This window comes from Megascapheus bottae, chromosome 16 (assembly GCF_031878675.1).
Source record: "Megascapheus bottae isolate mThoBot1 chromosome 16, mThoBot2.hap1, whole genome shotgun sequence".
Classification (NCBI taxonomy): Eukaryota; Metazoa; Chordata; class Mammalia; order Rodentia; family Geomyidae; genus Megascapheus; species Megascapheus bottae.
In genome coordinates, this window is record NC_143524.1 from 6,993 (window position 1) to 143,789 (window position 136,797).

Here is a 136,797-nt window from a genome sequence, read left to right on the forward strand (position 1 = left end):
ACTGCCCTTCCTCACACGTGTCTTCATTCCATTCACCAGGTTTGGTATGAACACAACTGGAAGCACAGATAAAAAAAACCTAGTACAGACTTAAGATACGAGGTTGGAGACCTAAATTTGACATGAGTCTATGAAAGCAGGTGAGGGGTAGGATGTGTCAATCAGGCCACTTCAACATTAGACCACAAAATCAGATTCTTGAGACACAATTCCCAGTGTCTGGACTCCACATTTTTTCCTGATACTCAGCAAATTTTGCCCCCAAAGTACTTACAGTCAGAGGAAATCACACCACGAAAGGTGAAGATGCTAGAACTGCTCCACTGGTCAGTGGGATCCTGTATACTGTATACAGAGGAAGACAAAACAGAAACAGTCACACAGAAGCTCCTACTAGAAAACTGACATATAACATCAATCTAAAGGAACTGATTGAGTCACTAGACAGAAAGGGGTGAGGCTCAGTGTTGAGTGTTGAGGTGCTTGCCTAGGTGGTAGGAGGCCATGAAACACAATAAAATTTAAATTCACCAAAAGAAATTTAAATGTATTGATATGTTGAACAAAATGTGTATATGACCTATGTAATTAAAAATGAAACTTCCCGCATTCCCTCAGCCCCAACCCACAGGCACTGAGAAGGACATGACCAAAAGCAGAAGTGAAATCACGATGATGATTCAGAGACCAAAGTAGGGGCCTAGGGTCATCAGAGTTGTCCTGACAAGCACCAACTCACCAAGCAGGGAAGGAGAGACTACCCTTCATCACACATGCCCTCACCCCCTTCTCCAGGCCCCAGGAGGATCAAAGTATAGATGAACACTTGATGACACTAAGAGAGGCCAGAGGCCTGGGGAAGGCATGAGTTCACCAGAACAATTTCAAATGAAGTCCATCCAGGCCATTCTACGTGGGGCCATACCCACTAAACCTGTATTCACAATCCCAAGCTTCCAGTCTCTCCACATTTTACCCTGACTCTGTGCATTTTCTTCTCAAAGTGTCTATAGTCACGGGAAGACAACATACAGCAAAGGCTGGAAATTGTGAAAATCAAAGGCTGAGGTGCTTGCCCAGCTTGTGAGAGACCCTGGAACACAATATCACAGGAATTTACCAAACAGAAATTAAAATACCTTTGTGGGTCTAATAAAATGTGTATTGGACCTATACAATAAAACAAAAATCTTTCTGTGCTGGTCCTGGGGCTTGAACTTAGGACCTAGGTGTTCTTCCTGACAAATGTTTTTTCAAGGCTAGCGTTCTACTACTTGAGCTCCACTTTAGAGTTTTTTTACCCATTATTGGAGATAAAGACTCTCAAGAACTTTCCTTCCAGGGCTAGGGGTGAACTGCAAACCTCAGATCTTGGACTCTAGCAGCTAGGATTACAGACCACCAAAACCTGGCAAAAAAAAACCAATACTTTCCACACATCCCCTCACACCCTAACCCCCATGCCCTATGCAAGATGTGGGCTGGGAGCAAGATCCTACATCCTGCATTTGAGTGTACACCCAGATTGATTCAAAAGTTCTGGATTCTTCATCTTATCTCATCGCAGCACCTAAAGTGAAAGCAGTCTCTGAAGAACAAAGGCTCAGCAAAAGCTCTGGGGAAGAGCTGACAGAAGGAAAAAAAGAAAAAGCCATGTAGACCACACTTTCTGCTCCCACTTTCTGCTACCCCACCAAGCTCCTCATGAGGCAGATCCCGGGCCAGGCTTGAGGCAATGATGGCTTCCTGAGACCAACAGTGGACATGGCTCAGCATCAAGGTGCTTGTCTGGCTGGGGAGGCATGCTCCAAAATAGACAAAATCCTGATATGCCCAATAAAATGTGGACACAGAGGACATATGGAGGGACAGGAGATGGGGAGGGGACAAGAGATGGGGAGGGGACAAGAGATGGGGAGGGGACAAGAGATGAGGGGGGACAGGAGACAGGGAGGGACAGGAGACGGGGAGCTTTACCAGGTGGACAGAGACCGGAAGTGGGGGTGGGGGAGCATAATGGGAGCAGACAGAGACTGGAAGTGGGGGTGGGGGAGCATTATGTGAGCAGACAGACCGGAAGTGGGGGTGGGGGAGCATTAGGGGGGCAGAGACCGGAAGTGGGGTGGGGGAGCATCATGGGAGCGGACAGACACCGGAAGTGGGGGTGGGGGGGCATTAGGGGGGCAGAGACCGGAAGTGGGGGTGGAGGAGCATCATGGGAGCAGACAGAGACCGGAAGTGGGGGTAGGGGAGCATCATGGGAGTGGACAGACACCGGAAGTGGGGGAGCATTGGGGGGGAGGGGGGCCAGACAGACACAGGATGTGGGGGTGGGGGAGCATTACCAGAGCAGACAGAACCCGTAAGTCAGGCGGTAGAGGGGCAGCATCCCAGGTCCAGTCTGCACTGACCACTTCCTGCCATGGCGGCGCTGTCCTCGGACCTGGAATGAAAAAAGTAAAACAAAATAAAAGAGGAGGCAGCGGCGGCAGGCGGCCAGGCCTCTCCACTCTCGACCAGGCCCTGGGCCTACACTGAAAGCTCACCACTGACTGGGAGCTGGCTCCGGAGGCCTGGCTTAGGCCAGGACTTCCCTTCAGGAAGAGCACAAAGGACCCACAGGGCGTGGCAGGCCCCACTTCGCACACCTTCCCAACCACCACCCGCCCATGCCTTGTACAGACCTGGCAAGAAGCACCGCTTTACTTCAAGAGCCCCGGCCTTCCACACACACACACACATGCGGCGTCTGGGTAGGACAGCCTCCTTCAGGTGCCTCCCCACAAAGAAACGCTGCCGGCACCTTACAGGACCGGTGAACAGACAATGGCCTCAGGCCGCGAGGACCCCACCCAGCTCTGTAGGCCCCAGAACAAACGCCGCTCTCTCAGAGGAAGGCGGCTGCACTGGAGCCTCTCACAGGCTGACTGGTCCCAGAAAGAACCGCCCCGAACCAGTTCAGCGTCCTCACCCTGCCCCCGACCCCTCCCCTCCTCACTCCGCCCCACCCCTCTCGGGCTCTGACCCCGCAAGCCCCGCCCCCGACCTCTCACGTCCTCATGGTGAAGGGGCAGCAGCCCAGGCCCCATCTCCACTGACCGCTCCCTCCCATGGCGGCACCCTACTGGGAGGCAGCGGCAGGCAGGCTGCCATGCCTGTCCACTCTCAACCAGGCCCCGGCCTACACTGAAAGCTCACTGCTGACTGGGAGCTGGCTCCAGAGGCCTGGCTTAGGCCTAACATGGCCAAAGCCACTTCAGGAAGAGGAAACACGAAGCAGCAGGCCCCACTTCACACACTTTCACAGCCACCACACACCCAGGCCCCAGGCCTGCCTAGGCTAAAAAGAGCACCTCTGACTGGGAGCTGGCTCCAGAGGTCTGGCTTAGGCCTAACATGGCCTTCCTCACACACATGCGGCATCTGGGTAGAGACGGCCTCCTTAAGGCGCTTCCCCATGAAGAAATGCTGCCGGCACCTTACAGGACGGGCTAACAGGCAATAGACACCTGGCCTCAGGCCAGCTCTGTAGGCCCCGGAACAAATGCCGCTCTCTCAGAGGAAGGCAGAAGCACTGGAGCCTCTAACGAGCCGGCTGGTCCCAGGCAGAACTGCCCCAAACCAGTTCAGCGTCCTCCCTCCGCCCCACCCCTCTCAGGCTCTGACGACGCAAGCCCCGCCCCCGCCCCCTCACGTCCTCAAGGTGGAGGGGCAGCAGCCTAGGCCCCATCTGCACTGACTGCTCCCTCCCATGGCGGCACTGTCCCAGGGCCTGGATGGAGGAAAATAAAATAAAAGAGGAGGCAACAGCGGGCGGGCTGCCGTGCCTGTCCACTCTCAACCAGGCCCCAACCTACACTGAAAGCTCACTGCTGACTGGGAGCTGGCTCCAAAGGCCTGGCTTAGGCCTAACATGGCCGAAGCCCCTTCAGGAAGAGGAAACATGAAGCAGCAGGCCCCACTCCACACACTTTCACAGCCACCACACACCCAGGCCCCGGGCCTGCCTAGGCTAAAAAGCGCACCTCTGACTGGGAGCTGGCTCCAGAGGCCTGGCTTAGGCCTAACATGGCCTTCCTCACACACATGTGGCGTCTGGGTAGAGACAGCCTCCTTTAGGTGCTTCCCCATGAAGAAACGCTGCGGGCACCTTACAGGATAGGCTTAACAGGCAACAGGTGCCCGGTCTCAGGCCGAGAGGGCCTCGCCCAACTCTGTAGGCCCTGGAACAAATGCCGCTCTCTCAGAGGAAGGCGGCCACACTGGAGCCTCTCACGGGCCGACTGGTCCCTGGCAGAACCGTCCCAAACCAGTTCAGCGTCCTCGCCCCACCCAAACCACTCACATCCTCACTCCGCCCCACCTCTCTCAGGTTCTGACCCCGCAAGCCCCACCCCCAACCCCTCATGTCTTCACTCCGCCCCACCCCTCTCAGGCTCTGACCCCGCAAGCAAGTTATACCCTGACCCCTCATGTCCTTGCTCCGCCCCATTGCTCTCAGGCTCAGACCCTGCAAGCCCCGCCCTCAGACCATCACTTCTGTGCCCTGGCTCCACCCCCCTGGAGCTCTCCCTCCAAGCCCCGCCCTTCTCAAGCCTCAGCCCCACTCCGGCTCCAGCCTGCCTTTTTCTCTGGCTGTTCTTCCCACTGCCTCTGGCTGCTCTCCACTCAGCTCCACCTCCTCTTCCCACCTGGAGAGGTGGGGCGAACAGAGCAGCAGCGTGTGAACCAGGATAGTTTCTGGGGGGATGTGGGTTGCTCCGGGTTGGGTATGGGGGGTCCCACTGTCCGTTCTGGGGTGGTGGGGAGGAATCAGTTGCTCGCCCAGGGGTGGGTGTGGAGGGACCCTGGAGGGCTCCAGATCCTGAGGCTGAGTGCCACCGCTTACTTCTACCCGGGAAAGCATGGAGGCCCAGTGAGCACCTGGTGGGGAGAAATGGTTGTCCAGTGTCTGAAACCCCACATCCCATCCAGATGGCCTGAAGGCTCAGTACCGGCTGAGGAAGACGAGCCCCGGCCATGGCCTCTCCTCCCAGCCTGGTTCTTCCCCCAAGGAGGTTCCCGCTTCACTGCCCGCCTGCCAACCTGCCTGCCCAGCAGAAGACCTGAGATCAACCCCTGACTGTGCAGCAGCCCACGAGCCTTTGGGAACACCCTGCTGATTCTGGAACTGGAGAGCCAATGGGACAGGCAGGCCTAGGTCTTCCACAGACACTTACTAGGGACCATCACTTAGGGCCTTGCATGGCCTCTCTCGTGCATCCCAGATTATCAGTATGTTAGGGCGGGGGGTGGGGGGGGTGAGTGGAGAACATGGAGGAAACTAGACCAGAGAGCAAAGCAAGACAAGGAAAAACAGGCTGAATTGTTGATATTTCCAGTTTTCAGTTAGGAGTGGGGAAATAAACCTTTACAGAATCCAGTTGGTAAAGGATGAATTTAAATTAAAACATTCCATCTTCTGCCTCCATCAACCAATGTTTCCTTCAAAAATTTAAAACAGGAAAACCGGCAAATAGCTACTGCAAAAAGTAGCCAGGAATTCAGAGGCAACAAGCGCTGTCTCACAGCTTCCATCCAAGATTAGTTTGTTTATTAGTGTATTTCATGCTCCCTCATAAACTGCAAAAACAGGTGGAAAAGGGAGAGAAGACTAGCTTGCACTCTCCCTCTATCCCTCTCTTCCTGTCTTCTTCCTTCCCTCAGTCCAACAGAGTTAGAAGAGCTTAAAGAATGATATGCACGTTGGAAAACACAGAGAGACAAAACACACACCCATACATACACACATTTAGACAATATGAAGCCAGAAGAGGGGCTGAGGCTCAAGTACTGCAGCACCATCTTAAGTGAAAAAGCTAAGGAACAGCACCCAATCCCTATATTCAAACTCTATTAATAGTGCAGGTGTGTGTGTGCGCACACACACACACACACACACACACACACACAGAATTAATGTAAGGAAAACTGTGGATGTGTGACCACCACACTATTCCACACACGGTGTTCCCACATGAATAGCAGAGGACGCCCTCCAAGGTGCAGTGAGCTCGTCTTCCCACCAGAGGGCGCCCTGGGCCCCTGCTCACCACCCTCCTCCCCTCCGTGGTGCAGTGAGCTTTGCTTCCCACCAGAGGGTGCGCTAGGCCCCTGATCACCCTTCTCCTCCCCTCCAAGGTGTAGTGAACTCCGCTTCCCATCAGTGGGCGTGCTTGGCCCATGCTCACCACCCTCCTCCCCTCCATGGTGCAGTGAGCTTCAATTACCCAGAGGGTGTTCTGGGTGAATACTCAGTGCCCTCCTCTCCTCCGTGTTGCACTGAGCTCGGTTTCCCACCAGAAGGCACGCTGGGCCCCTGCTCACCACCCTCCTCCCCTCCGTGGTGCACTGAGCTCCACTTCCCACCAGAGGGCACGCTGGACACATGCTCACCACCCTCCTCCCCTCCGTGGTGCAGTGAGCTCCCCTTGCCACCAGAGGGCGCTCTGGGTAAATGCTCACCACCCTCCTTCTCCCCAGCATGGTGCAGTGAGCTCCATTTGCCATCAGATGGCGCTCTCGGTCAATGCTCATCACCCTCCTCCCCTCCGTGGTGCAGTGAGATACACTTGCCACCGGAGGACACCCTGGATGAATGCTCACCACCCTCCTACCCTCCGTGCTGCAGTGAGCTCCCATTCCCATCAGAGGGCGCGCTAGCTGAATGCTCACTGCCTTCCTCCCCTCCGTGGTGCACTAAGCTAGGCTTCGCACCAGAGGGCACCCTGGGTGAATGCTCACATCCCTCGTCTCTTATGTGGTGCAGTGAGCTTCTCTGGCCACCAGAGGGCCCTCTATATAAACGCTCACCACTTTCCTCCCCTCCGTGGTGCAGTGAGATACACTTGCCACCAGAGGGCGTCCTGGGTGAATGCTCACCACCCTCCTTCCATCCGTGGTGCAGTGATCTCCGCTTGCCACCAGAGGGTGCTCGGCATGAATGCTCACTGCCTTACTCCCCCCATGGTGCAATGAGCTTCGCTTTCCAACAGAGGGCGTTCTGGGTGAATGCTCACCGCCTTCCCCCCCTCCTTGTTGTGCAGTGAGCTCTGCTTTCCACCTGAGGGCTCTCTAGGTGAATGCTCACCACCCTCCTCCCTGGTGCAGTGAGCTCCGCTTCCAACCAGAGGGCACTCTGGGTGAATGCTCACCGCCTCCCCCTCCATGGTGCATTGAGCTCCACTTGCCACCAGAGGGCGCTCTGAGTGAATGCTCACCACCCTCCTACCCTACCTGGTGCAGTGAGCTCTGCTTTCCACCTGAGGGTGCTCTAGGTGAATGATTACCACCCTCCTCCCCTCCGTGGTGCAGTGAGCTCTGCTTCCAACCAGAGGGTTCTCTGGGTGAATGCTTACCACCTTTCACCCCTCCGTGGAACAGTGAGCTCTGCTTGCCACCAGAGGGTGCTCTGGGTGAATGCTCACCACCATCCTCCCCTCCGTGGTGCAGTGAGCTGCGCTTTCCACCAGAGGGCGCAATGGGTCCATGCTCACCACCCCGCTCCCCTCCGTGGTGTAGTGAGCTCCGTTTGCCACCAGAGGGTGCCCTGGGTGAATTCTCACCACCCTCCTCCCCTCCGTGGTGCATTGAGCTCCGCTTCTCACCAGAGGGCGCTCTGGCTGAATGCCCACCACCCTCCTCTCCTCCGTGGTGCAGTGAGCTCTGTTTGCCACTAGAGGGCACTCTGGGTGAATGCTCACCCCCCTAGTCTCCTCCGTGGTGAGTGAGCTCCACTTTCCACCAGACAGAGCTCTGTGCGAATGCTCACCACCCTCCTCCCCTCCGTGGTGCAGTGAGTGAGCTCTGCTTGCCACCAGATTACGCTCTGGGTGAATGCTCACCACCCTCCTCCCCCTTCATGTTGCAGTGAGCTCCGCTTTCCACCAGAGAGTGCCTTGGGCCTGTCCTAACCACCTTCCTCCCCTCCATGGTGCAGTGTACTCCGCTTGTCACCGGAGGGCACTCTGGTTAAATGCTCACTACCCTCCTCTCCTCTGTGGTGCAGTGAGCTCTGCTTCCCAACAGAGGGTGCTCTGGGTGAATGCTCACCCCCTTCCTCTCCTCCGTGGTGCAGTGAGTTCTGCGTTCCACCAGAGAATGTTCCAGTTGAGTGCTCCCCACCCTCCTCTCCTCCCTGGTGCAGTGAGCTCCACTTCCCAACAGAGGGTGCTCTGGGTGAATGCTCACCCCCCCTCCTCCCCTCGGTGGTGCAGTGAGCTCCGCTTGCCACCAGTGTATACTCTGGTTGAATGCCCAACACCCTCCTCCCCTTCGTGGTACAGTGAGCTTTGCTTGCCACCAGAGGGTGCCCTGGGTGAATGCCCACCACCCTCCTCTCCTCCTTGGTACAGTGAGCTCTGTTTTACACCAGAGGACGCTCTGGGTGAACGCTCACAACCCTCTGCCCTCAGTGGTGTAGTGAGCTTGGCTTCCCATCACAGGACGCAATGGGCCCTTGCTCACCTACCTGCTCCCCTCAGTTGTGCACTGAGCTTAACTTTCCACAAGAGGGCGCTCTGGGCCCAGGCTCACCACCCTCCTGCCCTCCATGGTGTACTGAGGTCTCCTTTCCACCTGAGGGCACTCTGGGTGAATGCTCACCATCCTCCTCTCCTCCTTGGTGCCGTGAGCTGAGCTTCCCACCAGAGGGCACACTGGGCTGCTTCTCACCACCCTTCTTCTCCCCTCCGTGGTGCACTGAGCTCAGCTTCCCACAAGAGGGCGCCCCAGGCCTGTGCTCACCACCCTCCTTTCCTCCGCGGTTCAGTGAGCTCCGCTTGCCACCAGATGGAGACCTGGGTGAATGCTCATTGCCTTCCTCCCCTCCATGGTGCACTGACCTCCACTTGCCTCCAGAGGGCGCTCTGTGTGAATGCTCACCGCCTTCCACCCCTCCATGGTGCAGTGAGCTCCACTTGCCAACAGAGAGCACACTGGGCCTGTGCTCACAGCCCTCCTCCTCCCTTCCATGGTGCAGGGAGGTCCGCTTGCCACCAGAGGGCACGCTGGGTGAATGCTCACCGCCTTCCACCCCTCCATGGTGCAGTGAGCGCCCCTTCCCACAAGAGGGCGCTCTGGATGAATGATCACTTTCTTCCCCCCCCCCCACTTGGTGCAGTGAGATTCGCTTCCCACCAGAGGGCGCTCTGGGTGAATGCTCACCACCCTCCTCCCCCTCGTGGTGCAGTGAGCTCCCCTTCCCACCAGAGGGCGCTCTGGGTGAATGCTCACCACCCTCCTCCCCTCTGTGGTGCAGTGAGCTCCTCTTGCCACTAGAGGATGCTCTTGGTGAGTGCTCAACCCCCTCCTCCCCTCCGTGGTGCTGTGAGCCCTGCTTCCCATCAGAGGGCGCCCTGGGCCCGTGTTCACCACTCTCCCCCTTCCCTCCATGGTGCAGTGAGCGCCACTTCCCACCAGAGGACGCTCTGGGCGAATGCTCACCAACTTTCCCTTCCACATGGTGCAAGGAGCTCCGCTTTCCACCAGGAAGCGCTCTGGGTGAATGCTCACCCGTCTTCCCCTCCGAGGTGCACTGAGATCCGCTTCCCACCAGAGGGCGCCCTGGGCCCTTGCTCACCACCCTCTTCCCCTCCATGGTGCAGTGAACTCCACTTGCCCCCAGAGGGCCCACTGGGTGAATGCTCACCGCCCTCACCCCTCCGCGGTGCAGTGAGCTCCGCTTCCCACCAGAGGGCGGGTGGGCGGGTGATCCTGTCCCCTCTCCAAGGTGCAGTGAGCGCTGTTTCACAGCAGAAGGAGGAATTGAGCCTATGCTCACCGCCCTCTTTTTATTCGTGGTGCAGTGATACCCGTTTGCTGCCAGAGGTTGTGCAGGGCCCAAGCTCACCATTGTCCTCTCCTCCACAGTGCAGTGAGCGCCTCTCCTCACCAGAGGGTGCGCTGGGCCTTTGTTCACCCTCCTCCTCTCTCCCTCGGTGTAGTGAGCCTGGCTTCCCTCCAGTGGGTGCTCTGGATGAGTGCTCACCATCCCCTCCTCTGAGGTGTAATGACAAACTCTAGCCCTGACCCGAACCCGAACACTAACCGAACCCTAACCCAAAACCTCACCCTGACCCTAACATGAACCTAAACCCTAGCCCCTAGCCCTAACCCCTAACCCTAACCCTAACCCTAGCCCTAACCCCTATACCCTAACTCTGAAACATCTGCTGTTTTGATGAATTCTCCTATAACGTCTTCCTAGTTTTGTGTACCCACGATGTATACAAACAACTCACGGGGCCAGGTGGCTCACGCCTGTAATCCTAGCTACTCAGGAGGCTGAAATCTGAGGATCTCAGTTCAAAGCCAGCCCCAGCACTAAAGACCTTGACACTCTTATCTCCAATTAATCAGCAGAAAACGGGAAGTGGGCCTGTGGCTCAAGAGGTAGGGCAGTAGCCTTGAGTTGATCCAGGGTGTGACGCCCCAAGCCCAAGCTGGAGCCCGAGCCTGCCCGTGAGTACGCCTTGCTGGCTGTGCGACCCTGTCCTCAGGAACAGCTTGGACTGTCTCTCTGGCCTCTGTTCTTGTGCAGGTCTGTCTGTCTCCTGTCCCCTCTCTCTACCCAGATTTTTCTTCCTTCTCGTTGACCCCAGCTGAGTGCTTTCAGACTTGTGTTAGATCCATCTTCCACGTGGGCAAGGGGACACGCACCTAGCCAGATGTCCACCTCTGGGAGGCCCTGGGCTACCATGGACAGCCAAGAAAACAAGTGAGGACCAGGATGAGGGGCTGGGCTGAGGTGGCCAGGCTGTGGGCAGGTCCAGAAAGAAAGGGCTTTGGGGAACCGACCTGTGACCCTGCCCGGCCCCCAGGCCCGCCCCAAGGTGAGGCAGATCTTGGACATCTGGGACAGTGGCCGTGGCATCATCTCCCTGCACTGCTTCCAGCACATGGTGGCTGTGGAGGCGTACACGAGAGAGGCATGTCTCCTGATGCCCTAGGTGGGTGCCTGGAGTGTGGGGCTAAGGTCATGAAGGGCATTTCGTGTGCCTGTCCCTTGCCCCTTCCCTGTCTGGGCTGTGAGTGGCTGATCCATAGGGTCAAAGAGCAGTCACATGTTGGGAGCCAGAGTGGAATCAAACTGTACCTTGATTTGCATCAGACAATTGCTTTATTGTCTTATTGTTTTCTGGCCTTATTCTGTTTAAATGACCTGAGATTTACCATATGAATGTAACACCTGGAAGTTCCCTGGTTTCAAGAAGGGATAGAAGCCTGGAGTTGAGAATAAACAGGGCTGCAGTTTTTACCTGGGCTGCAGACCTCCCAACCCGATGTGTTTGTCTCTCTTCTAGTTTTTCCAGTCCCTGCCCCCTATTTCAGGAACCCCAATTTGCTGCCGGTAGGCCCCGGCAGTCACGGAGCACCAGCTCTGCGCCGGCACCTCCACATAAGCTGCTCCCTGCTTGTCTTCTGCAGTAGGTTTCCTGTCACGTTTTTACTGGTGGGTACTCTTAGGTGACCCCACTTCCGATATCTGCAGGAATCCAGAGGCTGACCAACCAGAAACAAGGGCACTACTATGGGATGGTGGCCAGCTGGCCACCTGCTCGGCACTGGCACCTGGGGGTACACCTGCTGTATCATGCCCTTCTTGTCTTCCTTGCTGAGGGAGAGCGAGAGCTGCGGCCTCAGGACATTCAGGCCTATCGCTAAATGCTAGATCCTCAGTGGCCCAGAGTAGAGTGGTGTTCAAATGCCCACTGCTGAGAAGGTCCCACTCCACCCCATTCAGGCTGCTCCATGGCAGTGGGGAGTGGTGATTGGGATCCTTTCAGTTTTCAGAATCTGGGGTTTTGCAATTTACATTCCTTGAAAGGTATGTCATTAAGAGCATCCCCAAGTGTCTTTAGTGATGGGCCTGGGGGCCTGGGGAAAGCCTTTGCTTCACTCTCACCCACACAAGGTAAACATAAACTAAAAGCAAGGAAGACATCCCGCTGTCCCTGGGACCAAGGCTGAGCACTGCACGCCTGAGTGTAAGCCAGTGGGATGAGGAATGCATATGGCGTATAGTATAGTAACCAGGCCCGACTGCTAGCCTTGACAAACCTCACCCTCCAGTGAGCATAGCACAGCAGACCCGACCTTTTGGACAGACATCACAGCATTGTGAAGACTGCAGAAAGGAGGCCAAACACAAAGTACATTTGCTGTAACCAAATGCTGGTTAAAATGCAGAGCTGAATAGAAGTATAACCAAGGCAGGCACTGGTGCCTTATGCCTGTCGCCCTAGCTACTCCAGAGGCTGAGATCTGGGATCACTGTTCAGAGCCAGCCCAAACACAAGAGATATGGACTCATGTCCAGTTAACCAGCAGGGAACTAAAAGTAGAGGCATGGTCCAAGTGATAGAGCATCAGACAAGTATAAAAGCCAAGGGACAGCAAGAGGCCACGAGTTTAAGCCTAGTATCTGAACACACAACCACTAACAATTTTGTAAATAAGTTCTGTTGTGGAACCTGATGAGGTATGTGGTTACTGTGGCATGAATATTAAAACTTTTACTTGTCCATGAAACAGTTATTGGTTGATGCTCCAAACCAAGATCAGGGCCAAAGGGAATGGCAATGGAAATTTTCCCATTCCAAGCATTAGACGCATGCTGCGTTCTGCAGAGAATTCTGATACCTGACCATGCTGCCTGCTTTATACCTCTTCATGTCCTGTACATCTCAGCAAAGACATCTAGCCAGGATTCCCAGGGTTCCCTGAAGAGGACAAGAACAAGAGAGGCCAGCAAGGAAGCAAAGACACCTTCAAAATTAATGCTCCTTAGCTGGGCGTGGTGGCTCATGCAGCTGTAATCCTAGCTACTCAGGAGGCTGAGATCTGAGGATTAAGGTTCTAAGCCAGCCCAGGCACAAAAGGACATGAGAATTATCTCCAATTAACACAGAAAACTGGAAGTAAGGCTTGGCTCAAGGGTAGGGTGGTACCCTTGAGCTGAAGAACTCAGGGACAGTAACTAGTCCCGGGGGTAGGGCAATAGCTTTGAGCTGAAGAGCTCAGGGAGAGCACCCAGGATGAGTTCAAGCCTCATGACCCACAAAAAATAATAATATTCCTTGGCCCAATACTGCCAGTCCTGGGGACTGAACTCAGGGCCTAAACTTGGGTTTTTCTCGAGGCTAGAGCTCTACCACTTGAGCCTTGAGTCACAGAACCACTTCTGGCTTTTTCTACATATATGGTACTAAGGAACTGAACCTGGGTCTTTGTGCATGCTAGCCAAGCATTCTTACCACTAGACCAAACTCCCAGCCAGTTGTGGAGCTTGAACTCTGAGTACATCTTCATAAAGCAACTTCCACCAGACTCCAGGGTCCACCTTCACAGTCCTGTCTACCTTACCTGTCTTTCTTCCACAACAACATCTTGCCATTTGCAGAGGGAGGACTCATTAGAAGCCAGATGGTGCTGTGTATTTATTTATAGCTTTGGGAGTGAACTCTGGAACTGCCAAGTATTCCAGTATCTAAATTCTCTCACTTTCTAATAGTTGCACTTAGAACTAGCAATGAAAGCAGCTTGGACACCTCTCTTCCAGAGTAAGATGCCCAGTGGAAATCTTGCTTTCCTCCCATCTTCTAGGTTAGGATGCCATGGTGTTGCTACATTACAAAGAACCCAGTGGTGCTAGGCATTCCGTTGTAGTCATCTTCAAAACAGTCAACTGGTGCCAGTGCCAGGGTTCACGCCTACAAACCTAGCTACTCAGGAGGCAGACCTAAGGACCCTGTTTTGAAGTCAGCCTGGGCAGGAAGGTCTGTGAGACTCATCTCCAATTAGCCACCTTGAGCAAAAATGCTTAAGGTCAGCACCCAGGCCCTACTGGCCCTGAGTTCATGCCCCAGGACTGGCACCAAAAAGAAAAAAAAGTGCTTTTAGGCACCATTTTCTAGATCATAAACTGTTCTGATTGATTCAGTGTAAACAGAAGTTAAAGTTGTCCTGTTCACAAGACTGGAGATTTCAGAGTCAAACTTTACAGCTGGGATCCAGCAGCTCACATCTATAATCCTAGCTACTCAGAAGGCTGAGAGCTGGGGATCACAGTTCAAAGCAATAAAGTCTGAGATGCCAATAAAGTACTCAGAAAAAGGCAGAAGTGGTGCTGTGGTTCAAGTGGTAGAGTGCTAGCCTTAAGCACAAAGAAGCTCAGTGACAGTGCCCAGGCCCTGAGTTCAAACCCCAGGACCAACCAAAAAGTGAAAATCTGTTTCCAAACATCTCCATTGTTAACCTGTTAAAAGTTTACTCATTCTGGGCCAGGAGTTTGGCCTAGAGGTAGAGTGCTTGCCTAGCATGACCGAAGACCAGGGTTTGATTCCTCGGTACCACATACATAGAAAAAAGCCAGAAGTGTTGCTGAGGCTCAAGTGGTAGAGCTCTTGCCTTGAGAAAGTCCAAAGATAATGACTCCGAGATCAAGCCCAGGACTGGCAAAAAAAAAAGTTTACTCATTCTTACAACATCTTGTTTGCAGTGGGAGGAACCAGAAAACCCAAGTGGATTTGTAAGAATGGAAAATAATAAAACTACAAGAGGGGTTGGCCAAGAGATGGTGTGGACACTGCAAGGGGTGGAAGAAAGGTGGCAAAGCTGAGACTCCAGAAGGAGCTGAAGGTGGGGGAGCACTTGAGAGAAGAGATTTGGGAACAGCCAGTAAGGGGTGGAGGCTGAAACACGTAGAAAAGGGACCAAGAGCCAGGGGAAGATGAAGTAGCCAGCCAGCCAGAGGGCTTGAGCATGAAGCTCTAGGAACCAGAAGGGGAGAAAAGGGGAGACCCAAATAGAGAGCCTGGAGGGAAGGACACTGAGCTGGGCAAATTGCTTATTGTGTTTGGGGACTTGGGAAAGCCTGCTTCACGTGGATTTCCTCTCTGCCATTTTCAGATCTCAGGGAAGTAAAGGTGGGCTGTACTCAGGTGGTGGTAGCTCTGCTTCAAGAGCTTCCTCTGAAGGTAGTTTACATGTACTTTAAACATTAACATGTACCACCCTGCCTAACAAGTGCAAGTATCCTCGCAGTACTCAAAACCACCCTTACAGGCACCCTAACGTGTACCCCAAGTGTATACTAACATATACTCTAACATGTGTCCTATCCCTAACAGGAACCTTCATCCTAACATTCCCTGACATGTACCATAACTGTAACATGTACCCTAACATATACCCTAAACATGAAATACATACAGAATCAAATACTCGAACACACACTCTAAATCGCATAGGTGCCCTTACATGCACCCTAGCATGTACCCAAAACCTACCCCAACGCTTGCCCTAACACGTACTCTAAACCCTAACCCTAACAGGAACCTTACACCAAACATTATCTTAACATGCTCCCTAACATGTACCCCAATATACACCCTAACTCTGCCATACTCACATTTTAACAGGTGCCCTAACCCAAACTCATAACCTAACAAATTACCGTAATGCACCACCAATCTTATGCCTCACCCTAGACCATCTTCTAGCCCCAATCCATATGGAACTGCCTAACTAACACTTTGTACAATCCTAACCCACTCCCAGAACCTACATAACCCCTTTCCTAACAAGTTCTCTGATCATCATCTGTTCACTAACACACTTTGAAGACCGTTCCATAACATATCCAAAACCCTAACCCATCCCATAAAGTTCTTCCTCACGTGTTCCTTAACCTTCAGCCTTTCCTGAACCCCTGTTAGAATATTTTCCTCCACGACATCCCCAACCTCACATTTTGTCTACCACATTCCCTACACTCTGCTACAACCCTAAACCTGACCCATTCCATAATCCAAATGCTAATCTTTTCCACAACAACTACCAGATCCATCACATTAACCCATTCACTAAACGTAATTCCCTATCGTTCTGTAACACGTAACACTAACCCTAACTTACTAACCTGCTATGTAAGGATAATAGAAAACCCATCACCTACTCGAACCTGTTTCTGAGCCATGACTACAAAATTCATTCTAACTCCCATGCTGAGTAACCTCAATAGCACCCAACCTTAACTCTACCCTTCACATCAACCACCCTACACCTGAACCCTAACCTCAATCATACCAACCCTAAACACGGTAGCCCTAACAACGCTAACCATGTAACATCACCACTGACACTAAAAACACTATTCCTTAAGCCTACTGCTCCTCCCCAAGCTTTGAGGGATGGTTGGGGGTGCTGAATTGTGTTAGGAACACACTTATGCTGCTGATTTGAGTTAGTAAATGGTTTAGGATAAGGCCTAGGATTGGTGGGTGGCTTATGATACATGTTAAGGTTATGGATCCCCTAAACAAATCCTGACCCTACCATGAACATCAACAAGTCTATTCTGTACCTGTAACATCAACAAGTCTATTTGAACCCTAACTTAAATCATACCAACCCTAAAGCTGGTGCTTTCAGTCTAGGCAGGCCCAGGGCCTGGGTCTGGGGTGGCTGAGGCCATGTGTTGAGCTTCATGCTCCCTCATAAACTGCAAAAAAGAATGAAAAAAAGGAGAAAATAGCTATACTTTCCCTCTTCCTTCCTGCCTCCTTCCTTCCCTCGTCTGACCTTATTCCTGCTTCCCTGCTTTCCCGAATTATACTCTGAAATCTTAAAAAATGATATGCATGTTGGAAAACAGAGACAAAACACACACATACATATACACGTTTAGACAAAATGAAGCCAGACGAGGGGCAGGGGCTCAAATAGTGCAGCACCATCATAAGTGAAAAGGCAAGGAACACCACCCAAGCCCTGAATTCAGCCCCTGTAAATAGTGTGCACATATGCACGCGCGCGCGCGCGCACACACACACACACACACACACACACACACACGCAAAGAATTTAAGGGGAAAAAAAAAACCTATACCCTATGGATGCATGACTTCCACACCATTCCACACAGTGTTTACAGGGCACACCTGACATTTCCCACTTAAACAGCAGAGGGCACCCTAGGACTTGGGACAGCACCCCAGAGTCCCACTCCAGCTCTGTGTGGACAATTTCCACAGGTTGCTACTGATATTCTCTTGTCTGCCTTCTCATTGAAGCACTGAAGATCATTCTACGCATGTCATTTAGCACTGGGAGTGGCACAATCATTGCAGAAATACCTAGAATTGGGATGACAGGGTCACAGTGTAAGACATCTGCTGTTTTGATGAATTCTCCTACCATGTCTTCCGAATTTTGTGTACCCACAATGTATACAAACAACTCTCCCAACTGAGAATGTAGAACTGAACTTCATAAGTACCTGGTTAGCATGTGTGAGGGTCCCGGCTCCCACACCCAACTCTACAATGTTGTTTACAATGTGGAAATTGTACAGTCCCCAGGGAAGAAGACCCCTGGGGGAAGCATCCGTCTGGGATCAGGAGTCCACTGGGGGAGGCATCTGCCACAGCAGTGAGTGCCCAGGGAAGGAGAACCCCCTTCGGGGAGGTGTCCAGGTAGAAATGATAGACCTACTTCACATTTCCCCTACTAACACCTAGCATAATTTATGGAGTTTCAACAATTAGTTTGTCATCAACAGAATGAGCTGTGCCAGTAATGTGAAAGGATGATAGAAGCAACTGAAGAGCTGCAGTAACAGAGGTGGCAGTAGCTTCCCCAGCCACAACAGCAACAGTGATAGCAGCAAGAAAAGTTCTGGAAGTCTCCAGCTGAAGAGTTACAGAGAGCTGATAGAGACAAGGGTTGTGATGTGGTGAACAGAAAAAATGTGGAACTTGATCACAGAGTTGCCAAGGCTTCAAACATTCTAGACTTCAGATCTAGAAACCTGCCTTGGACCTAGCACCCAGAGTTTGTACCAAAGCTGTAACCATAGAAGATATTTCTTATTGCTTACTCCTGTGGCAGTCCACTACTGCTAGAGATTGGAGACTGCAGGAGCTGTCCAGTGCTGGGCCACTAGTAGTTAATACCCAGAGCAGTGAGCTCCACCCTGGACACTTAGTGCCCCAAGGGTGGTTTCTACACAGTGGAGACCATAGCCAGCAGGGTTTAGAGCTATCAGCCTCGTCTGCAAGTCAGTCACTTAAGCCTAACCCTAATGTTATGAAGTGGACATCCTCCTAAGGTGTGTGAAAAGACATCAGCAGGGAAGGACTCAAACCACAAACAGCACAGACGAGCACACTCACCACAGCCTAGTCGTGGAGTGTGAGCCTGACTCAGTGGATGGCTGCCTGCTCCACTAGTGAACCCTAACTGGAGGCCTGGACGGCTGCCTGCTCCACTAGTGAACCCTAACTGGAGGCCTGGATGGCAGCCTGCTCCACTAGTGAACCCTAACTGGAGGGCCTGGACAACTGCCTGCTCCACTGTGAACCTAACTGGAGGCCCTGCACGGCTGCCTGCTCCACTGCTGAACCTAACTGGAGGCCCTGCACGGCTGTCTGCTCCACTGCTGAACCTAACTGGAGGCCCTGGACGGCTGCCTGCTCCACTGGTGAACCTAACTGGAGGCCTGGACGGCTGCCTGCTCCACTGTGAACCTAACTGGAGGCCCTGGACGGCTGCCTGCTCCACTGGTGAACCTAACTGGAGGCCTGGACGGCTGCCTGCTCCACTGGTGAACCTAACTGGAGGCCTGGACGGCTGCCTGCTCCACTGTGAACCTAACTGGAGGCCCTGGACGGCTGCCTGCTCCACTGTGAACCTAACTGGAGGCCTGGACGGCTGCCTGCTCCACTGTGAGCCTGACTGGAGGCCCCGCAGGTCTGCCTGCTCCACTGTGAGCCTGACTGGAGGCCCCGCAGGTCTGCCTGCTCCACTGTGAGCCTGACTGGAGGCCGCACTGTCTCCAGCCCAGGGGGGGGGGGGGTGTGTGTGTGCTGGCTCTGCGCGTGCGCAGTGGCCGCCCTGCCCGCTCCTAACCCCCACTAGGGCTAACGGCCCGCAGCGGCTGGAGGAGACATGGCCGCCAGGCCCGGAGCTGCAGACCCACCTGAGTGGCTCGAGGTCGGCGGAGGTAGCCGCCGTGCTGGGCATGGGCTGGACGAGCTCTGGGCCTCCCGTGCTAGGCGCCAGGCGTGGCTGCCACGTCGCCGGCCTGGCCCTGTTTGGGGGGGGGGCGGGCGATGCAGGGCCGCATGGCGGGGCCTCTGCACCTTGTGGTGGGGTCTGTGCTCTCCCCTGTGGCCTCAGCGAGCTGACAGTGGCCGGACAGACAGGTGCCGCCCCGGAAGGCGAGTCCAGCCTCCCCTGGAGAAGGAATCCCCAGGGAAGGAGGAGAGCCTGGGGAAGGAGCGCCCTGAGGGAGGGTCCTGGGCCAGAGTCCCCAGGGAAGGAGACCTCCAGGAGGGAGGATTCCTAGGTGAGTCCCCAGGGAAGGAGACCTCCAGGAGGGAGGATTCCTAGGTGAGTCCCCAGGGAAGGAGACCTCCAGGAGGGAGGAGTCCTAGGTGAGTCCCCAGGGAAGGAGACCTCCAGGAGGGAGGCGTCCTAGGTGATTCCCCAGGGAAGGAGACCTCCAGGAGGGAGGCATCCTGGGCCAGAGTCCCCAGGGAAGGAGACCTCCAGGAGGGAGGAGTCCTAGGTGAGTCCCCCAGGGAAGGAGACCTCCAGGAGGGAGGCGTCCTGGGCCAGAGTCCCCAGGGAAGGAGACCTCCAGGAGGGAGGAGTCCTGGGCCAGAGTCCCCAGGGAAGGAGACCTCCAGGAGGGAGGATTCCTAGGTGAGTCCCCAGGGAAGGAGACCTCCAGGAGGGAGGAGTCCTAGGTGAGTCCCCAGGGAAGGAGACCTCCAGGAGGGAGGCGTCCTAGGTGATTCCCCAGGGAAGGAGACCTCCAGGAGGGAGGATTCCTAGGTGAGTCCCCAGGGAAGGAGACCTCCAGGAGGGAGGAGTCCTGGGCCAGAGTCCCCAGGGAAGGAGACCTCCAGGAGGGAGGATTCCTAGGTGAGTCCCCAGGGAAGGAGACCTCCAGGAGGGAGGAGTCCTAGGTGAGTCCCCAGGGAAGGAGACCTCCAGGAGGGAGGCGTCCTAGGTGATTCCCCAGGGAAGGAGACCTCCAGGAGGGAGGCATCCTGGGCCAGAGTCCCCAGGGAAGGAGACCTCCAGGAGGGAGGAGTCCTAGGTGAGTCCCCCAGGGAAGGAGACCTCCAGGAGGGAGGCGTCCTGGGCCAGAGTCCCCAGGGAAGGAGACCTCCAGGAGGGAGACGTCCTAGGTGAGTCCCCCAGGGAAGGAGACCTCCAGGAGGGAGGCGTCCTAGGTGAGTCCCCAGGGAAGGAGACCTCCAGGAGGGAGGAGTCCTAGGTGAGTCCCCAGGGAAGGAGACCTCCAGGAGGGAGGAGTCCTAGGTGAGTCCCCAGGGAAGGAGACCTCCAGGAGGGAGGAGTCCTAGGTGAGTCCCCAGGGAAGGAGACCTCCAGGAGGGAGGAGTCCTAGGTGAGTCCCCCAGGGAAGGAGACCTCCAGGAGGGAGGAGTCCTGGGCCAGAGTCCCCAGGGAAGGAGACCTCCAGGAGGGAGGCGTCCTAGGTGAGTCCCCCAGGGAAGGAGACCTCCAGGAGGGAGGCGTCCTAGGTGAGTCCCCAGGGAAGGAGACCTCCAGGAGGGAGGAGTCCTAGGTGAGTCCCCAGGGAAGGAGACCTCCAGGAGGGAGGAGTCCTGGGCCAGAGTCCCCAGGGAAGGAGACCTCCAGGAGGGAGGATTCCTAGGTGAGTCCCCAGGGAAGGAGACCTCCAGGAGGGAGGAGTCCTAGGTGAGTCCCCAGGGAAGGAGACCTCCAGGAGGGAGGCGTCCTAGGTGATTCCCCAGGGAAGGAGACCTCCAGGAGGGAGGCATCCTGGGCCAGAGTCCCCAGGGAAGGAGACCTCCAGGAGGGAGGAGTCCTAGGTGAGTCCCCCAGGGAAGGAGACCTCCAGGAGGGAGGCGTCCTGGGCCAGAGTCCCCAGGGAAGGAGACCTCCAGGAGGGAGGCGTCCTAGGTGATTCCCCAGGGAAGGAGACCTCCAGGAGGGAGGAGTCCTAGGTGAGTCCCCAGGGAAGGAGACCTCCAGGAGGGAGGAGTCCTAGGTGAGTCCCCAGGGAAGGAGACCTCCAGGAGGGAGGCGTCCTAGGTGAGTCCCCAGGGAAGGAGACCTCCAGGAGGGAGGCGTCCTAGGTGAGTCCCCCAGGGAAGGAGACCTCCAGGAGGGAGGCGTCCTAGGTGAGTCCCCAGGGAAGGAGACCTCCAGGAGGGAGGAGTCCTAGGTGAGTCCCCAGGGAAGGAGACCTCCAGGAGGGAGGAGTCCTAGGTGAGTCCCCAGGGAAGGAGACCTCCAGGAGGGAGGAGTCCTAGGTGAGTCCCCAGGGAAGGAGACCTCCAGGAGGGAGGAGTCCTAGGTGAGTCCCCCAGGGAAGGAGACCTCCAGGAGGGAGGAGTCCTGGGCCAGAGTCCCCAGGGAAGGAGACCTCCAGGAGGGAGGCGTCCTAGGTGAGTCCCCCAGGGAAGGAGACCTCCAGGAGGGAGGCGTCCTAGGTGAGTCCCCAGGGAAGGAGACCTCCAGGAGGGAGGAGTCCTAGGTGAGTCCCCAGGGAAGGAGACCTCCAGGAGGGAGGCATCCTGGGCCAGAGTCCCCAGGGAAGGAGACCTCCAGGAGGGAGGATTCCTAGGTGAGTCCCCAGGGAAGGAGACCTCCAGGAGGGAGGTATCCTGGGCCAGAGTCCCCAGGGAAGGAGACCTCCAGGAGGGAGGCGTCCTAGGTGAGTCCCCAGGGAAGGAGACCTCCAGGAGGGAGGATTCCTAGGTGAGTCCCCAGGGAAGGAGACCTCCAGGAGGGAGGCATCCTGGGCCAGAGTCCCCAGGGAAGGAGACCTGCAGGAGGGAGGCGTCCTGGGCCAGAGTCCTCAGGGAAGGAGACCTCCAGGAGGGAGGAGTCCTAGGTGAGTCCCCAGGGAAGGAGACCTCCAGGAGGGAGGAGTCCTAGGTGAGTCCCCAGGGAAGGAGACCTCCAGGAGGGAGGTGTCCTAGGTGAGTCCCCAGGGAAGGAGACCTCCAGGAGGGAGGAGTCCTAGGTGATTCCCCAGGGAAGGAGACCTCCAGGAGGGAGGAGTCCTAGGTGAGTCCCCAAGGAAGGAGACCTCCAGGAGGGAGGCGTCCTAGGTGAGTCCCCAGGGAAGGAGACCTCCAGGAGGGAGGCATCCTGGGCCAGAGTCCCCAGGGAAGGAGACCTCCAGGAGGGAGGATTCCTAGGTGAGTCCCCAGGGAAGGAGACCTCCAGGAGGGAGGAGTCCTAGGTGAGTCCCCAGGGAAGGAGACCTCCAGGAGGGAGGATTCCTAGGTGAGTCCCCAGGGAAGGAGACCTCCAGGAGGGAGGCATCCTGGGCCAGAGTCCCCAGGGAAGGAGACCTCCAGGAGGGAGGAGTCCTAGGTGAGTCCCCAGGGAAGGAGACCTCCAGGAGGGAGGCATCCTGGGCCAGAGTCCCCAGGGAAGGAGACCTCCAGGAGGGAGGAGTCCTAGGTGAGTCCCCAGGGAAGGAGACCTCCAGGAGGGAGGGGTCCTGGGCCAGAGTCCCCAGGGAAGGAGACCTCCAGGAGGGAGGGGTCCTGGGCCAGAGTCCCCAGGGAAGGAGACCTCCAGGAGGGAGGCGTCCTAGGTGAGTCCCCCAGGGAAGGAGACCTCCAGGAGGGAGGCGTCCTGGGCCAGAGTCCCCAGGGAAGGAGACCTCCAGGAGGGAGGCGTCCTAGGTGATTCCCCAGGGAAGGAGACCTCCAGGAGGGAGGAGTCCTAGGTGAGTCCCCAGGGAAGGAGACCTCCAGGAGGGAGGAGTCCTAGGTGAGTCCCCAGGGAAGGAGACCTCCAGGAGGGAGGCGTCCTAGGTGAGTCCCCAGGGAAGGAGACCTCCAGGAGGGAGGCGTCCTAGGTGAGTCCCCCAGGGAAGGAGACCTCCAGGAGGGAGGCGTCCTAGGTGAGTCCCCAGGGAAGGAGACCTCCAGGAGGGAGGAGTCCTAGGTGAGTCCCCAGGGAAGGAGACCTCCAGGAGGGAGGAGTCCTAGGTGAGTCCCCAGGGAAGGAGACCTCCAGGAGGGAGGAGTCCTAGGTGAGTCCCCAGGGAAGGAGACCTCCAGGAGGGAGGAGTCCTAGGTGAGTCCCCCAGGGAAGGAGACCTCCAGGAGGGAGGAGTCCTGGGCCAGAGTCCCCAGGGAAGGAGACCTCCAGGAGGGAGGCGTCCTAGGTGAGTCCCCCAGGGAAGGAGACCTCCAGGAGGGAGGCGTCCTAGGTGAGTCCCCAGGGAAGGAGACCTCCAGGAGGGAGGAGTCCTAGGTGAGTCCCCAGGGAAGGAGACCTCCAGGAGGGAGGCATCCTGGGCCAGAGTCCCCAGGGAAGGAGACCTCCAGGAGGGAGGATTCCTAGGTGAGTCCCCAGGGAAGGAGACCTCCAGGAGGGAGGTATCCTGGGCCAGAGTCCCCAGGGAAGGAGACCTCCAGGAGGGAGGCGTCCTAGGTGAGTCCCCAGGGAAGGAGACCTCCAGGAGGGAGGATTCCTAGGTGAGTCCCCAGGGAAGGAGACCTCCAGGAGGGAGGCATCCTGGGCCAGAGTCCCCAGGGAAGGAGACCTGCAGGAGGGAGGCGTCCTGGGCCAGAGTCCTCAGGGAAGGAGACCTCCAGGAGGGAGGAGTCCTAGGTGAGTCCCCAGGGAAGGAGACCTCCAGGAGGGAGGAGTCCTAGGTGATTCCCCAGGGAAGGAGACCTCCAGGAGGGAGGAGTCCTAGGTGAGTCCCCAAGGAAGGAGACCTCCAGGAGGGAGGCGTCCTAGGTGAGTCCCCAGGGAAGGAGACCTCCAGGAGGGAGGCATCCTGGGCCAGAGTCCCCAGGGAAGGAGACCTCCAGGAGGGAGGATTCCTAGGTGAGTCCCCAGGGAAGGAGACCTCCAGGAGGGAGGAGTCCTAGGTGAGTCCCCAGGGAAGGAGACCTCCAGGAGGGAGGATTCCTAGGTGAGTCCCCAGGGAAGGAGACCTCCAGGAGGGAGGCATCCTGGGCCAGAGTCACCAGGGAAGGAGACCTCCAGGAGGGAGGAGTCCTAGGTGAGTCCCCAGGGAAGGAGACCTCCAGGAGGGAGGCATCCTGGGCCAGAGTCCCCAGGGAAGGAGACCTCCAGGAGGGAGGAGTCCTAGGTGAGTCCCCAGGGAAGGAGACCTCCAGGAGGGAGGGGTCCTGGGCCAGAGTCCCCAGGGAAGGAGACCTCCAGGAGGGAGGGGTCCTGGGCCAGAGTCCCCAGGGAAGGAGACCTCCAGGAGGGAGGCGTCCTAGGTGAGTCCCCCAGGGAAGGAGACCTCCAGGAGGGAGGAGTCCTAGGTGAGTCCTCAGGGAAGGAGACCTCCAGGAGGGAGGGGTCCTGGGCCAGAGTCCCCAGGGAAGGAGACCTCCAGGAGGGAGGCGTCCTGGGCCAGAGTCTCCAGGGAAGGAGACCTCTGGGGGAGACGGCTAGGTCAGTGAGTCCCCAGGGAGGGAGAACTCCATGAGGGAGGCATCCAGATCAGTGAGGCCTTCAGGAAGGGGAACTCCGAGAGAGTCACCAAGGGTCAGAGTCCTGCAGGGAAGGACATACACACACACACACACACACACACACACACACACACACACACACACACACACACACACACACATACACACACACACTCCAAGAGAGAAGCATCCAGAGTCAGAGCCCTGCAGGGAAAAGACTCCCCCCTTCTACCATACCCCCAGTCCTGCAAGGCCAGAGAGAGCAGGAGCTGAGAAGATCCCTCTTCAGCTTGCATGCACCAAAATGATCAGCCAGCAGCACCAGTGTCTTTGTAGGAAAATTATTTGCCTTCTCTCCATTGACATATTTAAGCATATACAAAGTAGAGAACAAAGCTATAGTGGCCTAGCTTTCATAGCTCCACCTATTGACAAATCATTTTATTCTTTACCATCCACTCTATTTCATTATAAAACATCTCAGACATGATAATTATCCATAAATATTTCTATATATGTCTCTAGGTTCTCTTCAGAAAAGTGATATCATCGCCCCATTTATATAGTAGCAGCAATAATTTATTGCATCAAATATCCAGGCAAATTATGAATTTTGTAGATTGTGACAGTAAATTTTTTAAAAACTTTTTTCCTCCAATATCCAATTGCAGATTTTCCTTTGGTACCTTCTTTTCTCCAACCCTTTCCCCTTAAAATTCATTTGTTCAACAGTTGTCTTTCCTACATGACTTCTCAGTCCTGAAGTTGGTAAATATACCCTCATGTGCCATTCACTATGTTGTTCTATCCCTGAATTCCCCTGAATTTAGATCATACACTTTAATAAATATTAGTATCATTTTCAGCAAGCTCTTAATAATTACAGTCTTTTTTTTCTTCTTTTTTCTTTTTGGTACTAGTCCTGGGGCTTGAACTCTACCTGGACTTTGAGCTTTTGTGTGGAAGCCAGCACTCTACCACTTATGCCACAACTCCACTTCTGGCTTTTGATGGTTAATTGGAGATAACAGTCTCATGGACTTTCTTGCCCAGGCCGACTTGAGCCACACTTCCGGCTTTTTCTGTGTATGTGGTACTGAGGAATCGATCCTAGCGCTTTGTGCATACTAGGCAAGCACTCTACTACCAGGCTGTGCTCCTGGCCCACCAGTGAATATCTTAAGTGGAGGCATCATGGTTGTTAACATTAGTTATACATGTGAAAGCTATGTGTGTGAATAACCATAGTTGATTATATTTTGTTACTAGTTCTTGTGTTTGTGTAGACTTTGTAGAGATTCCTGATTGATGTCACCTGCCAGTATGGTGACTCTCAAGTGATTTTCAGTTTTGTTTTTGTTTTTGTTTTTTGGGAGAGTGTTTTGTGAGGTTTTGGGGGGGTTGTTTTTTTTATTTTTTTTTTGCCAGTCCTGGGGCTTGAACTCAGGGCACTGGGCACTGTCCTTGAGATTTCTCAAGGCAAGCATCCTACCACTTGAGCCACAGTGCCACTTTGGCTTTTTCAGTGTATGTAGTACGGAGAATCAAACCCAGGGCTTCATGCATGCTAGGCAAGCACTCTACCACTAGGCCACACTCCTGGCCCAGTTTTATTTCTTTTATAATAATCTCTTTTTTTCTTATGCTAATTGTTTGAGCCTAGGGACTGGCACATGGTAGGCAAGAACTGTGTTTTGCTGAGCTACATCTCAAACCATTAGTATTTTTGAGACTGAGTCTCACTATATTGGCTTTTCTTGCTCTTCTCCATCCTCCTGCCTTAGTGTCCTGAGAACTGGGATTGAAAGCTTAAAGGAAAGTACCACCATATCCATATATACATTATCACTTTGTGAATGCTGATTCCAATTTGACCACAACACCTGCCACTGCCCTGAGTTTTATGAAGGGTGGTATCAGTGGTAACATTGTATAACATAGGAAAGGTTGACCAGGGAAGGGCCAAGCTCATCCCTTACTATTTGCCTGAGGACAAAGATGAACGGCTACTATACTAGAATAATGCCTTCAACTCACCTCAGCCCCAGCCAGGGATGTTGACTCCTTCCCTTGGAATTTTACCCTGTTGGGTTTTGAAATGTCTGGTTTTGTTCCACAGGGCAGCACATGGTACACACAGAAAATTGAAGATTTGATAGAAATGGTGAAAAAGTTACAGAAAAGTCTTGTGTCTCCTCTGTGTAGGAGGCTTGCTGAGATTTAGGGTCAGGCAGGTGTAGATTCAATTCCAGCCCTCACAAGTCAGAGACTCAGGAAGCTATTCCCTTAACTTTCACTTTCTTTTAAATTGTAATTCTTTTAACAGAAAATAGCAGTGATTCAAAATTACAGAAGTATAAGCAGAATAAGAAACTTATTTTCCCCAAATCCTGGCCACCCCACTTGGATTGAACAGTACTCTTCAATCCCACCCCAGGGCAGGCCTCTGTACTGACTGTCACCCACTTTCACCCGGAGAGCTGCAGAGTCTGCAATCCTCACTTGAGGGGCACCATATCCAAGAAGCAATTCCTACTCCTTCACTCTTCAAACCTTTGCCCCACTTTATCTCCCTTGAATGAAGTTACCACAACTTAACTCATTTCTATTAGTCCCCACTGTGAGCCCATGATGTATCACCTGTACATAGGAGACGCTCAGTGGATTTGTGTGGAGCTGCAGAGATATGAACTATTGTATTCATTTCAAACTCTTTTCCTCTCTGCAGCGGGAACTCTAGAGCCACAGATTGAGGTCCTGATTAACCGAATTAATGAAATTCAGCAAGGTGAGATCAAGGGACTGGCTATTATTTAGGACCCTTGTGTGCTTTGCTTGTAGATCCAATGCAAACTGAAAATACAGGAGCCCTTGACCAAAAATACCCTCAAAATTACAAAATAATAATAGCAGGCCACAAAATACAAGTACAGGGCCCTTCTACCATTATAGTCTTTCATCTATGAATTTGAATTTGCTACCACTTGAACCAACAGGAAGATCCTTGGGACCCTGAGCCTCACCAGGTTTACTTGAAGAAAAAAAATGTGAAATACCATTTTTTGAAAGGGAAAAATGGAAGCAGGCAACTAGAGAATTCACTCACACAATGTCTGTTCTACTCTTTGATAAGCAAAAAAGAAAGCCAGTGAAGAGCTGGGAGAGGCTCAGACTGTCTGGGATGCTCTGCAGAAGGAACTGGACTCACGTAAGCAAGATGGAGCTCACTAGAGGTCCCCGCAATGTCTCAAGCCTTTCCTAGCCCAGTATTTCAAATACAGAGCAGCTTCATCATGGTCAAGTGTCCTACTATCTCTCCAGCCCCCTTTTCTTCCCATCTCTGCATCCCCTAGTGGTGGTGTTCTGGAAAAGCCCTCCAAATACATGCACTTCTGCTCCTGTGTTCTCTTGAATAACATTTCTCCTTTCTCATACCACCATTCATCTCTAAGCTTAGATATCCCCTTCTCATAGATGCCGTCTCCAATTATCCTACATAAAGACACCCCCCTGCCCCTGCCTGGTCATATGGCACTTTCTGATGGACCCATTGCTTTCAAGCCCTAATGGGCATCACATAGTATCCTCACCCATACTTTACAAATGTAAAGATCCTTAGTGTTTACAAAGGAGTATAAACCTCGAGGGGAAGAGGCTTACCTAGAGGGGTCCATGTTTGGGTTAGCGTCAAGGCTGTACCTAGTCTCCTGTGACTATCCCTAACAGTGTTTAGGTGATCTCTGATAACTAAACATTCACCATATTTGCCAGTGCATGAAGAGAAAGTACGACTAAAGGAGATCTTCAGCAAAAACCAAGGTATTTTGGGTTCCTCCATCTTTAGACTGTTGCCTATTCTATCCTGCAGAAAGCCCCTCTTTCTATAGTTGAGAAAGGCCTTGAAACCTCCTGAGGTTGCATCCCTTCTATGGCTTACACTAGACTGGGGAAATGTCAGAGCCCAGACAGATGTCCACAATCTGGATCTGACCCTGTTCTGTCTCCTCAAACTAGATGCCTTGTTCAGCACATATAGGACTCTATTGCTCTCTCTGTAGAAACACTGAGAATCCATCAGCTGCATTGCCAAGGAAAGGAAAATGAGGCTCAGAGGTAAGAGACTATGTCCATATTGGTTACCCAAATCTTCACAATACTGGGGTAAGTCCTTCTGTCACCCCTCCCACCATGTTACAGACATGGTTCTAAAATAGCAAGGAATAGAAAAGAAACCACTAACACCTTTCCAAGAGAGTCAGTCCGAGAATGTCTGAGGACTGCCCTTCTTCCCAGGAAACACACCTTATTGCAAGAATGCAAGGACAGGATTTCTTCTCTGAACTTCCAGATTGAGGAAGAGAAGAACAAACAGAGGCAGCTGAGGTAAACTCCAGTATAGGAGGCTGGGGGCTGCAAAAACAATTGAAGATGTATTTTTTAAAAAGCTGAGCCCTGGAGGGGCAGGGGCAGGGGCAGGGGAGTAAAGGTGCTTTTCATAGAACAAAGGGTATGAGTAAAGTCCCTGAGAGCTGTGCATGAAGAGGCCCTGCCCAGGCCAGGCTGCCAGCTCATAGCCCTCATGCCTGTGTGGTTGGCCACCAGGTTAGACTTTGAGCAACAGCTGGAAACTCTGATGGAGCAACACAAGGACCTCTGGGAATTTCATGTGAGTCATTCAAATCCAAGCCCCCTAACTCCCATATTGTCTTATTTACCACATCTTGTCCATTTACAAGCCTTAGTCACCTATCATCACTATCACCCTGAATTCATTCTCCTGTTTGGTGTCTGAACATGCATCTCTATGGCCTTGTGTGTTCATTCAGTGGTCAGGAGGAACCCTGATAACACCAAGGTTGGAGCTACCTATCCAGAACATTCATGAATGTGATGGGATTGTCACAGGCAAATGGTAGATAGCAGGAAATAAAGTGACCAGTGTTTGCCTTGGGAACTTTCAGTTACCAAAGAAACAGAAGATCCATGTCATTCGGGAAGAGGATTAATAGTAAATAGGCCATCACAGGGAGGGGAGGAAAAAAGGAACTGCAGTGTCATGCTGATGAAGGAATCTCCAGGTAATAGCCAGAGTTGTACAAGTTTTTTATTTTTTATTTTTTTGCCAGTCCTGGGCTTGGGCTCAGGGCCTGAGCACTGTCCTTGGACTTTCTCAAGGCTAGAGCTCTACCACTTGAGCCTCAGCACCACTTCCGGCTTTTTTCTATATATATGGTACTGAGGAATCGAACCTGGGTCTTCATGCATGCTAGGCAAGCACTCTACCACTAAGCCAAACGCCCAGCTCAAGTTTTTTATTTTTATATGGTAAATACTTGGCACAGCAGCTATTTCTCACATGAGATGTTCATGGAGGTGGTAGGAATATTCAGTAAAAACACCCTAAGGCTGGGCCTTGGCTGCTGTGCACAGAGGAGCCAGGGTCTTAGGAAATGTGAAATGAGGTATCAAATGACCAGATCCAGGCATGCTTCTCAGAGGTATAGGGAAGCTCAAAAGTATGGACAGACTTTGGTTTTGTCCTCCTCAGAATCCAGAGCATCTAGCAAGGGATATTTGTGCCCTGGACAGCAAAAAGGAGCAAGTGCTAAAAGAAGGTAAGGCCAAGCCAAGTGTGGTGGCTCATGTCTGTAATCCTAGCTACTCAGGAGGCTGAGATCCGAGGATCATGGTTCAGAGCCAGCCCAGGCACTAACGTCCATGAGACTCTTATCTCCAATTAACCACCAAAAAACCAGAAGTAGTGCTGTGGGTCAAAGTGGTAGAGAACTAGCCTTGAGCTGAAGAGCTCAGGGACAGTGCTCAGGCCCAGAGTTCAAATCCCATGACTGACAAAAAGACAAGGTAAGGCCAAGGCAGGAAGGTGACCCAGGCCTGCCCTGCCATTGCCTGCCCTGTTTACCTCTTCCTTCTGCAGAGGAGCTGGTTGAGGTGAAGCTGGACGATACTAAGTCTCATCTGTTCTCTCTGTGTGGTCCTGAGGGACCTTCCACCCTCACTGAGGGACTCTTCCTCCGAAGCCAGGAGGCAGCGGCAGCACTGTAAGATGCAAGGGTAGGGGGAGGAGGAGGGATTGGCTGATACTAACCCCAGCCTACCCTTAGGGAAATGTTTAAGGAGAATAACAGGAAAGCTGAGGATCTCCTGGAGGCTGCAGCTCAGCAACATCAACAACTGCAGCAGAGGTGCCAGCAGCTGCAGCAGACAAGGCAAAGGTGGGCATGGAACCCTTGAGCCTACCCCCATCCTAGGAAGGAGGATGAGGACTGCCTTCTCTCCTTCTCTACGTGTGTGTGTGTGTTTCTCTCTTAACATCCTTCTGCTCCTCCTGGAATCTCTTCTCTTCTTACACCTTTATAACTAGGCTGAAGGAGGCCTTGGAAAAGCATGGGCCTCAGATCCTTGCTCAAGCCCAGAGCATGCAAGAGGGGGCCACCTCACAAAAGGCGGTGAGTCCTGGCAGTAGATGGCAGAAGGCAGAGATAGTTCCTGTGGGGGGCTAGGGGAGGAGAGCAAAAAGGGTACTGGGGATTCTAAGAGGATGATCTTGAGCAAGAGCATCCAAGCAGAGGACATAGCCAATGCAAAAATATAGACTAGAAACAATCTTTTTTGTCAGAGAAGGCTGGGAAGGGAACATGTATGAAAAAAAAAAAAAACCCACCCTGGCCAGGCACAATGGCTCACACCTATAATCCTAGCTACTCAGGAGGCTGAGGGTCATGGTTCAAACCCAGCCCAGGCACTAAAGTCCGTGAGACTCTTATTTCCAATTAACTACCAGGAAACCAGAAGTGGTACTGTGGCTAAAGGGGTAGGGCACTAGCCTTGAGCTGAAGAGCTCAGGGACAGCACCCAGGCCCAGAGTTCAAGGCCCACGACCGACCCCAAAAAAGAAAGAAAACCCACCCTGGACCCTAATTTCCAACAGGCCAGTCCTAAGTCTCTAGAAGTCTATGAAGAGAAAGACCAGGAGCCACACTCATCAAACAGAGCCTGATACCTTCCTAAACCATGATCCCATGAAGGCACAACTTTATCTTGGGGAAACATAAAATACAAAATAAATTTTGGTACAACCTATCTCTGCTAAGTCTGTGTTAGGTGGAGGGGAGGCAGTGGGGGCCCCAGGCAGGAGGATGAAAATATGGACCTTCTCAAAAGGCTGAGAATATCTAAAACCCACCCTGTGATACTTTAATTCCTTCATGGACCTAGATTAGTCAAATGCTCACAAAAACAAAAAACAAAAAAACAAAACTGAAGATAAGGCTAGCCAGTTCCATACTATATAGTCACTCTCAGTAAGAAAAAGAAATATGCTAAAAAGCGGTGGCTCACACCTGTAATCCTAGCTACTCAGAAGTCTGAGATCTAAGGATCACAATTCGAAGCTAGCAAAGGCAGAAAAGTCCCCATAAAGACTCTTATCTCCAAATAACTCCTCAGAAACCAGAAATGGAGCTATGACTCAAAGAGGTAAAATGCACTCCATTGGCAAAAGAGCTCAGGGACAAAGACCAGTCCCTGAGTTCTTTCCCTACAACCAACCCAAAATAAAAAGGAAAAGTAATATGGCTGGATGCCAATGGCTCACACCTATAATCCCCTACCATCAAGGTAGCTGAGATCTGAGGATTATGGTTCAAAGCCAATCCAAGCATGAATGGTTTTGAGACTCTTATCTCAGACTAGCCACCAAGAAATTAGAAGTGAGGCTGGGAGTTTGGCATAGTAGTAGAGTGCTTGCCTAGCATGCATGAAGACCTATGTTCAATTCCTTGGTGCCACATATACAGAGAAGCTGGAAGTAGTACTGTGGCTCAAGTGGTAGAGCTCTAGCCTTGAGAAAGCCCGAGGACAGTGCTCAGGCCCTGAGTTCATGCCCCAGGACTGGCTAAAAAAAATTTTAAGAAACTAGAGAAGTGAAGCTGTGTCTCAAGTGATAGAATGCTAGCCTTGAGCACAAGGCCAGGCCCTAGGTTCAAGCCCCAGGACCAGGACAGGAAAGAAGGAACAGAGTAATGTGATTTATCTACTCTGTGTTATCATGGACACAAAATATATAACCAAAACACTCACTGTTCAGGAACATACTGTTATAAATGTTCATTGTACAGGTCAGTTACTAGGACTTGCTGCACCCACCCACCCAATGAAGACCAGTGCTGGGAGTCATATAGTCCTCAGCTCCTTGGTCCAGATACAGGAAAGCAGAGATCCCTTCTATTTAACATATAAGAAAACAGAGATTCCTTCTCTTTAACATACTAGATAGGTCAGTGACACCACAGAGTAAGGAAAGAGGTTTCAAAAAGGCTCCCAGACTGGGAAGCACTGTTTCTATGGAAGAATGGAGTTATGTGGCAATGTATACAATCTGTCCAGGATCTTCAACAACAAACCTTAAAAGTCTTTAGTTCCTTTGACAGGGAAATGAGGTTAATCATACCTGTGGATGATAGACTATCAAAATGACTTTCATATAAAATTGATGTTAACAAACTGAACTATATGGCAATAAAATACCACATGTAAAAACATGTTTAGCCAAGCTCATAAACACTAGGAACTTTGTAACTTCCATGGGTTTGCTACAAAAAAAGAATAGTTTTATTGGTAAATTAAAAGCCCTTGATAGCCAGGCGTTTGGCCTAGTGGTAGAGTGCTTGCCTCGCATGCACGAAGACCCAGGTTCGATTCCTCGGTACCACATACATAGAAAAAAGCCAGAAGTGGTGCTGAGACTCAAGTGGTAGAGCTCTAGCCTTGAGAAAGTCCAAGGACAGTGCTCAGGCCCTGAGCTCAAGCCCAGGACTGGCCAAAAAAAAAGGGAAAGAAAAAAGTTGGGGCTGGGAGTTTGGCCTAGTGTTAAAGTGCTTGCCTACCATGCACAAAGAAAAAAAAAGCGCTTGATAGAATTCAGCATTTATTCTTGCAAAACTCTCAAAAATTAGAGATAGAAAATAAATGTTAACTTTTTTATTTACTTACTAGTGATATAATTAAAGCATTTTGTGTTAGCAATACTTCATGGCTATCCTATACTCAAATACTATTCATCATACTGGGAGTTCTTGGCAGTGTAACAAGGTGGATCATATTTTTATATAATAGTTTAAACTATTTTATATACTTTAGATATAAAAATGCAGATAAATCACAGGGTGGCTAAATGAAAGTACAGGTCCATATTTGAAAATCATCTCCATGTATAGATACCAAAGTACAGGGCCCAAAATTAGAATGCTTAGGATTCTGAAGTTTATTAAACAAAGAGGGCCCTGGACACTGTACACTGTCCCTTAGTGTATTTGCCTAGGGCTGGCACTGTACTACCTGAAACACAGCTCTGTTTCTGGATTTTTAGAAGTTAGCTGCTGGCTTCCAATTGCAATTCTCAGACCTCAGCTTCCTGAGTAGATAGGATTACATAAAAAAAATTTGATAAATTCACATGAAACTACATTGGAATTAGAAATTTCTCTTCTATAATCTTTACATACTGTTTGTAAGAATATAAATTAGTCCATCCTTTATGGGAAACAGTATAGAGGTTTTTCCAAAAGGTAAAAGTTGAACTACCTAATCCAGCAATACCACTCCTAGGTATATGCCTAGAGATACCTGCACACATGTGCTTATTGTGGCACTGGTTATAACACCCAAGTTATGGAATCAGTTTAAGTGTCTATCAATGGGCAGATAAGGAAAATGAGACTGTAGAGTTAGGGTGTATATATGTACATGTGTGCACATACACACATGTACATGCTATGAAGTATTATTCAGCCATCAAGATGAATGAAATCCTGTCATTTGCCAGAAAAAAATATATGGAATTGGAGAGCATGATGTTAAACACAATAAGCCAAAAATAGTTTGTCAGTATCTAATTAAGCTTACTCTGTAAATCAGCAGTTCCACTGGTGGAACAGCATCAAAACATTTTACAAGAAGTTCTCGGGCCGGGAGTTTGGCCTAGTGGTTAAAGTGCTTGCCTAGCATGCATGAAGACCTGGGTTCAATTCCTCAGTACCACATACATAGAAAAAAGCCCAAGTGGTGCTGAGGCTCAAGTGGTAGTCTAGCCTTGAGAAAGTCCAAGGACAGTGCTCAGGCCCTGAGCTCAAGCCCAGGACTGGCAAAAAAAAAAAAAAAAAAAAAAAGTTCTCATGGGCCCAGGAGTTTGGCCTAGTGGCAGAGTGCTTGCCTAGAATTCACAAAGACCCAGATTTGATTCCTCACTACCACATACATAGAAAAAGCCAGAAATGGTGCTTGTGGCTCAAGTGATAGAGCTCTAGCCTTGCTCAGGCCCTAAGTTCAAGGCCCATAACTGGGATGGGGGGAGAAGTTCTCATGGTATTGACTGGCATAGAAAAGAACAGTGGAGATGTAGGATAAATGATGATGGGAGAAAAAAGGGCAGAAAGCTGGCACAGTGGCTCACACCTGTAATCCTAGCTACTTAGGAGGCTGAAATCACAGTTTAAAGCCAGCCCAGGCCCTAAAAGTCCAAAGTCTGTGAGACTATTATCTCCAATTAACCACCAGAAAACTGGAAGTGGTGCTGTGGCTCAAGGGGTAGGGAAGTAGCTTAAGCTGAGGAGATCAGGGACAACTTCCAGGCCCAGAGTTCAAGCCCCATGACTGACAAAAAAAAAAAAAGAAAAGGGCAGAAAAGATTTTTCTAGGTCTTGTGGTAGTAACATAGAGGCTCCTTTTGTGAAATTTCATTGACCTGTATCATATTTTAATGCACTTTTTGTATCTATTATTTTCTTTTGCTCAACAAAGCCAAGTTTATTAATTAAAAGATAATGTTAAATAGCAGAAAGGAGGGTTGTGAATAAACTCTAGGGTAAAGAATGTGTTCGTGTTGACTGTCTTGGTGGATTGAAGGGTGTTCACTCATGTCAAAATATACATTAAGTACTTTAAATAGATGTGGTCTGTTTTTGTTGAATATACCACAGTAAAGCTGGTAGAAAGTAAAGGTTTCAGGCTGTAACTTGGCTTAGTGGCAGAGCACTTGCCAAGCATTTACATTTGCAAATTGTTCTGATGATTTTTGAGCCCGTCTTAAAAGGAAACATATAATCTAAAATAATCAGTAAAATAAAACATTCTAAAAATTAATTATAAAATCATCAATCTTAAGTTGGAAAAAATGTATAAAAGAAAGTTATATTGCCTGGTGCAGTGGCTCATGCTTATAATCCTACCTTCTCGGGAGATCTAAAGATCTAAACCAATATCTAACAATTGTGGTTCAAAGCCAGTCTGGGCACTAAAGTCCATGAGACTCATCTTCAATTAACCAAAAACTGGAAGTGGTGCTGTGGCTCAAAGGATAGGGTGGTAGCCTTGAGCTGAAGAGCTCGGGGACAATGCCCAGGCCCAGAGTTCAAGTTCTACATACAACCAACAAAAAAAAAGTTATAAAGAAAAATTGACATCATTTTTTTGCCAGTCCTAGGGCTTGAACTTAGAGCCTGGGCACTGTTCTTGGACACTTCCACTCAAAGATAGTGCTCTGCCACTTGAGCCACAGCACTACTTTCAGTTTTTTCTGTGTATGTAGTATGGAGGAATCAAACCCCAGGGTTTCATGCATGCTAGGTGAGCATTCTACCACTAAGCTATGCTCCCAGCCCAAAACTGACATCTTAATAATAAAAACAGTATACAGATATGGGAAATATAAACACAACTACATAGACATAAAAACTTATGTCTCACATTGATTAATAACTATGATATACAAACCCTTAGCCTAATTTTATGTTCTAAAAATTAAGAGCCTGTGATTGTATACAGAGATTCCCTTCTTGAATACTTGTTTGCTAAACACGTCATTTGAAATATGATGTAAAACTCAATATTAATAAATTCTTTAATTAAAAAAAGAAAGAAACCAGTATACAGAGAATCAACAAAAATAGATATTGGAGCCGTGCACTGGTGGCTAATGACTGTAATCCTAGCCATTCAAGACGCTAACATCTGAGGATCTTGGTTTAAAACCAGCCTGGGCAGGAAAGTCTGTGAGAGCCTTAACTCCAGTTAATCTGAGTTCAAGCCCCAGGAAGGAAAGAACGAAGAAGGAAGGAAGGAAGGAAGGAAGGAAGGAAGGAAGGAAGGAAGGAAGGAAGGAAGGAAGGAAGGGTAATGAAATAATGCAAGTTGTGGGTCAGTTAGGGGTGTCTGTGGTAAGGGAACCCTGTTGTGCCCTTTCTAGATACTAGTCAATGCCACATCTAAGGAGTAGCTAGGTATGAGCCACCAGTGACTGGCTAACTGGATACTTTCTTTTTAACCAGTTTTGAGGCTTGAATTCAGGGCCTGGGCACTCACTGTCCTTGGACATGTTTTGCTCAAGGCTAGTTCTCTGCCACTTGAGCCACGGTCACTTCTGACTTTTTTCTGTGTATGTGGTACTGAGGAATCAAACCCAAGGCATCATGCATGCTAGGTGAGCATTCTATCACTAGGTTACTCTCTTGCCCCCTAATTGGATACTTTTAATAGGAAACGATGAATAATCCATCACAAAGGATGTCAAGAAACTACTATCCAGCCAGGCGCAGTGGCTCACACCTGTAACCCTAGTTACTCAGGAGGCTAAGATTTGAGGTTCAAAGCCAGCCTGGGTACTAAAGATCAGGAGACTCTTTTTTTTTTTTTTTGCCTGTCCTGGGCTTGATCTTAGGGCCTGAGCAATGTTCTTGGTCTTTTCTCAAGGCTTCAGCTCTACCACTGGAGCCTCAGCACTTTCAGCTTTTTTCTATGTATGTGGTACTGAGGAATTGAACCTGGGTCTTTGTGCATGCTAGGCAAGCACTCTACTACTAGGCCAAACTCCCGGCCCCAAGACTCTTATCTCCAATTAACAACTAGAAAATGGGAAGTGTGGCTCGGGATCAAGGGGTAGGGCAGTAGCCTTGAGCTGAAGAGCTCAAGGGCAGCGCCTAGGCCCAGAGTACAAGCCCCATGACCCACAAAAAAAAAAAAAGAAAAGAAAAAGAAACTAATATCCACCTCACATAGGAAATTTCCAAAATTTCTAAATGTTCAGGAAATATGAAACATGCTCTACATCTTTAGTAGTTAGGGGAATTTAAATTAAAAGCATATCAAGTAGACAAACTATCAATAGAGCTATGGAACAATTTGATTCCTGTGGACTGAAATTAAAGTACAGCTTACTATATATAGGAAACTGGCTGTTGGTAGTACATACTAAACTTTCACAACAACCATAGACTCAAACACATGTCCAAGCCTGGTGCCAGTGCCACACACCTATATTCCTAGTTACTTGGGAGGCGGAGATCTGAGGATCGCCGCTCAAAGCCAGTCCAGGTACTAAAGTCCATGAGATGCTTATCTCCAATTAACCACCAGAAAACCAGAAGTGGTGCTGCGGCTCAAGTGGTAGAACTATAGCCTTGAGCTGAAGAGCTCAGGGACAGCACCCAGGCCCAGGGTTCAAGCCCCATGACTGACACACAAAAAAAAAAAATAAGAGAGAGAGAGAAAGGAAGAAAGAATGAAAGAAAGCAAGCTCCACACATGTGTCATAACATACAAGTATTAGTACTAGGATATGCAGGATGCTCTAGCAACAATGAAGCTGTAAGAGACCACTGTCGCAGAGTACTTTCCCAAGATCACACCTGCAGCAAAGGCCATGACCTCACTGAGGCCTGTGGGAGCACAAAGTTTCAGGAGTGGAGGATCTCACAGAAGAGGTGCTCAACCACACTGGAGCCACAGAATGGCAGGCACATCCTGGGGCCAGTGTTCACACAGGTGTTGGTCAGGCTCATGGCCCACACAGCAGCCACCAGGAGTGTGCATGCTAGGGTACCCATCCGTGTGCTGTGGGTGGCCAGCAGATAGCTGAGTAGTGGGATTGGAGAAAAGGAAAAATGGCAAACTGGATGCCACCAAGGGATGCCAAGGGGCCAGGAGTTTGGCCTAACGGTAGAGTGCTTGCTCAGAACTCATGAAGACCGAGGTTTGATTCCTCTGTACCACATACATAGAAAAAAAAGCTGGAAGTGGTATTATGGCTCAAGTGGTAGAACTCTAGCCTTGAGAAAGCTCAAGGACAGTGTTCAGGCCCTAAGCTCAAGCTGGGAACTGGCAAAAATCAATAGGGGGGGGTGCCAAAAGGGTGACCTATAGAGGGCAAAGGAAAGTGTAGATATTGGGCCAGAAAAATCTCCAATGGAGCCACTCCACCTATCAGGAAGTTTCAGAACCACAGATGCCTGAGCCCAGCCTTGGGGGTTACTACACTATCAGTCTAGACTTGGGCCAGCACTTACAGACCTACCAAGGCAGGCTCCACTGCAAGGTGGATAAACTAGCTCTTCCCTGACTATACCTCACCCATGGAATTTTGCTGTAGATAACTTCATTACATATATCTTCTTCGTTTTATAGAATGCTGTATAAAATTATCTATGGAATTAATTTTATGCTATCAAAGCAGAAGTCTAAGTGAGTATAAAACACTAGCATCATGAACAGAACTAGGCTGGATGCCGGTGGCTCACACCTGTAATCCTAGCTACTCAGGAAGCTGAGATCTGAGGACTGTGACTCAAAGCCAGTCCATGCATGAAAGTTCATGAGACTTTTATCTCCAATTAACCACCAGAACCAGAAGTGGCACTATGGCTCAAAGCATTAGCCTTGAGCTGAAGAGCTTAGGGACAGAGCCCAGGCCCAGACTTCAAGCCATATCTGGCCAGGAGAAACTCAGAGCCAACTGGAGGAAAGAGAGGGGTAGAATGCGAAGAGCCATGCAGCAAGAGGCCTGAGAATGTGGGTATGGCAGGGTTCCCTAACAGTGGGAGTATGTGGAGCTGAATGTGGAAGGAAAGCTATGCAGGGATGGGCAGTGTAGAACTAGCACTTCTGTAGGAGACAGGACTGGCTTTCGAAGGAGCCATCAGCCACCAGAGGGCAGCAAAGGACAGGAGAAAGACTAGGCCACGGTGGTAAGCTATGTATGTTATCAGAACAAGATTGAATTCCTGCTGTTGTGACCAGGCCCCACTGGTTGCCTCTTCAAAGTCTCTCGGGGTCTCTCTGGATGCGGTCACCTACTTCAGGCCTCCTGTGGTCCTAGGTCCTCGTTCTAGGAAACCCTGCCCCTCCATATGCTCAGGTTCCCCTCCAGACTGACATTCCATCCTGCTGGGAAGGCTCCACCCCAGACCTTCCCCAAATGGAGCTCAGGGCCATACAACACAGTAAGCAAAGAAAGGTACACCACAAAACCATCACTGCAGCCTCAGGGCTGCAGAGACTTTGGTCCTGGCCCCTCCACCCTACTCACCAACAAGCCCAGAGGCTCCAACCCCTGGGTTTATCCTGATTCAATTAACTCCATTCACTGTAACTCCTTTGGCAAAAGCCTGGTCATGCCTGCCCAGCTTGCCTGACAGGTCTTGATGGACAGGTCAAGCCCAGCCCCTAAGGCAAGCTGCAGCCAGCGAATACATAAAAGCCCAGGGTCCTCTAAGCAGCTCCTGAGACTAGCCATGAAGAGGAGTGGTGCTCTCCTGCCAGTGGCCCTTTCCCTGCTCTGCGTCTTAGGTGAGTTTAGGCTGTGTTTTCAGCACATTCAGGATGGGGGAGAGGGGCACTAGGAAGCTGAAATGCATGAATCTTTCTACCAGACACAGGCACCAGAGAGACTCTCCCATGCTCAGCACTGCTGAAGATTCTGTAGCTGACAGTGCATTTGACAGGCTGTAGAAAAATGTATGTTCAGCTGAGGTAGTGGAATTGAAGAGGAAAAATGAAAAACTGGAAGTATATGGAATCTTCTGACCTCAATCTTCACCCCAGCCTACCTCAGTCCCTGATGAAGCCCAGCCAGGCTCAGCCACCAAATCCAATGTCACCTACTACAGCTCAATCCAGCTTGACCCAACCCCTTCATCTAAGCTAATTTTAGCTACATATCAGGAGGAAATGATGCTGTATCAGGGATGACTTTTCTTTCCTAGTGAGACCAGGGAAAGGAAAAGACAAATGGAAACGAGAGCATCTGGGACTAGAGTAATGACAGAGGGGTCTGCAAAGATGAGGCCCTGGGTCTTTCAGAGAGGTTTTGGGGAAGGCTTGGAGTGTGGGTAGCCCTGCTGTCTTCTCCCCTTACAATATAGGGCTGGCCACAGGAGAGGATGACAATGAGTTTTTCATGGACTTCCTGCAAACGTTGCTGGTGGGAACCCCAGAGGAGCTCTATGAGGGGCCCTTGGGCAAGTACAATGTCAACGAAGATGCCAAGGAAGCACTAACAGAGCTCAAATCCTGTATTGACGGCCTGCAGCCCATGCACAAGGCGGAACTAGTCAAGCTTCTGGTACTGGGGCCTGGGCTTTCACTTCCTCAGTGCCTGTAATCCTTCCTAAACCCACCTGTGCATGGTCTCTGAATGGTGTCCCTAGGCAGAACCCGAGATCCCTCCAACCTTCTGACCTGCTTCAGATAGCTACAGTGAATACCCCAGAACCCTTTACCTACACAGACTACTCTGGGCCCCTTACGTCTGATCCCCACTCCCAGCTCACGAGCTATGTTCTGCAGACATGCGTAGACATGCACATACTCAGTGAACCCCATGCAGTATGTTTGTTCACAACGTCCCAGATGCTAGAAATGGCTCGGTTGCAGTGTGCCAGAACCGGTCTTCTCCCCAACATGCCCTTGAGAAGGCCCAGGACTACCTGTTTCGTGGAGCTGTGGATTTCTGGCAATTACTCACTAACTCTCCTGGTTCACATGTATCTGCCTTCCAGGTTCAAGTGCTGGGCAGTCAGGATGGTGCCTAAGTGGACCACAGGCATGGTTCCCAGTAGGCACAGGACCAGCCTGCAAGCAGCCCTACAGCGGTTTACCCACAAGCAAATTCATCCTTCAACATGAATCAATAAAGCCTCCTGCAGTCTGGGCCCTGGCTCCTGTCTCTCCCAAACACCCAAGGATACACTCCTCACACCAAGGAGGCCTAATGGAGGAGAACCCCCACCAAGAGGGACACACAGGAGTGGGCACACTCTGTGGGAGACTGGACCCGGCAGACACCATGTAGGCAGGGATGGGTCACAGAAGATGAATAGATGAATAGGCAGCCATGTGGACACAGGGAGGCTTTGAGGAGGGGGAGGGAAGACTTGCAGTCCTAAGACCAGGGTAGGAGTCAGGGGCTCACAAAGAGAAAATGACCAGAGCGTGACAGAAGGGACAGGACCCCCAGCTGTGCTGAGGGCTCCCTGTGAAAGCTGGTGATTCTGTATCGTAGCCATGCATGAGAAGTGCATGTGATAATTCAGGCAGCAGATACACAGGTATCAAGGGCTTTAAGAGCAACCTCTCCCTAAAAATAACCAAAGGAAAGAGACTCTAACCTGAGGCTGAGTCCCAAGAGGATCCTTAATAATTTCAAGAAGGAAGTCCACCCAAGAAGATACTCAAAATCTGAGGTGGGAAGTTTGTTTAACCAGTGGGATGCTGAGACACACAACAGGGTTTGAGGATGTTCAGCAGGAAGAAAGCCTTCTCATGCTGACTCCTGTTTCCCACATCTACACAGACCCTAATCTCTAGTGCTAGTCACTAGAATCTCCAGCAAACAGAGCCTCTTGTTTGTTTCTCTATTATCTCTGGATTCTAATGGGGAGATGGCTGAATGGGATCATTATATTCACTCCCTGCCCACCCCAGGCTCTGGGCCCTGTGAACTCTTTGCCCTGTTCCACCCCAGTGTACCTCCCACCTAGCCAAACACAAAGCGGAGTGAGGTCTGGAGAAGGTGAGGATTCCTAGAGAGTATGGAGCCTCTGGAAGGGTGAAGCCTGAAGAAGATAGGAAGGTGAGGATTCCCAGAGAGGATGTCTGGAATAGGTAAGGGTATCTTTAAGGGAGGTCCCTAGAGAGTGGAGCTTAATGAGGGGCCCTGGACAGAGGCCATTGTCTCCATCATACACACTATGATCTAGAACCCCCCAGTCCTAGACAGCTACATTCTAGAGTTCAGGGGTGGGGGCGACTCCTAATTCTCCAAGCCCCTGGGGTGAGAGGGAGGCCTTTCTTTCATGCTCTTCTTTTGGGAACTGCCTGGCACAGACGCCAGGGGGACAAGCCCACCTGTGTGGAGGCTGGGTCCCAGGCTGCCCTGAGCCTACTCTCACGCAGAGGAGGTGAGGCCTCCTGACGAGCCCCCTTCCCCCTAAGACACCACCCAGCCAAGCAGCTCCCATTCTCTCCTACCAGTTCCCTGCCAAGTCATACCCAGGGATCTCCAAGTAGAATGGACCTTCCCTTTAGGGCCCAAGGCCTCCTTAGAGCCAAGGGGTGAACAGCATCTCTGGGACAATGCTGCAGGGCCGGACAACCCTTCTGGCTAGGGAGAGCATGGAAGGCTTGCACAGCCCATAACTGCTTGAGACCCCCAGAGGTGACTGAAGCCTGCAGCTCTGCCCCATGTGTCAGCAGGACCAGGGATTAGGAGTGTGGGGGCCAGAATGAGATGGGCCAGAGCCTCCCAGCACCTGGTCACCCTCTTGTCCATGGACAGAGCCGGCCATGGCGGAAGAGGTATGGGTAGGCACTTGGAGGCCCCATCGTCCCCGGGGACCCATCATGGCCCTCTACAGCAGCCCTGGACCCAAGTACCTGATTCCACCCACCACGGGTAAGAGCCTAGGGGCTGGGTAGGGTGGGAGGGTACAGGAAGGAGCCAGGAGCCAGTGTGAGGTCTGGGGTGGTTCTGGAGCTCAAGTTCCTGACTTTCAATGGAGAAGCGGGATGTCTGGCTCCAGCTGCTCAGAGAGACTGTGCTCACAGGCTTTGTGAAGCACACACCTACCAAGCTACGGGCACCTGCCTACAGCTTCCGGGGAGCCCCTATGCTCCTGGCAGAGAACTGCTCCCCAGGGCCCCGCTACAGTGTGAACCCTAAAATACTGAGGACTGGCAAGGACATCGGCCCCACCTACTCCATCCTTGGGCGCTACCACACCAAGACTTTGCTGACCCCCGGACCGGGTGAGTAACCCCACCTGAGGCTCCTAGACAAGAATGAATGTAGAGATCAGGGTGGAGTGAGCTCAGTCTCATCCTCTGGACCCAAGTATTAGGCCAGAACAGCAGAGCCTGAGACCCTGCAGTCCCACTCTGACCTGGCATTCAGGAGCCCAGTCCACAAAAATTCCTATTCCCCTACTTGAAAATGGTCCTGAAGTTTGCTTTCACCTCAATATCCTGGTCAAACCCATTCACCAGAATGCTTAGGCCAAGGCCTCAGTCAAGAGTTGTCAGGGTGCCCTCTGTGAGTACCCTAGTCGGAGCACTTGCATGCTTGCTGTTCCTGCGCCTCCTCTCCCCCCTCAGGTGACTACTTTCCAGAGAAATCCACCAAGCATGTGTTTGACTCGGCGCCCAGTCATTCCATCTCAGCACGGACCAAGACCTTCCGAGTGGACAGCACCCCAGGTCTGTCACAGCTCAAAACGTCAACTGGCCGACTGGAGGGAAAGCCCTAGGGGTAGAAGAGGAGGACACTACATGGTGGGGATTCTGAGGGTAGAAGAGGAGGACATTACATGGTGGGGACTCTGAGGGTTGAAGAGAACCCTAGAAGGCACTGGGAGGCCCCTGTGTGAACAGAGGCTCCTCCTCCATCCCACAGGCCCTGCTGCATACATGCTCCCGGTGGTGATGGGGCCGCACACTGTGGGTAAAGTCTCCCAGCCCTCCTTCTCCATCAAGGGCCGCAGCAAACTGGGCAGCTTCAGTGATGACCTGCACAAGGCAAGGGCTTCCCGGAGACCCAGGACCCACCTACTAAGGGCCCCCTTCATCCTCTGAATGCAGTGGTGGGGAGGAGCCAAGCTGAGTGCAGCTTGGGAGATGGTAGTGTGGCTATGAACAAGCAGAAGGGGCTTGTGGAGCACTGGCTGGAGGGCAAAAAGCACTGTTAAGACAGGTGCAACAATGAAACAAGGTATGTTCTAAGCCAGTCTAACCCAGGCGAGGTGGCTCACACCTGTAATCCTAGCTACTCAGGAGGCTGAGATCTAAGGATCATGGTTCAAAGCCAACCCAGGTGCTAAAGAATGAACAAGAATGAATGGTGAGACTCTTATCTCCAATTAATCACTAGAAAACAGGAAATGGGGCTGTGGCTTAAGGGTAGAGCAGTAGCCTGGAGCTGAAGAGCTCAGGGACAGTGCCCAGGCCCAGAGTCCAAGCCCCATGACTCCCTCCCCCAACCCCCCCACAAAAAGGTATGTTCTGAGCTATTAGGAGAGTTCTAGCTTCTCTAGACTCAGGTTATTGCCCTCACAGCCAAGAAGGGACAATGCCCCAACGTAGAAGGGATGTATGTTGGACTGGAGCACACTGGGGATGTGATTAAGTGATGCTGAAAGTGTGGGCTAAATCCTACAAAGCTGTTCAGTGGATTCTGTACCTATGGCTGAGAAAGATGGGGGCCAAAGCACCCTGGTGACATCAGGGTACCAAACTTGTCCCCTTCTCTCTAATAACACCTTTCACCTCCCAGACCCCAGGTCCTGCAGCATACCGCCAGACTGATGTGCAAGTGACCAAGTTCAAGGCACCACAGTATACCATGGCTGCCAGGGTGGAGGCCCCTGGAGACAAGACTCTCAAGCCAGGGCCAGGAGCCCATAGCCCTGAGAAGGTCCAGGAAGCAAAGCCTAGAGAGGCTGGGTGGGGGTCTGGAGAGGACACACACTGGGTGTGTGGGGAGGGGAGAGGCCTTTATGGCTGCCCTGTGGATTCTTGCACTTACCTGAAGCAACTCTTCAGGTGTGGGAACCAGAGCCCCAACCCTTCCCCAGCCACTGTGAGTGAATACCGCTGAGTACTCCATGCTCAGCAGGCTCTTCACACCTGGCCATCTTGGCACCAGGTTCTGGAGGGAAAGCAGCCCAGCTCTGCCAGCTCACAGGCTTCTCTCTCGCAGGTGACCCTGACCAAGCCCTCTGCTCCTGTTGTCACCTTTGGCATCAAGCACTCTGATTATATGACACCCCTGGTTGTGGATGTGGAGTAGTCCCGCCCCACCAGTTCCACATAAGAGGTCCCCACAGGAGGTCAGCTGAGCCATGGATGGGAAGCATCCTCTACCAATTTGGCCACTGCTGGACTGCTCTGCAAAGCACAGCATGCTTATTTGGGCAAGTTTAACAAATTATTTTTTCAAAACTGTATTCCCATTTACTAATCCTGTTTCTTGCTGTGTCTAAATTATGAGACAAATCACAAATTCCATTCTTAAGGGTTTGTCTTAGGAAAGTGACAAATTTTCCTAAAAGGAGCCACCCCCACCATGGATTGTCAGTGCTAGCACATAGGAGGTCCCATTCTGGCTTTCTCAGAGCCCTACATAGGAGAACAGGGGGGGCCCAGACCTCTGCTTCACCGGTGCTTGTGCCTACACTGTGGCTTTCTCTGAGAGTCCTGATCTGTTTCCCTCACCCACTTGAATCTGGACCATCCATAAGTGTTTGTTGTGGGGAGACGATGTATTCAAAGCTGTGTGGGCATCTCATACAGGCATCTCATGCAGGCACCTCACACAAGAAACGAAGACAGAGTATGTCAATTCCTTCTTCATAAAGCTGTTTATTCAAGTTTTTATTGCTGATAAGTTCTTGAACTTTGAACTATGGGATGCAGCCTGGCAACTTGTCAACATAGCCTCTCATACTGAGCCTCTCTAAGATCTTTTTTTTTTTTTTTTTTTTTTTGGTTTGCTGGTGTGGCAGGAACCAAATTGGAATCCCACTTATCCCGTGGGTAAGGTGCCAGGTGCATAGAAACAAGCTGGAGGCTTACATTTTTGGCCTGATCCAGTGGCCATGAGGCTACCATCCCCTTCACAGCAGTCATACAACAGAAGACTGATACAGAATAAGGAACAGAATTGCTAGAGGACTACAAATAGCTGTGGGGACAGAAAAGTGAGAAGCAGCGATGGATATCCAAGGGGAACATAGCCACAGAGTCTATAAGAGATGACACAATTACCACTGCAGAGGAACTCATCCCAAAGTGCTGGTCAATAGCCCATCTTGTGTGTGCAATGCAAGACTCCCAGAATCTGGTTTATGTCTCACAGCTTAGCCATGTCCTCAGAAAATGAGCAGTACAATGCCCAGAAAGACAGGGAGGCAGAGCTGAACCATGATGTGCCCAAGTGCCTGCAGGGACCAGTGAGGAGGTGACACAGGCAACTGCTGCTGTTATTTGATGACAGACAGAGGACTAAGCCAAAACTCTGGTGCACAAAGACATCCAGAGGTGAGGGTGCAAAGGGATGCCCATGGAAGTGACACAAACTTTACCAGCCCAGGGTTTCAGGGTAATAACAAAGCCACAGAGAAAAGGGTGGTAAGAAGTGAGCTATGCAGAAGCCAGAGAAAGCCAAGCACAAAGTAGGCCCCTCCTTCTCCATGAGGTTTATGGAATCAGCCAAATCCAGCAGAAGGGCTGAGATGAGAAAAGGTGACTATGGTGAGCATGTGCAGGGAAAGGTGGGGTGCTGGACAAGTAGGGGAGGGTCTTGGGGTTGCAGGCTAGAGAAGGGAAGGGCTGCGGCACTGAGAGGACAGGCTGTGTCAGCCTGGAGCTTGCACAGAACTGCAAGATAGATAGATAGATAGATAGATAGATAGATAGATAGATAGATAGATAGATAGATAGATATTCCTTGAAGATGTCTTTACAAGCTGAGAACAGAAAGCTCAGTCCTGTGATCCTAGTTACTAGGGAGGTTGAGATCTGAGAATTGTCGTTCAAAGCCACCCACCCAAGAAAGTATATGAGACACCAATCTCCAATTAAGCACCAAAAAAGAAGTAGAGCTGTGGCTCAAGTGGTAGAGTGTTATCAGCTAAAAAGGTCCAGGGATATTGCCCAGGCCCTTAGTTCAAGCCCCAGAACTGACACAAAAATGGAAAAAAGAGGTGCCGGGAGTTTGGCCTAGTGGTAGAGTGCTTGCCTAGCATGCACGAAGAACCGGGTTCGATTCCTTGGTACCACATATTTAGAAAAAGCCAGAAGTGGTGCTAAGGCTCAAGTGGTAGAGCTCTAGCCTTGAGAAAAATCCAAGGACAGTGCTCAGGCCCTGAGCTTAAGCCCAGGACTGGCAAAAAAAAAAAAAAGGAAAAAAGAAAAGAAATATCTTTTACATAAAGACAAAATGACAAAGATGGTGGGCCCTCAGAAACTGCTGGCCCTTCCATCCCAAAAGTTCAGTTTGTATGAACAAGGAACTAGCTAAAAACGCAGTAAGGGCCAGAGACAGTAGGGTAGGGAGTCTATAGAGGTAGGGAACAAGGAGTGTCACTCAGGACTCTCCCACAATGAGGGGAGACTGGCTGTGGGAGGCAGGGCAGGAGGCAAATGTTCCTACTATAAACACTGTAGCTGCACTCTCAGGTGGAATAGGACCCTATAAGGAGGACCCTCTCAGGGAAGACCACCCAACACTACCACCCCACACTCTGATTCTAAAAGGGCAGAGAAAACCTTTTTTGTGCGTAATCTCCTGGGAATAAACACATCTTTGGCAACTGGGTGATCCAATCTTAAGTCCTGAAGTTATGTTCCTCTGTTCCTAGACATACACATGTCCATGTGGCCCAATCAATGTCCAGCCAAGCCCACAGTTCATTCCTGTATCCACAGCCTTGCTCTTTCCAGGGGTCTGGCTATATCCAAGGATAGAGGGCACAGGCTTTAAAATAGGGACTCATGGCCCATGCAGATCAGTACTTGCTCAGCAGCCTTAGGGAGGAGTAACTGCCACATTCACATCTGACTCTTGGAGAGCTGTGTGAGGTTCACAGACACAGTCCCTTCTCTCTGTTGTCAACCCCAGGCTCCTCAGATATGCACAAGACAGAACAGGACAGGACAGGACAGAAGAAAAAATATCAGAGCCCTGAGGGCGGGGTGACACAGTGAGCACATTCAGGACTCTCAGCTGCTCTGCTCAAATCTAGCTCATTCTGACCTGTCAGAGGGCCTTGGTTTCTCCAAAACATGAGCGCTTTGGTGAGAGGCAACTGTGATCCTCATCACATAGGAAGAAAATGCATGGCCCATGATGATCATTGCAAAGGAATATTTTTGTAGCATGTCCTCAGGAGCCCAAGATACCAGGTGAGGAAGACCCTGGCTGCCTGTGGCTCCTACTGTCTCACGTCCTTGCCCTCGATAAGAGGTAGGAGAGGATGAAGAAAGCCACAATCAGGCCCGTGGCCATACCACACAGAAGCTTCCGATTGTCTCGCCCAGACCGTGCCATCATGGAAAAGCGCTTCACACTTCCTGTGAGCAGGCCAGTCATGCTTGTGAAATCCGAGTCCTGAAGGAAGGACCCAGCAGGATCACATATGGTGGCACTTTGATCAATCCACCACCCACACCAGCACCAAAGAGCACAGACTTCAGAGCAGGTGGGAATGGGAGAGCTAACTGCAACCTGTGCACATTGTAGACCCTTACCATGCCATCCAGGTACTGGTTCTGATCTTCAGCATCCCTATCGATGTCCAGGGCCAGCTGGTGAGGACACACAGATTATACAGTCAGGTCTTGGGCAATTACAGAACACATAACCCCTCAGGACCAACCAAACTCACCCATGTCTCTGCTAGACCCAGTGGTTCCAATAAAGACTGGAAAGGCTCAAATTAGCACTTTTCGTTGTACTCAATTGTAAGCACTGCAACAGCCAAGGTAACAAGGCTAATGGAAAGCTGCCTGGTACCCCTCTGAGACTCTTCCTAACCTCTGACCCCAACTCTCCAGGACACCAGGTGGAAGGGAAAGAAGAGGAAAGGGCCATCACTGACCGATTTGAGCCTGGTAACCTTGGAGGCAAGGCTGTCAGCCATCCGCTTGTTCTCCCGGTCTAGAATTTCCTCCACAGCACCAGAGCTCTGAGCTGTGAGAAAAGACAGAGGCTGAAGACTAGCATCTAAGTTTCCCATTGAATCTGGTTTGGCAAGAGACCTACAGGGACAGGGCCCACTTGTGTCTGCATGAGCAGGTCAACCCTACCCCCAGTTCCAACAGACAGACCTTGCACAGGACACAGAGGCTGCATAATTGTGTGAGCTCACTTTGAGGTGACCTCTAAAAAGGCAGCTGAGACTTGCCCACTTATTTATCCCATACGGAGGGGGGCGGTGCTGTGACACCAACACACAGTATCTGAAGAAACCTGATTGTGACAGGCTGGATTAGCAATTAGCAACTTCTATAACAAAACAGGGCAATTTGTATTGACCCGATGCATGAAGAGACCCAGCCTCGAGGGGACCCACCTAAGGACTGAGTCATGAGCGTGTACATACCCTAAACGAACCACTTTATGTCCCTTAATCCCGTTAGTCCATCCACCAACATCCCCTGTGGATAGACGAACACGGCTTCGGAGCGGAAACTGAAGCGCCCATGTCCCAAGTCAGTCGAGACCTTCTTGTTTCTCTCTGCTATCCCCACCTGCTGGCTCTGCCAAATTCCCTCCAGGTTCGGACTCACCGGCCCTGTGCAGGCGCCGGCGGGCGGCCCGTCAGGCGGCAGGGCCTCGGGCTCCCCGGACCCACCCGCCGCGGGACCAGGCCCCGGCGCCGCCCCCGCGCAAGGTCCTCCCGTCGAAAGAGGCCCCACACAACCTCGGTCCCCCTGTGGCGTGCTCACCCCGAGACCAGTCCGCCATCGTGCCCAGCTCCGAGTCCCGCGGCCGTCACAGACACAGCAGACGTGGCACCGGCACTAACCAGCAAGGCGCCTCGGCGCCAACTCCCCGGCCCCGCCTCTTCCGCCTCGAGCCAATAACTTCCGGAAGGGCCGGACTGGGCGGAAATCGCGCTTTCCTCGGAGGGCCGAGGCCCCCTCAGGAGCGCTGATTGGCTCCCGGCGACCTGCCTGTCAGCCCTGTCCTTCCGGACCGGGGGAGGCGGGGCCGGGGCTCCCTTCCCCCCGTTCCGACCGCGGGTGGGCGGCGGGGAGGCTTGGGGGGCCTCGGAGCGGGTTAGGGTGAGGGGCAGGTGGGCTGCGTCCCCAGGATTAAAGACTGTGTGCGCGAAGGACAGACTTTCGGCTTGAACCCTCGCCTCTCTGCCGACCCACACGGTGGCTTTGCTGCCGCTGCTTCTTGGAGCGGCTTCCTCCACGGCTTTTCCTGGCCCACGTATATGTCGGTCTCTACAAAAATGGCACGTCCCCGGACCCTGTGGCGTGTTGTAAATAAGTATTTCGAGCGCCTCAAGTCATCGCGCTGACTTTTCCCTCTGTCCCTCTGGGACAGGAAGCCTGCACAGGCAGGGACAGGCGAGTGGTATGCGGGGAGCATCCGACACACTGCCTGGCCAGCCAACTCGTCTAGGAACTGCAGCGTCCCCTGCGCGAGCTCCCCCGGTGCCTTGTCCCACGCGGCAGAACATCGGTGCGCGTGCAGGAGTCTCTTCTACCCGAAATGCCCGCCCCGGGGGCCAGGGCCCTGCACGGGGATGGTCGCTGGGATGGTGGGAGGCGCGGACCCCACGGCCACCCCACAGCCTGACAGGGCTGAGTCCAGGGGCTGGCGAGCGACCCGCGGAGGCCGCCCCCACCCTGCCCGGGCCCCGCCCCCCGGGGCCCCGCCCCCGGGGCCCCGCCCCCCGGGGCCCCGCCCCCCGGGGCCCCGCCCCCCGGGGCCCCGCCCCCCGGGGCCCCGCCCCCCGGGGCCCCGCCTGAGCCGTCCCTGCATTCCCCGCCCGCCCCGGGCCCCGCCCGCCCGCGCCGTCCCGGCATTCCCCGCCCGCCCCTGGCCCCGCCCGCCCGAGCCGTCCCGGCATTCCCCGCCCGACCCGGGCCCCGCCCCCCAGGGCCGTCCCGGCATTCCCCGCTCTCCCGGCACCCCTCGCACCGGGCGCGGCTTCCGGGTCGGGGTGGAGCCGCGGGCCGGCCGGCCGGCTGACATTTTCCCTGTGGAGATTTGGGGTGCGGCGGCGTCTCGGGGTGGGGGACAATGGATCCCCGGGCGGTGGCGGATGCTCTGGAAACTGGCGAGGAGGGCGCGATTCTGGGGGCTCTGCGGTCGTACAACGCGGAGGTGAGCGCGCGTGGAGGGGAGCCTCGAGCGCTCGCGCGGCCCTCGGCGGGGGGCGGGCGGCGCGGCGGGGGCCGGCCGCTGTGGGAGAAGGGTGCGGGGGCTCCCCATCCCTGGGCCGTGAGTAGGTGGCGAGCGTGGGCCGCCGTCCGTTCAGAGCGGTGGCTGCTGCCTTCGTCGAGGAAGACAGGCCCCGTCTGAACGTAGAACTGAGCCCACCGGGTCTCTCTGCAGCACTCCCAGAGCTTCACCTTCGATGCTGCCCAGCTGGAGGACAGGAAGGTGGGTGCCGTCTCAAGGGGTCGCGGGGCCGGGAAGGAAGCCCCGGAAGAGTGCCTGATGGAACCACTCTTGTCCCTGTCCACAGAGACTCGCAAAGCTGCTGGTCTCGGTCCTGGAGCAGGGCTTGCCGCCCTCACATCGTGTCACCTGGCTTCAGACTGTCCGTATCCTTTCCCGGGACCGCGGCTGCCTGGACCCCTTTGCCAGCCGCCAGAGCATACATGCATTAGCTCGCTATGCTGACATCTCTGCCTCTGAGGAGCCTGTCCCCGAGTCCTCAGACATGGGTGTCACGCTTGAAGCCCTCAAGTGCCTGTGCAACCTCGTGCTCAGCAGCCCTGCGGCACAGATGGTGGCAGCAGAGGCCAACCTGGTCGTGAGGCTCTCAGAGCGTGTAGGACTTTACCGAAAGAGGAGCTTCCCACATGATGTCCAGTTCTTTGACCTGCGGCTCCTCTTCCTACTAACAGCACTCCGCACAGATGTGCGCCAGCAGCTGTTTCAGGAGCTGCAGGGCGTGCGTCTGCTGACGAACACGCTCGAGCTAACGCTAGGAATGACCCCCGAAGTGAGCCCCCCTGAGTTCCTTCCTCCCCAAGAGACTGAGCGAGCTATGGAGATCCTCAAAGTGCTCTTCAATATCACCTTCGAGTCCATAAAGAGGGAAGTGGATGAGGTGAGCTATGGCCTGAAAACTAGGCTATTTCATGAACTTGTCTCCCAGAGTGCCTTTAAGTTCCTAGCTTCTTATAGCCCCATACCTTAGTATGTGGAGGATAGGAGAAATGCCTATTTCCATAAATGTGGAACCAGAATATACTGTAATTTCATCCCAAGGGGATTCACTAATGTGAATCCTAGTCTGGGAGGAGCCCTTAGAAGCACACTGGAAAGCAGCAATGGCCAGCACGGGCCAGAGTCACCAAGAATGCAGTTTGGGAGGCCATGGAGTGCAGTAGCAGCAGGAATAAGTGATACTCCCTCTCACAGGAGCCCCTTTCTGTCTTTGGTCAGGAAGATATTGCCCTTTACCAGTACCTGGGGATGCTTCTGCGACACTGCGTGATGGTTGCTGCTGCTGGAGACCGCACAGAGGAGTTCCATGGGTGAGAGCAGGGCTTGTCCTTGGGAGGGACATACATACTCAAATACCTAGCTGTGCCTGTGGACCAGAACTACCTTGAGAGCCAAGGCCGTACCACAAGGTCTAACTTTTGTCCAGGGAACCAAACACTATTTTGCTCCTAGACCTTAGGTGCTTCCACATATGGGGCATAGAAGTTATAAACTTAGGGGCAGGACTTTGGGCAGAAGCAGTGGTCACCAACGCATCTCAAGTCAACCTGTTTCTTTGTTCCTGTTTTGCTGTCTCAATGCCTGGGTTGGCCTAGGTTTCCAGAGATCATGTGGTACCCAGCATGGAGAGGGTGGGACGGGTGGAATGTCTGCAGAGGGTGGTGCCCCTCGGGAGCTTCCTTTCCCCGGATCTCTTGAGACCAGTCCTTGCTCTTGACTGTGGTCCTGCGTACTATTCTTCAAGCCCTTAAATGTTGATTTGCATTGTGTATTCCTAGAAGGGGAACCTAGGAGTTGCACCCATGCTGAGGGACCAGCTCTGTCAAGGACCCTCTCCATCTCTCCTCAGGCACACAGTGAATCTCCTGGGGAACTTACCCCTCAAGTGTTTAGACATCCTTCTCACCCTGGAGCTGCATGAGGGCTCCTTGGAGTTCATGGGAGTGAATATGGATGTGATCAGTGCGCTCCTTGCTTTCCTAGAGAAGCGTCTACACCAGGTAAGCACGGACTTACCTGGACATCCCCAGTGGTTCTGGCCCTGGCATCCACACACAGCTGTAGTCACTGCCTTGGTAATGGTCACATTAGCAAATGGGAGTTATCTTGGTGGTCTGATTACCTGGCTGCTCCAAGTCTGATAAATGCTGAATATTCTATGGTCTAGCCCAGGCCATCAGGCCAGACCCTGTCTCCCTCAGAACAAGTAGACACCTACCTACATACTTAAATCCTTCTCCCGTTTATCACAAGGAAATAAGTTTCCTTGGAGTTTAGTGAGGTGCTTGTTATCTTTTAAATGTTTTTTAGGGATCCTTCTTGGTCTTCAGAAGCTCCTTGTCCTTGCTTGTGACCTTCTGATTCCCAGTATCTGTGCATGGCAACCCTAGGTTACCAGCGTCACCTGTCTCTTAGCATCCTAAGGACAAAGAAGCTTCTGATCCATTCCCTCTGACTCACTGACATTAGGCAGGGAAATAGCTGCAGACTGAGGCTTGGTAGATCTCTGAGAAGAGGTATGTGTTGCATCAGGAGTAGATACGCTGACATATCCTACAGCCCCTAGAGTAGAAATGCTGTGTGGATTAGAAGAGAGGAGCTAGCTAAGCCCCCTTGGCTGTAGCCACTAGTCCCTATTGCTACAGCTGCTGGTGTTGGGCTCCCAGAGAAATACTGAGGCTGAGCAGAGATAGGAACTCAGTTTGCTGTTCTATGAGGGAGGTTCCCAGGGTAAGGAGTCTGTTGTTTCTCACTGCCACCATTTCCTGAGGAGAGTGTGTGTAACAGGGTATGCTGACAAATGTTCCAAATGCTTTGTGTTTCACACTCCTAGTTTATCATTGAGCAAGTTAAACTAAAAGCAATTGAGTTGTTTGCCTCAGGTCATAAAACCTTTCGGTAGGTTACAGAGTTAGGTCCTGTTCCCATCCCTTTTGAAGCTGACAGACACCCACCACCAGCTCTGGCCCTCCACTGACTTCCTCCAGCATGGCCTCTTCACAAGCCTTCCTGCCAGGACCCACCATTGCCTGTGTGTGGCCTCCACCCCACCCCAGGGGTGACTGGCCCCTCTGCAGACCCACAGGCTCAAGGAGAGTGTGGCTCCAGTGCTGAGTGTGCTGACCGAGTGTGCCCGTATGCACCGTCCAGTCAGAAAGTTCCTGAAGGCTCAGGTACCCAGCAGAGAAGCCTGAGTTCCCTGGGGCTGGGAGAGAGGGGGAGAGTAAGGGGAGAGGGTGGCTCAATTCCACATAGCCCTGGCTGCTCCAAGCACTGGCCTTAGGGAAGCTGCCTTCCCAGGTGCTGCCGCCTCTGCGGGATGTGAGGACTCGACCTGAGGTGGGAGACCTGCTTCGGAACAAGCTGGTCCGCCTGATGACACACCTGGACACAGATGTAAAGAGAGTAGCTGCCGAGTTCCTCTTTGTTCTATGCTCCGAGAGTGGTAAGGGACTGCCCAGTTTCCAGGTATGCCATACCCTAGCCACAGCCACACACTGACTTCTGCCTTGGCCTGCCCTGCAGTTCCTCGTTTCATCAAGTACACAGGCTATGGAAACGCTGCAGGCCTCCTGGCTGCCAGAGGCCTCATGGCAGGAGGCCGGCCTGAAGGTCAGTACTCCGAGGATGAGGACACAGACACAGATGAGTACAAGGAAGCCAAAGCCAGGTGTGTTCTAACTTCCTCAGACCTGTCAGTTGCTATCTGGGCCCCCACCACACCCCATCTCCCTGCCTAGACCCCTGTGGTGGGTGGTATGTGATGAGGAATGGGTGAGACTTTACTAAGGAATGGGTGTCCTGATGACATGCCCAGGATCACCAAGCAGGCTCTCTAGGAAACCAGGAGTTGCCTGGGGAAGAAGCTATTAGTGTTTCTGGAAGGAACCCTCTTCTATTACCATCAAAAAATCGGAGTTTCTTGCCAGACCAGGCCTGATGAGGACCATGGGGACTCTACCCCACCGGGAGCCCCAGATAGCTCCATTTGTCTTAGAAAAAAATACATCTCACGTTCTTCCCCTGGGACACAGCATCAACCCAGTAACCGGGAGGGTGGAAGAGAAGCCTCCCAACCCTATGGAGGGCATGACAGAGGAGCAGAAGGAGCATGAGGCCATGAAGCTGGTGAACATGTTTGACAAGCTTTCCAGGTGTGTGTATGTGGTGAACTGAAGGGCCTATGGCTGGGAGAAGGGGGAAGGGACTACTCCTTAGGAGCCCCAGGAAGTGGTACCAGAGGAAGGAATAGGGTCTTCAAAAGGCTGCATTCCTTTTCTTTTAACTCACTATTTAAAAGAAAAGAATATAAGGGACTGCCCAACATCTCAAATCTGTTTAGATACTAAGATTTGGGCCACATTAGCATAGTAGTCCCTAGACCCCAGTAGCATCCAGAGGTGAGCAGGCAGGCCTCTGGACTGGCACTTTCAGCCTTTTGCCCAGCCATGCTGCACTTTCCCTGCAGGCACAGAGTCATCCAGCCCATGGGAATGAGTCCCCGGGGTCACCTAACATCCCTGCAGGACGCAATGTGTGAAACCATGGAGGAGCAACTCTCCTCGGACCCTGACTCGGACCCTGACTGAGGAAGGACAGTGTGTCTCTGCCTCTTTCTGAACTGGTGCTGCTTCCAGAGATGCCCTTGGTGCCACCTGGGGAAGCCACACACTCTGTATCTGGAGACACCACCCCCCTTCCCCAAATTCTGCCTTGTGATTTGCCTCTGGTTCAGTTTCTTGATCTATGACGGTCTTATCCTGCTGTAAGTGGGGAAATTAGCTTTTCTACACAAAAAGATGTTTCTATAACATGTGTCAATGCAGAGGCTGTTGCAAGGCAGGGCTACTTGGTCAGAAACGTCACAGACCAGTATGTGTGGGAAAGGGTGGTACTGAGTTGGGAACACTGAAAACCATCTGAGGTTAGTATGTTGGCTTAAAGCTCATGCGTGAGGCATGTGATGTGTTCTATACAAGGGAATGGGTCTGCTAGAACTGTATAGCTAGTGTTCTGTAACAGAGCAAGGCATGTGCTATTGTTCCTGCTTCCTCAACCCTTCTCCACTCGGCACAGGGCTGTTGGCTTCTTTATCTTCTGTCCTGGCTCAGCCATCTTATTGGTTGTGACAAATAGATCAACCATACCCACTGATTTTAGACTAAACATTGACATGAAAGAAAATGCCTTCATGAGACCATAAACTGAACTCTTTGAACTTTAGAGGTATGGAATAAAGATGAGTTTGGGGCAGGACCATGTATGTGAGTATCTGTGGTAGAGTGCTTGCTTATCATGCACGAAGCCCTGGGTTTGATTCCTCCATATTATATACACAAAAAAAGTCAGAAGTGTTGCTGTGGCTCAAGTGGTAGAGTACTAGTCCTGAGAAACCTTAAGGACAGTGCCCAGGCCCTGAGTTCAAGCTCCAGGCAAAAACAAACAATTACAGTAGTTAAGCATGGTGGTATTAAGTAAAAGTATAAGCTAGTTTTATTCTTCTCAGAATCTGACACTTTCTCCAGATGGCCACAAGTCTTGTTATTGGAGGTGAAAGGTCACAGAAACACCTTCCATGGAATCTGGAATCTGTTAACTTCCCATCACCACCACCAGCTGCAACTTGGACAGGAAGTGTCTCTGCCCAGGAAATAGCACCAAGAAGGAGGGTGCACATATGGGTGGCAGACAAGGTCAGCCATTAAAGCTGTACATGGACCGTGCCAGGAAATAAGACCTATACACAATAGGAGTCCCAGTATGTGTCTGTACAAGCATGGGGTGGGGAGGGGGCACGTGGGTAATGGTCTGACAGCTGAGCCAGTAACATTTTCTAATGAATGGTACCTGTGTCTTGTGTTTTAAGTCTTCAGAACCCTAACTAGACACCATGGCGTGGGGTGTGGGAGGGGGAGATAAGAGGAAGGTTAGGAACTGCTTGGCAGATTGTGAGTGAGTCCTGCTGTGAAAAAGCCTGAACCACATTTACAATCCAAGGACAGATGATTTCGGTCCTGCCTATTCCAAGAGAGGGATACCATGTTACAAAGTCTTTCCATATGATGTCAACACTTGCTGGTTTTGTATTGAATTTATTTCATGTGACAAATTTACTGATTAAAAGTAATTCTACTGTAGAGGATGACATGCTAGACAATCCTAGTGCATTGCTAGGGTTCCAAAGGTTACATGGCCCAGGCCTGGGTCTTATGACACAAATGTTGAACTGCTCTCCAGATAGCCTGGGTACACTAAAGTAAACCTGATCCATTGGGAGCTGATGAGTCTGAGTCCAAGAGAGCAACTACTGGCAGATTGTTGTACATTACAAGCTTCAACCAAGTGAATAACTAAACAAGAAGACAGGCAAGTAAGTGTCTCTTTGTCATCCATGTGTGCAATGTGAAGAAGTTCCAGTGGCAGCATCGGATGTCCACTCCTCTTCAGGTCACATCCTGCTTTGGCCAAGATTTATGAACTTGCCCAAGCTGTCTTCAGGCACACTGGTCTCACTAGAAATGGGATGTGAATCTTTACTATATGATTGTTTCTCCTGTGGGGTAACCATTGCCTTCCTATCTGTCCCATTCATCCAAAGGGTACAGAGTTGTAAGAGAGTACCAGTCAACTGCCTGCTCAGCTTTGGTTAACTGCATATCCAGGCCTGGTTCAAACATAGCTAAAGCCAGGTGCCAGTGGCTCACGCCTGTAATCCTAGCTACTTAGGAGGCTGAGATTTGAGGATCATGGTTCAGAGCCAGCCTGGGCATAGAAGTCTACAAGACTCATCTCCAGTTAACCACCAGAAAACCAGAAGTGGTGCTGTGGCTCAAAGTGGTAGAGCACTAACCTCGAGCTGAAGAGCTCATGGACAGCACCCAAGCCCAGAGTTCAAGCCCTTCACACACACACACACAATAACTGAAGACAAAGTATTTTACTAAACAGAAGCTCTTCTCTATAAACAAAACACCCTAGCAGGACTGGCAGAATGGGTTGGCAAAATGGAATGCCTTGTTCCAAAGGTTTTTTTAAATTGCTGATGCTAACATACACAAAAAAATATAACATTTTGTGGAAGTAACCTTGAGTGGTAATTCTTAAGAAAAGCCTATGAGATCACACCCCATCATAACACAAATCCCTGTGGTACAAATCCCTGTGGTACTAGGAAACAGTCAAGTTCTGTTAGCCAGTCCCAAGATCCATAAGTCTCTATGTACAGAAACTGGAGTCAGGATAGGAGAAGGCTCTCAAAGTCCAATCTGGTGGTCAAACCCCAGAGTTTAGTGGTCTATACCTTTCTAGTTTCCCGCTGAACAAGGTCCTGAAGTTCTTCTGTCCAGCCAAGAAGGTCCACCAGCTTTTCCACACTGTGAACCACATCTCCCAACTGGGCAACATCCCTGCTGCGAGGACGCCAAGCAAAGGGCCCCACCAATTCTCGGTTGATAAGCAGTCTGGGCACTGAGCTCCGTACAGCCTCAGACAAACTGGCAAAAGGTTCCACCTGAAAAGGGGCCAAGTATGAAGAGTAGCACTAGTACCCACCTAATCTGGTGTGTATCCCACTTCATTGGCTGGCAGAATTCCACACCACTCCCACAGAGGCCTTGAGGACCAAAGGCCAGATACAGAGCACAGAGCGCTACCATGTATCACCTCCTGCCACCTAACTAGATGATCTTATCTACCCCCACATTTCCTGTCTCTATCTATCTTGCCAATCTGCAAGCTCTGCCACCAGTTTCCATTCAGCTGCCCACTGTAGCATGGCCTGGGCTCTGAGTCCCTTTCACATTTATCAGCTGACAGAGGCACAGGGCCTCTGCCCTTGCCTGAGTCACTGTTCCCAAAGAAGCCTACATTACTAGCATTGGTTCTTGAGCAAGATTCTCTTTCAAGATAACACTGTAAGAAATAAGATAGACATCAAGATGGGCTTAGCTGGGCGCTAGTGGCTAATGCCTGTAATCCTAGCTACTCGGGAGGCTGAGATTTGAGGATCGAAGTTGGAAGCCAGCCCAACAACTAAAGAAAGCCTCTTATCTCCAATTAACCACCAGAAAACCAGAAGTGGTGCTGTGGCTCAATTGGTAGAGTACTAGCCTTGAGCTGAAGAGCTCAGGGACAGTGCCCAGGCTCAAAGTTCAAGCCGTACAACTGACAGGAAAAGGAAAAAAAAAAAAAAAGATGGGCTTGTATCTGAAGAGCAAATGTTCAATTCCTGCCTTTCATGAAAAGTTTCAGAATATAGATTTATATGTATAGAAAACAGTTCTGGACAGATATAGTGGCACACCTAGCCCTGTAAACCCAGCCCTCTAATCCCAGCACTTTAGAGACAAAATGGTGGATTGCAGGCCAGCCTGAACTAGAGAAATATCCTGCCCAAATACACTGAAATTAGAAGTTAGACAAAGATAAGTGACAGATTTGACTACTATTCATTAGTATCTACATAAACTATGTAATTTAAGAAAACTTTAAACTTTCTATCACCACAGACATATGACTTTCTATTTCTAATAAACTAATTTATAAATGTAATTTGTGAACAAATTTATATGATGTGTGTGTGTGTGTGTGTGCAAGTACTGGTGCTTAAACTCAGCTTCAAGCTCCTGTTTAGCTTTTTCACTCAATGCTGGCATTCTACCACTTAAGCCATGCTACATAGCTGCATATGGTACTTTTTTTTCCTTTTTTTTTTTGCCAGTCCTGAGGCTTGAACTCAGAGCCTGGGCATGGTTCCTCAGTTTCTTTTGCTGAACCACAGCACCATTTCTGACTTTTTCTATTTATGTGGTACTGAGGAATCAAACCTAGGGCTTCATGCATGTTAGGCAAGCACTCTAGCCACATTCCCAAACAACTATGATACTTTTATAAGTAGAAAATAAAAGGGGTGGCGGGGAATTTGGCCTAGTGGTTAAAGTGCTTGCCTAGCATGCATGAAGACCCGGGTTCGATTCCTTGGCACCACATGCATAGAAAAAAGCCAGAAATGGTGCTGAGGCTCAAGTGGTAGAGCTCTAGCCTTGAGAAAGTCCAAGGACAGTGCTCAGGCCCTGAGCTCAAGCCCAGGACTGGAAAAAAAATAAAAAATAAATAAATAAAAGGGGTGTGTGTGCTGTTTTCCTTTTATTTCAAAAATAAAGATGGCTGCTGGCTAGCCTGGGCAACAGGGCTCAGCCCACAAACTGACTATAAGTCTGGTCCTTAACCCCTCCAAATGCCTTGCGTTTATCTTCTGTCCCAGACCTGGACCCTCCCAGCTCCTACTGCAGATCTCTGCTGAACTCCATCTTTTACTTCCAACACCTACTACTTCAAATCCCAGTGTTAAGAGGATGAGTTCAAAATCCATACTCACAAAATGTAGGCAATACTCCATAGTGTTGTAGGAGTTCATATCCTCTCCCCAGTTACACATCCAGACCCCCACAGGTGTCAATCCCTTCAGGTCTATCTACTGTCCAGCCCCACCTGACCTCACCTGCAAGGGCACAGCACCAACAGAACCCTATCAACAGGAAGAGTGCTGGCCTTCCCCATAGCCTGCAAGTGCCTCTTGGCCCTGCTCTTGACATTGGCTGTAATGCCCCTCAGCAGGAAATCTCAGCTCCTCCATCAACTCTCTTGGCCCTGCTCTTGATAGTGGCTGTAATGTCCCTCTGCAGGAACTCTTAGCTCCTCCATCATCTGTCTTGAAGGCAGACCTCCTTCACTGTCTCTCCTAACAAGGGACACAAACCTCCTTCAATGGATGTCCATACTCACTTTGCAACCATCCACCTACCCTGACTCATTGCCTGCTCTATTTTTCCCATAGTACACATTGTCCTCTAACAAACCTGTAGGCTTATACTTTTATATCTCACTTTGTCCAAAACACCAGTGAGACCTGGATTACTGTATACAGTTACAGTGATGAGCCTGTGAGCAGACAGTTTTCTGGCCCTTCTGTCCATTGGTGCCTATATCCAGTCAAGCATAGCTCTTTTTCATGGTTTCATCTCTTGCTCTTATCACACCTTTTAGAAATGTCCTGACAGACCCAGATGCAAATCAACTTCTTGGACCCATCTAATTGGTGTCTCTTAGGTACCTCACAACCATGTGCAACTCAACATCTCTCAAGAACACTCCTTACTAGCAAAGCCAACCCTACAGATTGAGTACTATACTCCTTCCTTCCCAGGCTACAGGTCCACTTTTGTGGTGGCATCCTAGGTACAACTCCAGCCCTGGGTCAGCTACTCAGGTTTCAGCCTGTTCCAGCACAATGTGGTCTTCCTGACCTGGTCTGGGAAACTTACCACACTGATGCTCCTTCTCTTCCTCCCTTCCCATACCCATTCACCCTACCCCTACCCTCCTCCCACAGGGTCACTGAAGCATGAAATGCTCTGGATCTACTTACCTGCAAAGATGGCGTCATTCACCATTACTCTGTGGTAACCCCTCAGTACCTACCTCCACCCACCACCCAACTCCACATTGACAAACCTCCAGGGAGGTACCAAGGATGAGCAGCAGATCTGCCATGGGGAAATCAGCCACATGCAACAAGAATCTCTGGGGCATCGGCTCCCCAAAGAACACAATGTCAGGCTTCACAACACCAGTGCAGACAGGGCAGCAGGGTACTCTATCTGCCATCACTTCAGCCTGGGGAGACACAGAGGGAAGGGCTAAAGAAGCCTTGTAAGAGCCTTGTAAGCAACAATTTTTCAAGAAAATCTCAAATATGCACAAAAGCTGAGTTGTGTAAAAAACTGCCATGCAGGGCCAGGCCCAGTGGCTGATGCCTATAATCCTTGCTACTCAGGAGGCTAAGATCTGAGGATAGCATTCAAAGCCAGCCTAGACAATACAAAGCTACTAAGCCGAGAGACTCTTATCTCCATTTAATCACTAGAAAATGGGAAGTGGGGCTGTTGTTTAAGGGTAGGGCGGTAGCTTTGAGCTGAAGAGCTCAAGGACAGCGCCTAGGCCCAGGGGTAGGGTGGTAGCCTTGAGCTAAAGAGCCTCAGTGTTAGCGCCCAGGCCAGAGTTCAAGCCCCATGACCCACCCACCCCCCCACCTCACCCCACCCCCAAAAAAAGAACTGCCATGCATACAGCTTTAGCAATCGCTAATACTTTACCAAATGTTTCAAGTATTTTTTAAAAAATCATAGATATCACATAGTTTCACCCACAAATTGTACCATAGGCTGCATGTCTAGCCCTGAACTGCATCTGAGGATGATCATGGTGCTCAAATGGTGCTCTGTGGGTATCTGGCCTACAGTAAGAAGGCATAACACTGTTCCTGGTTTGAAATGAAGTGAGCAGCGTATTGCTTCAGTGCTGGAAGGCGTTTAGGTCATCTGCAGCTTATGGCATGACATTGTCAGGAATAACAAAACAACAGCTGCCAAAAACCATATCCTTCTAGGACAAGAGGAAATAGATGGTGATTATTAATATGTCCTGGATCAACGTACCAAGTAGAAAAAGAGGAAGCAAGAAGGAAGACATCTAAGCTGAGTGCCACTAATTCAAACCTGTAATACTAGCCACTAGAGACTGAGATCTGAAGATCCTGGGTAAAAGACAGGCAATGAAGGAAATTCCACAAGACTCATCTCCAAGTAACCACCAAAAAAGCCAAAAGTGGAGCTGTGGTTCAAATGCTAGCTTGGTAGCCTTGAGTAAAAAAGATCAGGGAGGAAGACACTTTAAGACAAAGCTTTGTAAATAACATGATGTTTATTAGTAGACTGAATCAAGCAATAACAAGTAGAAACAAATGCTAAAAGAAAGGTCCAACCTAGACTTCAGATATTATCATCTACTGTTTTTAAAAAAAACTATATTATATTCTAATTAAAAGGGAAAAAAAAACAGCTAGGCATCTGTAGCTCATACCTATAATCCTAGCCATTCAGGGGGCTAAGATCTCAGGATCACAGTTCAAAGCTACCCTAGGCAAGAAAGTCTCTGAGAGTTTTTTTTTTTCTTTTCTTTTGCCAGTCCTGGGGCTTGAACACAGGGCTTGGGCACTGTCCTTGACCAAGGAATCAAACCCAGGCTTCATGAATGCTAGGCAAGCATTCTACTACTGGACCGCACTCTCAGTCCCCTTTGTGACTCTTAACTCCAACTAACTACCAAAAAGCCAAAAGTGGAGTGATGGTCAAAGTGGTAGGTAAAGCACTAGCCTTGAGAAAGCTCAAGGACAGTGTCCAGGACCTGAGTTCAAGCCCCTGGACTGGCACCCAAAAAAATAAATAAATAAATACAAATTTTAAAAAAGCTTTAAATACCATTAAGAGTTTTTTAAAAGCTGTATGAAAAATATATTTTCAAAAAGAAACATAACTCCTAGAAAAAGTAAACAAAATTAAAAGTCAATGGAAAGATTTTATTCTGTACAGGAAGACAGGCTGGAAACTCCAGACAAAAATGACTCAGAATACAAGCAGGATCAATAACAAAGGATGGCATGACCACGACTTTTTGAGGGAGTCTGATGCCCACCTTCTCAGAAAAACATGAGGTGGGAGGTAGTCAGAGGCAATCAACAGCTGAAGAGGAGTATGCTGCAACATTAAAGAACCAGAGGTTTGGACCAAACCCCTTGAGAAACACTTGTCAAAACCATAAGAATGGATAAAGTTTCTTTCTTTTCTTTTCTTTCTTTCTTCTTTTTCATTTTTTTTTTGACAGTCACAGGTCTTGAACTCAGGGTCTGAGCACTGTCCTTGGGCTTTCTTAAGGCTGGAGCCCTACCACTTGAGCCACAGCACCTACTCTGGATTTTTTTCTGTGTATGTGGTACCCAGGAATTGAACCTAGATCCTTGTGCATGCTAGGCAAGAACTCTACCACTGGGCCAAATTCCCAGCCCCAAAATATTTTTATTTCACGTAAGGTTTACTTTTTGGAGTTTTTAGGGTTATGGAACTGTTAAGAGATGTGCCTAGCTGGTGCCAGCAGCTCACACCTATAATCCTTGCTACTCAGAGGGCTAAGATTTGAGGACCAAGCCAGCATGGGCAAACAAATCCAAGACATTTATCACTAATTAATTGGCAAAAAAAAAAAAAAAGCTGGAAGTAGAAGAGTGGATCAAGTTGTAGAACACAAGCCTGAACCAGTAGGGTCTAGGGGGAGGTCTGAGATCTTTGTGGGAAAGCCCTCAAAGAGGACAGACCCCAGCTCCTTCCTATTCCTCTTGTGGTGTTCTGACTGGCCATGAAGTGGGCAACGTTGTTCCACTTTATGTTCTCATTATACTGCACTGCCTTCTCACTGCCTCACTGCCTCACTGCCACAAGCCCAAAGCAACAGGGCCGGTAAGTAGATCCAGGACAAGAACCTCAGAAAGTGAGAGCCAAGATGTAAAAGCCTCCTTGTGTAAGTCCATTATCTCAGATATTTGTGACAGTAACAGAAGACTAGCATATCTATCCTAAAATTTATATTAAAATTCACTCTATAGGTTATAGTAACCAATGAGTGTGTTACTAACATAAAGGCAGATATATCCATCAATGGGCACAACCCCGCTATAGGAAAATAGGAAGACTGAAGCCCAGACATAAACCAAGATCCTATTTCAAAAATAACCAATGCAAAAAGGAGCTGGAAATATGGCTCAAGTGACAGTTCACCTGCCTAGAGTTCAATCCTTACTAACACTAAAAAAAAAAAGGTTTCAACAATAGAAGAGTGGCTAAATGTAACATTCTATAGTTAATAAAAAGAAGGAGCAGGGCTGGAGCATGGTCTAGTGGTAAAGTGCTTAACTAGCATGCACAAAGACCCGGGTTCGATTCCTAGGTACCACATATAGAGAAAAAGCTCAAGGACAGTTCCCAGGCCCTGAGTTCAAGCCCCAGGACTGGCAAAAAATAATAATAAAATAAAATAATTTTGAGCCAGGAGTTTAGCCTAGTGGTAGAATGCTTGGCTAGCATGCATGAAGACCCAGGTTCGATTGCTCAGTATCACATACATAGAAAAAACAAAACAAAACAAAACAAAAAACAGAAGTGGTGCTGTGGCTCAAGTAGCAAAGTGGTAGCCTTGAGAAAGCTCAAAGACAGTGCCCAGACCCTGAGTTCAAGCCCTAGGACTGGCAAAAGAAAAGGAGAGAGGTGGGGGAGGAGGGAAAGAAAGAGAAAGACAGACAGAGAGAGAGAGAGAGAGAGAGAGAGAGAGAGAGAGAGAGAGAGAGAGAGAGAGAGAGAGAGAGAGAGAGAGAGGAAACAAGCAGGCAAGCTGGGTGCAAGGGGCTCAAGACTATAATCATAGCTGCTCAAGAGGCAGAGATCTGTGGATCATGGTTAGAGGCAATCCCAGACAAGAAAGACTTTTATCTCATATTAACCACTCAAAAGCTGGAAGTGGAGGTAGGTCAAATGGTGAAGTACTAGCCCTTAGCAAGAAAGTTAAGTGAAGGGGCTGGGAGTTTGGCCTAGTAGTAGAGTGCTTGCCTAGCATGCACGAAAACCCAGGTTCAATTCCTCATACCATATACATAGAAAAAAGCCAGAAATGGTGCTGTGGCTCAAGCAGTAGAGCTCTAATCTTGAGAAAGCCCAAGGACATTGCCCAGGCCCTGAGTTGAAGGCCCAGGACTGGCAAAAAAAAAAAAAAAAAAAAAAGCTAAGTGAACAGTGCTTAGGCAGAACAAAAATGAAAACCAGTATATGTATATCTATGCATATACATAAAACATAAAATCATCGTTATTTTATTGTCCCTTCCACACAACCCTTTTTTTTTCCAGCACTTTTTTTTTTTTTTTTTTTTGTGGGTCATAGGGCTTGAACTCTGGGCCTGGACGCTGTCCCTGAGCTCTTCAGCTCAAGGCTACCTCCCTACCCCTGAGCCTGGGTGTTGTCCCTGGGCTCCTCAGCTCAAGGTTACTATCCTATTCCTTGAACCACAGCCCCACTTCCTGTTTTCTAGTGATTAATTGGAGATTCACATTCTTCAGTACCTTGGCTGGCTTTGAACCCAGATCCTCAGATCTCAGCCTCCTGAGTAGCTAGGATTACTGGCATGAGCCACTGCGCCCAGCTTTTTGTGGCACTTCTGAGGCTTGTTTCAGGGCCTTGGGCACTGTGCCTGAGCCTTTTTGCTCATGGCTAGTGTTTTTTTGCCAGTCCTGGGGCTTGAACTCAGAGCCTGAGCACTGTCCTTAGGCTTTCTCAAGGCTATAGCTCAACCACTTGAGCTACAACACCATTTCCAGCTTTTTCTATATATGTGTTACCAAGGAATCAAACTCTGGTCTTCGTGCATGCTAGGCAAGCACTCTACCACTAGGCCGAACTCCCGGCCTCAAGGCTGGCATTCTTAAAACACCTCCACTTCTAGCTTTTTGGTGGTTAGTTGAAGGTAAGAGTCTCATGAACTTTCCTCCCTGGACTGGCTTCAAATCACAATCCTCAATCTCAGCCTCCTGAGTTGCTAGGATCACAGCAATGAATCATGGTACCTAGCAACATACATTTTCACAATAGCACTTACCACTTTGACAGCACCCCTCAAGAACTGAAGATCCATCAGTGGAAAAACTCACCCAGCAGTCCTCTCCTGGGAAGGACCTTCGACAGACTATACAGGTGGCTGAGGCAAAAGTTCCATGAGCTTCCACTAGCTTTCCAGCAGGGATGCCAGATACTGAAATTGAAACCAATGTTCAGCGTTAACAGCCTTTGAGATAGCTCTGTGAATACAAATGCTTAAATTTGGGACTTGGCAAGACCAAATTTCAAGCAAACTGAATGGCTAATAAATACACTAAAACAGAACTTCTCAGCCAGGCATGGTGACAACACTGAATAGATGGTGATACTTGTGTGTGATAACAGTTGTTTTAAGTAACTATAATGATCTAGTTTTAAAGTATATCTTCCAAAGATACTCACTGGTTTACAGATGATTGTTACTAAATTAAATTGGGGGCAGAAAGTGTGAAGGAAATGCAGGAAGAGCAGAGACAAACAAGGACTGACATGTGTCAGTAATGAAAACTTAGAGACAATACATAAGGGTTCCTTGCAATGTTCTCTTTACATTTAGGTACCTGTCATACTTCTTATTTTGGGGCTTGAACCCCGCTTAACACGTGTGGGGGGGGGTAGGACTTGAATTCTGGGCCTAGGCATTGTCCCTGAGCTCTTCAGCTCAAGGCTACCACCCTACCCCTTGAGCCACAGTGCCACTTCCAGTTTTCTGGTGATTTGGGCTGGCTTTGAACCTTGAACCTTAGATCTCAGCCTCCTGAGTAGCTAGAATTACAGGCATGAGCCACTACTCCAGGCTGAGCTTGGTACTTTTTTATTCCAAGTTAGCACTCTACCACTTGAGCTACAACTCTACTTCTAGCTTTTTGGTAGTTAAATGGAGTTAAGATTCTCACAAACTTTCCTGCTCAGTCTGGCTTCAAACTCAATCCTCAAATCTCAGCTTCCAGATTAGCCAGGATTATAGGTATGAACCAGGTGGCTCCACATGTTTTCTTTCATTTTTTTTTTTTTGCCAGTCCTGGGCATTGAACTCAGGGCCTGAGCACTGTCCTTGGGCTTTCTCAAGGCTGGAGCTCTACCACTTGAGCCACAGCACTACTTCTGGCTTTTTCTATGTGTGTGGTATGGAGGAATCGAACCAGGGTCTTTGTACATGCTAGGCAAGCACTCTACCATTAGGCCAAATTCTGACCCCTCCAAATGTTTCTTAAAAAGGTGTAAAGGAGATCATCTAGATTCGCAACACAATGTGAATTTTAGTTCTTCCCCAAACTCACAGCCCAGTGATATGTGGGATAAGGGTGGCTCCCAATAGTAGTCTGAACACTTGAGAATGCAAATACATATCCAGCTGGCTTGAAACAGCCCTAAGGATGAGGTATAAGTACTAGGCCGCAGCCCTACCTGAAAACAGGCTTAGAATGTTCAATGGGGATGGAGGGCTCACCTCTCTCAAGCCCATCGATGTTTTGTGTATAGAGCCGCAGAAGCAGACCCTTGTCATGAAGCAGTCGGAGGAAGTAGTGAGTAACATTGGGCCTATAGTTCCCAGGGTACAGCTCCTTGGCCAAAGTAAAAAAGGGCTTGGGGTTGTGAAAGAAAAATTCAAGTTCGAAAATGGCCTCAGGGTATGGGATGTTGTATTGCTGGAGGTTGCTGTAAAGGCCGCTCCCAGGAGATCTGTGGGATAAAAGGAAAAAGTCTAACCCTTCAGAAGAGTGGAGAAGTACCATCAATGCTACTGGGGACTGAAGTGTACCTGAAGTCTGGAATGCCACTAGGAGTGCTAATGCCAGCTCCAACCATGGCCACGACTCTCTGGCAGGACTTGGCACGAATGAGCTCAGCAATATCCTGAAGGGAAAGCTTCTCTTTCTCATGACTGCCTCCACTTCCAAAGAGTCCTGAAGCACTCACAGAAAGAGATATGGACCTTCTTCCACCTGTAGCACTGACAGCAAGAGCAGAGCAGAAAGGCAGCAGATGACATCAGTCTCAAGCTAGCAAGAATGCACGACTCTACCCTTCCCATCACTGACAACACTTCCTCCAGCTCCCTAACACAACTACATGTCTTAGCACAGACAATGACTAGCCGAGAGCAGTTTTGATTCAGAAATCAAAATTTACTTGGGGGCAAAAAGACTGGTTGGTGGGAATTATGTAAATTCAAAAAGCATATCCAAGTTCAAGCTAGGGCCAAAACCATTCCTTGATGGGGGTTGGGGAATGTTCTTAGCAGAGCTGTAGACCTTAATGTGTGCAGAATATAACAGAAAATAAAACTTTCATACTTATACTATGCATTATTGGGAGGAAAGCTAGGCTCTAGTGACTATTCCACAAAGAAACATCCACATCTGACAGCTCTGGGTTCAGACTTCCACACAACTGCCACTGAATACAGGTAGTTGCCACAATTCAGCAGTCAGTATTAGAAAGAAGGCAAGGCAGTATGTATACTATAGAAGGTCTCTCCCTGCATGGTTCTGGGATCTTTGGTCACCTTCAGAAACCAGGGATCAAAATTAATAGTTTGAAATTTATCTTTTGAGGAAAAGAGCATATAACACACAGTAAATAAGTCACAGGCTTTAATAAGGCCTTAGGATCTTGCAAACTATTGAACCTCTGAGAAAGTGACAAGAAGAAAACAAAAAAATACAAGTAATCCAGAGTCTGTGGCAGTCCTTGAAAATGCCCCCACTGAGGTCTGCAGCCAGAGAAGCACAGGCACTGCCATTTCATGCAGCAATCTCTGGAACTCTACGCTAGAGTTGACCCTTAGGCTCTCTTAACATCTAATTGAGTGTGACTCCTCTTCTTTACCCTGGAAACCTGCCCTGATTGGGCCATGTACATCTTTCTTATAACCTAGAGGCTGGTAGCCATTGGTCAGTGCTTTCATCAGATGGCCCCTGATGACTTTCTTTGACAGTGTCTGTGTCTACATTATGGAGATTTCTCCCTTCTGAAGTGAAAAGATCATGACACCCTCTTTAAAGAAATGAATTGAAAGCTAAACAGACATAATAACAGGCGACTAAGAGTATTTCCTCTTCTGCATGCCAGGACATGCTAAGGGCACATTTTTACACACATGAGAATAAATCAGAATCTATGTCCTAGAAGGATGATCCTAAGTATTTGTTTGTTTTTTCCAGGCCTGGGGCTTGAACTCAGGGCATGAGTGCTATCTTTGCTCTTTCTCAAGGCTAGCATACTACCACTTAAGCCACAGCACCACTTCTGGCTTTTTCTATGTATGTGGTAACGAGGAATTGAACCCGGTATTCGTGCATGCCAGGCAAGCACTCTATCACTAGGCCAAACTCCCAGCCCTCTTTTTTGTCTTTTGTATAACATATTTGCACACATCAATCCATTTTACATCCAGTTACCCTAGCCCTAGCCCAAAGTTCTCTCTGTACTATTAGCATCCTGTGGAATTCCTATAGTACTGTACATACCATCCCAGTGACAGCTTTAAAACCCTTTACTTGCTCTTTGGAACCCTTGGTTTCAGTCAAACGAAGAATCTCCCTGTCTGTGTATTCCCAAATAGCACTTCCTCATCCAGCACATTCCTCAATGAGACCTTTCTCCACCTGAAAATGCCCAAACCTACCAGGGTCAAGGTCAAGACCAAATACCACCCCAAATGAACTCCAAGGGGAAATTGCTGGTTCTCATCTGAAGTCCAGTCCGCCTTCCCCGCTCTGATTAGGGTGCCAGTCATCCTTTCCTCTGTGTATCTGCAGCACATAGCTGCATAGCTGCCTTGGTGACAAGGGCAGGTAACTCAAGGGGGGGGGGGAATCAAGTGTAATTACTGTGCATTAGGGAGTGATGCTTGCTGGTGGCAGTTTTATGGAGAACAATTAAAATGTTAAACATGCATGCCTTTAGACTCAGCAGTCTGCTAAGAATTTACCCTGAAAAGGTTACTCACTGCAGCACTACTTGTGAAACAAAGTCGGAAACTAATTCGGCCGGGGAATGGTAAAACCAGTTATGGAACACGTTGGAGTTTCTCAGACCACTCCGAAGAGTGCACTGCGGATCCTAGAAAGCTGCCGGGCTGCGGCCCCGTACACACGGCGAACAACAGCGACACGGCACCCCAGTGTCCCAGGCCCGGCCCGACCCGCTCACCTCCCAGGCCCCACAGCCTGAGCGCCGCCAGCGCCCGCTGACCCCGCAGCGCCATGACGTCCCCCGGAGCTAGCGCCGGCCCGTCACGTGGCTCAGGAGCTCGGCCCCGCCCCCGTGCGTCACCCGCGGCCTGCGCAGGCCCCGCCCTCAGCGTCACCCGCGGCCCGTGCAGACTCCGCCCCCGGCGACACCCGCGGCCCGCGCAGACCCCGCCCCCGGCGTCACCCCCGGCCCGCGCAGACCCCGCCCCCTGCGTCACCCCCAGCCCGTGCAGACCCCGCCCCCTGCGTCACCCCCGGCCCGCGCAGGCCCCGCCTCCCTAGTGTCGCGGGCGGGCGGGCGCGAGCCGCGCCCCCGGGAGGGGCCTGGCCTGGCGGGGCGAGGGAGAAGAGGCCTTTGGGCTCGCTCCGCCAGGCTTGTCTAGGTGGAGAGCTGGGAGTCTTCCCAGGCCGCGCGGCTCTGGCCTTCGGCACTGGAGGCCAACCCGAGAAGCTGCACCGTCCTCCAACTAAGGTGGTGACAGCCGAGGCTTTCGGACGGCCTCGCGCATCCCCAGCAGGAGGGGCTCAGGGCCGCGGCCGCCGGGCCAGGAGGTGGTCGGAAGACCCCAGACTCACGCGCATTTTAGGCCCCCGTGCGGGAACTGGGGCGAAGTTGGGCGGGGAAGGGGGGGCAGGTGCTACCCTGGCAACCGGGGCGCCGCCGCTGGCGTGTGCTCCCAGCATGCCACGCGCCACGCGGCCGGCGCAGGGTACTTCCGGGAGTGAGTGAGCACTTCCGGCCGCCGTCCCTCGCGCGTCGCCGTCTCCGCCGGGCCTGAGCCTTGGGTTCTCCCTGGCACCATGAAGGACGTACCGGGCTTTCTGCAGCAGAGCCAGAGCTCCGGGCCTGGGCAGGCCGCCGTGTGGCACCGTCTAGAAGAGCTCTACACAAAGAAGTGAGCACGGAGGCCGAGGCCGCTCGCGCCCGAGCGGAGGCGCCGAGGAGGGGCCGTGGGAGTGGGGCACGGAGAGGTCGGGTCCCCGGAGAAGCCTGGGATGGAGGCGGTCCCGCCGGAGAGCTGACCCTGGCCTCGGAACTCCTCCTCCTCGTGGCCGAGACTGGCCTGTGGTTTTAGCTTCAAAGCCAGGTGGAGACCCAGCCATTAATATCGTCACTCTACAGTGAGTGACCTTTCTCCGCCCGGAGCCCGCACCAGTCACAGCCGTGCGGTTAGACGGGATGCACCCGGTACCCACTGCCTCTGCTTTCCATTTTACCTCAGAGGGTGTTTTTTGTCCTTAGATAGGTTCCGAGGTTGGGTTCGTTTAGAAATAGGATGAGATTTAGAACAACTATAAATTACTAGCATTTGGCCAGGAAACTCAAGCCTGTAATCCTATTTATCGGTGGAGATCACTGGGTGCAGTGGTGTGGGCCATAGGGGAATAACAGTAGCTAGCCCTCATTATCTCCAGCAACTTTGTGAAACTCAATTTGGAGGGCTGCAGCCCAGGCCTACCAGGGAACAAGCAAAACCTAACCTGAATATAACCAATGCAAAGAGAGAGGGGGGCGGGGCTGGAAGTGTAGCTCAAGAGATAAAAGCACCAGCTTAGCAATTTTGAGGCCCTGGAGTTCAATCCCCCTTCCCCATCTACCAAAAAATAAATTACTACCATTGGGATGGAGCTAGTAACTTTCCTGCTGACTATGGGACTTTTTTTTTTTTCTCCCAGTCCTGGGGCTTGAATTCAGGGCCTGGGCACTGTCCTTGAGTTTTCTCAAGGCTAGAGCTCTACCACTTGAACCACTTTTTCTGTGTATGTGATACCAAAGAATCGAACTCAGGTCTTCCTCCATGGTAGGCAAGCACTCTACCACTAGGCCACGCTCCTGGCCCCTGGCATCAGCCCCGACCATGGGACATTTAACATAGAGCCTTTCACCCAGAGATTCACTACACATTTTGATAACGTTGAGCAGGCTTCTGAAATTAGCAGTTCTTAGTGTTTGATAAATAGTAGGTAACAGTTTATATATGTATTTTTAACTTATTTTTTTTTTTTGCTGGTCATGAGGCTTGAACTCAGGGCCTGAACGCTATCCTTGGGCTTTCTCAAGCACTCTACCACTTGAGCCACAACACTACTTCTGGCTTTTTCTGTGTATGTGGTACATAGGAATCAAATCCAGGGTTCATGCATGCTAGGCAAGCACTCCACCACAAGGCCATGCTCCTCAACAGTTTTCAAAACCTTTGATCTGCATTATTAAATATTTGCTTTTGGTATTTGTGTGAAGTGTGCTATGTCACTGTCCTAGAGGTTTTATGTTTTAGCTTACTTCATCCTTCATCCATCTATAGAAGATAAAATAAGTAGGAGAACTTGAATTTCAGTATAAAGCTGCATAATTTTAACATTGTTTCCAGTTGAAATAATAACCCTTTGAAATCTAGAAAGATGTTTTCCATTTTATAGCTGGGAAACTGAGACTTGGGATAAGAGAGCTCAAGGTAACATAACCCTTAATAGCAGAGCCTTAGCATTCTTCACATTGTGCCATATAAAGAATAAATAAACTGGTTAGTATTTCTTGTTTATTAGGACTGTGAAGATTGTAAATATTCCTGGTTTCATGTTTATGGCTCTGAAAGGCATAATGTTTTTCAGGTTGTGGCATCAGCTGACACTTCAGGTGCTTGATTTTGTGCAAGACCCGTGCTTTGCCCAAGGAGATGGTCTTATTAAGGTAAATAATATACCATGCTATGTCAGATTGTGTGAATATGCCAAGGACTTTTTAAGATGATAGATGTACCTTGTGCTGATCATAATGAGATCAAACCACTTTATGCCAGGTACATTATAAGCACATCATAGATACATTATAACATTGGGGAATAGCTACTACTTTTAATTATTTTTCTTTTTCCATAGAAGCAGATATAAGAGTTAGGTGATTAATGGTGCTGTGACTCAAATGGTAGAGCACTAGCCTTGAGCTGAAGAGCTCAGGGACAGCATCCTGGCCCAGAGTTCAAGCCCCACAACCAACCAAAAGCAACAACAACAAAAAAAAGTTAGGTAATTAACCTACGTAGTAAGTCACAGAAGAGCTTTCAGACACATTCTCAGTTGGACATGGTAGCTCACAGCTGTATTCCCAACAACATGGGAGTTATAGGTAGAGAATTACCATTTTACGATAATACAAGCAAAAAGTGGCAGACACTATTTGAAAAATAACCAAGGGTTTAAGATGTGGTCGATTGGTAGGTAGAGTGCTTACCTCATATTCACAAGGTCCTGAATTCAAACCCATGTCACCAAAAGAAAAACTTATATTCTTGTTTCTATGGTTTTACATACATTAGAGTTGGGGATGAGGCTGAGTTGTAGTTTGTGCTTAGAATTCATGCAGCCATGTGCTTCATCCTTAGTACCACCAAAGCAAAACAAACACAGCAAAATGGCACATAATCTCAGCTAGTCGGGAGACTTCATCAAGAGAATCCTAAATTCAAGGGCCAATATAGTAAGACCTGTCTGTCTGTCTTTCCCTTCTTCCTTTCTCCTTCCTTCCTTCTTTCCCTCCCTCCCTTTCTCCTTCCCCTCTCCCCTTTCTTTTTTCTAAAGCCCAGGTTGCCAGGCACTAGTGGCTCATGCCTGTAATCCTAGCTGTTCAGGAGGTTGAGATCTGAGGATCATGGGCTGAGGCCAGCCCAGGCAGGAAAGTCCATGAGATTCTTGTCTCCAAGTAAGCAGAGAGAAGCTGGAAGTGGGGCTGTAGCTCGAGTGGTAGATCACTAGCTTTGAGCAAAAAAGCTCAAGTTCCAGGACTGGCACAAAAAAAAAAGGCCAGGCTCTGGTATCTCATGCTTGTAATCTTAGCAACTCAGGAGGTTGAGATCTGAGGAGGACTGTTGGAAGCCAGCCGAGGTAGAAAAAGCTGAGGCTCTTAGCTCTAATAAACTACCAAAGAAAGCTGGAAGTGGAGCTATGGCTCAACTGGTAGAGCAGGAGCCTTGAGTAAAAATGGTCATGGACAGTGCCCTAGCCCTGGGTTAAAACCACAGGACTGGCCCACACTTGCGCACATGCACACGTACTCACCCAAAGCGACTGGATAGGTATCGATAAATTAAGTAAAATTCCAGCCTAAAATATTACCTTATAGCATATCCTAATATCTTATTATTCATAGATTTTTTTTTTCAATTTCAGTTAAGCCACACTAGCCTTGAACTTTGATCCTCCTACCTTAAGCCTCTCAAGAACTGAGATTACAGGCCTGAGCCACTTTGTCTGGCTTTTTTGTTGCTGTTATATTTTACTTAAGGAAAGTGTCCAAAAGAACAGAAATTTCAAGATAGAGGATGATAGAAAGATTGCCATAGGAACCTTTTAGATAATTCTCACTCCCTAGCTCCCCTTCCTTACCACTCTGCTTATGCAAACACTTTTGACCTAAGAATATAGAAGCAATATTTGTTCCCTTGACTGTACTTGAGTTGAAGGGCAACAGCATAATATGCTGTCTTTGTAATAGATGACTATAAGGATTTGTCAACAGGAAAGGAAAAACAACTTCCCAGCCTTCCCTGAATCCTCTGACAGATCTCTATAACTTTGCTCATCAGAAGCATCCTGAGGTCTTCTCTAACTTAATCTTTCTCTGATTTGAAATGAATCTCTACTAATAGATCACCTATAGTTGTAACTTAGGTTATTTTTCCCTAATACATTATTTTATTTGCTGTGTGTATTCTACTACTGGGGCTTGAACTCAAGGTCTTGTGCTTTCTTTTGGCTCTTTTGCTCAAGGCTAGTGCTCTAGCCGTTGAACCATACCTCCACTTCTGGTGAGCTGGAGAAGAGAGTCACAGACTTTGAGATTCAAAACCTGAGTTGGCTTTGAATCTCAGTCCTCAGATCTCAGCCTTCTAAGTAGTTAGGATTATAGGTATGTGCTATAAACACTTAATATATTATTTATAGAGTAAATAATGAAGCTTACTGCTTTACCACTCCATCTCCTGAACCTGAAAACTTTTTTTATGGTTTATATCTATTAGTTTGACACTCTGCTACCCAAAATACTTTGCAATCATCTGTAAACATAAAGATTTTGCTGACCATTGTATCCTGAATTATAGGGGAAAGTGATAAATAAAACAAGTATTAATAGCTATTCTCCAAGTTTCTATGTGATAATGAAGTATAATTCCTCATTTTCCTTTGCAGTCTTATCTTTGAGTTATTTTTTCTATACATGGCAAAGTATTTCCTCAATCCTTATAGTAATGTGATACTCAGCAAAATAGGATTTGCTTTTTCATGGATAAAATAAACCTTTGAAAGTTAAGACCCAGGGCCGGGAGTTTGGCCTAGTGGTAGAGTGCTTGCCTAGCATGCACAAAGACCTGGGTTTGATTCCTTGGTACCACATGCATAGAAAAAGCCAGAAGTAGTGCTCAAGTGGTAGAGTACTTGCTTTGAAGAAAGCCCAAGGACAGTGTGCAGGCCCTGAGTTCAAGTCCCGGGACTGGTAAAAAAAAAAAAAGTTAAGACCCAGCTCACATAAATGTAAAGTGGATAGTATTAATAGAGTCACTAGAAGTAATTTTGAGGGTTTTTTTTCTTTTGTACTCCATCAATTTTTGTTGTTGTTTGTTTGTGGGTCATAGGGCTTAAACTCGGCCTGCCTGCTATCCCTGAGCTCTTCAGCTCAAAGCTACCGACCACCCTACCCTTGAGCAAAGCCCCACTTCTCTTTTCTAGAGGTTAATTGGAGATAAGAGTCTCTGGTCCTTCTGTACCCGCGCTGGCTTTGAGCCTTGATCCTCAGATCTCAACTTCCTGAGTAGCTAGGGTTACAGGCGTGAGCCACACACCCAGCTACCCAGCAATTTTTACGAGGTATCAGCAAATTTTTTGAGGATAAACCTTTATTGGGATAAGGATGATTATATTTTATTTAGATGATTGTATGCCAGATGTAAATAACTGACTCAGGGACATTTCCATCTTACTGTCCTCATATTCCAAAGAAACTTCACACTCTCTTCCCGGTTGAAATTATCTGAAGGTTCCTTCTCCCTACTTTGCCCACCATCGTCACTCCCTTTCCCCAGTTACCTAGCCATAAGCTCAGAGGTCACTGTCAACCTGCCCTCTCTGTGTCCAGACTACTACTGATCATGTCTGGTCCAACTTATGGGCATGTCTTTGACTCTGTCCTCAACCACACTCTGTTCCACTGGCTTCCAGTCTTCTGGTTTCCAATGGTCTCAGTGTTGTCTTTGTGTTTTCTTTTTTTTGCCAGTCCTGGGCTTGAGCTCAGGGCCTGAGCACTGTCCTTGGACTTTCTCAAAGGCTAGAGCTCTACCACTTGAGCCGCAGCTCCACTTCCGGCTTTTTTCTATGTATGTGGTAGCAAGGAATCGAACCTGGGTCTTCGTACATGCTAGGCAAGCACTTTAACCACTAGGCCAAACCCCCGGCCCTCTTTGTGTTTTCTTTGCCCCTCGTTTTAGTCTACTAGGTCAGCCTGGCCAGGAAAAGCGTCTAATCCCCAATGCTTTCTACTTTGTCCTTAAGAAATCAGTGCAGTCTGTTTATGTCTTCCATCTCCTCAGCTGCTTTGTATGATGGGCATTATGGTTTACAAACTTAGAGCCTGATAATGCCAGTGCAGCTTCTTTAACTAAAAAATAGTGGTTTGACATCTGATTTTGCAGAATGAAAGACTTCATGTACTTATTCTTTCTGTTTTGGTTTCACAGCTTTATGAAAATTTCATTAGTGAATTTGAACACAGGTAAAACACTTTTATTAGTTTTTTACTTTGAAAATGAATACATTGATGACTTTTGACACTCAAAAGTTGGTAATTTTTATTTTAGGGTGAACCCTTTGTCTCTGGTAGAAATAATTCTTCATGTGGTTCGACAAATGACAGGTAAGCCTCATTTTGTTTCATAGTAGAACAGATCAAATAGTAGTTAAAATAATTTTGAAATATGTTTTAATTAGATAGAAATGTCATTTGTATCAGATTGGCTGGGGGGAGTGCACACCTTAAATCCTTGTACTTTGGAGGCTAAGGCAGGTGAATCACAAGTGCAAATATAGCCTAAGCCGCATAGTAAAAACCTTGCCTTAAAAAAAAAAAAAAAGAAAACATGGCTGGGCACCGGTGGCATATGCCTGTAATCTAAGGATTGCAGTTAAAAACAGGATTGTGGTTTGAAGCCCACCCAGGCAGAAGAATCTATGAGACTCACCTCCAGTTAAACACACACACACACACACATGCACACACACAAATGAAGCTGTAATAGAGTACTAGTTTAAAAAAAATCTCAGGAACAATACTTAGGCTCTGAGTTCAAGGCCCAGGACCGACACAGAAAGAAAGAAAAAAAACAACCCACTGGCACACACTTACAATCTCAACTAATGGATTGGATAGTTGGACTTGAAGGATCATGGTTCCAGCAAAAATTTAATGAGATAGGTTTATCTCAACAAAACAAACCTAGGCAAATGCCCAAGACCTTATCTGAAAAATAGCAAAAAGGTCTGGAGGTTGGCTTTAGTGGTAGAGTGCCTGCCTTGCAATCATGAAACCTGGCCTCAATCTCCCACACCTCCAAGGAAAGGAAGAGAGGAAAAAAAAAACATTAGACTGAGTTACATTTTTATTACCCTTTCTGATCTAATCCTAAAGATTGTCCTGCTGGCATGAAGGTGTATTGGCTGGTAGAAACTGCTGTTGGTAAGCCTGACTTTGTTCTTCTTTCTCTTCTAGATCCTAATGTGGCTCTTACTTTTCTGGAAAAGACTCGTGAGAAGGTGAATGTAAAGTTTAACAGCACCTTCAGGAATATATGTGACTTGTAATTTATGTTCGGAAATCTTAAATCTCTTAGCGTGAAATCCCATCAGTGACCCAGTATTGGCTCACTTTGTGAATTTGCTGCCCACATTTCTGAGGTTCTCTTGTTTTCTGATATTATTAGGTAAAAAGTAGCGATGAGGCAGTGATCCTGTGTAAAACAGCAATTGGAGCCTTAAAATTAAACATTGGGGATCTACAGGCTACAAAGGTAAGATTACCATAATACCAGTTTATCTGTGGTCTAGAATGTGGTGGGGGGAATCTTCTCTTCCTCTTTAACTTTAAAAATAGCTTTGAATTATCTTTTTTTTAAGTGCAAAATAGCAAAGACTCATTTTTTTTCTTTCATTTTTTTCTTTTTTTGTTCTGCTAATAGGTCTTGAATTCTGGCCTTGGGTCCTCTCCATTAGCTTTTTTCTTTTTTTGGGGGGGGGGGGTGGGTCATGGGGCTTGAACTCAGGCTAGGTGCTGTCCCTGAGCTCTTCAGCTCAAGGCTACCACCCTATCCTTGAGCCAAGCCCCACTTCCCATTTTCTGGAGGTTAATTGGAGATAAGAGTCTCAGGTCCTTTTATGCCTAGGCTGGCTTTGAACCTTGATCTTCAGATCTCAGCCTCCTGAGTAGCTAAGGTACAGGCGTGAGCCACCTTGCCCGGCTCCCTTAGCTTTTTTGCTCAAGGCTGATGTTCTACTACTCTAGCCATAGCTTCACTTCTGGCGTTTTGGTGATTCATTGTAGATAGGAGTCTCAGACTTTTCTGCTCGGGCTACCTTTGAATGCTAATCCTCAGATCTCAACCTCCTGAGTTTCTAGGATTACAAACATGAGCCACGTAAATTGGGCTAAGCCTCATATTTCTAATACAGATTTCCCAGTGGTTACATTTTGCCACTTTTGTTGAATCATTGTGTATGTGTACATGTGTGTACATGGGTGTGTGTGATTTTCTTTCTCAAAATAGTTAACATAAAATCTACTATCCTTAAAGAAAGGAACACTAGGCTGGGAATTTGGCCTAGTGGTAGGGTGCTTGCCTAGCATGCACGAAGACCCGGGTTCGATTCCTCGGTACCACATACATAGAAAAAAAAGCTGGAAGTGGTTCTGAGGCTCAAGTGGTAGAGCTCTGGCCTTGAGAAAGTCCAAGGACAGTGCTCAGGCCCTGAGCTCAAGCCTAGAACTGACAAAAAAAATAGTGTTCTCCTTCCCTTAAATGCATTTATTCCTTCCCAGTCCTGGCTCTTGTGCATACTTGTTATACTGCTTTTATTTAAGACACATGGCCACTATAAGACACTAAGGAATTCTGTAACAGGGCATCCTTGGACTCCAGCCAGCTCAGGAGCAGAGCAGCACATGCAGTAAGAACACTGGGCTCTCTACCAGTATTCTTCCTCAGAGGGCCTCTTAATGCATGCTTCCTTGTCCAGGCAGATGTTTCCTGCCTGTGTGAGCAGTCTCCCAAGTGTTTCTAGAGAAATATGAGTATAGGCGTGTGAGTCCCCAAACTTCTACAGCCTTTATCTCCCCCCACTTTTCATTTTGCTGGTCCCAGGGCTTGAACTCAGGGCCTGAGCACTGTCCTTGGGTTTTTCTCAAGGCTAGAGCTCTGCCATTTGAGCCACAGCACCATTTCCAGCTTTTTCTATGTATGTGGTATGGAGGAATCGAACCTAGGTCTTCGTGTATGGTAGACAAGCACTCTACCACTAGGCCAAACTCCCAGCCCCTCCCTTGATATTTTTACATCATTTAAGTCTTGCAAATTAAGTGTAGGTTACGTTTTCTAGTGTCACATTTACCATTGCCCCACTTTGTAGTATATGCTTTTTGTTTTTGTTACTTTTAAGATTATTAAGTTGATAGACAGTTATATTTCCTATGCATAGGAGACAATTGAAGATGTGGAGGAGATGCTCAGCAGCCTCCCTGGCGTGACATCCGTTCACAGTCGGTTCTATGACCTATCCAGTAAATACTACCAAACAATTGGAAACCATGCATCCTACTACAAGGATGCTCTGCGGTTTCTGGGCTGTGTTGACATCAAGGATCTACCAGGTAACACCAGGCCTTTACAGTTCATGTCACAGCAGTTATGAGGTGCTGGAGGAAGTAGGTTCAGCTTAATTCAGGTGGGTTCATCCTCTGAACAAAAGGCAGAAAGATTCCGTATGCTTTAGTCTGTATATCATATTGGTCTCCAGTATTTTATTTAGATAATAGCAAGCCTACATCCTATTGATCCCTTCACTCTTCTCCAGGTCCATACTGTTACTTAAGTCAGGTCTTACAGGAAGTATATAATATGTGATACAAGGACCTCCTGAAAGATGGAGGTCCCATGAGATTCCCTAGAGCTGAAGTTCGTCTGAAAATGAAGCTCTGGATTAGAGTCTCTCAACGATCTGACAAATAGAAAGTTGGCCAGAGTTCTGGGAAAGAATTAAGTATACATTTACGTAAGAATCTCAGCATAGGGCTGGCAGTTTTGCCTAGTGGTGGAGCGCTTGCCTAGCATACATGAAGACCCAGGTTCGATTCCGTGGTACCACATACATAGAAAAAAGCCAGAAGTGGTACTGTGGCTCAAGTGGTAGAGCTCTAGCCTTGAGAAAGTCCAAGGACAGTGCTCAGGCCCTGAGCTCAAGCTCAGGACTAGCAAAAAAAAAGAATCTCAGCATAAACCCAGTACTGGTAGCTCATGCCTGTAAGCTGAGGATCACAGTGTTGGCCTTGACTGAAAGAAGCTCAAAGATAGCACCCAGACCCTGAGTTGAATCCCTCTCAAACCACCCCTCCCCCCCCCAAAAAAAAAACACAACCCTAGTGGCACTGTGGCTCAAGTGATAGAGTGCAAACCTCCAGCTGAGGAGCTCAGGAACAGCGCCCAAACCCAGAGTTCAAGACCTGTGACCACCAAAAAATAGGAACTATTTGTTGGGGCTGGGATATGGCCTAGGAGTAGAGTGCTTGCCTAGCATGCACAAAGCCCTAGTTTCTGTTCCTCAGTACCACATACATAGAAAAAGCCTGAAGTTGGTGCTGTGCCTCAGTTAGAGTGCTAGCCTTGAGAACACCCAAGGACAGTGCTCAGGCCCGGAATTAAAAAAAAAAAAAAAATACCACCCAGCATAGTCTACATACACCTCAAAATACACTAGTGAAGCTAAGGAACCAACAACTAAAATGCTGGTGCAGCTTTGCAAATCAAGGAAAATATACTAGAAAAGCAAGTACTGCAGTCCAAAGAATAAAAGGTTTGATATCAAGGGAACAGAAAGCTGGCTCATTATAGTCTAAAGAGATGCGGACTAAGATACCATTAAGACAGTTGAATGGCAGTTTTATTTCCCATAGCAGAATGGGTGGTTCTAGGGAACTCATTACTCCAGGAAGGACAAACTGAGTGTTGAACAGATTCACATGCATTTAAGAAAAAATAATAAATGAATACTCCATCCATAAAACTCTCGTTTATATGTGATTCCTCCTATAACCCAGATTGGCTCAACACTTACGAGGCAGAGTGGCATAATCATACCAAGACTGGCTTCTGTTACTTGTGTTATGTTTTGTTACTTTGTTTGGCTTTTCAAAGCCAAATAGGATTTGGATATGATTGGTATATCATTGTCATAGTGTCAGAGCAGCAGGAGAGAGCCTTCACACTTGGGCTTGCGGGGCTTCTCGGCGAGGGAGTTTTTAACTTTGGAGAACTTGTAAGTTGACCTGGTACAGATTCCCTGGAGCAGGGGAGGGGGATTCTGACTTCTTCCAGCTGATGTCTCATCTCCACAGCTCATGCACCCTGTCCTGGAGTCACTGAGGACCACTGACCGGCAATGGCTGATTGATACTCTTTATGCCTTCAACAGTGGTGATGTAGACAGATTCCAGACACTTAAGACTGCATGGGGTCAGCAGGTAGGTCCCATGTGCCGCTGGCCCTTGCTTGTTCCCACATTTGTCCACTTACCCAACAAGTATTGAACTAGCCTTTTCCCTACACATGCCTAGTGCCATTGAGGCCCTGGATATAGGAGGGTCAGTAGTAGAGCAGGCCTTTTCTTCATAGAATAAGGCAGCAGATGATCAGTAGTGCTTAGCCCTAAAGAAACAGTAGAAGGTGTGAAAGAGTAATACGTACACACACCTTCATGTGCACTGAAGGTGCAGATGAAAGTGAGGAAGAACTGACCTGGGGGTTAGAAGAACAGAAGTGCTGGATGAAAGGCTGTTACCAGGCCTTCCAGGGGAAGCATATATGGGTAGTAAAAGAAAAGCAAGTGCTTGGTGTCAGAAAGCGTGGAGAAAGTGAAAGGAGGGGGAAGCCTTTCTCCAGAAATGCAACGCAGCAGGGACCACAGAATGGCTGAGCATACAAGGAGCCTTGATGGTGGTATTAAGTTAGCAAGAGGTGCTTAGTGATAGGCCAAGCTTTTTTTTTTTTTTTTTTTTTTTTTTTTGCCAGTCCCGGGCTTGAGCTCAGGGCCTGAGCACTGTCCTTGGACTTTCTCAAGGCTAGAGCTCTACCACTTGAGCCTCAGCACCACTTCTGGCTTTTTCTATATATGTGGTACCAAGGAATTGAACCCGGGTCTTCGTGCATGCTAGGCAAGCACTTTAACCACTAGGCCAAATTCCCGGCCCAGGCCAAGCTTTTTTTTTTTAATGAAATTACTGGTAGCAAAATTATTGAAATGTTAACTAGTAGAAATTGTGGTTGTGTTCTTGATTATGAGTTTTCCTGAAACTCGGATTTTCTTAAAGATTTAACTTGCAAGATTCATACATAAGAGAGCAGGATGGGCATGAATGAAGAGTCCCTGGGAGGCAAGAAGTACCAGATTTAGTTAGCCAGCCTTAACTATAGTCTGTGTACTGGCATCTCTGCAAAAATGTATACTCAGAGCTGGTACAGTAACACATGCTTATAGTCCCAGCTGCAGCCAGAGAAGCACTTGAGCCCTGCACTTGGAAACTGACTTGAACCAAATTAGAAGACCTTGTCTTAAAATTTAAAAAATCATTTTAAGAAGCTGGGTACAGTAGTTCACACTTAAAATCCTAACTACTTAGGAATTCAAGATAATAAGATCATGGCTTGAGGTCAGCCCAAGCAAAAAGTTAGCAAGATCCCATCTCAATAAGCCAGCCTTTATGTCGCATGCCTCTAGTAGTGCAGAGAGCCCTGTGTAGGGTGATTTCTGAGACCGATGGATGAGTGGATGTGTTGATGTATCCATCCCTGATGTCCTCACACTTGAAGAATAAAGAAAGCAAAAGGTTGGAACCATGACATAGGTAGTAAACAACCTGTCTAGCAAACATAAGGCTAAGTTCAAACTTCAGTAGCCATAGCAGTTTATAGGGAGAGTAAGTTCAGAGGTGCATTATACCAATAATCATGCTGGAAATGCTCCTGCTAAGGCTGCTCATGGAAGAATATAAGGTTTTTGTTTTCATTTTTGTTTTTTATATTTACCAGGCTGACTTGTGAGTCAGACAGTCCTCTCACCTCAGTCTCCAAGTACCAAGAGTGTGTTATTAGGGACCGGGAGTTTGGCTAGTGGTAAGAGTGCTTGCCTAGCATGCACAAAGACCCAGGTTTGATTCCTCAGTGCCACATTCCTAGAAAAAGCCGGAAATGGTGCTGTAGAGCTCCAGTGGTAGAATTCTAGCCTTGAGAAAGCCCAAAGACAGGGCTCCAGCTCTGAGTTCAAGCTCCAGGACCAGCAAAAACTAAGTAATCAACAGTTGTTAGTTTAATTCTGTGCTCTCCGACTCTTCAAATAACTTTTTGGTCTGTTGGCAGGGGAGATTATTTAGGCCTCACAAAAGAGGACATCATTTTCCATCATAAACCAGTCCCTTGTTATAGGCAGGCAGGCAGGCAATACCACAACAGCGGCCCCTCCAGGAACATAGGACAAATCTTTTCCTGAAGGTGCCTGTGCCAAGAGAGCCTAAAGATGCCTGACAGTGTTTGTGACACCAGTACAAGTCTTGTCTCACAGTCTTTGTTCGTAGTAACAGCTCATAAGAGTCTCTCACTTCTACATTAATGTTAGTATATCACTTGCAACTGAACCTGGTAATGAACCTTACAAACCCACAGTATAAAATTTGGGGTTTACCTAGTTTCTTTGTGTTCAAACCACCATTATAAAGCCTAGGCTACACCCTGCACTGGTGGGTCATGCCTGTAATCTTAGCTGAAATACAGGGATGAGGATTACAATTTTGCCAGTCCTGGGGCTTGAACTCAGGGAATGAGTAATGTCCTTGAGCTTTCTCAAGGCTAGAGCTCTACCACTTGAGCCATAGCACCACTTTTTTCTATGTATGTGGTACCGAGGAATCGAACCTGGGTCTTTGTGCATGCTAAGCAAGCATTCTACCACTAGGCCAAACTCCCGACCATGTGAAACTCTATTTCCATTAAGCTAATCCAAAAAAATAAATAAATAAGTGGAGCTATGGCTCAAGTGGTAGAGTGTTAGCCTTGAGCAAAGGAAGCTCAGGGACAGAGTTCAGGTCTTGAGTTCAAGCCACAGCATGCACAGGTGTGTACACACACACACACACACACACACACACAAGGGTTAAGTGATTGATTGGCTCAAACATGAAAGACATCTTTTTGCACTTCACAGCCTGATTTAGCAGCCAATGAAGCCCAGCTTCTGAGGAAGATCCAGTTATTGTGCTTGATGGAGGTAAGAATGACACAGGAACCCATCTGTCCGTGGGTCCAGGCCACCCTCAGGCTGTCTGGGTCCAGAGGACCCCCCCCCCCACCTTTCCTGAGTGATGTTTCTTTATAGTAAAACACATTATGACAATTAGGAAAATTTTAGATGTGGGATACTGACAAAATGATCTGTTTTCAGAATAAGTTCAGACCCCAAAAAAAATCCTTACCTTTCAGTTCTCTGACCATTTTTACTTGGAAAAACTTTTTTTTTTTTTTTCAGATGACTTTCACACGGCCTGCCAATCACAGACAGCTTACTTTTGAAGAAATTGCCAAGAGTGCTAAAATCACTGTGAATGAGGTACAGTTCTTGGAGTGGGGTTTTCAAGAGCTCAGGCAACTCTGAATGTGCATCTTCCAGGCAGAGGTGGGGTCCTCTGAGAGCACTGTGTCCCAGCATGTCGCCCCAACAGCAGAAGCGGTGCTGTGGGTACACAGAGTTTCTCACACAGGTCCTTAAACAGGTGGAGTTGCTGGTGATGAAGGCACTCTCGGTGGGACTGGTGAGAGGCAGCATAGATGAGGTGGACAAGCGGGTGCACATGACCTGGGTGCAGCCCCGAGTGCTGGATCTACAGCAGGTGAGGTGACTGAATCTACCCACTTTGTACCGTGAGGCTGTGCCGTGAGTCGTAACTTCATGTGGACACACGCCATAGAAAAAGGAGTCCATGTTCAACATGAGATGAGATTACTTACTGCTTTAGGAAGTCACTTTAATGTACCTAGGGCTTGAGCACATTTAGAAGCTTAGAGTGACAACCTGCTGATTGTGTTGATGATACCTTGTAATCTCAAAATTAGTACCCAGATCAGACGTGTTCCTGGTTTTGTGATTTGAGCTCAGATCCTTCTTACACTTGCTGTAAATTTAATCCTGCAGATTTCCTCTGTTCTTACCTATTTCCTTTAATAATGTCCTTGTGATAAGAATTAAGAGAGATGATCATATCACCTAAAACCCTACCCCCAGCTTTGGTATTTTTACCACTGCCCCAAGAGTGATCTGGAGACCACGTTGTTGTCCTGTGTTGCCTGTGACTTACACATGTCCTAACACATGGTGTGGTCCTGATTTGCTTTCAGATCACAGGGATGAAGGACCGGCTAGAGCTGTGGTGCACTGATGTAAAGAGCATGGAGATGCTGGTGGAGCAGCAGGCTCAGGACATCCTCACCTAGGCCCCCTGTGCTTCAGCTCTGCCTCACCCAAGGAGACATGTCCATGGCCCATGAGAAGATGGCGTGTTCATTTGGGCTGGGGGTTGGGTGTCCTGCTGGTCCTCTGTAAAAGCAGAGCATCATCATTGATCAGGGCCCAGCCACAGGCAGAGGCTCTTTGTGTGGTGGGTCTTTAGCCTGGGTGATGGAAGGATCCTTTAGGCCTCAGATGATGAGAGAGGACATGATGGAGAGTGGAAACTGGTATTTTTCACCCCTGTGTACCTGACTGGTTCTTAACCAGTGCAATTCAAAAATGTTCTTATAATAAATGCCTTTGCTTTGTCCTGTTTATGGTTCTCTTATTGGGGTTAGCTTCCAGGCTAAACCTGTACCTACCCTGGAACTAGGGGAGCTTGGGGCTTTGCTCTACCTCCTCCCTTTTTATTGAACACAGGATTGGGACCAAGCCTTTCACTCAGTCACCTAAGATGCAAGTCTTGTCTTTATTGTCAGACACTATAGTACCCCTTTCTTCTTCAGCCCATTCCATGCTTTCACAGATCCAGGCATTCACACCCTGTCACCTTTGCCTCCTCCAAGCAGGCTTTCTGCACCCTGTTTCACCCTTATTGACATGAACAGGGGTTGAGAATCCATGGGTTACCCAAGCTGAGAGGAAGAATACAAGAATCAGTATGAACAGTGGGTGGGAGAAAGGGAGATCTCAAGGCTGTGTACAATGTAGCTGGAAAGCCTTCATGCTGTGCTTTTCTCATAGCTCCCCAAATGAGATAGACCCAACCTGCAGAAATCGGGAAGCTGAAGAAAGTCATGATCCTAACGGCCTTTTTCTTTCTTTCTTTTTTTTTGGTTGGTCATGGGACTTGAACTCTTGGCCTGGGCACTGTTTCTGAGCTCTTCAGCGCAAGGCTACCTACCCTTGAGCCACAACACCACTTCCCCAATAGCCTGTTCCTGACAGAGAAAAGCACACGTGAGTCTACTGGACCATTAGAAGCTTGCCTGACTACCAGGGGAAATTTGACTGCTCCAGTTCACAGGGTCATGCAGTGTGGAGTTCAGTCTTAGTCAGAAGCAAGCCTCCACAGCTAGATAGGACCGCCTCAGCCTCCTCCCCTGACGTAGCCAGATGTCTCCATCTGCCTTTCATTGGCCAGTGTTAGCCAGGTTGGCAGCTTCTGTCCCTTGTAGGAGGAATAGCCTTGAGCTCCAGGACTCAAGACGCTTATCTGGCTGCCAGCAGTCCATTCGTGTACACTCCCCATTAGCTTTCACTGTATGCTGGGGTGCAATGCAGAATGGCAGAACAACTAAGAGTGAACAAGTAGATCTGAGAAACCATCCTGTTCAGAAGCCGGTGTGGACAAGATCTGACTCCCTGTGCTGCATGACTGAGTGGAGTGGTTCAGAAATGACCCTGCTTGGACAAGCTCAGTGTTCATGGTTCTGAACTTGGGGAACCAAACTCGGACACAGGCAGTCACCTGAAGTGCCCTCCTGAAACAGGCCTAGGTTTCTAGGTCACCAGCTAGAGACTAGTCATTCTGTGTAATTCCTAGAATTTGAGAGAAAATTTGGCCTAGAACAAGAACCTTAGTCCAGACTAACTACCTCTGGCTTTGATTATTAGTATTATGTATAATTAAGGCAAAGACAGCACACTCCTGAGCTCCACCATATTACTTACAATGTTTGGATCTTTGCCTGTGCTCTCCTGAACCTCAGAGGAGCCCACTGTTTACTTTACACACAGAGAGACTGAAACAAACCCTGTTCGCTCTAGTTCTATACTGCTCTTAAACTCTGAACTGCCCTTCCCTCCCCAAGGGTACTATCTCCACTAGTACTGCCCCCATCCTGGCTCTGAACATACCAGATCTGCCTTCTTGTGTTCTATGAAATCTTGCTTTCTGTGTCTCCCTGAGTTTCATACCCTACCAGCTCTGCCCTTTAAGCTCTGTATCTCCCAGATTTGTATACCCCAACTCTGGTGTACCATTCTGAGCTTTAACTTCCTCCGCTCTGTATCCCTGTGAGCTCTGCAGCTCTCACCTCTTGAGTTGTGACATGCTTCTCTCTCCCCCCCCCCACCGCCACCCCAGCTCTATGTCCTCTGACCTCTGCACCCTACACAACCTCTGTGTCATCGCTGGCTGTGCCAGGATATCAGAGGTCTGAGAAAAGAGAGTTCAGCTCTACATTTTAAGGCCCCTTGAGGTATCTAGTCTGCAGGAAATGGCATCTGGACCCCTCCCCTGACATTCACTTACCATCAGCCACAGCACTGACTACCACCAAGCCACAGCAAGATTACCTCTCCTTTACCACTTTGAATTTTCCTGTTATCCCCAAACCCGAGACATGAGCCCAGTCCTCATGGTGGCCTGCTGCTGCCTTGTAAGACACTTAGCCTATGGCCAGTGGAAATTATGACTGGTTTGGCAGAAACATGGACCTTGGAAATCACCTGGCACCTGAAGGGGGTTTGAAGTAACTGCAGGTGGGAGGACAGCCTTTGCCTAGTTCTGAAGGGTACCTTCCTGCATTCCAGCAAGGTAGCTGGAGGAGGGAGCTACAGCTGTCCCTGTCACAAAACTTGGCAGAAAGAACGCCTGAGCGTGGCCCGGCATGTGTGACCCTAAGGGACCTCAAGCCATTTCTGGAAAAGGTGTTCACTTTGTTGTGAACAAAGACCTCAACAGTGAAGCAGACCATGCAAGAGGAGAAAGGTGGTGAGATTAAAATTAAACCTCAGAAATGGCACTGTGGGTCAAAGTAGTAGAGTGTTAACTTTGAGCTGAAGCGCTCAGGAGCAAGAGCCCAGACCCAGAGTTCAAGCCCAAGAAAAGATGTGTCTTTAAAAAATAATCATACTCCCCACCAGGAGTTTGGCCTAGTGGTTAAAGTGCTTGCCTATGCACGAAGACCCGGGTTCGATTCCTTGGTACCACATACATAGAAAAAAGCCGGAAGTGGTGCTGAGGCTCAAGTGTTAGAGCTCTAGCCTTGAAAAAGTCCAAGGACAGTGCTCAGGCCCTGAGCTCAAGCCCAGGACTGGCAAAAAAAAACAAACAAAAAAACAACAGCAACAACAACAACAACAAATTATACCCTAAGATACCACCTTACCCCAACAAGAATGGCCAAGATTTTGAACTCAGACAATGACAGATGCTGGCAGGGTTGTGGAGAAAAAGGAACCCTACTGCACTGCTGGTGGGAATGTAGACTAGTTCAGCCACTCTGGAAAGCAGTGTGGAGGTTTCTTAAAGAACTGAAAATTGACCTTCCCTAAGATCCCACCATACCACTTCTGGGCATCTACCCTGAACACCATAACCCAAGATATAATAAGGACACCTGCTCAGCTATGTTCACCTCGGCACTATTCACAATAGCCAGGCGATGGAAACAATGCAGATGCCCTACTGCAGATGAATGGATACAGAAAATGTGGTCTATATACACAATGGAATTCTACATAGCCAACAGACAAGATCAAATAATGGCATTTGCAGGGAAGTGGATGAATCTAGATCGAATCATGTTGAGTGAGACAAGTCAAGACCAAAGAAACAAAAGGTACATGATATCCTTAGTATGTGGCTATTAAATCCAAACAGTACAAGAGTAGGGGGCTCAATATTTGCATACCCAATGCTATGGACATGGAAATATAAACACAACTACATAGACATAAAAATTTATGACTCTATAGACATAATGTTTTATTACATAGATTAATATGTATCTGTGTCATACAAACCCTCAGCCTAATTTTAATTATGTTCTAAAATCTAAGTGCCAGTGATTGTATATAGATTCCCTTCTTGAATACTTGTTAAATATGTCATTTGAAATATGATGTAAAAATCAATGTTAATAAAATTTTTAAAATGAAAATAAAGCTCCACTACCACAGAGCTGCTTTACATTTCTTGAACTTAAGATGCCTGGTCCAACTGCAGCCTCCCCATTCTCAGAGGAGTTGCAGTCCCAGGAGCCTGCTCAGCACGTTGCATAGTTATCCCGCAGACAAGCCACCTTCCTCCGGTGGGCTTCAGTTGTACTATAAGATAAAGGAAATTAAACTCAGCAGATGCTTTGTGAGTGCCAGTGGACATAAGCCATATCTGACCCCAAACCCAAACTCCAAGAATCTTGCCCCCAAATGGGAAATAAACACACAGTGAAAGAAAGACCAAGGACAGTGTCCAGGCCCCAGAACTGGCAAAAAAAAAAAATGGGGGGGGGTCAAGTATATAATGTATGTCACATGCTAGATTTGGGGGATACAAACTTAAGTCAGACATGAAAAAAATGTATAGGGATGATATCCACCATTAGAATGACCCCAAATAGGGCCAGGCTTGGCTTGGTGGTTTATCCCTGTAATTCCAGCTACTCAGGTGAAGGCAGGGATAGAATCAAAGTTTGAGATCAGCCCAGGAAAAGAATAGCAATACCCTATCTCAACAAATCAGGTCAGGTAGAGAGTGGCCACACCTATAATACCAACTACGTGAGAGGCTGTAGGAAGATGTCAGTCTGAGGCTAGCCTGAGCAAAATCACGAGAACCTACCTGAAAAATAACTAAAAGCACAAATGGCAGAGTACCTGCTTAGCAATTGTAAGGCCCTGAGTTTAAACCCCAGAATCACCACCAAAAACAAATAAAACCCACAAAAACAGAGTGACCCAAGATACTGACATGACAATGACAAAAGCCATAGCCACAGTGCTCTTTGGTTGTTTCCACCGCGTATTGAGGGGGTCCCAGGGTGGGGCATCTGACCACACCAGTCACTAGAACTTCAGCCTCCTCTATGGCTGAGGTCACCACTCTTATTGAGGATAGCTGTGCCTTTATCAGTCTGTTTATAAATGATAAGTGGATCATGTGAATATATTACACTATGAACAGGACCTCATTTATCTTTTTCCTGGAAACCACTTTCCCAAACAGCATAACTCCTTTCCAGGCCCCCTGCCTCTCCACCCCAAAGTCTTCTAGGGGAGAGGAGGAAGGATATCTCAATGTTATCTCCAGTAGCTCAGGCTCCCAGACTTGCCTCAGGCTGTGGGGGGCTCTTTATGGCCCCACCTCTGTAATAATCCCTTCCACCTGAACCTTTAATTATAGCCTTGGGGTCCAGTTTTGGATAAGACTGTGCACCTGAGCAGTTTATTCAGAGAAACTCAGCAGTGGAGAGAGATAAGACCTGCTACCTACCCACCCCCAGACTCTAGGGGGCCTCCATCTCTGTCCTAACCCTGTGGAGTAGAAATGGCCTACTGTTCTCTGCAGCCTTAGGCTTCTAAACCAGCTCTCAGTTCAACCTCGGTGGGTAGAGCTCCTACAAAATCTATAACAGAAGGGCCATACAAGGAGGATCCATCACCAAGATACTTTAGTTACCCCTCATGCTCAGACGATCACATCGTCTAGGCCTTCAGCCCCCACCCTACCCTACCCCTAGGCCTCCTGGTTTCTCTGACGTTCCAGAACTTTCCAGGAACAACATGGCCCTTCACACTACCCCATTCATAAAGCTTGTTGGCCTCTGACCTGCCACAGAGTGTTGGACCCTAATCAGCCTGCTTGTTCAAAGCAAACCTGTGAGGCAGTGGACACCGAGCCTCTTCCTCCCTCACCCCAGACCTGAACCTCTGCCCTCAGATCTGCCTTTTCCTAGTGGGAAATGCTGGAGTCAGAGTACGCCTCAAATAGAAGCTGTCATGGGTAACTAAGGTAGCTAGAGAAGGCTCAGGGGCAGCCAACCCTTCCTGACTGGTCCCAGCGTCTGATGAGCAGAACAGCTCTGCTGCCTGAGTCCTCACCTTCCTCCTTCACCAAGCACGCTCAGCTTACACACCCTGGTGAAGCAGCCCTTGCTATACCCTAGTGCTGGGAGCAGGAGTGTGACCCACCACACTGCACACCTTACATGACTGCAGGGTCATTTCAGCCCACAGGACCCCCTGGAGGCCTGGCTCAGTACCCATGGGCACCGAGCACCACCCTGTGTCCAGTCACGGAAGTGCAGGCGTTGTGAGCAGCACTGGCCCGCTGTGTTGATAAATGTGTCTGTTTTATTCACTCTTAGACTGGGATGTGGTAGGGAGCGGAAGACTAGGATCGCATGTCCTCTGGCCGCCTCTGACTAGGGTTCCCACGGTCATTAGCGTGAGCGCTGACCCTGAATGCCTGGCCAGTGTATGCCTGTCTGATCTCCCTCCTTTCCGTGTTATATATTTTGGAAGCTTAGTCCATTACACACAGCCCATACCTGAGGAATGTAAAGTTGTGTTATATTTCTGTGAATGGGGAATATCTCCATAATTTACTTGGAATTCTTTTATATGGGATATTTTTCTCTCTTCCCTCATGTATTATCATTAATTCAGTTGTCACTGTTGCTAGTTAGTCAATTTTTTGTATCAGTATAAACTCATTAGTTGTACACTTTAGGTCAAAATCAATACTTCTTTAGCTCTTTGATTTCTCTAGCTTTGGGCACTGGGCGTTCTCTCAAATCTTTATTCCTTTGGAATATTCTCATAATTGAGAGTACGTTCAAGTTTTTTGTTTTTGTTTTTGTCAGTCCTGGGGCTCAAACTCAGGGCCTGGGGACTGTCCTTGGGTGCTCTACCACTTGAGCCACAGAACCACTTTGACTTTTTCTACATATGTGGTACCAAGGAATTGAACCCAGGGCTTTACACATGTGAGGTAAGCACTCTACCACTAGACGCTGCCTGCCTCTATGTTCAAGGTTTTTATCTTTTCTTTCTTTCTTTCTTTCTTTCTTTCTTTCTTTCCTTCTTTCTGTTTTCTTTTCTTTTTTGGGGGGGGTATGCCAGTAATGGGGCTTGAACTTTAGGGCCCAAATGCTGTCTCTTAGCTTGCTTGCTCAAGGATGGTGCTCTACCACTTGAGCCACATCCACTTCTGTCCTTTTTTTTGCCAGTCCTGGTCTTGAGCTCAGGGCCTGAGCACTGTCCTTGGGTTTTCTCAAGGCTAGAGCTCTACCACTTGAGCCTCAGCACCACTTCTGGCTTTTTTCTATGTATGTGGTACCAAGGAATCGAACCCGGGTCTTCATGCATGCTAGGCAAGCACTTTAACCACTAGGCCAAACTCCTGGCCCGACTTCTGTCCTTTTTTGGTAATTATTTGGAGGTAAGAATCTCATGAACTTTTCTGTCAATGATGACTTTGAACAATAATCCTCAGATATCAACCTCCTGAGCCATTAGGATTACAGGCATTAGCTAACTACGCTTGGCAAATTTTGCATATATATTGAGCGCACTCTGGAAAAAATGCTCAGATTCATCTGTTTCCTGCCTAGGGCCCAGAAGCAGCCCAAGATACCTGGTTTACTCATTGGTGAAGGTATGAAGCATTTGGTGGCTTTGGGTGTTAGGTAGCTACTTGACATGGTGCAACTGTCCAATTCAACGTTCAGAACCACCGCACAGTGCATTGGGGAACTCAGAATGGAATGCGACGTGTCCAAAAAAATCAGTTTTACAAATGCGTGAGATTGAAGGGAATGGCAGAAAGATATCCTAAATCACTTAGGAAATGATGAGCTTTGTAAAATCACAACACAGATTCTAGTTGATGAAGTAGTTTTCCTTTCCAGGGAAGGTGTGTACGTACTTAACTATCTACCTGCTCTATCTATTTATCTACCTATCTATCATCTGGCTGCCCACCCTATCATCTACCTAGCTAACTAGCTAGCTAGCTGGCTGTTTTTCTATCATCTATCCATGTGTTGTCTATTAATTTACTATCTATCCATTCTTGAAATATCCACCCATGCATTTTAGTAACAGAAGAATAACTTCACAGAAAATGTGGGAGTCCTGCATCAAGCATGAGAGATGGCCTGTGGTTTTCATAAGGTCCTGTCTTCCTGGGCATGGCCAGACTGCTCTTCCCTCTCCTGCTATCAGGGTAGCTAAGTGATAGTTGGACCTAAGGTTCCATTTGTAGCATCCTTATCTGCATTTATCAGTTTCCATGTAGAGAGCAGCATGCTAGAGCATTCTGTGTGACAAGAGACATGGGGAAGTCCACTTACCCTTACAGAGAACTGGGAGCACAACTCTTCCCTAGGCAAATGCTGAAAGAGAACAGGTATATTCATATACACCAGCATGAAAACATGTGCAAATAGATTGGCTATTAAATAAGCTAAGCAGATTCAAACCCAGCATATAATATCCACACAGAGAGATACTAGTCCTCAATAAAAAGGAACAAGGTAAGCCAAGCAAGGTGGCTCACGCCTATAATCCTAGCTACTCAGGAGGCTGAGATCTGAGGATCTCTGTTCAAAGGGCATTGAAGTCCGAGAAACTCTTATCTCCAATCAATCACTAGAAAATCGGGAGTGGTGCTGTGGCTCAAAGGGGTTGGGTGGGTAGCCTTGAGCTGAAGAGCTCAGGGACAGGGCTCAGGCCCAGAGATCAAGCCCCACAACCAACCAACAAGAAAAGAAGGAAAGAAAGAAAGAAAGAAAGAAAGAAAGAAAGAAAGAAAGAAAGAAAGAAAGAAAGAAAGAAAGAAAGAGAAAGAAAGAGAAAGAAAGAAAGAAAGAAGAAAGAAAGAAAGAAAGAAAGAAAGAGAGAGAGAGAGAAAGGAAGAAAGAGAGAAGGAAAGAAAGAAAGAGAAAAAGAAAGAAAGAAAGAAAGAAAGAGAAAGAAAGAAAGAAAGAAAGAAAGAAAGAGAAAGAGAAAGAAAGAAAGAAAGAAAGAAAGAAAGAAAGAGAGAGAGAAAGAAAGAAAGAGAGAGAAAGGAAGAAAGAGAAAGAAAGAAAGAAAGAGAAAGAAAGAAAGAAAGAAAGAAAGAGAAAGAAAGAAAGAAAGAAAGAAAGAAAGAAAGAAAGAAAGAAAGAAAGAAAGAAAGACATACAACCACATGGATGAATAGCTTACCCACCAGGCTCAAACATCTGAGCATTATCTTGAGGTGGTGGCAAAGGCCCTAGGAGCCAAACAGTAAGTGGAGAATGACTTTTATGTCTTAAAAGGGTTGCTGGGCTAGCAGTGTAGATTAAGGTGCAGAGCCCCTTCCTAGTATGTTCAAGGTCCTGGATTCAACTCCAAACACTGCCGTTGATAAATAAATAGTTATATGTTCCTAAACATAAAAACTACAAAAGGCCGGAGCGTAGCCTAGTAATAATGCTTGCCTTGCATGCACAAAGCCCTGGGTTCAATTCCTTAGTACCACATACACAGAAAAGGCCAGGAGTGGTGTTGTGGCTCAAGTGGCAGACCACTAGCCTTGAGAAAAAAGCCCAAGGACAGTGCCCAGGCCCTGAGTTCAAGCCCCACAACTCATTAAAAAAAACTATATAGAAAATAAAAAACTGAAAATAATAAAATAAATAGACCAAAACTTACAGGAAGCTGAGAGGCAGTGGCTGATGTCAGTAATCCTAGCTGCTTAGGAGCATAAGATATGAGGATCACAGTTCAAAGCCAGCAGGGGAAGAAGACTCTTATCTTCAATTAACCACAAGGAAACCAGAAGTAGCACTGTGGCTCAAAGTCATACAGTGCTAACCTTAAGCAAAAGAGCTCAGAGACAGCACCCAGTCCCCACAACCAACCAATAAGAAGAAGAAGAAAATTAAAACTAAGCGGGGCATGGTGGCTTACGCCTGTAATCCTAGCTACTCGGGAGGCTGAGGTCTAAGGACTTCAGTTCAAAGCCAGCCCGGGCACTAAAGACTGTGAGTCTCTTATCTCCAATTAATAACTAGAAAACAGGAAGTGGGGCTGTGGCTCAAAGGGTAGGGCAGTAGCCTTGAGCTGAAGAGCTAAGGGACAGCATCCAGAGCCAGAGTTCAAGCCCCATGACCCACAAAAATTTAAAAAAAATCTCTTTTCTGGAGGGAAATTCAGATATACATATATATATATGAATATAAATATTATTACACACATTGCACAAGATGAAAATCTGAAGAAAATGAGCAATCATCGCTCTCAAGAACTTAGGGGAAGAGAACAAATTAAACTCCAGAAATGTAGAAAGAAAAATATATAAGAACATAAATTAATGAAAACAGAAAATAAATGTGAAATTGAGAAAGTTAACCAAGCCAAAAATGAGTAATTTTTTTGAAGAAATTGAGCCATTGAGGTTTGGATGTTTAAGAAAAGAGAACAAGTATGCAAGTGAATAATTTTGGGTATCATCATCTTTATCAAATATGAAGATTTAAACTAGATTGAAATAGTCTTGGAAAATTAAAACTTAAATACTGCCATGAGAATGAATAGAAAAGTCTAGATAGATCTATATCTATATATCTGTATAGTTCTGCCAAAAAAAAAAAGCTTGAATCTGAGGCTGGTGGCATTGCTCATGAAGTAAAGCATTAGCCAAGCAAGTAAGCTGAGCAAGCACAATCCCTGAGTTCAAACCTCAGTATTACCTAAAAAAAAGTTGGTGATATTATTTAAAATCTCCTCTCATAGAAAATTGTTGAAGTTTGGAAATCTTTTTTAGGAATTAATCTTAAACTTTCACACAAAGAAAACTCTAGCTTAGGTCAATGCATTAAATTTTCACAAACATTTTATAAATAATACAAATCTTATACAAACTGTCCAGATTATAGAAAAATAAGGAATTTCCAACCTGGGCACTGGAGGCTCACGCCTGTAAACCTAGCTACTCAGGAGGTTGAGATCTGAGGATGGCAGTTCAAAGCCAGCCCTGGCAGCAAAGTCTGTGAGGAAGAAAAAAAAAGAAAGAAGACAGGAGCAAATCTCATAGTTAAGACCCAAACATCCAAAGTTTCATCCCAAGCTAGAGGTAATGGCACATGCCTGATATCTAATGCTCAGGAGGCTAAGGCAGGAAATATGTCAAATTCAAAGCCAGTGTGGGCTATATAGTAAGAATTTGTCTCAAAAAAAAAGAATAATAGTTTTCTCTTTCAGAACCAGTGTGAAGCAAAAGTATGTAAATGTGTATGTAAAATGTCTATATGGAAATCTACACAAAACATTCTGGAGAAAAGTTAGAGAAGCTACAAACAGTTGAAGAAGCATACCATGTTCATGAACTTTAAAATACATGATTAATCATGCCTAGAGCCCCCAAATTAAGCTATAGCTTTAGAATGCAAGTCCAACCAAAATCCTTTTTTTTTTATTTTGAAAAAATATTTTTATTTTATATCTTTTTTTGTACAGTTGATGTAGAGAGAGGTTACAGTTACATGCATCGGGTAATGAATAAAATTCTTTTGGAACCATGTCTCCCCTTTTGTCACTCTCTTCCAGTCTTTCCAAATATTATATTAAGTAAAGTAAGCCAGAGTTAAAGAAACATAGATTGTGTTTTCCTCATTTGTAGTAACTAGAATGTGCATATAAATCTACACTGAATGACACATATACACACACTGGGACATGATAAATTGCATAGTTATCATAATCATTAACATGCAGAAGCAAAGGAGACTGTGAATAGGATTTCCAACCAAAATTCTAAAAGGTCTTTTTGGTTAGTGGGAATTCAAAAGCTGGTTCTAAGACAAAAACATGCTAAGGATGGTCTTTTTTCTTTTTCCTTTTCCTTTTTTCTTTCTTTCTTTTTTTCTTTTCAATCTCTTTTGGTGCCTGTCCTGGAGCTTGAACTTAGGGCCTATGTGAGCTTGTGTGCTCAAAGCTAACATTCTACCACTTGAACCACAGCTCTACTTTCAGCTTTTTAAGTGGCTAATTGGAGATCAGAGTCTCATTGACTTTCTTGCCTGACCTAGCTTTAAGATAGAATCCTCAGATCTCAGCCTCTCGAGTAGCTCGGTGATTACAGGTGTGAGTGACCAGTAACCAGCGGTAAGATGGTCTTCAGTGAAAACAATTAATTTTGAGAGCTACCAGTCCATACTTACAATGTGGTCATTGCAACGTAGACAGGAGGCCAAACAAACCGGTGACAGACTGTTAGAAATGCCTCAGGATGTCGGGGTGTCAAGTAGAAACAAGGACACCAACGTGAAAGGACGTATCAAGGTGCAGTTCACTTCTGCACAAGAGGCCACCTCTGATAAGAATGTGAGCCGCAGTGGAATAGGGAAACACTTCTTAAACAAGACACAAAAGGAAAGGATTGATATGCTTTTTTACTAATGTAATTGTTGGGGTAATGCATAGTAAGAACTTGTCTCAACATGTAAATGACTCCTTTGATGACAGAAGTGTTTGTAAAGTCTTAAGGAAGGACCCCTGGCTTAACTGCAGTATCTGCTGAGCCCAGCGCGGTGGCTCACGCCTGTAATCCTACCTACCACGGAGGCTGAGATCGAGGACTGAGGTTGGAAGCATCCCAAGCAGACTAATCCAATTTGTCTAAGCAATTATCTCCAAATAACCAGCAAAAATCTATAACTGGAGATATAGCTTAAGTGGTAGGCTGCAGCCATGAGCAAAGAAGCTGAATAAAAGCTTCAGGCTTTGAGCTCAAGCCCCAGTACCTTCACACACACACACACACACACACACACACTCTTCATATGATTCCTTTATGCTGCACAAAATTTCTTAAATTATAATTGAGCACGTAGCATCACTCTAACCAACAGAGATTCTCCAAAGAGAAACACTCACCTGAAATAGCACTGCAGTGGGGACTGCGTGCCACGGTGCGCACTGTGGCAAGAGGAAGTTAATAAGGGAAGATGAGGCTATGTCGACAGGGACGGCCTTGGCCAAAGGGACCAGTAACAGGATGTAAGGGGCTGCGAACAGGGTGATGTCACGACGGGATGCTCAGTGGCCAGCCAAGCATGCAGACGGGCTTCCCTAGCAGGCACAGGGTCTCAGCCAGCCTGTGACACCATGGTCTTTGTCCATTTGGTCAGAGTTTGACACAAAGTGATTCTGTGTTGAATCAGGCAATCGCCACACTAGCCATTTATCTGTGTGATTGCCTCAAAATTAGTCTCACACTAGAGCATTCATTGTTTTTTTTTGTTTGTTTGTTTTGAAATGCTGGGGATAGAACTCCAGTCTGTGCTAGGCAGATATTGTGTCACTGAGCTATAATCCCACCCTCATGAAATTGTTAACAATGATAATTTGTGGAAAGGACAGTGGCTAGAATGGAGGAAAAGGCCCACTCTGACATTTCATTTCATACATATTTGCATTCTTAGAAGTCATTTAACATACTATACTTCAGGCATGGCTTACAAAATTCAAAGGAAGTTCTGGGTGATCCGCAATCCCAGTTATTTAGGAGAAATATATCAGAAGGAAAGAGAGAGGCCAGCCTAGACCAAAAAAAAAAAAAAAAAAGTGAGAATCCAACTCAACAAGTAAGCCTGGTGTGACATCACGTCAGGAGGGAGACAAAGGTAGAGGATTGCTGTCTGAGTCCCACCTTGGGCAAAACTAGGAGATCTTGCCAGAAATATGAATAAGGCAAAAAAAAAAAAAAAGCACAGGAAGCTGGTTCAGGTAGTGGAGCAAGACCCTGAGTTCAAACTCCAGAAGGGAAAGGAAGGGAGGGAGAGAAGGAGGGAGGGAGGGAGAGGGGAAAAGAGAGGGAGAGGGAGAGAGAAAATCAAAATAATGCTCAGGTGAAGCCTTCAGGCCCCTCTGCTTGGCTGTTTGAAGCCGCAGGCTCACTGCCTGCACTCCACTGTGTCAAGTGCTGAGCTGGAGCAAAGCAGACCAGGTATCAGGCCTCCTGAAGATTCCCTACAGGAAAACAGACGGGGGGCACCTAAGTATAGCAAGAATGGGGCACGGTAGGTTTATCTGTCATTTCAGAAGGTGGCCTACCCGGCTTCAGCCTGCAGTGACACTTGAGCCCAGACCTGAGAAAGCAAGGCTCTGGGGAATCTGGAGGGGTGGAAGGACAGCCGGGGCTGCAGAGTGTGCAGGGCATCCAGAGCTCCTTTCTCTGAGATGATTGCTCAGGACTAGGGGGACTGAGCGGAAGGGATGTGACCTGACCCACTCTTGGGCAACCCCCCGCTGGCAGCTCCGAGTTTCTGAGTGGCTCCCTTGTAGAAGACAGTGAGGAAGGTGTGATCCAGGGCTTGGCCAGGGCAGCCCACAGAGGTGGTTTGGAGGACATGGAGTAGATTCCCAGGAGCCAGAAGAAGTCCAAGGCACCATGGAGATACGTGGCCCAAGTACATAAGAGATCACGCTGCCAGCATCTGATATGAGTGGGTGAGGGCCGGGGAAGTTCAGACAAAGCCCATACGGCCTGGGAGACCAGAAGTTCTCTTCTGGAGCTGTGGAGCTGTGTGCAGAGCCGGTTTAGGAGATGGAGTTCAGGTGGTGACTTCAACTCCCACAACTTCATGTGGAGATGGTGTCTGGAACCCAGTCTGGCCAGTGCGTGCAGAGAGCAGAAGAGAGGAAGGAGCAGGGGCAGCCACACCCAGGCGCGGGACTTGAGACAGGGCCCCTGGGACGTGAGGTTCCGCAGCAGGCCTGGTGACTGGGGGAACGACAGGGAGAAAGGGGACAGAACCATGCTGGGCAGTCTGGGAAGTGAGGCGGGAACAGGGAGTGAGCAGAACCGGAGGGAGGAGCACCGGTCAGGAGGAGGAGCGCTGGTCAGGAGCACTGGTCAGGAGGAGGAGCACCGGTCAGGAGGAGGAGCGCTGGTCAGGAGCACTGGTCAGGAGGAGGAGCGCTGGTCAGGAGCACTGGTCAGGAGGAGGAGCACCGGTCAGGAGGAGGAGCGCTGGTCAGGATCACTGGTCAGGTGGAGGAGCGCTGGTCAGGAGCACTGGTCAGGAGGAGGAGCACTGGTCAGGAGGAGGAGCGCTGGTCAGGATCACTGGTCAGGTGGAGGAGCGCTGGTCAGGAGCACTGGTCAGGAGGAGGAGCACTGGTCAGGTGGAGGAGCGCTGGTCAGGAGCACTGGTCAGGAGGAGGAGCACTGGTCAGGTGGAGGAGCGCTGGTCAGGAGCACTGGTCAGGAGGAGGAGCACTGGTCAGGAGCACTGGTCAGGAGGAGCACTGGTCAGGAGCACTGGTCAGGAGGAGGAGCACTGGTCAGGAGCACTGGTCAGGAGGAGGAGCACTGGTCAGGAGCACTGGTCAGGAGCACTGGTCAGGAGGAGGAGCACTGGTCAGGAGCACTGGTCAGGAGGAGCACTGGTCAGGAGCACTGGTCAGGAGGAGGAGTACTGGTCAGGAGCGCTGGTCAGGAGCACTGGTCAGGCGGAGGAGCGCTGGTCAGGAGCACTGGTCAGGAGGAGGAGCGCTGGTCAGGAGCACTGGTCAGGAGGAGGAGCGCTGGTCAGGAGCACTGGTCAGGAGGAGGAGCACTGGTCAGGAGCACTGGTCAGGTGGAGGAGCGCTGGTCAGGAGCACTGGTCAGGAGGAGGAGCACTGGTCAGGAGGAGGAGCGCTGGTCAGGAGCACTGGTCAGGTGGAGGAGCGCTGGTCAGGAGCACTGGTCAGGAGGAGGAGCACTGGTCAGGAGGAGGAGCGCTGGTCAGGAGCACTGGTCAGGAGGAGGAGCGCTGGTCAGGAGCACTGGTCAGGAGGAGGAGCGCTGGTCAGGAGCACTGGTCAGGAGGAGGAGCACTGGTCAGGAGGAGGAGCGCTGGTCAGGAGCACTGGTCAGGTGGAGGAGCGCTGGTCAGGAGCACTGGTCAGGAGGAGGAGCACTGGTCAGGTGGAGGAGCGCTGGTCAGGAGCACTGGTCAGGAGGAGGAGCGCTGGTCAGGAGCACTGGTCAGGAGGAGGAGCGCTGGTCAGGAGCACTGGTCAGGAGGAGGAGCACTGGTCAGGAGGAGAAGCACTGGTCAGGAGGAGGAGCGCTGGTCAGGAGCACTGGTCAGGAGCACTGGTCAGGAGGAGGAGCGCTGGTCAGGTGGAGGAGCACTGGTCAGGAGGAGGAGCACTGGTCAGGAGCACTGGTCAGGAGCACTGGTCAGGAGGAGGAGCGCTGGTCAGGTGGAGGAGCACTGGTCAGGAGGAGGAGCACTGGTCAGGAGCACTGGTCAGGAGGAGCACTGGTCAGGAGCACTGGTCAGGAGGAGGAGTACTGGTCAGGAACACTGGTCAGGAGCACTGGTCAGGAGGAGGAGCGCTGGTCAGGAGCACTGGTCAGGAGGAGGAGCACTGGTCAGGTGGAGGAGCGCTGGTCAGGAGCACTGGTCAGGAGGAGGAGCACTGGTCAGGTGGAGGAGCGCTGGTCAGGAGCACTGGTCAGGAGGAGGAGCACTGGTCAGGAGCACTGGTCAGGAGGAGCACTGGTCAGGAGCACTGGTCAGGAGGAGGAGCACTGGTCAGGAGCACTGGTCAGGAGGAGGAGCACTGGTCAGGAGCACTGGTCAGGAGCACTGGTCAGGAGGAGGAGCACTGGTCAGGAGCACTGGTCAGGAGGAGCACTGGTCAGGAGCACTGGTCAGGAGGAGGAGTACTGGTCAGGAGCGCTGGTCAGGAGCACTGGTCAGGCGGAGGAGCGCTGGTCAGGAGCACTGGTCAGGAGGAGGAGCGCTGGTCAGGAGCACTGGTCAGGAGGAGGAGCGCTGGTCAGGAGCACTGGTCAGGAGGAGGAGCACTGGTCAGGAGCACTGGTCAGGTGGAGGAGCGCTGGTCAGGAGCACTGGTCAGGAGGAGGAGCACTGGTCAGGAGGAGGAGCGCTGGTCAGGAGCACTGGTCAGGTGGAGGAGCGCTGGTCAGGAGCACTGGTCAGGAGGAGGAGCACCGGTCAGGAGGAGGAGCGCTGGTCAGGATCACTGGTCAGGTGGAGGAGCGCTGGTCAGGAGCACTGGTCAGGAGGAGGAGCGCTGGTCAGGAGCACTGGTCAGGAGGAGGAGCACTGGTCAGGAGGAGGAGCGCTGGTCAGGAGCACTGGTCAGGTGGAGGAGCGCTGGTCAGGAGCACTGGTCAGGAGGAGGAGCACTGGTCAGGAGGAGGAGCGCTGGTCAGGAGCACTGGTCAGGAGGAGGAGCGCTGGTCAGGAGCACTGGTCAGGAGGAGGAGCACTGGTCAGGAGGAGGAGCGCTGGTCAGGAGCACTGGTCAGGAGGAGGAGCGCTGGTCAGGAGCACTGGTCAGGAGGAGGAGCACTGGTCAGGTGGAGGAGCGCTGGTCAGGAGCACTGGTCAGGAGGAGGAGCGCTGGTCAGGAGGAGGAGCACTGGTCAGGAACACTGGTCAGGAGCACTGGTCAGGAGGAGGAGCGCTGGTCAGGAGCACTGGTCAGGAGGAGGATCACTGGTCAGGTGGAGGAGCGCTGGTCAGGAGTACTGGTCAGGAGGAGGAGCGCTGGTCAGGAGGAGGAGCGCTGGTCAGGAGTACTGGTCAGGAGGAGGAGCACTGGTCAGGAGGAGGAGCGCTGGTCAGGAGTACTGGTCAGGAGGAGGAGCACTGGTCAGGAGGAGGAGCGCTGGTCAGGAGCACTGGTCAGGAGGAGGAGCACCGGTCAGGAGGAGGAGCACTGGTCAGGAGCACTGGTCAGGAGGAGGAGCGCTGGTCAGGAGCACTGGTCAGGAGGAGGAGCACTGGTCAGGAGGAGAAGCACTGGTCAGGAGGAGGAGCACTGGTCAGGAGGAGGAGCGCTGGTCAGGAGCACTGGTCAGGAGGAGGAGCACTGGTCAGGAGGAGAAGCACTGGTCAGGAGGAGGAGCACTGGTCAGGAGGAGGAGCGCTGGTCAGGAGCACTGGTCAGGAGGAGGAGCACTGGTCAGGAGCACTGGTCAGGAGGAGGAGCGCTGGTCAGGAGGAGGAGCACTGGTCAAGTGGAGGAGCACTGATCAGGAGCACTAGTCAGGTGGAGGAGCACTGGTCAGGTGGAGGAGCACTGGTCAGGAGGAGGAGCACTGGTCAGGTGGAGGAGCACTGATCAGGAGGAGGAGCACTGGTCAGCAGCACTGGTCAGGAGGAGCACTGGTCAGGAGCACTGGTCAGGAGGAGGAGCACTGGTCAGGAGCACTGGTCAGGAGGAGGAGCACTGGTCAGGAGCACTGGTCAGGAGCACTGGTCAGGAGGAGGAGCACTGGTCAGGTGGAGGAGCACTGGTCAGGAGGAGGAGCACTGGTCAGGAGCACTGGTCAGGAGGAGCACTGGTCAGGAGCACTGGTCAGGAGGAGGAGCACTGGTCAGGAGCACTGGTCAGGAGGAGGAGCACTGGTCAGGAGCACTGGTCAGGAGCACTGGTCAGGAGGAGGAGCACTGGTCAGGTGGAGGAGCACTGGTCAGGAGGAGGAGCACTGGTCAGGAGCACTGGTCAGGAGGAGCACTGGTCAGGAGCACTGGTCAGGAGGAGGAGTACTGGTCAGGAGCGCTGGTCAGGAGCACTGGTCAGGCGGAGGAGCACTGGTCAGGAGCACTGGTCAGGAGCACTGGTCAGGTGGAGGAGCACTGGTCAGGAGCACTGGTCAGGTGGAGGAGCACTGGTCAGGAGCACTGGTCTAAGAAATCTGACTTGAGGCAAGCTCCACAAGCCAATGTTTGCAGGGGTTTTTCACCAGGAAGGGAGACAGAGAAGAAGCTGGTGAGAGCCCCTGCTCACAGTCTACGAGAAGCCTCCGCAGCTGTGTCCACAGCCGGGACACACCTGCTCAACCTCGGTCCCCTCACAAAAACCCTTTGTTCAGGTTTCAAGTTGGTTGCCTGGATTTTTTGTTTGTTACTGAGTTGTAGGAGCTTTTCTTATAGTCTAGATTGTAATCCCTTATCAGATATGACTTGCAAATCTGTGTGTGTGTGTGTGAATGTGTGTGAGAGAGGGGGGGAGAGGAGAGAGTGATGGGGCTTGAACTTGGTCTGGGCGCTGTCCCTGGGCTCTTCTGCCCCAGGCTACCACCCTACGCCTTGAGCTCCACTTCCCCTTTTCTAGTGATTTATTGGAAAGAAGTCTCCCAGTCTTTAGTGCCCAGGCTGGCTTTAAACTGTGATCCTCAGATCTCAGCCTCTTGAGTAGTTAGGATTTCAGGTGTGAGCCACGGCGCCCAGCTCAGACTTGCAAATCTTTTCCCATTCCATGATTGTCTTTCGAGTCCTTTGACAGTGTTCTTTAACGCACAGAAGGTCTTAATCCTGGTGAAATATAATTTACCTTTTTTCTTTTGAGTTCGTGCTTTGAATATCATACCTAAGAATTCATTGTTAAGCTGCAGATCACAACATTTTTTAGGAAGTTTTGTAGATTCAGCTATTGGATATGTGCCATTGGTCCATTTTGAGTTAATTTGAGTTGGTTAATGCAGTGTGAGAAGGGAAGTCGAGACTCATTCGGGTACAGCCTTCAGTGTTTCAATGTTCAACTCAGAAAGTAGAAATTGCCCATTCCCAGAAGGGGAAGCTCAGGCCCAGCTAGGCCAGGAGCATGTCCTGGGTCACAGGGTGGCCAGTGAGTGGCCAAGCCAAGGGTCCGTCCAGCTGCTCACTGAGCAGGAGCTCCAACGAGGGAATGTGGTGCCCCAGGGGTCTGAGTGGGTGGCAAAGGCCTCCAGGAGCAGAGGGTAGGAAAAGCGGTGCAGCCTGACGACCGGGAGCTGCGTGGAGGACCCACAGGCTGGAGCAGGGCTGTCAGGTGCCTGCTGGCAGGGAAGTTATCCTGCACTGCAGGCAGCAGCCAGTGTGCCATTCTGGGGTGGGAAGGGGCTGCCAGGCCATGAAAGGGGCAGCCAGTGCAACAACAGGACACAGCCCATGGCCTCGGCAGCCAGTGTCCCACACTTACAGCAACAGGGCTTCCTGAGCAACCTCCCCACAAGGAAGGCCATGTTGCCTCAGGTGTCCCCTGGCTGTTGCTCCCAGCCTTTGTCCTGGGTGGAGAGGACTGGACCAGGACCCTTTCAAGTGATACTCTGATGAGAGAGCAGGTGGCATCTGGCCCCAGAAACCTCAGGCCCATCCTCCTTGGAGGGAGGAGCCTACTCTTGACCCTTGGCCAAGATCATGATTGGGGATAATGATTAATTTCACCTTGAAGAGGGTCCAGGGTTCTAGCTATCCCAGGCCAATTGGACACGTGCACTGCCAGACCCTGCCCCTGAGCCTGGCGAGGCCTGGCAATGGTTATGATCCTGATAAAACTTTACGACTCTGCTCTTTCACTTTCAAAGTCCGCCAAAGATTCCCCTGCCTCTGAGCAGCTGTGGCCTCTCCAGGGAAGGGAGCAGAAGTCCTGCTGAGAACACTTGGGCTAATAATTAATGCGGTTATGGATACAGTCACTTCGTCTTTTTCATTTCTTCACTGACGAGGACATGGATGGATCTTGCACATGCTAAGCATGCACTCTACAATGGCGTCACATCTTCGTCCTCGGCCCCCTCCTTTCTTTTTTTCTTTCTTTCTTTCTTTTTTTCTTTTTTCTTTTTCTTTTTTTTCGGTCAGTGGTTGGGCTTGAACTCTGGGCCTGGGCACTGTCCCTGAACTCTTCAGCTCAAGACTACCACTCTACCACTTAAGCCACAGCACCACTTCCAGTTTTCTGGTGGTTAATTGGAGATAAGAGTTTCACAGAGGGCGGAGTTTGGCCTAGTGGTAGAGTGCTTGCCTGGCATGCACAAAGACCTGGCTTCAATTCCTCGGTACCACATACATAGAAAAAGCCAGAAGTGGTACTGAGGCTCAAGTGGTAGAGCTCTAGCCTTGAGAAAGTACAAGGACAGTGCTCAGGCCCTGAGCTCAAGACCAGGACTGGAAAAAAAAAAGTCTCACAGACTTTCATATCCAGGCTGGCTTTGACCACGATCCTCAGATCTCAGCCTCCTGAGTAGCTCAGATTACAGGAGTGAGCCACCTCGTCCAGCTCCCCCCTCCTTTCTTCTAATGTAACAAAAGCACATGACACAAAATTTCCCATCTTAGCCATGCTTAGGTGTAGAGTTCAAGAATATTAAGCAAATCATATTAAGTAAGCCAGACCCAAAGGAACATAGACTCAATGGTTTCCCTCATTTGTAATAATCAATAGAAACCTTGGACTCTCCTGGCAGAGAATTACAATAGCTCAAAACCTAGATACGTAAGGCCATATGGGATGAGGCTAAATGAAAGGACCTCCAGGATATGGAAACAAGAGCCATATAATGTGTGATTGTTGTTCTTAATGTACTATGGTATTTCTCATTTGTTGTCCCTTGGTTATTCTCATATTGTTACAGCATCTTACCTTGTTATCTGTTATATTGTATATACGATTATTTGCTTATTCAAAATAGGAAAGGAAAGTGGAGAAAACAAGACAAGGGGAGAAGGTGGGGGAGGAAATGGGGACAAAAACATGAGAAGGGTTATCAATGTGTGTGAAGTAATGCACCTTCTATCTGGAGAATATAACTGTAACCCTTCTATTAATTACAATAAAATATGTATATAAAGAATATTAAGCATATTCATGTTGTCATGAAACCATCAACACCACCCATCTTCCAGAACTTCTTCCCTTCTGTCCTACTTTCTGTGTCTGTGGACCTGGCAATTCTAGGCACCATATATTAGTAGATTCCAGAGTACTTTTCCTCCTGAATCTGGTTTATTCACTCAGTGAATGTCCTCAAGGTCCATCCTGGGTTTTGTTTTTGGTACCAGTCCTGAGGTTTAAACTCAGGGTCTGGGCACTGCCTCTGAGCTTCTTTTTGCACAAGCAAATGCTCTGCCACTTGAGCCACAGCTCTATTTTGGGGGGTTTTTGTTGTTATTTTTGCTTTTTAGTAGTTTATTGGGGATGAGACTGGACTTTCATGCCTAGGCTGGCTTTGAACCTCAGTCCTCAGATCTCAGCCTCCTGAGTAGCTAGGATTATAGGCAAAACCAGTTTGGTCTTTCACTCAAGACTACTTTGACAGGCAGAGAGGTTGGGGGCAGGACTCTTGGGGAAGGGAAGGATAGCATGAATGCAACGTGGGGTTGCTGAGGAAGTGCCTGCTCCAAGGACTGCTGCTGAATGGGAGGGCCTTGCCTGAGGGCCTCAGGAGGCTGGTCTCTGAGGATGAGGTGGTTCTGCTTTTGTGAGTGCCTCTGGGAATCCTCAAGAGATTTTAGACCAAAATTTGGTATCAGCTGCCTCTTGGCTGAACTCAGCTCCTACTGGAAGGGGCTTCTTTTCAGTGTTGTAACGTCCCACTGTCTAGATAGACCATTGCTTACTCACTCATTGAAGGGCATCTGGGCTGCTTCTAGATTTTGGCAAAATGTGGTTAAAACTGCTATAAATATCCATGTGCAAGCTTTTGTGTAGATGACTGTTTTTAACTAATTTGGGCAAATAGCATAGTTGCTGGCTCAGATAGCAAGCCTCCGTTTAGCTTCGTAATGAACTTGGTGCCCTCACCATTGTGTATTCGCACCAGCAATGATGCCGCTCACAACTCTCCACCCCCAGCCCCCAGCACCACCTACTTTACTCCCTCCTCTGGTCCCAGCCTCCTCCCACTCACCTGTGTCTGCAGATCCTGGAAATGTAAGTTTCTCTTATCAACCCAGTTTATAAGGCTATTATCAACCAGTACTAAGAGCTTGTGGGGCACAGTCTATTTGAGACAAAGTCCCTCTGGGTGGACAGGAAAACCAGCACAACCTTACTGTTCTCAGCTCCCAGGCCTTTCAGCCTGTCCCACCTCCATGGTAGAAAGCCCAGAAGCCTACAGCTGGTCCTTGACTTTGGCACCATGGTCTTAGCCCTTCCCACAATTGGGAAAGAACATTTCAAGGAAAAGGTCATGGGGAAGTGAGGAAGAATCAGACCTGATCAAGGATACACAACTCTTGAAAACCTGTGCAGTGTGGGGCTGCAGCTGTGCAGTGACAGTGGGCTGAGGAGAGTAAATCCCAGGGTGTACCCGCTGTGTGCATTACAGCTGCAAAACTCTCACCCTGTTCCCTTTTACAGAGAGGACAGCGAAGTTGAGTGATTTGTCCAAGCCACACAACTATTGGGTAGTGCCTCCAGGACTGGATCTCCAGGCAATCTGACTTCCAATCTTCTACCTTCAACAACAAAAGAGAGACAGAGCACTTGTTTGTAAGAGGTTGTAGAGAAAACAGGATGTACATGCTCCTGTGTCCATGTCTGCACCTAGAGGAGTGAGTGAGTCTGTGGAGAGTATCAGGATGTCAGTTGGGCTCAACAAAGGGACAGGGAGAGGTACCCTAGGGTCTTCAGAAGAGGCTCTGGACCAGGCGCTTGGTGATACTCTCACACTGTAGAGCACATGTGGTCTTAAGGTAGTTACTTCACTCTGCAGAACCCGTCTGTCAGATGAGCCCAACACAAGGCCAACATGTCAAGAGAACTGAGACCTCCTGCTGGGTGCAGCCATGCCACGTCCAGGGTGAAGGCCTTGCCTTGCTCTGCACCAGCCCAGGTGAGGCTGCTTCCACACATGGCCCACAGGCTCCCCCGGTGCTGTGATAATTTGTTAATAGTCATGAAAGCCCTTTGAAGAGCATTTCTGCCACCCCTGAGAAAGTCTCTCTATCCCTCCAGGTGGAGTCCTTGTAGTACTTCTCTCCTGTTCATAGGACACATGCCCAAGCCCTTGGGGGCCTATGACACTGGGAAGAGGCTTACCTCAGGGCACCCTCATGTGGAATTCTGAAAGTCACAGCATGAAGCCCAAGAGCAGATGGAAGTGTGACTGCATAGAAACCACATTTGTCATACCCTGAGCCTCCCAGAGAAAGGTGGGAGAAAAAAATACTCACCAAGAGAAATGGGCCCTCTCTGGGCTCTGCCTCCTGATGTACCAATACTGTAGAAACCACATTTGTCATACTCTGAGCCCTCCCAGAGAAAGGTGGGAGAAAAAAATACTCACCAAGAGAAATGGGCCCTCTCTGGGCTCTGCCTCCTGATGTACCAATACTGTAAAACCACATTTGTCATACCCTGAGCCCTCCCCAGAGAAAGGTGGGAGAAAAAACAATCACCAAGAGAAATGGGCCCTCTCTGGGCTCTGCCTTCTGATGTACCAATACTGTAGACAGATTCCAAGAGCAGCTCCTCGGTCTCCTGACTGAAGCAGGATTGCGAATCGAGCAACCTGTGGCCAGAGAGGATGGTCCAATGAGTCTGGGCACACTTCCTGTCACTTCAGTAACACGTTTCTTCTCTCACAGTTTGGAGGCCAAAAGTCTAAATTCAGTTTCACTGTGCTGAGATCCAGAAATTGTCTCAGCTGCACTCCATCCAGAGGCTTTGAGGAAAATCTCTCCCTTTACCTGTCTATTGCACCTCCAGCTTCTGTGTTTCTTGGCTTGTAGCCCCTTCTATTGTCAAAGCCATGTTCCAATTCAGGTCTCCATCTGCCTCAATCTTCTGGCACTTAGAACACTTGGGATCTACTTAGGTAACCCACTCAAGTTCTTAGATTTTAGTCACAGCTACAAAGTCCCTTTCCATTTCTGAAGGGACTTCTCCCATTTCTGAAGAGACATCTCCAGCTTTCAGGGATTCAGACCTGTTATCTTTGGAAACTGTTGATCAGCCCATGACCAACACTGTCACATGAACAAAATGTCATGGCCTTGAAGGCACATGCCCCACACAGCCATTCCACACAGGCAGTGGAGCCCACACTACCACGACCTTATGGGGCCTTGGGGTGGGGGGGTGTCACAAATAGCGTTCATAAGCAAACCTCTCCCTTTCGGCAGGCTTGGGGGGGTGGGGGTGTCATAGTGTTCATAAGCAAACCTCTCCCTCTCGGCAGGCTTGGGGGGGTGGGAAGCTGCGGTGCTCACCCTATCCCAGTTTCTCCCCAGGCCCAGTCAACAGCCCTTCTTTCCAAATACTCTGCATAAAATTCCTCCTTTGCTCCCTGGAAACTTCTTCACCTTGGCTGCAGAATTTAGCTCAGCTAAGACTTTAGCTGAGACCTGATTCTGAGGCAGTCCTGCCATGGGTTCTGAGTAGCTTCTTTGTTCACAGACACGCTGGGTACCACACCCCTTGGGAAAGTGTTAACTGGAAGAGAATAACAGTAGCAGGAAGCCGAAGGTCACGAGCTCCGTACTTAAAGGTAAGGGTGTGGAGGTTCCAGGAACCCGAGCTTGGAAGTTTAGTGACTGAACCAACAGCTCAGTGCTGGCTGAGCTGGAATGGATGGGCCTGAAAAACTCCAACAGGACTCAGCCAAGCCAGCCTGGGAAAGGTCACTTCCCTGATCCCTGCCTCTGCGAGCTGAACCCAAGGACTGGCCTCCATGGATGAGGCGGGGGCCTCCTGCTCTGGGTGAGTGACTAGGAGGGGGCTTGCACCCGCTCGGGGGCCTCCCTGGTCCTGTGCATTCCCTGAGGCCAGTCGCCCCCTTCCTAAGCCTACCTATACCTTCACTGAGCACTTATTGGGTCTGTTCCTAGAGGCCTGCCGAAGTATAGAGCAGGCCTGTTGAAAGTTCAAGAACAGCCTGGGCTGTGGGCCCCTGCTAAGGAGCTGTGCACCTGGCTCCCAGGAGAGGGAGAGGAAGGCAAAAGCAAGAGACCCCATCTGGAGTTTACCAAGTGAAAGGGAGTAAGAGGGAGGGAAGAAGGAAAAAAGAAGAGAGGGCAGGCGGGAAGCAATGGTCAGTTTCAGTAGGGAGGGGTCTGAGCTCAAGCCTTGGAACAGTGTGATGCCCACTCGAGGACGGGGACAGACAGGCATCACCCCCCGTGGCTTTCACTCGAGGACGGGGACAGACAGGCATCACCCCCGGTGGCTTTCACTCGAGGACGGGGACAGACAGGCATCACCCCCCGTGGCTTTCTTCTTCTTCTTTTCCGGCCGTCCTGGGGGCTTGAGCTCCGTCCTGGGCACCGCCCCTGAGCGGCCTTCGCCAAGGTTGGCTCTGTACCACTTGGGCCGCGGCCGCCTCTGACTTGCCCCGCGAGTGTGGCGCTGAGGAGCCAGCCGGGCCTCGTGCGTGCTGCAGCGCTGACCTGGCACCCCGGCGGGCTTCCCGAGCACCCGCCACGTCCCGAGGCGGGCCGGTGGCCGGGCACGGCGCGGCAGGGCCGGCGCTGACGAGCCCTCTCGTGCAGCGCGGAGCCCCGCGAGGCCGCGGCCCGCGAGCTGCTCCTGGCGGCGCTGGAGGACCTGAGCCAGGAGCAGCTGAAGCGCTTCCGCCACAAGCTCCGGGACGCGTCCGCGGGCGGCCGCAGCATCCCGTGGGGTCGGCTGGAGCGCGCGGACGCCGTGGACCTGGCGGAGCAGCTGACCCAGTTCTACGGACCCGACCCGGCGCTGGACGTGGCCCGCAAGACACTCAAGAGGGCGGACGTCCGCGACGTGGCAGCCCGGCTCAAGGCACAGCGGCTGCAGAGTGAGCGGGGCCGGGGCGGGGGCCGGGGTCGGGGAGGGGGCCGGGGGTCGGGGTCGGGGCGGGGGCCGGGGTCGGGGCCGGGGCCGGGGGTTGGAGCCGGGGAGGGGTCGGGGACTGGGGGCCGCCTTCCTCCCGGCGACTCCAGGGCGTCTGCGGGGCTCCCTGCGCGTCCCTCCCAGTCCTTCTGGGGAACCCCCGGCGCCCCGCGCCTCACGCCGGTTCGCCCCCTCCCAGGGCTCGGCTCCAGCTCGGCGGCGGCGCTCTCCGTGTCTGTGTCGGGTAGGTCCTCAGGGCGCCTCGGGCTGGCCGGGGAGGAGGGGGGGCGGCGGGGCGGCGGCTCCGGAGGCGGCTCCGCAGGGGGCGCGGGGAGGCCCGACGCCCGGCCCGGCCCGCGGCAGCCCCTCGCCTCCTCGCCCCCTCTCCCAGAGTACAGGAAGAAGTACCGCGAGCACGTGCTGCGGCAGCACGCCCGGGTGAAGGAGCGGAACGCCCGCTCCGTGAAGATCACCAAGCGCTTCACCAAGCTGCTCATCGCGCCCGGCGGCGGCGGCGGCTATGGCGGCTATGGCGGCTATGGCGGCGGCGAGGGCGCGGGCGAGGGCGAGGGCACGCCGGCGGGGGCCGAGCGGGGGCCGGCGGAGGAGCTGGAGCGCGCCCGGCGCTCCGACACGCACACCTTCAACCGGCTGTTCCGCCGCGACGAGGAGGGCCAGCGGCCGCTGACCGTGGTGCTGCAGGGCCCGGCGGGCATCGGCAAGACCATGGCGGCCAAGAAGATCCTGTACGACTGGGCGGCCGGCAAGCTGTACCAGGGCCAGGTGGACTTCGCCTTCTTCCTGCCCTGCCGCGAGCTGCTGGAGCGGCCGGGCGCCGGCAGCCTGGCCGACCTGATCCTCGACCAGTGCCCGGACCGCGGCGCCCCGGTGCGGCAGATGCTGGCGCAGCCGCAGCGGCTGCTCTTCATCCTGGACGGCGCGGACGAGATGCCCGCGCCGGGGCCGCCCGAGGCCGCGCCCTGCACCGACCCCTTCGAGGCGGCCGGCAGCCTGCGCGTGCTCGGCGGGCTGCTGAGCAAGGCGCTGCTGCCCGGCGCCCTGCTGCTGGTGACCACGCGCGCCGCGCTGCCCGACCGGCTGCAGGGCCGCCTGCGCTCGCCGCAGTGCGCGGACGTGTGCGGCTTCTCCAGCCGCGACCGCAAGAAGTTCTTCTTCAAGTTCTTCCAGGACGAGGCCCGCGCGCAGCGCGCCTACCGCTTCGTCAAGGAGAACGAGACGCTGTTCGCGCTCTGCGTCGTGCCCTTCGTGTGCTGGATCGTGTGCACCGTGCTGCAGCGGCAGCTCCAGCTGGGCCGCGACCTGTCGCGCACCGCCAAGACCACCACGTCCGTGTACCTGCTCTTCATCGCCAGCGTGCTGCGCTCGGCCGGCGCGGACGGCGCCCGCGTGCGGGCCGAGCTGCGCGAGCTGTGCCGCCTGGCCCGGGACGGGGTCCTCGGGCGCCAGGCGCGGTTCACCGGGGAGGACCTGGCGCGGCTGGGGCTGCGCCACTCCCAGGTCCAGGCGCTGTTCCTCCACAAGAAAGAGCTGCCGGGCGTGCTGGACACCGACACCGAGGTGACCTACCAGTTCCTCGACCAGAGCTTCCAGGAGTTCCTGGCCGCCTTGTCCTACCTGCTGGAGGACCCCCCCGAGGGCGGCGTGGAGACGCTCCTGAGGGCCGACGCCAGGCGGTGCGCACACCTGGCGCTCACCACGCGCTTCCTCTTCGGCCTGCTGAACGCGGACAGGGTGCGGGACATCGAGGGCTGCTTCGGCTGCGCCGTCCCGGAGCGCGTGAGGCAGGACGCCCTGCGCTGGGTGCAGGAGCAGGGCCGCCCTAGGGTGGCAGCAGAGGGGATGCAGGGGGCCGAAGTCCTGGAGGAAGCAGAGGACCAAGAGGAAGAAGAGGAGGAGACCAGCTTCCAGCTGGAGCTTCTGTACTGCCTGTATGAGACCCAGGAGGACGCCTTCGTGGGCCAGGCCCTGGGCAGCCTTTCCCAGCTGGCGCTCAAGCGAGTGCGCTTCAGCCGCATGGACCTCGAGGTCCTGAGCTACTGCGTGCGGTGCTGCCCCGCGGGTCAGGCTCTGCGGCTGGTCAGCTGCAGGCTGGTGGCTGCCCCGGAGAAGAAGAAGAAGAGTCTGATGAAGCGGCTGCAGGGGTGAGTCCTCGGGGCAGGCCTGCCCTCTTGTCGTGAGGAGGTGTGCTGGTGCCTCTGTGTCCATCTGGGCTTGAGAAGCAGTCCAGAACGGGGCCTGTGGCTCCAGACAGCAGAAGGGGGCCCTAGAGCTGGCTTTTCCCTCTCCCTCCTAAGGTGGCTGCCTGGTGCTCATCTTCCCTAGGTGTCCTCACCACACTTTCTCTCCACCATCCATCAAGGCAAACCTCTCAGCATAGTCAGCATGCCTACAGCTCTGGCCTAACCTTCCCCTCCTTATGTCTTCTCTTAATACTCGTGTGTGCATGCATGTGTGCGAGTGCGTGTGCGTGTGTGTGTACACGCACATGCTGGTCCTGGGAACTCAGAACCTGGGTGTTATCCCTGAGCTTTTTTTCTGCTCAAAGCTGGAGTTTTACCACTTGAGCCACAGCTCCGCTTCAGATTTTTTTGCTGGTTAATTGGAAATGAGAGTCCCACAGACTTTCCTGACTGGGTTGGCTTCCAACTGTGATCTTCAGATCTCAGCCTTCTGAGTAGCTAGGATTATAGGTGTGAGCTCCCCCAGCTGCTTAGGCTTCCATTGGTCCCAGAAGTGCCCCCCATTAACCACCCTACACTATGCTATCTCCACGGCTCATCTCTTCCACTAGATTCTCAGCTCCTTCAAATGAAGCTGGTGCCAGAGTTTCTTTGCACCCCCAGCACCCATTGTAGGTGCTTAGTCTGTTAGGATATTGAAAGTTTCTGGGTTTGATGGGGAGAAGACATGGAGGTGGAAGGGGCGTAGTTCAGTGTGGGGATGCATGGTAAAGTCAGCTGTAGCACCTCAAAGCTAAGATAGGAAGGGTCCCTTTCTAGGAGGTCCTAGAAAGGGAACAGTGGACCTCACATTGTTCTCTCTCCTGACAGTTCTCGAGCCATCACAAAACATCTCCCAGTCTCCCTGCTGGGTCCACTCTGTGAGGCCATGACTGACCCGCGGTGTGGTCTGCACAGCCTAACGTGAGTGCACATGCCCTGGCTCCTCCCAGGAAGGGCCTCCAGTCAGCCCTGGGCAGAGGCAGAAGGCAGGCTCATGGGGAAGGCTGAGGGCACAGGTTGGAGCCTGTTAGGCACCCCATCGCTAAGTTAGGAACCAATGGGAAATAGTTTGTACTGGTTGAGTGGAAGGCAATGTGCTGCCAACCTGGAGAACAGAGAAGATAATGGTACAGTTTCTCTCCAGATGGTGCTTGTGAGTGCTGCAGAAGATTGTTGGGCCATCCCTGTGGAGGAAGGTGCTCAGGTCAGGCTCTGAGCTCAGGCTACCCGTGTGCCTGAAGCAGACCCTGGTCTGCTTCAGTGTGCCTCTCTGGGCTTTGGTTTTTCTCCCTGTAAAATGTAGCAGTAGGTTCTGCCTCAGAGGCTTGGTGTTGCTTAGTGAGGCTAAGTATAGAACTTAGATTGTGATATCTTTCCAATCAGTGTTAGCTATCACCAATGAACAGAAAGTAATAAACCCTATAGGAAGATACTGGCAGAGCATCATGAAATGAATAGTTGTACCTTGATGACCAGATGGTAAACTAGCTGGATTGCTGCCAATTAGCATAAAAAGCCCAAGGCAACTCAGCAGTTCTACCAGTACTAAGTGTAGGAAGGTACTCAGCACACTGAGACAAAGAAACAAGAAAGCCAGAAACAAAACAACTGCCCAACAATCAGAGACAGGCTGACTCCACAAGTAATGGTCCATAGCAACCTAATGGACATTTAAGAGAGGCCCATGCATCTCTTGACTGAGCCTCAGGCCACCAAAGAGTGGGCAGGTTATGTAGGTGAGAAGTGGCTAGCAGCCTGAAAACAAATCCCCCTGCTTCTTGATCACAGGCTGGCTTGCTGCAAACTCCCCGATGTGGTTTGCCACGACCTCTCTATGGCTCTGAAGACAGCCTCCTCCCTGACAGAGTTGAACCTCCTCCAAAACCAGCTCAGCGAGGCAGGCCTACGTATGCTGAGTGAGGGCCTGGCTTGGCCACAGTGCCCAGTGCAGACCCTCAGGTGAGGCCTGACCTGAAAGGGGTGGAAGGATTGGACCCCAGCCTCAGCAGTACCTGAGGCCAGCCCTCTCCCTAGGGTGCAGCTGCTGGACCTGCAGGGAGCCATCCAGTACCTAGTTGGTGTGCTCCAGAACAGTTCTTCACTGACCACGTTGGACCTCAGTGGCTGTCAGCTGCCAGGCCCCATAGTGACCTACCTGTGTGCAGTCTTGCACCTTCAGGAAAGCAAACTACAGACCCTCAGGTAAAGGAGAGTGCTGGAGTACAGCCTACCAACTCCAGGGTAGTAGGCTGTGAGTTTCTCCTGCACCTTTAAGAGAAATCCCTCTAAGAGACACCCCCCACACAAGGGCCCAACCTCACATGAAGAGCTAAGGATCCAGTCTAAAAACACCCATCTTCTGAAAGCCTGGCCCTAGGCCTGAAACAAACACCCCTATTCTGTGCCTACAATCTGGGCCAGTGAACCTAATAGCCTCTTATTCCCCTGGTGGTCTCCAATATCACACAAATTCTAATTGCTGCACCACCTCCTCTGTCCTGTGCATATGGCTCTAGGCTGGCTTCTGTGGAGCTGAGTGAGCAATCACTGCAGGAGCTTCGAGCTTTGAAGACGAAAAAGCCAGATCTGATCATCGTGCACCCAGAACTGGACAGCCATCTGGAGCCTCCAACAGGATATACCAGTGCCCTATGAGGCCCTGGGGAGGAGGGTGCAGGACACTGTAGTCTGAGCCCATATGAAGAAGCTCTCCCCTGATTCCAAGAGCTGAACTCTGTCCATAGCCTCCAGGCAATTCTTTTGAGCCAAGAAGCCTTAGACAGGCAATTGGGCGGCCCACATAAACCCAACCACTTGATCTCAGACAGGCCCAGGACATCCCCTTCTCTTTACACCCTAGGGTTCTCCCTCCCCCAGCCTCACAGCCATTGCTACCTCCCTCTCCACAGACCCTCTAGCCATACCACTCACAGACATGCCCAGCAACAGCAATGATGAGAACTACCATTAGTTGAACACCTTTCCACAAGAAGCTTCTGATGCTGTGGGAGAGTATTGGGCCATCTCTCTGTGGGAAGGTGATCAGGGTCAGGCTGAGATTGTGCTGCTGGATTCTGGCCTGCTTCTGTGTGCCTCTGTCTGGGCTTTGGTTTCTTCCCTGTGAAATGTAGCCAGTAGATTCTGCCTGAATACTAATGGAATTCATTATGGTGTGCTATGGAGTGCCCACTCTAACCTGGCCCTCATCTTCAGGGGGTACAGATGGAGCCCCCATAATTCTAATCTTGTAGGCTGAACGTGGGAAGGTCCTTCCTTGAGAATATGTGTCTTGGCACTAGGAGTGAACTACCCTGAGTTGTTGTGGTCTGAGTCTAGAGGCAGCCACTGCGTGGGATCGGCAGGAAAGGGGTCAGGAGAGGGAGGATATAGAGCAAGAGCCCAGGTTAGGGTGGGGGGTTGTGACATCATGGCAAGCTGGGAGTCCCAATATACAGTAATTAATTCTCCTTTGGAAGGGTTAACAGTCTTTTCACCACCTGCTTGGGTGGAGCAGCGTTTACTCCACAGTTCATCACTGAGGAAACTCACTGGGCTGGGCTGACTGCAGAAAGCCTGGAGGCATAGCTTTGTCTTGGGGCTGGGGCCAGACGTGTAAGGACATGGCCAGCCTTGGCCAGCTCTTGAGGCACCTGCAGATGGGACACTTTGGAGTGAACCCTTTACCTCCCCGGGGTAAATCTCCACAGTCACTTTATAAATGTGTTCTTTCATTCTACAAAACAAACAAAAACCTTGTCCTTCTTGAGCTAGCATTTTGACAAAAACACAGACAATAAGTGATATATGAACTTGATACAATAAACACATGTCTGAAACATAAACAGGATACAGTGAACACATGACATCACAAATAAATATATGACATAAAAATGATATAGTAAATATGTATTATATATAATATATGTTTGATATACAAACAAGATGCAGTAAACACATACATGCATTAATATGTAAAGCATTATGTGCGTATGACATATACACCAGGAATGTAGTACTTAAATGCTAGGTTAATAAAGATGTACATGATATACATACAAGATACAGCACACACATTGTGATAGATGATGAATGTAAAGATATATGGCTATACAGGAAAGCAGAGTGAAGATCAGGGTTTCGGTAGCTGGTGAGGGGTCCTGACAGGTCTCAGGGAGGGTGATTTTTAGGAATGGGACTTGAGAAGGAAAGCAGCAAAGCAGTCCTTTGTTGAGAGTCGGGGTGTGGAGTCAGCCTGACCCTGAATCTGCATAACTCAGTAAGATAACCACACAGAGATATGAGCTGTCATGTATGGCACCTTGCCTAGGACCTTTTGAGCTACATTGTCTGTATTGTGAACTCCCTGACCTTATCGATTTATTGCTGTATTGCTTTATTGTTTTATGGCCTTGTCCTGCTTAACTGATCTGAGATTTACTGCTTTGTGTGAATGTAACTCTTGGCAGTTCCCTGGTCTCAGGAAAGTATATAAGCCTGGATTTAGAAATAAAGGGTGCTGCAGTCTTAAGCTCACAGCCTTCTTGGGCTGCTGACTTGGGCTGTAGTCTTCCCGACCCCATCTGTTTGTCTCTTATCTATTTCTTTTCCAAGTCTTCCCCCCCTAAATCAGGAATCTGGGTTCGCTGCCAGCTGGCCCTGGCAAGTGGCGCCCAAACAGGGACCTGAAAACCTAGGATGATGATAGAGGACCCCACTGTGGTGAGTGACGCATCATAAGAGTCTTAAGAGGGTGAGAGAGAAAGTACAGTTGAGAGTAAAAAATAATGGAACAAGGGGCCGGGAGTTTGGCCTAGTGGTTAAAGTGCTTGCCTAGCATGCATGAAGACCTGGGTTCGATTCCTTGGTACCACATACATAGAAAAAAGCCGGAAGTGGTGCTGAGGCTCAAGTGGTAGAGCTCTAGCCTTGAGAAAGTCCAAGGACATTGCTCAGGCACTGAGCTCAAGCCCAGGACTGGCAAAAAAATAATAATAATGGAACAAGGTAATAGCCGCAGGCTTTATGTGCAGGCCCTTCAAGGAATACTCCAAGCCTGGGGAGCACAGCACGGGGAGGGAAGGGCAGCTTGAGGGCTTCCAACAGTTTATTGAGGAAGTGTGCCTGTGGTTTCCAGAGGAGGGAACCCTAAATTTAGAAACCTGGCTAAAGGTAGGGGAAAGCTTGAGCAATTTTATGAAACTGTTCTGTCCCTCTGCCCATGGATTCTTGCAGGATGGGATGAGTCCACCTGGGAGAGGGTAGCCTGGCAGGGTCAGAAAGGGGAGCATACTAGGGGCCCCCTGGGAGAGTGCTCTGCTGCCCCTGTAGATAAAGGCACAGGCCAGCAAATTTATCCATCTCTGATTGATCTCAAACTCCAAAATGAAAGCAGACCTCCCCCTCATCCCGGTGGGTTCTCTACAGAGTTCCCCTTATGCCCCTCGACCCCTCAGGAACCTCCTGGGATGGGGAGCCCATCCCTCAGTAATCCCCCCCATTTTTTAGAACAAATGTTTGAAACAATGCCTACTACCTTGAATACTCCCCAACACTGGAAGACAATCATATGGGCAATACTTCGGGGAGACAGTTTTTACAGTGGAAAGCGGCCTATTATGATGAAGCTGAGATCAGAGGCAACAACAATGTCTGGCCTGGAATTCAGATCTCCTCCCAGGCCTTAAGTTCCCGCCTCCTAGAAACTCTGCAGCAGGTCCAGCTCCAGGGCTTAGGCAGCTTCTTAGTAAATGGCATGCCCCCTGCCCTGCCAAGAGCCGTTCAGCCTCTGTTCTTAAACAGTACCTGCCCAATAATCTCTAGGGAGAGACAAGATAGGACGTTGTGGCATTCTATGATGACTGCATTATTTATGAGAAAATTGGCATATAACTGCCCCTCAGTTCTAGGGGCCACAGTTAACTTGGAAATCACATGATCCTATATGGGTGGAACAGTGGTCTATTGGCAGAAAAAACAATTGGAGCTATTAAAATTAGTACAGAAGCAGCTTCAGAAGTCCCCATTTTTGTTATCAAAAGGGTCAGGCAAATACAGGTTTATGCAGCCTATGAGGACCACCCAACCAGGGATCCCAAGTCTTTTATCAATTCCTAATGCTTTTTTTCTATTTCCCTTCACCCATTGGGTAAGCAGTAGTTTGCCTTTACCATCCCTCCTATTAACAAACTTTTTTGGGAAAGATGCCCAGGTGAAAAGCAAAGACCTCCAGAGGTAAGTAGAAGTCAGCCGACCCCTTGTGTCTGTATTTTTTTTTCTTTTTTCTAGAAAGTGCACTGTGGGCCTAAAACAGAGAGGAAAAGCTAGACGCAGCAAGCTCTCTAAGGCCTGGGTGGTCAAGGGACACCTTGACCCCCTTCTGGGTTTCTTGTCGATAACAGGGCATGCCTGAGAGTCCCACCGGCAAGACATGTCTAAATCTAAATAAGCTGTTTGGTGAGAACATTCATCTGAGTTCATGTTTTTGTGTTAAGTGTATCTGACTGAGTCCAATTTTCTGAGTCAATGTCTGGTTTTGTTTGAGAGCCTTTTTTAAGTAGGTTAGGATGGCCTCCAACTGCCGGCTACCAGGGAACGAAAATCTCCATAGGGGAGACGCCCCCTGAGTTCAGGGCCCCATGGTCTTTCTGTCACTCTGATAGTTTAAGGCCAGGCATGCCATCAGAGGTTTAGGAGTTACTTAAAAGTCTCTGCTTGTCTGTCTTGTTCTTGTTACATGTTTTTCCTTGGGTATTTTTTTCTTGTCCAGTTTTGTCTTTGAAATTGGTGCCAGTCCTAAATATGGATCCGTGTGTGTGTGTGTGTGTGTGTGTGTGTGTGTGTGTGTGTGTGCGCGCGCGCTCACGCTCGCATCTTTGTTATCTATTTGAATATTTCCGGGAAGTAAAAGTTTGGGCCCCACCTGGGGATATGGCCCTTCCCACTTGGCTGCAGTTGAGGTGAGCCGAGGTCAGACAAAGTAGCTGCAGGCTTAGTCTAGTTTCCTTTTTCCTAACAACCTGCTGAAGTGACAGTCTGGAGACAGTTGGTGGCAGGATGCAGACTTCAGTTTTAGTTTCCCTAGGTTTAAGACTCCCACCCAACTTTCATCTGCAAAAAGTAGTATGGTAATATGTCTACCATCAGGAACAAGCTCTAGAAAAATAAATTTCAGCTAAGTTGCCTTGTTAGAAAGTTTTGTTTTAAAACTTGGCTGTCACCTACAAGAGTAATATTGGCAAAACTTGCTTGACACAAACTTCCGGGAAATGTACTGCCGATATTAATTTTGCGCTCTTTTAAGACCTTTGAGTATGAATGTGTGTGAATAGGTGTGAGTGAACATGTTCAAGGTTAAATTGTCAACATGCTGTATAAAACAATGAATGAATTTATACTTGAAACACAAAGGCAACTGGGTAAATCTAAGTCTAAACTTCAAGAAAATAATTGGGTTTGAATATTTCCAATGTCTCAATTGATTATTGCATTGTTTTTTTTGTTTGTTTTTTTTGTTTTTTTTTGCCAGTCCTGGGCTTGAGCTTAGGGCCTGAGCACTGTCCTTGGACTTTCTCAAGGCTAGAGCTCTACCACTTGAGCCTCAGCACCACTTCCGGCTTTTTTCTATGTATATGGTACCAAGGAATCGAACCCGGGTCTTCATGCATGCTAGGCAAGCACTTTAACCACTAGGCCAAACTCCCGGCCCCTGATTATTGCATTGTTTTAAAGAGGAACTGGTAAAAAGGATTTCTAAAGATCCTGAAATCTGCATTTTAAAAAAAATCTGGTATTGCAATGCATAGAGCTGTTTACATTATAGACATTGTATCCTGTTTAGCACAGAGGCATTAGGGGACAAGTATCAGAAATTTAAATGTGAATTTGTTTATCAGTGTCAGAAGCTTTGCCTGCCTATCTTTTAAAACTGTTTAGGTAATCAGATGCCAAGAGAAAGGACAGGGAAAACTTAGGATAGTCCTATGTGGCCATCTTTGGGAGTGAGAGGTGAACTGGCAAAAGTGCAGCTCTGGGTTCCCATGGTGGGATAGGCCCTAGGGAGGGTCCACACGTGGTGACAAAAGACAAGCTGGCACAAAGGCTGTTCATCTAAACCTGGTCAGACAGACAGAGTGGACCGTCTTCATCCTGTCTCTTTTTCCTTGCAGACTGACACTGGAAATCTGATGGTAAAATGTGGGTGATGTGATTAGTATTTCTTAAACTGCCCCCTAAAATATATTAAATTGGAAAAAAGGGTTTTAAAAGCAATGTTTAAAGGTTTATCTCCTTATGATTGGGTTTCATGTTACTTTACAATTAAATGTATTTTAGAAAAAGGAAAATAAGTCTGGACTTTTGGTGCACTGATGTTTTTATTCTTGCATTAGGGAAAAATTGTATTTGAGTTTAAACTGTTATTGAAGTTCTAAGTAGTAACCTAACCAATATAAATAAATAACTAAATAATAAAAGAGAGAGAAAGAAGGGAAAGTAGGACTACAAAAATGATTGCTTAATTGCTATTTCATTTTGTTCTTGTAAGTTTATAACAATTTCCAGCAGACCCATGGAGGAGGACAGCAGATCCTTATTCTGATGTAATTTTGGCCCTTACCAAGTTCCAGGTAAGATCATGCTTAGAGACTATTTCTGTGTTGACCACCATGTTGCTTTAATTGGAGGAAAGTGGCCTTATAAAGGACTCATTGATTTGAAAACTGCAGTCTGTGCCAGCCGGGGCAAAGCAAAGTCCCTGTGAGACTATGGTGTCTAATCTAGCAGCAGAGTGCTAGTGAGGCAGAGTTGCTTTGGAGCTCAAAGTGGCAGCGTGCTAGCCTTGAGCTGGTGAGCTGAGGGACAGCACCCCAGCCCTGAGTTCAAGTCCAGCAACCAATGAAGTGAAAAGCCAATCCCTGTGTGAGACATTCCTGGGACAAAAGGAATGAAGCATCTAGATGCAGAAAGTCTCTGCTTGGATGGCAGAGATGGTGTCAGATCCTAGAGTCACTCGTGCTTGGCCATTCAAAATTAATCAGAGCCAGGAGGTCATAGAATAGTTTGTAAGCATGCCTTACTAATGCCCATGCCTTTCATAACTGGGCAGGAACTTGTCAATCATCTGTGATAGTGGGTAGTTTACAAACCTGATCCCCCCCACCCCCCCCCGTATTTGCTCAAAGCCCTAACTGAGCAAATTTCGATTTGACACCAGCCACAAATTCAGGAAAGTTTGTGGACCTGAGGCTTGTGTCCCTATTGATCTGTTTAGGCCTACACTGATAACTGAAGCATTGTTAGGGTCACAGAGATTAAAATCCCCAGTCAAGAAAGTGCCTTTGCAAATGCGTGCTAAGTAAGCTACACTGTTGTAGCCAAAGAAAAGGTTTGTGCAGTTGTTAAATATTTTATATGATATCCAGTTTGGAGTAAAATATTGCTCCTGAAATGTAATTCTGGCAACCCCTTGGTAAAATAGGCTAAGCTTTTAGGGTCCCTAGCTAAGTATAGAGACAACACCCTTGAGTCAGCTTGAAGACAGAAGATGGATCTTCGCCTATCAACCCCCTTAAGATGAAGGGACCAGAGTCAGTTTTGGAAAGTGAGACAGGATAAATTAGAGGTATGGGAAAGAGTAGTAATAGATGTGCAAGAGTGGAAATTGCACTTGTGGAAAATGGTTACAGGTTCAAGTCTTCTATGCCTGCCAAGAAAATCCTAGCCTCATTTAAAGGAATTCTGGTTACTAAAAGTTGTCACCCTGGTATTACTTTGGAATCTCAACCCTATACTGTCCTAAAAACCAATGGTGTGCCAGGCTGCAAAAATGAGTGTACTCAAGTAAAGCAACCAGGAAATCATTGGGGGACTTCACCAAAGTCAGGCCTGAGGTTAAGCTTCTTTAATCAGTCTGTGCAGAAATTTGCAGGCAACCCAGCAGGAGGTGTGACATCCCATTGGAGCTGCTGAGAGATAAGACTACTGCTTCACACTCTGTCCTGCCTGATTCCACCACCCCACAGGTGCTTCCTGAGAGGACTGGAACTAAACCCTTGTCCTTACAGGCCTTACAAGTTGATTTGGGGACGTGTTCATCAGCTGGTTTCCAGTAAGAGCTACTGGATTCATCATTCCTAGGTGGAGACAGTGTGTGAAGACTGTGGACTTTCAGGTCCCCAGAGAAACGGACTTTGACATCACACAAACTTATCTCTAGATTTGTTTTAGCTTCATAGACAAATCATTGGGCTTCAGCAGGTGCCATCACTTGACGCTGAGATAACACAGACAGCCAAGGAGTTGTTTGAACAATTTAAAAGGTTTACTGATGACCTTTGTTGGTCCAGGTATGTTGCTTATAATTATTATTAGCCTGCCTTGTGTGGTAAAGATCTTGCAAAATTCATTGCTAAACCTTGCAGGTCAACTCCACAAAATCAAGCTTCAAATGAATGAGTCGTCCCCCCCCCCCCAGAGGAATCGCAGCCTAAGACAGGGCCTTCAGCTTGATCTGAAGAAGTTCCCTATGATGGGTAAGGCAGTTAGCTATCCACCCAACCTAAGGCAGGTGGGTTTGCTTCTTTTAAGAGACGGGGGAGTCCTTGAGACAAAGTGCTTCAAGCAACGAATCTTGTAAGAACTAGGGCCAAGAGGGGAACATGTCCTGAAAGTTTCAGATGCAGAAATAGAGCCAGGTGCTCGTGGCTCACACCTGTGATCCTAGCTACTCAGGAGAACTGAGATCTGAAGATCGAAGTTCAAAGCCAGGCCAGGCACAGAAGTTCAGTCCACGAGACTCTTTATCTTCAACTAACCAGCAGGAAAACAGAAGTGGTGCTGTGGCTCAAGTGGTAGAGCAATAACCTTGAGCTGAAGAGCTCAGGGACAGCGCCCAGGCTGAGTTCAAACCCCATCACTGACCAAAAAACAAAGCAAAACAAAACAACAGATGAAGAAATAGAAATACAAAAGTAGAAGACGGGGCCGGGAGTTTGGCCTAGTGGTCGAGTGCTTGCCTAGCATGCACGAAGACCTGGGCTGGATTCCTCAGTACCACATACATAAAAAATAAAAAGCCAAAAGTGGTGCTGTGGCTCAAGTGGTAGAGCTCTAGCCTTGAGAAAAGACCAAGGACAGTGCTCAGGCCCTGAGCTCAAGGCCAGGACTGGGAAAAAAAAGGAAAAAGTAGAAGACAAGGTAAGTGCCATGGAGTAGGGGAGGAGTAAGAGATGAGGTCAGACGCAGAGCAGGGCGGCGAGGGTTTGGGGGCGAGGGTTAGTGAGCCCCTGGATTGGTGTCTGTCCAGACTACCAGGGGCGTACCCCACACTGGACTTCTGTCACACCTGCAATGGGGGCTGGGAGGCGGCACAGCCAGGTGTGGGCGGGTGCTGTGCGGCTCACTGCCCAGTGGGGCCTGCGTGAGGGCGGGAGCCGCGGGACAGGGGCGGGCAGGCCTGTGGGAGGGGCAGGGGTTGAATGCAACCTCTGGTAGGGGCGTGAGCAGAGCACAGGCGATTCATCAGGCCAGGCATTTGCCCGGGGTGCCCTAGCCAGGCCCCAGGCAGGCGGGTGCAGGCGGGTGAGGAGGCGGGAGGCCCCCTGGGAGCTGCAGCGTGGACGGAAAGACTCGAGGGACGCCAGGCCGGCTCGCTCTTCCCAGGCCCGTGCTGGGCGGGGCCGGGCTCGAGGTCCGGCATCCACCACCTCCCAGCCAGGAAACAGCGTCCCACCCCCTTCCCACCCTGGCGGGAAGACCTGAGCGGCCAGGATGACCAGCGGGAGCCACGCGCTCAGCAGTCCGCTGCTCATTCCGTTCCCGAGTGTCCGACCGGGCAGAGCCGGAGCCCACCGACAGCGAAGGGCCCTCCCGAGGCCGCCGGGCGCGCCGGAGCGGGGCCTCGCGGACCCCGCCCTCCGGGAGTGCAGGGGCGGGGCGTCGCGGAACCCCTCCCTCCAGGAGCGCAGGGGCGGGGCCTCGGGGAACCCCTCCCTCCAGGAGCGCAGGGGCGGGGCCTCGGGGAACCCCTCCCTCCAGGAGCGCAGGGGCGGGGCCTCGCGGAACCCCGCCGGCCGGGCGCGCAGGGGCGGGGCCTCGCGGAACCCCGGAAGACGCTTCTGCTTCCTCCACGAAGCCGCGCTGGTCCCGGCTTAGAGCCGCGGCAACGGCGCTGTGTGGGCGCTCAGTGACCGAACCAGGTTGCGGTGAGTCCCGCAGATCCGCGTTCCTCCGTCCGGCTCGGCCCCGAGTCCGCTCCCCACCCCTTCCCCGTCTCCGCTCCGCGCCTGTCATCCCGCCACACCCCTCCTCCCCATCCCCCGCTCAGCCCCGAGCCCCGCCCCTCCACCCCAGCCCTGCTCAGCCCCGAGCCCCGCCCCTCCACCCCAGCCCCGCTCAGCCCCAGCCCCGCCCCTCCACCCCAGCCCCGCTCAGCCCCAGCCCCGCCCCTCCAGCCCAGCTCAGCCCCAGCCCCGCCCCTCCAGCCCAGCTCAGCCCCAGCCCCGCCCCTCCACCCCAGCCACGCTCAGCCCCAGCCCCGCCCCTCCACCCCAGCTCCTCAGCCCCTCACTCTTCTCCCCCATCCTCTTCCCCCCTTCCCCGTCCCGCCCCACCCCACCCCTGCCCTGCTCCGGTCCAGGCCCGCGCGGAGGCCTGAACTTCCCCAGTCCACCCTCGGCTCCCGCCCAGGCTCTGGCATGGCCGCTTGGGCCCCTCCCGGAGGCTCCGTGGGGGAGGGTTGGGCTTCTCCCAGGAGTGCTCCAGGGGGCGGGTCCACGGCCCCCGAGGGTCAGGACCCTGCCGTCCCGGGGACGCGCCAAGGGTTAGGGCTTTACAGCTGGTCACAGCCTGCCGGCCTCTCCAGGGTGCCTGCCTGAGCCAGCTTCCCATGGAGCACCACCCGGAGGACCCGACCGTGTTCACCACCCACTCTCTGCCCAGGGACCCTCGGCTCCTGGCCCCTGTGACCAATGCATACTTGGGCACACGCGTCTACCATGACACGCTGCATGTGAACGGCGTGTACAGTGGGGTTGGGGGCCACGCTCACCGGGCCATTCTGCCCAGCCCTGTCAATACCAGGCTGGAGGCTCCTGCAGAGACAGGAGAGCAGCTGACCGAGACCTTTGTCCTGGACACCAACACAGGTAGCTGCCACCTGACCTGACTTTTGCCCTCCCCAAGCTGTCCTTAGTTGAGAGGAGACACTCTCAGGAAGTCTCACAAAGGAAAGGAGTGTGGTGGTTCATGCTTATAAATCCCAGCACTGAGGAGGCTGAGGAAGGAGGATCCAGAGCTTCAGGCTTGGGCTACAGAGCAAGATTGTGCTGAGGGAGCCTCGTGCAGTCTGCTTCCAGCCCAGAATGCCACAGTTTTACATCCTGGGGGTGGGGGTGAGGCGGGGGAAGGGGTTCCTTCCCACATTTTCGGAGATGACCAAAGCTACCCAACCCTTGCCAGGCTCATTCATGCACACCCTGGAAGGCCTCAGCTTTCGGGTCTCCCAGAGAATCTATGCCCACCGCACACTGCCCCACCTCCTGGCCTTCAGCGTGTCCATTGAACGCCTGGCTCCAGGAAGCTGGCCCATCACAGTGCTGCTGCATTCCACCTTCTCCCCAGAAAGCCCAGACCTGGACCTGCATCTGGGGCCAGACATACAGGGATTCCGGTGAGGAAGGGGCCAGGACCCTCCTGGGTGGCCCAGAGAGGGAGCGTGTCCCCGAGTCTCTTCTGGTCTCTTGGCAGGTACCTATATGGCCACACGCTTACCCCAGAACAGCCTGGAGGGCCGCAGCAGGAGGTACACATGCTGTGGACCCCAGTGCCCTCAGCCCTGACTCTTGGAAAAGGAGAGGAAGACAGCACCTGGGACTTCCTAACCGTGGTGGGCAGCAGCCAGGCACAGGTCCGGGCCTGCCTGGATGAGGCCTTGCAGCTACAGGACCAGGGCACGCTGTACATAGCTCATGCACAGGCCTGGGCCCAGCTCTGGGCAGGTTGTGGCTTGGATGTGGTAGGGCCCCTGGCTCTGCGCCAAGCCCTGCGTAGCTCTCTCTACTATCTCCTGAGTGCCTTGCCCCAGCCTGGGACCCAAAACTACATCTGCCATGGCCTTAGCCCTGGGGGCCTTTCCAATGGGAGCCAGGATGAGTGCTACTGGGGCCACATCTTTTGGGACCAGGTATGTATCTTCTCACACCTCCCTGGCACTAGCTACACAGCAAATGGCAGGTTGGCATTAAGGGCATTGACTCACTACCCTCTTCAATATCAAGGTCATGGTTAGGGAAAGTGCATGGTAGATGGGAAAGCTTCCTGGAGGTGGTGATATCTCAGCAGATACAGAGGCTGGGAATTTGGCCTAGTGGTAGAGTGCTTGCCTAGCATGTATAAAGACCTGGGTTCAATTTTCTTGGTACCATATACATAGAAAAGACAGAAGTGGTGCTATAGCTCAAGGGTAGAGCACTAGGCCTTGAGAAAGCCCAAGGACAGTGCCCAGACCCTGAGTTCGAGCCCCGGGACTGGCAAAAAAAATGGGGAGAGGAGGTATAGGAGTTGGTGGAAAAGAGAGATCCAGGTGAGAGCACCAGAGCACAGAAGGTGCAGAGGCTCAGAAATGAAGGTTTGCAGCATCTGAGGACAGAAGAGCGGCCGTAGCAAGGTACAGACCAGGACCTGGTAGAGAGCAGGGTGTGTGGACCTAGAGTTTCCCTGAAGAAGCCACAGAGACAAGTACTCTGAAAGACCCTCTGCTGCTGGGGAGGAGTGAGGGCTGGGAAAACTTGAGTGTGCTGGAGGTGGCTCTTGGTGGCCTGTAGGCAGAGAAGGGTGAGAGTGGTGGCACGTACATCCCCCTTCCCCCCACTGTGTCCTCTAATGCTTCCTAAAGTCAGTATGATGGCCATTTGTGGATGAGACCACAGGAGGCTGAGGTTGGGCAGGCAGGCAGTAGCTCAGAGCAGCCTCTCCAGGAAGCCTGTACCCAGAGTCTGACTGGAGCCCCTGGGCACACCCCTATGCCACGGCTGGAGAGGTGGGCAGCCAGGACGGGGTAGATCTGGAAGCAGCACTCAGAGTGGGCTTCTGAAGAGAAAGAGAAGCAGGAGGCAGCCCAGCCCCTGCCGAAGGGCAGAGAGGGAGCCACCAGCTGTCCTGAAGGCCCAGCTGAGCTGGGAATGCCAGCACCTGCTCAGCTCTGGAACTGATGTTCTGTCAGGACCTCTGGATGTTCCCAAATATCCTGATGTTCCACCCAGAGGCTGCCAGGGCCATCTTGGAGTACCGAATCAGAACACTGGGAGGGGCCCTCGAGAATGCCCGGAGCCTTGGCTACCAGGTGAGTGTGGCTTAGGTCCCACCACTAGGGTCCTCATCCCAGGATCAGCACACAGTGGGCTATGGTTGGGCATTCAGAGGGCACTAGAGCGCCACCTCCTCTGAACCTCTACGAGGATGAAGCTGAGCTGTGGGATAACCCTGTCCCACATCTCCACCCCTGCCCCACACAGGGAGCAAAGTTTGCCTGGGAGAGTGCATGCTCTGGCCTGGAGGTCTGCCCAGAAGACATCTACGGGGTCCAGGAGCTCCATGTCAACGGGGCTGTGGTGTTGGCCTTCCAGCTGTACTACCTCACCACCCAGGTGCACTGTCACGGCAGCCACCGTGTGTCCCACCTCCAAACCTAGACAGGCCTGGTCCTGGGAAATAGTGTGCAGACGCCTGTGGGAGATAGGGTTTCCTTTCTGGGTGCTTGAAGGATGGGTACTGGGTGTACATAACAGTGCTCTGGGCCTGGGCTGCACCCTTTCTCTACTCCACAGGACTTGCAGCTCTTCCGAGAGGCTGGTGGCTGGGATGTAGTCAGTGCTGTGGCTGAGTTCTGGTGCAGCCGTGTTGAGTGGAGCTCCAGGGATAAGGAATACCACTTGAAGGGTAAGGCCCAGGGGGCCTCTGGGAGGAGGGGTAGATGGGGTGTGTCTGAGCTCTTTCACTGAGGGCGTGGTGGTCTTCTGTGCCCAGGAGTCATGCCGCCTGACGAGTACCACTCAGGAGTCAACAACTCAGTGTATACCAATGTCCTGGTCCAGAATAGGTCAGGCACCCCACCCTCATCTCTGCACCAACACCGCTCCTGCACACAGGCCCTGCTGGTCTGCTCAAGCTTCGGCCGTTCTCCTCCCCTTAGCCTGCGCTTTGCTGCTGCTTTGGCCCAGGATCTGGGTCTGTCTGTTCCAGACCAGTGGCTGGTGGTAGCTGATAAGATCAAGGTGCCCTTTGACCCAGAGCGGAATTTCCACCCTGAGTTTGATGGGTATGCACCTGGTGAGTGACCCTTCTGCCCTGCCAAGAGCTCCCAGACTCTGTCCTGGCACCCCACCACCGGTACCACCCCACCACCCCTCCTCCAGGAGAGGAAGTGAAGCAGGCAGATGTCGTGCTCCTGGGATACCCTGTCCCCTTCCAGCTGAGTCCCGATGTCCGCAGGAAAAACCTGGAGATTTATGAGGCTGCGACGTCTCCCCAGGGCCCTGCCATGACCTGGGTGAGGGGGCTGGGATGGTCCTCTCTTATTAGGCTCTCTTCCTTCCGCACCCAAAGGGTTTTACCCTCGCATATTGTCTCAACTCTGACCTCAGAGCATGTTTGCTGTGGGATGGATGGAACTGAAAGACCCAACGAGGGCACGGAGCTTTCTGGACAGGAGCTTCGCCTATGTCACTGAGCCCTTCAAGGTCAGCAGAACTCCTGCCCCTGCCCACCCCTCCTGTGCCCACACTGGGAGTCTTAGCAGTGTCTCAGCCTGGTCACAGCCCTGGTCATTTCTGCCTGATCTTGGAATGGTAGGCCTGGGAAAGACACCGTCCTGGGCGTCCCTTTGCCTGTCATCCTTGCGCCTTACAGGTGTGGACAGAGAATGCTGATGGGTCGGGTGCTGTGAACTTTCTGACAGGCATGGGGGGCTTCCTGCAGGCAGTGCTTTTCGGATGCTCAGGGTTTAGGTGAGTGAGTACGGTGACCGGTAGAGTGGCTGCCTCCTCCCACCCATCCCTCCTCACCCAGCTTTCCCCACAGGGTCACTGAGGCAGGTGTGGCCTTTGATCCCCTCTGCCCAGAGGGTGTCTCTGGAGTGCATCTCTCTGGCCTGTCCTACCAAGGGAACAAACTCAACTTCACCATCACCGAGGACTGCTTGACCGTTGAAGTCACAGCTCAGGCAGGACCCTGGGTCCCGCCTTTGGAGGCCAAGCTGTGGCCATCCCAGGCCCTGTTCCCCCTGCCACTGGGTATGTGAGGGTCTAGGGTGGTAGGTCCTAGGTGCCCTGGTGTGTTCTCACCCCAGGATGTCTGTTTGTCCCTGCAGGACACAAGGTCTCCTTTCCCCACTCTGCTGGTCGAATCCAAAGAGCACCCCAATAGCTGCTGTCCAGAAATCCCAGCTCCGAGGATTTCCTGAGAGAATCTTTTGAAGATGTTGAGTCCTCCAGAGTCACAGGGAATGCCTGGGCCCTGCAGCTCACCACGCCCTTCGCCAGGAATACTGAGATGTCCCCTTGCCCCCGTGCCTTCTTCATGTCCCCCAACTCTGCCCCAGGACCAGGATGTCTGCCCATGGCTGAGCCCTTATCAGCGGGCACGCAGGTGCACCCCAAGCCACCATCCATCTGCCCGCAGGCTCACCCCAGCACTTCCATTTCTTAGCTCCACACCTTTCTGTCTACAGGACACAAGCTTTAACCTCCATGCTTACCTCTTGCTTCTGGTGGTGGGAGTGGCCAGCAGCACGTGGCCAATGAGGAAGGGCCGCCTGCAGAATGTCTTGGGTTTAGCAAGTTCTGCAGCTTTAATAAACAGGCGCTTCTTGTAGCGTGTCATTGGGCTCAGGCTGGGCTGGAGCAGCTCTGGAGTGGGGGAAATCTAAGCTCCCAGGTCCTGTCTCCCTCTCTGTCCTTCTCCAGAGGGGAATGTCTAGGGCCTTCCATCAAAGATCGAAGAGAAGAGTTCTTGTAACACCCCATTAAGAAGTGTCTGGGGGTACAGAGTGTAGGAATCAATGGACAGCATGCCTCCTTTGAGCAGGTGGCATGATTGGTGGATCTCATCTGTGGTGGAAAAGACCACGGCTTAGTAAAGACCAACATTCCGTCCAGGCCTGTCTGGGAGCCAAGCGGCGTGGCCCACGTGGGCTTGTCTGCCTACAGCTAGCTCTCCCTCAACTGCAGGGCCCATTGACCACCATCACTTAGTGGGAAGGGTCTGAGGCAGATCTGCTGGAGGGAGTATAAGTATTTCTTCCCTGCTGTGGGATAGGGGGTGGAAGTCACCTCTCAGCCCTAGAGCTGGGATTGGGCATGGGCGATGGTCTGTGTCCCCGTACTCACAGAAGTCATTTAACCTGGTAGTTGGTGTGTATGTGCCTGGTGTGTGCAGTCAACTCTGTGCGCTTAAGGGGGTGATCTGCTATGGGTTTAAGGGGTCATAGAGCACATGAGCTTACTTGGGTGGTCAGGCAGTGTCAGCCTGCATGGGAGACATCCAGGAGCTGGAGGGGGCTACGGGCAGCACTTCTCCATCCAGGACCCAGAGAGCTGTGGGTAGCATTGCCTCCTGGTGACCTGACCACATATTCAGTCTTCAGTACCTAACCGCAGACCTTACAATCCTGCCCCACCATTTTGGGGAGGGGGGTCATGGGGCTCGAACAAGGCCTGGGTGCTGTCTCTGAGCTCTTCAGCTCAAGGCTACCTCTCTACCCTTGAGCCAAGCCCCACTTCCCATTTTCTAGGGGTTAATTGGAGATAAGAGTCTCAGGTTCTTTTGTGCCCAGGCTGGCTTTGAACTTTGATCCTCAGATCTCAGCCTCCTGAGTAGCTAGGATGACAGGGATGAGCCACTGCACCCAGCTTCCTGCCCCCTTTTGTGCACGAGTAAAACAATGTTCCCTCTTTTTGGGAACAGGTACCCAGCAACACATGGCCTGAACCAAACTCTTGGCTCAAAGTCAGCACATTGATCTGAGGACAGCCACACACTGCCCTCATTTTTGGCCCATCTCCAGGCCCCAGCACAGACCAGCTACACACAGTCCTCTGCATGGGGCGCGACTGATGGCTGCAAAGATGTAACAAGATGAGCTGTGAGAGACCTTCAAGCACAGTAACTACACAAGTCCCTTGCCTCCAGCCTAGAGAGAGCTGGCAGGCAAAGGGGCTCCCGGAAAGAGGGATGGGTCCCTAGGTAGAGTGTTCAAGCCCTTGATCCACCTTTTGGTTAAGAGCACTAGAATTATCCTTCTCTGTCATTGGCCCAGCCTCACGGTGCCCCCATTTGCAGGACTTTGCTGATTCCTGGCCCGGGGCCGTGTGTGATGCACAGGAAGTGAAATAGCACAGGAACATGCACCCTGCGCTGGCGGCTCACAGGCTCTCACTTCACCCACTGCATCTGCACGGCTGTGGGAGAGGGAGGCTGTGCATGGGTTAGTGTGCATGGATGGCAATGTGACCACATGTGTGAGTCCAGTGCCAGCCCCAGGCAGGAAACAGCCCCATCCTCCTTACTCTTGGCCTTCTCTAGCTCAGGAGTGAGAAAGACTCCCACAGGACAGATTTCTCAAAGTCCAGGGGCTGGCAGGCTGACAGCCACCCAAGGAGGAGGGCAGCACTCAGCCCATGAGGGACAGGACAAATACCAACGTGCACAAATGTGGCCTGGTCACACCCGTCCATGTTCGGGAACACAGGCCACCAAACTGCAGTGCAGCAAGGATCAAAGACTTGCATTCCCAAGCTTCATCCTAAAATACTCAGAAGCCTCCACCCTAGAACCACAGGCTGCCCTTGAGCCGAGGAAAGGCACAATAGGGGCAGCAAACAGAGCAGAGTGACTGAGGGCTGGTTGACGTATTTGGCCGTGCCCTCTACCCACACTTCCCCTTGCAGCCATGAAGGAGGCGCTGAGGCACTTCTGGGAACTGGAACTTTTAATGGTGAACAGAGGGTAAGCCTGGTAGGACGAAAAGGGCAGAGTTAGGTACCGAGAACCCTTCAGGTCAGTGTGGCTCTAAATGGGGCAGCCCTGGATGCTGTGGCTAGACAAGGGGCACTCGGAGGTCACGCTGAGATGGGTCATCAAGACTTTAGGGTAGGGCCCCGGGAGCTGGCATTGAGTCCCTGGGGTCAGTGTCCTTAAGTAGGACGGGTGGGGACCATCCTGTCAGTCATAGTCTCCATCGTCAAACTTGGTGCTGAAGAAGGCTGCAGAGTCCTTGGCCAGCTGGGACAGATGTAGCGCGCCAGTCACCACCAGCCCAAGAAGCAAGAGAGGGGGCACCAGCGACCACATGGCAGCCAGGATGTTGTAGCACTTGGCTTTGGAGCCATAACGCTGTGCAGCCTCCAGGTCTCCGGCCATCTTCTGGTCTCGGGCCTGCAGAGTAGCCAAGGGACCAAACATGCTATGTCTGAAGGAGCAAGACCCACCCAGGGGACCTGAAAGATCCCGAATGAATGTAGTCGGAGCTGCAGCCTGGGGAGGGGGGACACTCATGGGTTCACTCTGCCACTGTCTCCAGCAGTGCAGGGGGCCCTGGGTGGTGCTGTGAGTCTTAACAGCTGCCAGCCCAAGTGGACAAAGGGTGTTGGTACCTCATGCCCTAGCAATAGACCCAGCAGCCATCCTGGTTTAGCATAACCCCAAGACCCCACTGCCGGAGAAGCCCTCTGAGGAGCAGAGGACCCCAGTAGTGAGGCAGTGAGGACCAGAAGCCCAGGGAGCCATGGCATGTCAAAAGGCCCCTGTGAAGACTTGACACACGCACACCCTACATGCATTCTTCTTCTTTTTTTTTTTTTGCCAGTCCTGGGCTTGAGCTCAGGGCCTGAGCACTGTCCTTGGACTTTCTCAAGGCTAGAACTCTACCACTTGAGCCTCAGCACCACTTCTGGCTTTTTC

General features: G+C 50.5%; 10 protein-coding genes and 1 long non-coding RNA gene across 17 annotated transcripts in view; 7 read left to right on the forward strand and 4 right to left on the reverse strand.

Annotated features, from left to right (window-relative positions):
- Positions 1–18,938: 18,938 nt before the first annotated feature.
- LOC150052156 (synaptonemal complex central element protein 1-like) lies at positions 18,939–31,604 on the forward strand. 3 transcript variants are annotated; one of them, XM_090347053.1, is made up of 12 exons: positions 18,941–19,045; positions 27,232–27,291; positions 27,637–27,711; positions 28,275–28,322; positions 28,562–28,616; positions 28,797–28,886; positions 29,106–29,169; positions 30,052–30,118; positions 30,439–30,562; positions 30,626–30,736; positions 30,886–30,970; positions 31,453–31,604. In XM_090347053.1, exons 1-12 carry the CDS (start codon positions 18,991–18,993, stop codon positions 31,519–31,521), a joined length of 903 nt encoding a protein of 300 aa, XP_090203179.1. In that variant the 5' UTR covers positions 18,941–18,990; the 3' UTR covers positions 31,522–31,604. The 3 variants fall into 3 exon arrangements, with proteins under 3 accessions (XP_090203180.1, XP_090203179.1, XP_090203181.1); XM_090347054.1 differs by lacking the exon at positions 28,275–28,322 and having other exon boundaries at positions 18,939–19,045; XM_090347055.1 differs by lacking the exon at positions 30,886–30,970.
- An 8,480-nt stretch (positions 31,605–40,084) lies between these two features.
- On the forward strand, positions 40,085–41,383 carry Scgb1c1 (secretoglobin family 1C member 1). 2 transcript variants are annotated; one of them, XM_090348630.1, is made up of 3 exons: positions 40,085–40,139; positions 40,715–40,914; positions 41,351–41,383. In XM_090348630.1, the coding sequence occupies exons 1-3, from the start codon at positions 40,085–40,087 to the stop codon at positions 41,381–41,383; spliced, it is 288 nt and encodes a 95-aa protein (XP_090204756.1). The 2 variants fall into 2 exon arrangements, with proteins under 2 accessions (XP_090204756.1, XP_090204755.1); XM_090348629.1 differs by lacking the exon at positions 41,351–41,383 and having other exon boundaries at positions 40,715–40,953.
- A 1,216-nt stretch (positions 41,384–42,599) lies between these two features.
- On the forward strand, positions 42,600–45,790 carry Cimap1a (ciliary microtubule associated protein 1A). The gene is made up of 7 exons (XM_090347056.1): positions 42,600–42,751; positions 43,129–43,245; positions 43,398–43,598; positions 43,944–44,045; positions 44,242–44,363; positions 45,118–45,258; positions 45,544–45,790. Exons 2-7 carry the CDS (start codon positions 43,137–43,139, stop codon positions 45,631–45,633), a joined length of 765 nt encoding a protein of 254 aa, XP_090203182.1. The 5' UTR covers positions 42,600–42,751; positions 43,129–43,136; the 3' UTR covers positions 45,634–45,790.
- Positions 45,791–48,694: 2,904 nt separating this feature from the next.
- Positions 48,695–50,424, reverse strand: Bet1l (Bet1 golgi vesicular membrane trafficking protein like). Its single transcript, XM_090347057.1, has 4 exons — positions 50,295–50,424; positions 49,445–49,536; positions 49,095–49,151; positions 48,695–48,954 (listed from the first exon to the last, which is right to left on the reverse strand). The coding sequence occupies exons 1-4, from the start codon at positions 50,311–50,313 to the stop codon at positions 48,787–48,789; spliced, it is 336 nt and encodes a 111-aa protein (XP_090203183.1). The 5' UTR covers positions 50,314–50,424; the 3' UTR covers positions 48,695–48,786.
- Positions 50,425–51,518: 1,094 nt separating this feature from the next.
- Positions 51,519–57,028, forward strand: Ric8a (RIC8 guanine nucleotide exchange factor A). The gene is made up of 10 exons (XM_090347058.1): positions 51,519–51,690; positions 51,922–51,969; positions 52,055–52,645; positions 52,984–53,075; positions 53,615–53,765; positions 54,843–54,938; positions 55,066–55,210; positions 55,291–55,435; positions 55,800–55,919; positions 56,234–57,028. Exons 1-10 carry the CDS (start codon positions 51,607–51,609, stop codon positions 56,352–56,354), a joined length of 1,593 nt encoding a protein of 530 aa, XP_090203184.1. The 5' UTR covers positions 51,519–51,606; the 3' UTR covers positions 56,355–57,028.
- Positions 57,029–57,841: 813 nt separating this feature from the next.
- Sirt3 (sirtuin 3) lies at positions 57,842–71,519 on the reverse strand. 2 transcript variants are annotated; one of them, XM_090347062.1, is made up of 7 exons: positions 71,457–71,519; positions 69,061–69,244; positions 68,749–68,981; positions 67,352–67,452; positions 62,278–62,439; positions 59,066–59,275; positions 57,842–58,277 (listed from the first exon to the last, which is right to left on the reverse strand). In XM_090347062.1, the coding sequence occupies exons 1-7, from the start codon at positions 71,509–71,511 to the stop codon at positions 58,275–58,277; spliced, it is 948 nt and encodes a 315-aa protein (XP_090203188.1). In that variant the 5' UTR covers positions 71,512–71,519; the 3' UTR covers positions 57,842–58,274. The 2 variants fall into 2 exon arrangements, with proteins under 2 accessions (XP_090203188.1, XP_090203187.1); XM_090347061.1 differs by lacking the exon at positions 57,842–58,277 and having other exon boundaries at positions 59,060–59,275.
- A 290-nt stretch (positions 71,520–71,809) lies between these two features.
- On the forward strand, positions 71,810–87,616 carry Psmd13 (proteasome 26S subunit, non-ATPase 13). The gene is made up of 13 exons (XM_090347059.1): positions 71,810–72,393; positions 74,111–74,189; positions 78,226–78,260; positions 78,346–78,401; positions 79,254–79,297; positions 79,465–79,551; positions 81,233–81,404; positions 82,986–83,065; positions 83,145–83,270; positions 86,003–86,065; positions 86,324–86,404; positions 86,568–86,684; positions 87,190–87,616. The coding sequence occupies exons 1-13, from the start codon at positions 72,299–72,301 to the stop codon at positions 87,283–87,285; spliced, it is 1,131 nt and encodes a 376-aa protein (XP_090203185.1). The 5' UTR covers positions 71,810–72,298; the 3' UTR covers positions 87,286–87,616.
- Positions 87,617–91,006: 3,390 nt separating this feature from the next.
- On the reverse strand, positions 91,007–100,024 carry LOC150052163 (uncharacterized). The gene is made up of 4 exons (XR_016538108.1): positions 99,938–100,024; positions 97,959–98,049; positions 95,386–95,427; positions 91,007–91,357 (listed from the first exon to the last, which is right to left on the reverse strand). It is a non-coding gene; the product is annotated as an uncharacterized LOC150052163 (long non-coding RNA).
- Positions 100,025–112,469: 12,445 nt separating this feature from the next.
- Positions 112,470–120,312, forward strand: Nlrp6 (NLR family pyrin domain containing 6). Its single transcript, XM_090348631.1, has 8 exons — positions 112,470–112,498; positions 113,287–113,567; positions 113,802–113,846; positions 113,994–115,764; positions 116,674–116,766; positions 117,634–117,804; positions 117,880–118,047; positions 118,362–120,312. The coding sequence occupies exons 1-8, from the start codon at positions 112,470–112,472 to the stop codon at positions 118,498–118,500; spliced, it is 2,697 nt and encodes an 898-aa protein (XP_090204757.1). The 3' UTR covers positions 118,501–120,312.
- A 7,644-nt stretch (positions 120,313–127,956) lies between these two features.
- On the forward strand, positions 127,957–133,710 carry Pgghg (protein-glucosylgalactosylhydroxylysine glucosidase). 3 transcript variants are annotated; one of them, XM_090347064.1, is made up of 14 exons: positions 127,957–128,045; positions 128,705–128,987; positions 129,301–129,511; positions 129,589–130,024; positions 131,063–131,182; positions 131,355–131,486; positions 131,667–131,778; positions 131,866–131,938; positions 132,032–132,168; positions 132,255–132,388; positions 132,483–132,578; positions 132,748–132,845; positions 132,919–133,130; positions 133,208–133,710. In XM_090347064.1, the coding sequence occupies exons 2-14, from the start codon at positions 128,729–128,731 to the stop codon at positions 133,261–133,263; spliced, it is 2,076 nt and encodes a 691-aa protein (XP_090203190.1). In that variant the 5' UTR covers positions 127,957–128,045; positions 128,705–128,728; the 3' UTR covers positions 133,264–133,710. The 3 variants fall into 3 exon arrangements, with proteins under 3 accessions (XP_090203190.1, XP_090203189.1, XP_090203191.1); XM_090347063.1 differs by having other exon boundaries at positions 131,866–132,168; XM_090347065.1 differs by lacking the exon at positions 133,208–133,710 and having other exon boundaries at positions 132,960–133,125.
- Positions 133,711–135,818: 2,108 nt separating this feature from the next.
- The window catches only part of LOC150052166 (interferon-induced transmembrane protein 5-like), a 1,592-nt gene continuing 613 nt past the window's right edge, over positions 135,819–136,797 (reverse strand). The window contains exon 2 of the mRNA XM_090348632.1: positions 135,819–136,272. Coding sequence (XP_090204758.1) covers positions 136,060–136,272 — 213 coding nt within the window. The 3' untranslated portion in view covers positions 135,819–136,059. The remainder of the gene's footprint in view (positions 136,273–136,797) is intronic.

Coding starts and splice junctions, on each gene's coding strand:
- Ric8a (XM_090347058.1), top strand. CDS start 51,607: ATGGATCCCCGGGCGGTGGCGGATGCTCTGGAAACTGGCGAGGAGGGC. Junction 53,076..53,614: donor CGCACAGAGGAGTTCCATGG/GTGAGAGCAGGG, acceptor ATCTCTCCTCAG/GCACACAGTGAATCTCCTGG. Junction 55,436..55,799: donor TACAAGGAAGCCAAAGCCAG/GTGTGTTCTAAC, acceptor CCTGGGACACAG/CATCAACCCAGTAACCGGGA.
- Cimap1a (XM_090347056.1), top strand. CDS start 43,137: ATGGCGGAAGAGGTATGGGTAGGCACTTGGAGGCCCCATCGTCCCCGG. Junction 43,246..43,397: donor CCTGATTCCACCCACCACGG/GTAAGAGCCTAG, acceptor CTGTGCTCACAG/GCTTTGTGAAGCACACACCT. Junction 43,599..43,943: donor TTTGCTGACCCCCGGACCGG/GTGAGTAACCCC, acceptor CTCCCCCCTCAG/GTGACTACTTTCCAGAGAAA.
- Psmd13 (XM_090347059.1), top strand. CDS start 72,299: ATGAAGGACGTACCGGGCTTTCTGCAGCAGAGCCAGAGCTCCGGGCCT. Junction 78,261..78,345: donor ATTAGTGAATTTGAACACAG/GTAAAACACTTT, acceptor TTTTTATTTTAG/GGTGAACCCTTTGTCTCTGG. Junction 83,271..86,002: donor AGACTGCATGGGGTCAGCAG/GTAGGTCCCATG, acceptor TGCACTTCACAG/CCTGATTTAGCAGCCAATGA.
- Pgghg (XM_090347063.1), top strand. CDS start 128,729: ATGGAGCACCACCCGGAGGACCCGACCGTGTTCACCACCCACTCTCTG. Junction 128,988..129,300: donor TGTCCTGGACACCAACACAG/GTAGCTGCCACC, acceptor AACCCTTGCCAG/GCTCATTCATGCACACCCTG. Junction 132,169..132,254: donor GTTTGATGGGTATGCACCTG/GTGAGTGACCCT, acceptor CCCCTCCTCCAG/GAGAGGAAGTGAAGCAGGCA.
- Bet1l (XM_090347057.1), bottom strand. Junction 49,152..49,444: donor AGGTTACCAGGCTCAAATCG/GTCAGTGATGGC, acceptor TGTCCTCACCAG/CTGGCCCTGGACATCGATAG. Junction 48,955..49,094: donor ACCAGTACCTGGATGGCATG/GTAAGGGTCTAC, acceptor TCCTTCCTTCAG/GACTCGGATTTCACAAGCAT.
- LOC150052156 (XM_090347053.1), top strand. CDS start 18,991: ATGGCCGCCAGGCCCGGAGCTGCAGACCCACCTGAGTGGCTCGAGGTC. Junction 28,617..28,796: donor AAGGAAAATGAGGCTCAGAG/GTAAGAGACTAT, acceptor CCTTCTTCCCAG/GAAACACACCTTATTGCAAG. Junction 28,887..29,105: donor AACAAACAGAGGCAGCTGAG/GTAAACTCCAGT, acceptor GTTGGCCACCAG/GTTAGACTTTGAGCAACAGC.
- Scgb1c1 (XM_090348629.1), top strand. CDS start 40,085: ATGAAGAGGAGTGGTGCTCTCCTGCCAGTGGCCCTTTCCCTGCTCTGC. Junction 40,140..40,714: donor TTCCCTGCTCTGCGTCTTAG/GTGAGTTTAGGC, acceptor CTTACAATATAG/GGCTGGCCACAGGAGAGGAT.
- Sirt3 (XM_090347061.1), bottom strand. CDS start 71,511: ATGGCGCTGCGGGGTCAGCGGGCGCTGGCGGCGCTCAGGCTGTGGGGC. Junction 67,453..68,748: donor CATCGATGGGCTTGAGAGAG/GTGAGCCCTCCA, acceptor TTTCAATTTCAG/TATCTGGCATCCCTGCTGGA. Junction 59,276..62,277: donor TCCTTGGTACCTCCCTGGAG/GTTTGTCAATGT, acceptor GCCCCTTTTCAG/GTGGAACCTTTTGCCAGTTT.
- Nlrp6 (XM_090348631.1), top strand. CDS start 112,470: ATGGATGAGGCGGGGGCCTCCTGCTCTGG. Junction 112,499..113,286: donor GCGGGGGCCTCCTGCTCTGG/GTGAGTGACTAG, acceptor CCTCTCGTGCAG/CGCGGAGCCCCGCGAGGCCG. Junction 115,765..116,673: donor CTGATGAAGCGGCTGCAGGG/GTGAGTCCTCGG, acceptor CTCTCCTGACAG/TTCTCGAGCCATCACAAAAC.